The sequence below is a fragment of the Gymnoscopelus braueri genome (genome assembly GCF_963280865.1).
Source record: "Gymnoscopelus braueri genome assembly, chromosome: 12".
NCBI classification, from domain to species: Eukaryota; Metazoa; Chordata; class Actinopteri; order Myctophiformes; family Myctophidae; genus Gymnoscopelus; species Gymnoscopelus braueri.
Window position 1 is genome coordinate 17,116,053 of NC_137614.1, and position 133,271 is coordinate 17,249,323.

The window sequence follows — 133,271 nt, forward strand, 5'->3', positions numbered from 1 at the left end:
TTTGTACTTTGTTGTACAGCGGTGTCACGTGCCGAAAATAGCAGATCTACAAGCTCACAACGCGTATGACAAAGTATAAATCAGGCTTAAAGGACCAGCAGGGGGATTTACAGAGCAGATGTTTTGCAACATCGACACATTTAGTGGAGACTACAAAGGTGTTGTCAGTGTGCAAGAGAAATTTTTTTAAAGTTTATTTCCTGTCCTGTCAAAAGATGTGCAGAAGTGGATAGTACATTTTGTTGCATTTATTTATAGATTGTTTTTTATGAAATAGTGTACAGGCACTCAAGTTATGCTTAGTTATGCAATCTGTTACCCCTATCTGGGACTTTGTGTATATTTGATGCACAACAAATTGATGTTAATTTATGTGGTCAGATTTATTTTGGGAAAACATGTTGAAGGAAGGCCATGTCATTTGGCTAAGTTGGAAATGTCAAGGCAATGGCACGCTATGTGTCAGTATGTAGCTGGCCTTCAGACCACAAAGCCTGTGCTGGGGCAAAATTGGGGTATTGTCTTTAAGACAAAACAGTTGAGTAAAAGTTGACTAAATGTGGTCCAAGAGAAGTTAATTTCAAGAAGAACTATAAATTCACAATACATCCTACATCTACATCAGGGGTAGAGTGGCCGGATGGGAACCGTGAGGTTCCCAGTTCAAACCCGGGCTCCCCCAGTGTTAGGGTCGAAGTGTCCTTGAGCAAGACGCTGAACCCCTAATTGCTCCCGATGAGCAGGTTGGTGCCTTGCATGGTTTCCTCCACCATCGGTGTATGAATGTGCACAATCTACATGTATGTAAAGCGCTTTGGATAAAAGTGCTATATAAATGCACCATTTACCATTTTTACCATTTACCATTGATTATAAATTAGACAAATGTGTGGCTTTCCGACAGCGACTCATTCCAACAGGTGCCTTTAATGGTAGCACTTTCCTGTACTTGGAGGTCACAGATAGAACAAATATTAGCACGCAAATGCAAGCGTGTCAAAGGAGAGGTACTTTCATGGGACTGAAGAACCCTATAAAGACTGTTTTGATAGAGAAGTAGTGGGTGAGTGCTGAGAACAAGCTGCATAATGTATGAAGGTTAAATGACTACTATTCCCCGCTTCTTCCACAGGAGAGACACAGGCAGTTGATTTGACTTTCAGACTTGCTGAATTTATTAAATATTTCTGCCAGGATATCAAAATGTTTCAAGTGTTTGTGTTTTTTGCTACTCCAGCCAGATTGAATAACCTTTAGAAAATGTTTTATTTTATTTTATTATTTTAATTACAATAACCATGTGTGTGACAAGTCATAAAGGTGCATTTTTATAGTCTAAAACTATCTTTTAATGGCCCACCGTTTTAATCATACTGGTTGAAATTAAATTAGCAAATTAAAGAGCTTGAATTCTGTCTTTAAGGTGCCATTTTAAACACCATATCTGTCCTGCAGAGGGAACGATGCCTTTCCTTCACTGTAGACATAATATAGTCACGCAATACAGTTATCTAAATTGAAAACATTGAAAATATGAACTATGGTGTTGTTAATAGGAAGACAGTTACTTTCCTTTTACATAATATACCATAAAATCGAGAGTGTAATTAACACTCTTTTGCTGTGTACTATGGTCAAAGTTCCACATACAGTAGTATGTCACATTGATACAGGCCAACAACAAATGAGCAGGACTTGCGACTTAGGTTCTAATGACTTTTGCGCTAGTGTACTTGATCTTCCATCCATTGTTTATCCCAGAAGGATCAGACCTGAATTTGACATGCACTTGGTAACTTCCGGTGTCAATTGTGCCTGGTGGTGATGATCCACAGAATGGCCCGTACTCTTGTCCTGCTGTCGAAATCTATAAGAAGAGAGGAAGAAATGGAAATCAAGTTGTTATACGTTTGACTTATTTGTGTATTGGCCGGCTGAAGTATGCAGCAGACCGCAAGGAAATATATCTCCGAGGAGGACGACACATAGTGACAGGCTGCCCCCACAAGCATGAGGAGGAATACATTGTTTATTCATCAGCCTCTGTCTGTGTCTCAAATTGGTTTGAGGTTCCCGAAGTCACGTGACTGACCTTCAAACTATCGTATGGACAGGGGACTTCAGGGTGACCCTCCACGTCAAATGGTGCCAGGAATTCTAGGAGCACTCTGTATCCCTCTGGTAGACGGATGGTGTGGTCACAGTGAGTCATGGGTGGGTAAGGACCTGGGTGGCCTGGACTGGTAAGCACCCCTGACAGCGTAGTCAACACCTGGTTCTGGCATGGCACTATATAAATTACAGCCAGGCATGGTTCAGTCAGACACTTTTTGCAATCTGTTGAATACAGATAAATGAGATGTTCTCATAACATCTACTGAAGTTAGAAGGTGACAATGATGTTTTGAGATTAAAAAGATTCGTTTTATTTGCCTTTAAGTGCATTGAAATATTTTCTGGCATCATCAAGGACGAGAATCATTTAGGTAGGCTTATTGCACCGGTAAGTACGCAGATGTTGTTAAAGACAACAATAAATGAATATGGCAAAGAGGCTGAGTTGCTGTAATTCATATAATTATGGAAATATCAAGGCAGATAATCGTTTTTGCCTATTCCTCACATGATTTGTTTTGTCACTCTTTCTTTTGCAAATAATAACCATTTAAAGCACAGCCACGCTTGTAATTGTGATTAATTACCAGGCATCAGTACGCTATTAGTGCTGCAAACAGGTATCAATTTTCACAGCCTTTTTTTGGGTCGCTTTTCCCATAGGAATCATCAGTAATTAACCTAGCCTTATATTGTTTGGCAGAGATCAACTACTTTATGCATTAGTATTCCTCTTCAGTCTGAAAATACTTAGCACAACCCGACAATGTTATAATGAAATCCAATCTCAAACACTGCCACAACTGTGTGCCCTATGCAGAAATGTCAACAAATTGCTTCTTATGGGTACGTTCTGCTGTATACAGAAAATGTAAAAAAGAAAATTAGAAGACCCTAAAAGCCTTTCTCCTATAGGGAGAAATAGGGGTTCATAATATATAGGAGCAAACAAAGCTCTATTCAGTACAGCCATCTCCCACCATACTCTCTGCTTCTATAGGCCTACCACAACTTTGTATTTGTATGTGTTTACCTTGCTGGATAAATCTGCTAAATGCCTAAATCGTAAATTGTACTTTCCATTTGATTACTTTGTTTAATACCACAGTGAGGATGTGCCAAAATGTCGCAATTTCATCGAGGAACAGAACTGAAATATCTCACTAGTGTATGCATTGAACAAGATGTCATTTCAATATGACAAATTACCCCATAACTCAATTTCTGTCCCTGATAACTGTGATTTGAGGTTCGGAGCAGCATTTTATCCAAGTAGAGGAGCGCCTCTGAATGATGGAAATCGACTTACAATTAATATCTGAGCACATAATTCTGGCTGCCACTCACTTAAGTGTTTGGACTGATGCTTGGACTGGTGTGCTTGGACTGATAACTGCAGTACTGCCATGACAGCTGAATTTACCATTGCAGGATCAATATAAAAGTCTATCTATTCCCACTCTTGGACTGACCTAGATGAAAATGCGTCTTAAGATTTTTTTTGTGTGTGGTCCTTACCAGTGCACGATCTGTTGTTGTCATGGAGAAGATATCCCAATTTGCACGAACAATAGTATCCACCGATATAATTGTGGCACATATGGTCACACACACTCTCCCCATCTGCTGTGGTCAGACACTCATTGATGTCTGTGAAAAAGGAGATCAAATGTTAATATTATACAGAAAATAATGACATGAATGGCCAAAAGGGCATTTTTTAAATCAATTACACTGTATGAAATGGTTAAAGTGAAGGATAAGGATGCCTTATAAATACGTTTAAAGTTCACACAAAATTATTATTATTTTCTCTATCTCTTGTTTTTGTTTAGTTTTTTCCATGAGGCTATCAGAGCCCTGAACATTATCAGAACAGAGAAAAACAAAACAAAGCTGCCAGGTCAAAAGTCTTCAATATGTAAACACCCTCTTTTTGCTGACAATAGAGCATAAACTGTTTTTATTCTCTTTCTTTTTGGGGAAAGAAAACCTGCACATTTTGTACTTTGCACATTTTCTTTTGCACTGTGTATATAATATACTAATATACTTTAGGCTTACGTTTCCTTTTTTGGGGGGTTTCCTGTATTGTATATTATACCCAGTATCATATCTTGTTATGTAGCCTACTGTAATGCCAGATACTTTATTGTCACATCACAGGTTTAAAGAAGTGGGTGAAAGTTTTTGTACTAGCTCCATCGTTCTTTGTTGTTTGCAGGAACAGAAAAAGAAAAGAAGAGGTGGGGGGAGGTTGGGGGGGAGAGAAAGGAGAAAAATAAATCAAACAGTAAAGAGAAACATGTCAAGGGTCGGCAAAAATATAATTATCTACCAATGTACACAGCATAATCCAGCTGGTACAGTATGTACATGAGGTTAGACACAAGGTTGTTATTTAATTAGCACAGTCGGCAGGGCATGCTGCTTGCACTTGTATGAGCAATGAATAAACTCCTTTGAATCTTGAATCTTTTAATCTAACCCTCTTATCCTATATTATTTCGATTCTGAGATTCTATGAAGCTCTGATCAATAGATTTAACACCACCATTGCCTTGAGGCAACGATGACACCATCCTGTGTCACCTTCAGAAGTGTAAAACGCTTGAAAGCCGGTGAATCGACCCTCGTTAGAGTAGTCACTCCTAAAGATCACTGACATGAGGTTGGCTGCTGACAGGATGACGGTATTTCTGGGGGCGTTTTCATAGTCCTTCTCTCCTTCTCCACAGAAGCGCAAAGTCTCGTTGCCCTCTGCTAGTACCTGGTTCAAAAGGTCAAAGAGCTTTTAGCATGATAGCTGGTTAGTGCATATATGTTGATATTTATTCTTGCCCTTAAAGAGGTAAACACTATGAAAACATTTATATGTTTAAAAAAAACAGAAAGATATAGGCTAGGTTACTTCACACTTCTGTACAAAAAATACTTAAGAGTGCGACAGGAGATAAACTGTAAGATAAGAGCAGTGTAGCACTACCTGAATGTAGTCATATTCACAATGCTGGGAGGGCTCAAGGCTGAAATGTGTGAAATAGAGTTTGACCCGATGGCCTTCGGGGACAGAGATGTTCCACACCATGCGTTGGTTGTTGGGATACTGATTGGGGAAGTTGGGTGAGGTGAAGCTGCCGTACAGCCCTGTCATTTCCACACTCCGCGAGACATGCAGGAAGGAAAATAGAACCACACAAAACACACTGAGAAAATTAGGCTTACAATAGATGACTACGCACTCCCACATTGTTATACAACACAGATACAGTACAACTAATGGCAGACACTTACCGGTTCATCTTGGTTTCTGTATTCCACAGATTTACGTGCATGTGTGGTGAGTGTTTGACTGAGAACCTTTGATCTTAAGGTTAATGAACCTGTCTTTGCAGCCCAATATTTGAGTAAACAAACCGAAATTGACACGGCTTAATCATTCACTTTTCACTCGTTTATGGGTTTTAGGGTGAAGAGGGATGAGAGGGAAATAAGAGGGATGTTGCAGTATTAATTACATTTGAAACCAGCTCTTCTCCCAAATTCAAGGGGATTCAAGAAAAAAAGTCCACTAGCAAGGGAATTAAACTACTGTACCACATCTACACTCTGTTGGGAAACAATGGCAAAAGGATCCCTGGGATTTGAAAACACTGAATGTAATTTTAACATAAAGTTTTGTTGGATTTTCTCAGTCTTTATATATAACTGATATAATTGACATTCATTTAAGAAACATGTCCCGATTTGTACAGAGGAATTACTTGCAAATGACTCCCAAAACACCTATCACTAATATCACACATCAGAACCCTGCGAAAGTTTGTCCTGTTTGTTTAGACAGTGATATTAATCAAAGAAGACTCATGCAGCTAATTATATCTGACCTCGCTTTCATAATTACTGGGCAGTGTTGGCATTTTAATAAAACCTTGAGGAAAAACAAATGCACTGTCCCCCAACATTTATCACAACAGTTTTGTTTACACCTAATTACTGCATCCAGAGGGAAAGAATGATCAGTGCTGTTGATCAGAATGATCAAAACTGAATTTCCGGAAGTTAAACCAGACTCCATCACAGTTTTCATTTTATTGTATAAAATTAATTGCCAACACCTGCGGTGTGTTAATTACTTTAAAGGCGGGCTGTATTGTAAGGGCTCGCTTGTGTAATGACAGTGCTGCAGCTCATGTTGTATGCTTTGACAGGATGACGCAGTGTGTTAGCTGTTATTCAGAACTGATGGGGCCTTTCAACCAGAAACAAATGCCCGATAAGTAAGCTCATAATAACCCCACCACCTCCCTTTCCCTAACACTGCAGCAGTAAATGGCTAAAATTATGATAATTATCCACATATAAAGCGATGGTAATTTTCCTTTGCAAATGACCTATGATTGTGCTTTTCTCAAATAGTGCCACAACCTCTTCCACTTAGTGTCTAGCATGCTCACCTGGCAAACACATTTCTGTCTCACTGTCGCAAGTTGTGTATAATGTCTGTGTATATAACAGATGTAGCACAGAAATATACAAATGATTGGAAATTCATTAGGCCCTTAACGATCAACAAGAAAATACGACCAGATCCTTAGTTTCAGACTGTAATGGAGGTGCTGAGAACCTATCTGTTACATATATGTATTTTATACAAAACCATTTGTCTGGTGAGAACTAGGGCTGTGCTAAAAATATCAAATACATATTGGGTCAGTGATGGTGTTATCATATCGATACGATAGGCCTGTATTGTTTAAATGTCTGAATTTGTATTGCACTGAGCCCTATCCTACATACTGGTAAAGCCCTCTGTAATGTAGAGGGAGAAAGAAGTGAAAAGAGAGTGGAGAGGAAATGAAAAAATGACAGTGAAACTAAAGCTGTAACTTCATCAGTCAGTCAGTCAGTCCGTCAGTCAAAGACATGTTCATCTATTGGGCTGGCCCCACTTGTCCAGCCAAAAAGGTTTTATATAGAATAGAGAGCACAGTTCTCCACCAGGTCAGGTAGGTTATTGTGGGCCAGCAATGTTCGGAATTCGCCAATCAGGATGGACTATGAAAAATCGGACGGATCCGTCTGATCACTTGACTATAGAGATAATGTGTACCAATTTATTTTTTGTAATGATTTTTTTGGGGGCTTTTTATGCCTTTATTAGAGAGGGATAGGGAAAGTAGGCTGACAGGAAATGGGTAGAGAGATGGGGGGGTGACACGCAGCAAAGGTCGTCGGGAACGGGAGTCGAACCCGCGACGCGCTGTCATGCTGGCATTGCAGCCTAGGGTGCCTGGACCGCCACGCCGAAAACTTTTTGAATGTCAATCTTAGCCAATCAGGATGGAATATGAAAATCTAACGTCCTGATCACATGACTATAGAGATCATGTGTACCGATTTGCGTGAAATTTGGATAAAATGTCAAAAGAGTAATATAAAAACATTTGTTTTACATAAGTCGGACTCCTGGTGGTGCTATAAAAGGCAGATGTGATAAATGCAGGGCAAACATTTTCCTTGGCCTCTAGGGAGTGCGCATACAAAGTTTTACACAGATCAGTACAGTTATAGGTAAAAACACAAATCGGCCTGTTATACCGCCACCATGAGGCTGATTTGAAAATAAAAGGCAAGATTTCACGGAAATCGTACGCTGTCTTCATGATTTGAGGCATTTTGTTCAAAATGGAGCACTCCTGCAAACTTTGGAAGCCAATCTTAGCCAATTAGGATGGAATATAACAAATTTGAAAGACCAATTCAGTTTAATGACTATAGAGATACTGTGTACCGATTTGGGTGATGTTTGGACAAAATCTGTAGGAGTACTGTCAAAAAAAATCTTTAGCAAAAAGCAGGCCTCCTAGTGGCGCTATAACAGGCCCATGTGAATAATTTGGGGCAGAGGTTCTGCTCTGGCATCCAGGGAGTCTGCGTGCACAGTTTCGATGCGATCAAGCCAACGGTGCGGAGATTAGCTGTTAAGGCCTGGCGGAGACAATAAACTCACTTAAAAATGCAGACAAACATCAAATCATTGCATTTCACAAATATATCTATAGAAAAATAACAGATTTTCCACATAGTAATTAATGTATAATATATTTGAGGTAGAACTTTATATTGGTTAACAATCACTTGGGCCAGTAACCTGTGATTTCTTGATCTTGACAGTCATTCAGTGACATGAGACACCATCAGTTCCCTTACAGACTATTAATGATCTGCAATACACTTGATTTAAAAAGTAAGTGAGCGCTAAAGAAGGCAACGACAAATTAGAAGATGTCATCTTAAACCTATATTATGCCATAAACTGTTAAACTGCTTTCTCATGTGTTAAACTGGATAATACAGTACTAACCTAACTTTTTGTATTAATGTACATTTTTATTTATTTTAGTAGAGTTGTTTTGATTTCTCCCACTTAAATTGGTTTGGTGTGTGCAATTTATTGACAATTGACACACTAACAGACCAGTGAGTTATAGCTTCCTGCCTTGATTGTCGCCCACACTGACTTTGGCTTGCAGCGATTACATTGATTTCATTTTATACCGCCACATGATTGATCATAATTGTCCTGTCGATTTGTTAAGAGTGTAACTTCCTGCCGTTTTGATTGAGCTATCAATTAAGGCTTCAAGAAAGTAGTTTCAATTGGTTAGATGTGGTGGGTTAGATCTGTCTACCCATAAGGTCAATCAGACATCAATATGATTAATCATAAACAAGACCAAAAAAAGGTACTACAGCTATTTTAACTATTAACTGTAATCATTCAAGCTTTCCAAAGTAGTACATTTATGAATTTGACAAACCTGTACGAAAATTAAAGAAAGTCAATGGCATTATACAAATCGTTAACATCAAGACAAAGAAAACAAAAACAGTGTCCATGTAGAAATCTTTGCTGTCATAGTTAGGAAAAGAGCTATATTCAGTGAAGCAACATGTTGTCTGGTGAACGATGTGAGGGCCTGTCGCCCTCACATCGCAACTGGATACTAGATTTCGTCACAACTTTACTCTCAACGTTAACAAGACCAAGGAGACCAAGGAGCTGATCGACGGTGGACCACCACAGGAGGCAGAGGAAAGTGCACGCCCCTGTCTACATCGACAGTGTTGCAGTGGAGAGGGTCAACGTGTAACATGTTATCATGGTTATGTGCTATCATGGTAACGCATTACCATGGTCACGTTATCATTGTAACATGTTCTCAGGGTAACGTGTTCTCATGGTAACGTGTTCTCATGGTAACATGTTGTGTGCTCATGGTAACGTGTTATCATGGTTATCATGGTAACGTGTTCTTCATGGTTATCATGGTAACGTGTTCTCATGGTTATCATGGTAATCCAAGTCTGAGTACACATACTTTCCCAACTTATCAATCTATTGTATATATCATATTAAACGACTTTAAGCATACCGGTAATGTACACTTTGTAATATAGCCACATCACTTGCCAAGAATAACTGATTATTAACTATAAATTAGGCTTAAAGCAGCAGACTCAGACTAAAAGCATCATCATGGGTTGACACTAGGGTCTCAGAGGCAATTGCCCGTCGGGCAAGTACAGGTCAAGTTCTACTTCCCCAAAGGTGATGTGCCCACTTGCCCGAAAAGTACGACAAATTAATGTTAAATCCAATCGATAACTGCAGAGTGGTGGTGACAGTTACTTTGAAAGTCTGAATGAGCGCAACTGCTACTTGTGAAACGGTAGCATTATTTGTTCTTTCATGAATAACCAATAATATTTAATGAAGACGGTTGCTTCTCCATTCAAATACACTTGCCCGTCGGGCAACCTGAAAGCAAACTCCACTTACCCGAACGTTTTATTTACTTTCCTCGGGCAGTCGGGCAACCGTTAGTGTCAATCCCTGATCATCGTCCATTATAATGGTATGGTCTCTGAAGGAAGATAATACAGCATCTTGAACCAAGCACTATATCACCATTTGCCATACGAGGCCTAAACCCAATGGTTTATTTGTGCACAAACCATATATAATTAGGAAACCAGGTACACGAAACAGCCAACAGACAAACACTCACTTAAACTAAGCAGACACTTGAAACATGCATGGACAGGGCACAATACCCTACCCTGAGATAGATCATTCCACGTGCTGCTGTTTCCCGTGTTTACGGTATCATGCCCTAATGAAGTGCTTCCCTATAAGAAGTCAGCCAGTCATTAAATATAGAATAGGCCACATGTGTCATCAATTGTTTTTCATTGATGGAAAACAATGTCAATGTTCTCATTCAGGGAGTAGAGCAAATACAAGGAAAGAGATACAGGCAGAGATATTTAAATAAATACAAATGAAAAGGGTAGAGGCAGAGGAATGTTTTGGGAAAATTCATGGTTCTCTCAGAAGCACTGGAGCTTAGCCTAAATTATATGTACATTTTATTTTAATATATTTTAATCTTTTGGGCTTTTCTGCCTTTATTCATAGTACAGTGGAGATATGACAGGAAACAGGGAAATATTTGGGGAGTGGGGCTCGGGAATCGAACCTGCGACTCGCTGTCAGGCTGCAACCTATATTATGGTATGTGCCTTAACCACTAGTAGGCCATCGGCGCCCCTACCATAAATTTATACTTATACTATATACTATACATCGTATGACAGTGCCACTCACTCAAAATAACTGACTTTAAACAGAAACATTTGACATACTGTACTGTCGTACGACCAAATTAGCCATATGGACCTCTGCTGACCCTGTGGCAATGTTGAAGCCTCTGGCATGGCATCGCCTTGACATCTCTGTGAAAATGTCAGGCCAGAAACAAATCAGAAAGACTAATATCTTAACAGTTGTCAAGGGATACGGTTTGTCAGCGTAGTTACCCTCACTATGACACTCTCTGTCTTTTATTTCACTTCGCCTCCTCTCTGTGGTTCGCATTGGAAGCAATCACGACCGTCTCAACCACCCACATGCTGTAGTGTAAACTGTAATTAAAGACTTGAATAAGTGGGGAAGGATGTGTCACTTGATTTGAATGCCCATGAACAATGTGGCGTTAATCCACTGCAATTTGCTCATCCACCGCAGCCATGTACAAAAAATATATATACAGAGTAGAGGAAATAAAGCACAGTTTAAGGCATAAATAATAGTGAGTTAAATCTTACGACTCAGAACACTGAATGAGGTATTACATGGTGTTGAAATAGTAAAACGCTGCACATGGCATAGCGGTTATCAAGTCCCTCATGCTCACTCTCTTCAAGTAGGCTAATTACTGATTTCTAGTTGACAACTTTCAAATCTCTTAAATCTGAACAGCAATTCAAAAGGTAGCAGCATGCGACATCCACCTTTAATTCAGACCACACCAAAAAACGGAGTAAACAAGCTCCTGCCTGGTGACTTGCCTCTGGGTATAAAATGGTCTCTTCCTTGTTTTCACACCAAAAGAATTGCCTTGATTTGCACCCTGAGGCCAGATGTTCCTGGGGAAGGCAAAGAAATGGAATTGATTGAATGACGGAAATGAACTGAGGACATTAATGTTTCTTTGTTCCGCGGGAACCAGCCATGTTTATTTTAATGTTTCCATTAACGGTGCCAAGGATGGCAGCGTGTGTGGGTGGAAAGAGAGAAAGGTAAATGGAAAACAGCAAATACCAAGAAATGTCTCAAAGTGATTCATTGCTATGCTCTCACTTCAGGTGCCAACAATGAATAGCAAGAGTATATCCACTGAGATGTTTTCTATACATGTGAACAACTCTGCATGGGTTATACCAGCCATATCTACAGGATAGATAATGATACATGATAGATTTCTTTTTTAAAGCCCCAGGAATGATTTGATCATTACTATGTCAATATAGTTTTGTATAACTGCAACAGTGAAAATGGTGCAGGATTCTGTCAGATTGTAAATCTCCAGCTCCATCCCGGCACCCTGATTTAAGCCGTGGCCTGTTGCTAATGATCAAGAAATGGCTGCTGATGTATCGACGTTGAACCCTTTTACGTTGGAAGTTCATTCCTGACGTCACACATCCATTACGCTTTCAATTTGGCCACATGCGCCTCTTTTTCACAGATAACAAATACGTCCATTCCCTTGCTGTTGCAGCCAGGCCACGGCTTTAACAATTCAGTGGACTGCCATAAGGCAGTAAAGCAGTCAATGACATTGGGGCTAGAAAGCAATGATGAGAAATGGCACACAGGTGCTGCTCCCACCATAGCACCCTCTCCTTCATTATGGTGCTGCACTCACTGCTGCACTCATTCCTTCATTATCATTCAAACAGCACCCTGTGACAAAACAAGTGAATTATTGTATGAAGCCACGGGGGATTTTCTTATTATTTACAAAAAAAGGCACTTTATGCAACATCACTTTCATTAAAATAGTGAGTTGGTTAAAGGAAGCTTGTCGGAAAATGTATGCAGCTAATACATAATACAGAATTAGGGAAATTAGTAATCTGGATGGTCTGTACATTACGTACGTTAAAGTTTTCTTAATCTTATGTTGGAAGTTCTTGATTAGTGTACAAACAGTATTCTATATTTCCCATACCCCCCCCCCCCACCCGTGGCAATGACAAATCAGTACACGCCCATTAATGATATGAAATTGTATAATAGTGCTGACAGACCATGATTCAATAGTTGTAGTAGGGATATTAATTGTGTTTCATTTCTACCATAATTGATTGAACATTTTCAGGTCTGTTACCCTCGAGAGAAATGACAGTCACCCCAAACACTGCACATGGATTTCCAATATGAGTAATGGTTTAGTTCTCTTCCTCACTACCATTATTAAACAAAGGCCATTACTGTCAGCCATAATGCTACACTGACATTTAGTTTTCAGTGTTCATAGGGTTCACATCAGTTATTTTGCCTCCAGATAAGAGCCATGCCATTCGACACAAGGGTATTCCACATTGTTAAAGACTGCAATCAAGGTGTACTGCCAACCCACAAGGGCCCAATTGTCCTCAACACAGTCTTGAACTGTGACTAGTTTCTGTGAGATTCCCATCCAATGCCGTGGCAACAAATCTATTACAGTTCCAAAAGTGCTAATGCCGCAGGCTAATCACAGAAGAATTGCCCTTGTGATCAGAGCCTCATATCGGGCAAATAATACAGGAAGTCGCAGTGTATGAACAAGATGGTCATTACTGTCATGTGGCACTTTTCCCCCTCCGCCTCAAACCTTTTCCTCTACTCTATCAACACGAGAGGGCCTTAGGATGCTTTCAGGGACTGGGCCCAGTTCCAAGTACACTTTAAAGTTCTGTTTTATTCGTGTGAACACTGTGCACTGGACCCAGGCACGGCTCATCAAACAGCCCGGGCCACAAGGTGGTACGGTTCTTGTGTAATTGGTTACGGTTTGCATCAGGTGTGAAAACTATGCAATTGTACTCAGGTACGGAAAACAACACTGAGGGTGGTTCCACACTTGATGTTTTTCGGTGAGCTGAGAGCAATTCGTTTCCCCCGTCTCCTGACATAATTATACCACATTAGTAATACTGCTCCCATAGATGGTTGTGTGCTTTACAGTGAAGTTCTGTTTCCTCAGCAGAAAAACGTTTGCATCTCCTCCAACCTGCCGAATCTGTCATTTAAATAACAATGCACCAGGTGCAGGTGCACCTGGCTCTTAAACGGAATGAGAGACTAAACTCTGATTGGTCTAATTTATGTTATGCCCAAAACACACCATGACTAATTCAGAGATTAGTTACAACCCCTCTGCGCCTTGCACATTACTTTGCGCCCACATTAGCAAAATTGATGAAGAACATGGCCCCAACACATTTTGCACTGCATGCATTTTAGACCATGCACCACCTTCGTCTATATAGGGCCCCATGTTGTTACTCCTGGATCAATTTGGCTGTCACTTAAAATATCAAGGATCAGCATATAGAAAGGTTGTTCTCTAATCCGTCTTTCTCAGAACTGTTTAGGCTCAGTTCAAGATACCTTTTCACCGTAACAAATAAAATGTACCACAGTGATCGTGAATCGGACTCCATGGTTGAAAAAAATAATTGCTGTTGTGTTTACTTTAGGACGATAATAACCATTGATCAATATGTGGCATCCATAAGGAACAGGGTCACTATAGGGACTGGCAAACCCCCATGCTGTTGATAACTCATTTTCTGAGCTATGGCTTTAATGTTGAGACAGGAGAGACCCTTATAATGATCTGCTTTTAGACCACTCACTGGGCAGTGTTTGACCTCAGTCCACAAAGCATCAGGCATCATTAGCCCCTACTGTGGTAACCAAACTCTGCTAACAATCCTCTGGCGCTCCTAAAAAGAAGATTAATCATGAGACACGTTGTACTGCTGTGTGTGCACATCCTTCCTTAAGTACAGAATTTCAGTTTGCTTTGTTTTTACTTCAAAATGTTTCAATAAGCACAACCATAGGGCATTTGCGTAGTGCTCTCGAGAATCACAAATGTCACAAATATACAAATTGAGCGCGACTGGCAGTAGATGAATAATTCCGCTGCGGGCATTAATTGCACCCAGAGTCCCCAAGTTAATAAAGAGCCCCAGTACACATACATCTACTAACTTAAAATAACTTCCATCTGCCTTTCTCAAAACAATTCATCTATAGAGCTTTTGAATGATATGAAACATCTGTAATTGTGCACATGGTGTAGGTTATTTTGCAGTTGTCAATACGTGTATTTACACTGTACATAGCGTGGTTAAATGGTATGTTTTTTTCTACTGTGATGTCCCTTCAAGCAGTTAGTAAATTGGATGTCTTCGGTGTGTTAAAAAATGCATCAACCTAATTGAGTAAAACATTTATGAAAACTGCACAGAGAAGAGAACAGCACTTATTTTTCAAGTAATTGAAATTTACATACAACCTATCTCTTCACAAGGTCAAAATTCCAGGAAGCAAAGGCAGAATTAGGTGTTAATTCTGTTCATTTTTCTTAACTGATCAAAGCCGTGTTGGAGTGCCGCTTGACATTTGCCATTTCTAAATTTCAGCCTGTGAAGAATGAAAACGAGATGAAATACCAGTGAAAACTAGAGACCAACACAATAATCACACAGCCTTCACCTACAGAGTTGTTAATACTTGTCAAAGACGATATACTTTAGTGCTCTTTTTTTTTTCTTTTTCTTTTTCAAATAGTCTGATATCTGAAGCACAGCAAGCAACCTTGTGCTTCAGATAATTAACCACTTTCTACCAGGTGTCCTATATTTCGGGCATATATAGGTGCATATATAGGTAAAAAACAACAAGTTTAAAACATAAAAAGAAAATGACATAGCTTTTCTAATAACGCGATGCAACACGTGAGCTTGTAGATTGGCTATTTCCGCTTCCGGGTTTAAGTGCTTAAGTTAGTAAAATGTGGCAATAAATTACATTTGCAAAATCTTAGGAAATAACTGCCAAAGCATTCAACAGATATAATGGTAAATGGTGCATGTATATAGCGCTTAAAGCGCTTTACATAGATAGTGCATTACATTTACCCATTCACACACACATTCATACACCGATGGCGGAGGAAACCATGCAAGGCACCAACCTGCTCATCGGGAGCAATTAGGGGCTCAGCGTCTTACTCAAGGACACTTCAACACTAACTCTGGGGGAGCCCGGGATCGAATTGGGAACCTCGCGGTCCCCATCCAGCCGCTCTACCGGCCACTCTACTTACTTTAGATGTGTTTGCCAGTTAGACCCTATAAACTTTGTTGTACGCCAAATAGCGAAAAATTAAATAGCTGATCCACAAGCTCACAATGTATCGCACACATATCGAATGTTGGCCAATTTTTTACTAAATGTTCGCCTATTATGACATAGAACTCCAACCTCCAAGAACTGACTAAATAGAAAGGTGAATTGTCTATTGTTGTTTTTATAGACTATGACAATAATCAACAATGAATTGAAATGTACATCAACAGCGTAAAGTATATTTAACATTCCAAATGTAATTTCTGAGTCACCTCCATACCAGAATCGTGGCTAATGGCCAGAAACGTTTTTAAAAAATCCTTGATACAAACAAAAAAACTTTTCCTATTTACCCACAAGCATCTTCACAGTAACATAATCTTTGCTACGGTGAAACAGTCACCAAACTGTCTTATCTTAGGAGATATCAAAAGGTGTTCAGCCCATTATTGGGTAGACCTGAGGTGATGAAAATGATCTACCTATAAAACCTAAGAATAGCTAGGTTGTTCTCAGGTTTCTTGTGGAGGGACAAGAGACAGACATTTACCAGCATTACTTGGCTATTTATGCAAAAGTCAATAGATGGCTGCAAGTGCTCATGGGCCTTGATGTATCGTGGCAGGACCATGTACTGAACATACTGTAGACCTTTATGACAACATAATGAGATTAACAGACAAGATCAAGGGGCACCATATGAAGCTTGTTGGCCGCAGAGTCTCACATCTTGAGCTTAATGTGCCGCCTGCCCCGACTACACTTGTGAGCCCAGGCAGGGCACTGCCTCAAGGGGGAGAAGAAGACTGACATACGTAGACCAACTCCAAAGGTACACCGCCCTCACAATCACAGAAGAACTGCACTTCTGCATGTGGATAGGGACTGCTTTTCTGTCTTGTGATGTCATCAATTTCCAGGCAGTCTCGCATAGGCAGGCGTTCAGAGATCTCTGCCTACTGATACGTCTGGTGATATCTAAATTCAGTGAATGGGCTAAAACTGGGTGAAAGAAAATCATACATTTAAGAGCTTCACAGAACCAATGCAAAAGCTTTTGGGAAGTCATTCATTGAATTTAAATTGCGTTTTGATCGTTTTTTTCGTTCTTTGATCGTCTGGCTATGCCAGACTACTGACATGAAGAAAGAATGCAAAAATCCTTTGTGTTGGGCGTTCAGAAATCAGAAGTAGGTTTGGAAGTTGGGAATGTTTTTTATTTTTATTTTTATCCCACAATTTTGTAACCCATTTTTTCACCAGTGCCAATTGCCTATGTAATCCTGGGCGCTACTCCCCCTCTCCCAGAACTGAGCTCATGCCTCCTTCAATGCATGAGGAGCTAGCAAGCCGCTTCTTATCACCTGACAGGGGAGTTTCCCCGATTGGACGTAGCGCGTGGAAGGAACACGTTATTCCAACCAGTTCCTTTCCCCTCCATTAGGCGCCCCGGCTGACCAGGGGGCGGCAGTATAGAGACCACTTGGAATGGGATCTGAAAAATCTAACTCATAAATCTTGATCACATGATCCCAGAGAAAATGTGCACCGGTTTGAGTGAGTTTTGGCACTCACACAGTAGTTTGTGATTTGGGGTGGAGGTTCTTTCTTGGCCTACTGTGAGTGTGCGTGCAAAGTTTCACAGCAATCGGGAGCTACGTTCATGATTTGTGGCATTTTGTGCAAAATGAGACACTAATTTGGAAGGCAATCATAGCCAATTGGAATGGAATATGACAAATCTGCGAGATACGTCTTGATCACATGACTACAGAGATAATTACCGAATTGCGTGAGGTTTGGACAAAATCTGTCGGAGTAGTAGCAAAAAATGGGGTTTGCAAAAATCAGCCTCATGGTGGAGCTATAACAATTTGTAAAGGATCTTTCTTGGCCTACTGGGAGTGCGTGTTAAACATTTCTCACTGATTGGTCCAGTGGTGCTTGTGGCATTTCATGCAAAATGGGCCACTCCCGCAAACTTTGAAAGCCAATCGTAGTCAATCGGAATGGAATCTTGATCACATGACTACAGAGATATAGAGTACCAATTTGGGTGAGGTTTAGCCAAAATCGGCAAAAAGTGTTTGTAAAAAAAATGTTTTTAAAACATGCCGGAAAACTTGTCCTGTGGAAATGGTGGAAATGATCCAAGGGATCCAAGGGAGGGAATGTGAGTGTAATGTTTCGAAATCGGACGCTGCGTTCATGCCACTCCTGCAAACTTTGGAAGCCAATCTTAGCCAATCAGGATGGAATATGAAAAATCTGACAGATCCGTCTTGATCACATGACTATATAGATAATGTGTATCGATGTGTGTGATGTTTGGATACAATCTGTAGGAGTAATGTAAAAAAAAGCAGAAATCTGCCTCATGGTGGCACTAGTTCTGGCAGAGGTTCTGCTTTGGCCTCCAGGGAGTGTGAGTGCACAGTTTCACGCCGATCGGTCCAACGGTGCCAGAGATTTGCTGCGCACAGACAGACACACACACACACGCACACATATGGATGGACAGACGGACCGCAGGGGCGAAAACAGTCTCTGGCCACGGCCTTCTGTAGACAAAAACATTATTCTATGTATATACAGATGCATGACACAGGGACAGTTGATAGTGACATTCCCATGCAGTACACATAGTTTACAACTATTTGCAACATGTATGTGGCCACAATAGGCTCACTTTGAAGTTGTAAGGATATACAAAACCTCTTACTTTGTTATGTATTTATTCTTAACACTGGCACGTATTGCGTCATATTTAAATTTGAATTACACAGTTAGACCGGTACACTGCTCCCTCCCCTCTTCCAGATCAAAAGGAAAGGCAATAAAAACAAGCTTTGGTTGCAGGCATCAGCTTTGATGTGGCTCCTCTGCTTGCTCTTTGAGCTCAAGGAGCATAACATAAGGAGTGGGCACCACATCCACTGACATCCGCTTTTTTTTTTGTATTCGTATAATTTCAGTAGCAGTGACACTGATTAGTATTGATCACTGCTGTTCCGATTGGAGCAGACGTAATTCTGATCACTAGGTTCCTTATTCCTTAATCAGCTTGATTTTCTGCTTGGTTTCTGTCTGATAAGGCAAAAAAAATAAGGTAAATAAGAACTATAATCAAATCAGTGCACAGCGACATCTCTCTCCTCAGTACCAGTGCCACTAGGTGAGAGAAAGCATATTTCCAAGCTATTGTAGGAGGCATAATTACATGGCTCAGAAATACGACGTTGAAATTCTGAACTATATCTCATCTTAGATGGTTTTTAGGTGATTTTCATTGTCTTGCCCATGTTCAACGCAACAATGGGACGATGGATGTAACAAGTAGCCTACCGTTTGTTGTTATCCCCTCCAACCGCCTGGTGTGTGTGCACCATGAAATCATCATGACCTTTTATGTGCTGCAATCAGACTCAAGTCCCACAAACTTACTTGTACTTATGTCGTAGCACATATGAGAAACAAACACACTTATGGGCAATCATCTGCTATTCATCCTGTACTTGTAAGAACCCAATGATGATGTCCCCATCCCCTCTATGATGAGCTGGGGAAGATGACGAGCATGTTCAGCCACAGACTCATCCCTCGTCGGCACACTACGAATCACTCCTTTGTACCAGTAGCCAATGGGCTCCGCAAACCAAGCTTGACCCTATATGACAACTTTAAGACCTGCACTGTTTGCTACTGACTCCTGCAAGGACTCTGGCACACTGGGCTACTAACTACTAGACTATACATATACATTCTTATATTATCTATTGAGAGCGTGCGTGCGCATACATGCACACACACACACACACACGCACACACACACACACGCACGCACGCACGCACGCACGCACACACACACACACACACACACACACACACACACACACACACACACACACACACACACACACACACACACACACACACACACACACACACACACACACACACACACACACACACACACACACACACACACACGATAAATAGATAGATAGATAGATAGATAGATAGATAGATAGATAGATAGATAGATAGATAGATAGATACAGTAGATAGATAGATAGATAGATAGATAGATCCCCGTATGTGGCAACACAAAGGGACTTGATCAGCCCTTTGTAGTAGCCATCAGGTTCCACAATCAAGATTGCATTCGTTCGGTTCTGTTCTTGGATTAATAACCTGCTTGACTCTGGAATGTACACTACAGAACCATAACAGATGCCTGTTAAAGATAACTGCTATAAATTAAACGTTTCATTCTTGATAGATTGTATATTTGCCCATTATATTCAACATTGATAGACATTAGAATGTATATCCATAAACATAATACACATTGCTGTAGGCTGGCTGTCACTGTACATATATCAGCTTCATATACACAATAGTCTGTACTTAAAGTATATAACCATTCATAAGTTACAGATGTATGTTCATATTTAGAGTGTACATTATACTTTTGGCCAGTCTACTGAAGCCATCTACCTCCAAACCAGGTCTGAGTCTGTCTCTGGTAACAGAGCTGAATAGCCTGATTGGAAAAGCCTCTACCAAGGCTGACCTAAAGGGTGTGGAAGAACACCAAACTCACAGAGCACACTGAAGTGCAGGTATACAGGGCCTGTGTGGTGAGCACACTCCTGTATGCCTGTGAGACATGGACACTCAAGGCTCATCAGGAAAGGAGACTACACGCCTTAAGTATGTTTTCAGCAGCAATTTATTTCAGTTAGGGTTAGGGTAAGTAAATAAATAAGTTCAAGGTGAATTTTGTTTTTAATCAGGTTTTAAAAGCTTATGGTCTGTGCTTAGGTTTACACAGGGTTTAGTGTGGGCTGATGTAAAAAAAAAAGTATTATTAGTCAGCACCACATTATTCCTGTTATGTCAATTCCTGTGCGGCTGGTTAACTTCAAATGTCTGCAAATGGGAGATGTCTGCAAAAGCATTTCTAATGCACTGCTCCAACAACAAACATAGTGTAGAAGAAAAGTATATTTCATGTATGTCATCTATCAACATTTAAAGGCTCTTATGAAACACTATATTCTGCTACTGAAATAACCTCTCATGTCACTGTCTGACACAGCAAATTATGATCAGCCACACATTAACATGATGAATCAATGACAGGACTATAATTATAACAACATGTAATTCACCACATGAAATCCATAAGCTGACTACAGCACTGCGTGCTCAAGGTTCACAGTCAATATTTGATTGCATCTAGGCTCTACCTCTCTATGTGGTTATGAAACTGTCGTAACAGCCCTTACATGCCAGAAGGACTTCTACATGTGACAATTGATAGGCATAGCACCATGCCTCCACTAGCTAATGCAGAGGCCAGTGTGCAGTGATAATCAAAGAACAGGTCGTGGGGTCATTTGAGTAGTATTTAAGTGCGGATTTTGCATCAGCATTATGTGTTACTATGTCTGATAGATGTGTATGTGTATGTGTATGTGTATGTGTATGTGTATGTGTATGTGTATGTGTATGTGTATGTGTATGTGTATGTGTATGTGTATGTGTATGTGTGTGTGTGTGTGTGTGTGTGTGTATATATATATATATATATATATATATATATATATATATATATATATATATATATATATATATATATATATATATATATATACTGTATATATATATTTATTTATTTATGGTGTGTGTGTGTGTGTGTGTTTGCCATCTCATATGTTAACATCTATTAGTGCTAAGTGCGAAGAAGTTATAGCATTAAGTGAATACGTGGGAAGTATCGGATTTACTTTTACTTATATACTTATATATATATATATATATATATATATATATATATATATATATATATATATTTATGGTGTGTGTGTGTGTGTGTTTGCCATCTCATATGTTAACATCTATTAGTGCTAAGTGCAAAGAAGTTATAGCATTAAGTGAATACGTGGGAAGTATCGGATTTACTTACTTCTCTGTCTACACTGTCATGTTTTATGGCCTTTGATAATTCACTAAAGTATCTGTCTCAACCTGTGACCATGAATTAATAAGGATGGCCGTTTGGGAGCTGGTAAAACTGTTGGAGGACGGAGCCTGAATCTATTTTACAAATTGAGATAGTCGTGGCAAATTTATCCTTACATGCCATCTAAAATGGAACTTATTGTTAATAGCATAAAACTCCAAACTGTATTTATTAATGTATGATTCGTATTTGTTTTTAAAGACCCAAATGATCACTAATGTTTTTTGCCGTGTTTATATTCAAAGGGACATCTTCTTTCCAACATCACGAGTACTTATATCAGTTTTAGTTCAGCAAGTTCAAGCAAGCAGCAACAGCAGATTGCTCTCAACCCATTAAGCCTTATCATATAGTACTGTATAGTACTGACTAGTACTAATTAGTACAATGTTATCAACTGCAGACAGCAGTTTGCCGTGCAATGGTATAAATTGCCGTGCAATGGTATAAATTAAGCTTAACAACAAAAGGCAAAATAAAACAATCCCACTTTGAAAAGGAGGAAGATATTTGAGATTTTCGTAAATTAAGGCAGCCAGAATTTGTCCGGATAATATATTTGTACTGGACAAATAGGCTAAGTCACAAAATGCTGCAAGTTATATTAATTAAATTGAATTACACACTCCATTTCTTGTAGTTTATTTCGGTTTTATTTTCTATCACAATTGTTTTTACAGAGATGGCATTATGCAACAAAAAGCCAAGAACACTAATCACAATCTCGAATAAAACCATGCTTTATTGACCCTGAAGTAAATAATTACATAAATACATACATTGTATACACAAAATAGATAAATAAATCATCAATATTCAAACAGACAGACTGCGTCAATGAAGTCCATCGAAAACTGCATGTCCGGCAAGTGTGGATGATATACAGAATATTTACAGCTGAAGTCTACTACAGTTCATGAGGAGCTGGGCGGTGTCTGGTTCAGAATAAGGTGTGCAGTGGAAGATATATGGACGGTCAGCTTTTGGAACTGCTAACAGGAGGTGAAGGTTTTCCAGAAGAAGTTTTTACAGGGGGCTTTGCGGTCACGCTGGGGGAACGATAGGCGGTTGTAGACAGCCCTCTCCTCCAGCCGCGACTCCAGGGGCTCCTCTAGATCCACAGGAGATGCCTCCTCCGGCAGCACATTGTTGTCCTGCGCTCCGTCCAACAAGCCAGACACCAGCTTCAGAATCAGCTCCTTGCGCTCTTTGCTCAGTTCCTGAGAAGGATATGGAAGGAGCTAATTATGCCGGAATGACAATACACACGTACATCCTATACATTGGGTAAAATGACCTCAAATGTGATCATGTTTTACCCGTATTGAAATCAATTATCTGAAGTACGACAGGTGCAATACTATGCCAATTCCATCAAATAGCTTTTATTACATTCAGGGAATTTACTTTTAAAAGGGCCATCCTCAATTCACAATTATTTTAAGTCTTAAAATGTAAAATATTTTTTTATGTAATTCAGCAATTGAAGACACAAGATTTCTTTCCTGATTGAATTAGACACCTTGATTTTAGGTTGAAACATCTTAATTATAAAATTCTGAATATTCAAGCATAAAACATCCAAATCCATAACTAACCCTAAATGATGATTTAAAAATAAATAATAATATTGTAACAAAAAAACATTAGAAAAAAGATGAAATATTAACTAAGACTAAAGAAGACAAAATCTTGTTTTTGTACTCACCCTGTTTGCATGAACGGGGGTCCTCTCCTCCGCAGGAAGCACAGAGGCTGCTCTTGCACTGAACAGAACCCCTGTGAGCGCTGCTAAGACCACCAGGAACTGCATACTGTGACAGGAGTGTAGGGGGTGGACCAGAGCTATGGTGGTAATCAGTGGAGCAAGACACTCACAGACAGACGCACCGCGAGTGGAGTGGAGTGGAGGGTGAAAGAGACGGAGAGAGCCTCAGCCGTCAAGACTTCTCAGAGTTCTGGAGCCAGGAGGGCAGTGGTGAAGAAAGTGCAGCGTAGCGGGCGGTGGCGAGCTGGGTCAGACCAGAACTGCTTTTCACTGTCACAAGATTTGTGGAAATGACCGCTGTGTCTTCTGCTATACCCCCAAAGTCACCCACTCTTTTATAGCCCTCCGCTCTTGACTGCTGCTACTGACGTAGAGGATGGTGGGTGTATGTCAGAGGGTGGTGGGATGTGTGTATGTATGTGTGTGTGTGTGTGGGGGGGTCTGTAAGATGATGGGGTCAGGGCATAACAAATGGATTCTTTAACCGTTTGGCAAACAGTGGAGGCGTTCCATCTGTCTGGTATACTGAGAGGGAACATTTGCAGCAGACCAAATAGTACTGATATCAATATCTAACTAATACATTGACAGTAATATGATGGAATATGTTTGGGCAGAGTACAAAACACTGAATGAACAACTTCCAGTCGGTGGTGGGCAATGGCAGAGGTCATCAAATTTGCAGGGACATGGCAGAACTTCAAGAAAACCAATCTCAAGTTCCGTAACACTAAAATTCAAAAGGTCACATTTCCCTGCAGTAGCCATCAACGGTAAAAGGCTGGTCCTGGGCTGAACGTCTATTACCTTCACATCCTGGTGTTCTGCTCCACTGTTGTCTCTAGATCTGATTCCTGTCACTTTGCTTCCTTATTCCTCCGACACCTGCAGATTACAATCGAACGGTCTGACACCTCGCATGACTTTTTTATGTGAAGCATATCACAGACATACATGAGTAATCATGGTACATTTGCATACTAAGTCTTTAAAGGACAACTTTGTTTTTTTTACAACCAAGGTTTATATTTTAGCTTGTAATTAAAGTAAATAAAAGATGAGTGTTATTTATTTTTTCATTTACTGCTTTCTATAGTTTTAGCAATTTTAGCGATATGTTTTACAGTGGGCGGGGGCATTCTATCCGGTGTCTAAATATGCCTTTTTTACACAATAAAAAAGGTCCAGTGGTCTTTGATGGCCAGATGTGAGTTATTGGGGGCTAAAAGAGCTACTGTAAATAATAATAAAGAAAACACAGGGTTATTGTGTAAAAAATGACATATTTAGCCACCGGACAGAATGCCCCCGCCCACTGTAAAAAATATCGCAAAAATTGCTAAAACTATAGAAAGCAGTCAATTTAAAAATGTTAACACTCATCTTTTATTTACTTTAATTACAAGCTGAAACATAAACCTTGGTTGTAAAAAAAACAAAGTTGTCCTTTAAGCCATTTGTTGACCTCTGCATGTGTTTTATTAAGGCCCTACTTATAAATATGCAACGTGGCTGCTGGAACTCTTTTATTCCAAAAGTATTGGTATTTATTCAAACCAAGTGATCCCTGGCAGGATTAAGGAATCTACAGTACTCTGTTCAACTACTGTAGTACTCTGAAAGTGAAATTTACCAAGCTGCATTTCATTTCACCTTATCTACTAAACCACATTTTACAAATGATCATATTTGAGTCGCGAATTTGATATGGCTGAGAGAACACATCATTCTAGAGATCAAATGTACTGACAGTAAGATTAGTTTCTTGCCTATTTGGCCTGACACTCTAGCATTGCAAGGTTTCATAAAATTGACTGGGTGGTTATGCCTGAACTGTGAAAAACTGTGGAATAATGATAGTAAAAAACTAACAGATACAACGACCAAGGATGAAAAGTTTAAGGGACATAGCTGGATGGGTAGAGAGGCCATCTGGGAATCACAAAACCTATATTTTATGGTTATCATTTATGTGTAAGCGAATGTGTACTGCAGTTGAGTAAACTAAAACAAAACATTTACGAAAAATGTAGGCTTAAAATATAAAATGCAAAACAATTTAGAAAATAAAAGTGATCGATCACTGGCCCTGAAAACATGTAGTCATATTTGAAAAATAAATTAATTCTGTATTGAGTTTGTTATTTATTCCAATTTCCAACCATCAATTCTGTCTGCTGCACATAAACTAGTCAGACTATTATGGAGGTTTACTGTTGTGACGTCTGTGGATGGTGCTACCTGCAGGGAACTCACTTATGTTACTGTATGCTCATGATGATAGATGATAGGATGTGTTCAAAATGGATTCGCCTCAATTTCAAATCATGTTTTCAGAGAATTTTCCTTCATACACAGCTGCTCACAAGCAGGCCTATCTAGCAACTAGAATAGCTAGCTGTCAGTGTGACGTGTTTGAAGAATTGGCCAGTGGTGTAAAGTAACTAAGTACATGTACTAAAGTACTGTACTTTTACTTTACTGGAGTATTTCCAATTTTCAATACTTTCACTTCTACTCCACTACATCTCAGAGACAAATATTGTACTTTTACTCCACTACAATTGTTTGAAAACTTTAGTTACTAGTTACTTTGTAGATTTTGATTATTATTACAAAACATACATTAACCACTTCAGTCCTATTTAAACTTTGGCTATTTGAAAATAGCAGATCTACAAGCTCACAACACGTCACGATGCGCACGTTGTGAGCTTGTAGATCTGCTATTCTCAAAGTATGTTTATACATTTTATACATTTGAAAACATGTGAAATGGGACCTTCTGCATAATGGTGAGTAAAAGTACTCACCATTATGCAGAAGGTCCCATTACTTTTGGTACTTTAAGTACATTTTAATGCCAGTACTTTGCCAATACTCACAAAATGTGAGTACTTCTTCCATCACCGGAATTGACCTCCACAAGGATATCTCCTGCCCATGCAGCTACAGACTTCAAACAGAGGAAAACATCAGCATGACAACAGGTCTTTCAAAATTGTAATTACTGTACATGGTGTGCTACATTTTCACCACGGCAGGCCTCCAGCACCACTTGGATAGCTCTCCTAAGAGATAAACACAAAAAGACCATTTACTTCCAAGTTCACGCCAACCTTTGTGCCACCTGCCATGTTTCCAGAATGGCGAAAACATTGAATATGGGGTTTAGACTTTTAAACTGTCTGCGTTGTTTAGCTGCAAGTTATGATATTCCCAAAGTGACTATACATTACGTTACAGCAGTATTATTCTTACATTACATTACATTACAGTCATTTAGCAGACGCTTTTATCCAAAGCGACTTACAATAAGTGCATTCAACATAGGTAGGGAACGAAACTACTAATCACCAGAAGTATTAAGTGCATTCTCTTCTAAACCAAGCAACTAAGAGTATACCTAGCGCTAAAGTAAAAGTGCAATATATCAGCTACCTACTTTCATAAACAGATGAGACAAAATAGGAAAATCAAATGAGCAAGAGCTAAAACAAATAAGTGTATCGAATAAACAAGATCCAATAAAATAAAACAAGAGTTTGTACAACTAGTTAACAACAAGTAGGCAAGGCGAAGATTCTTACAGTGCATAAAGACCAACTGAAATATTCTAAAGTACCCATTTACAGATTGAAGGTTTTCATTGTTTTTTATGTGTACAATCTTTAAAAGCAGAGGGAGCCTGAAATACACCCTTGGTAATCATATGGTTAAAGTAGCCTGAGAGTAATGTTCTGCATTTTTGAAGGTTGACCACAGTCCAAAGGAAAATTACTGAGAGTTCTCATACAACCGCAGAAATACTGAGACAAAATTAGTTGATGCAAGTGCATGCAACAGTAAGACAATTATTTACCTTCCATGTAAACCCTGGTTACAGATATACTTTACTGTGCCCAACTATGACATTTTGTTTATGCACACTCTTATGGACAATCTATTTGTTGCAATTCCACATTGAATGAGGCCTTTTACATTAGAAAACAAAGTGTGCCATCTAGTGCCTAAATAATGTAACCATACTTTTGCATCATGACCTAATACCTATCGCCTCAATAGATATTTACCATTATTTCATCAGAAACAGTGAAACACGCCACAGTAAAATCCTTGTTGTTGATAAATCCATTTGTAACTGAATGTAAAAATTTAACCAAGGGTCCTTTTTTACACACAGGTAAATCAATGCTTTTCCTGTGATCCCACCCTTTATGTGAAATACCAATATCTGTAATTTATCTTCTTGCCAGATAAGTATCCATTTATCCATAAGCCAATTATACAGTAGTATGAGGCCACTGTAGATAGACACAGGAATCCATTACTAGTGGACCATTGACTTATCTACAATGACACATGTACTGTAGTGTGGAGTAATCCTCCTGCTGCATAAAAGTTAGATAAAGTGATATTTTTCGTTTAATCAAAAAGTTTTTTTGTTAAACGTTAAAGCTCTGTATTCTGATAGTAATCAATCATTGCTATAGTTAGTGTTCAGTGACAGGGTTCTCCCCTTCTCTTTAATAAACAGAAGATACATTTTCAAATGGGTTGCCAATTTCAGCCAATTGAGTACTCATGTATCAGCTTCTATTTTAGTATTCCAGTGTAAAATTTGTCTGCTTATTTCTTAGTCTCATTACTTCCATTTCATTCACATTCTCTTGTTTATTCGGTATGAGTTCTCTCCTGGTTGGGTAAAACTGATTTACTAACAAACACTCTAGCAGGGGTCTTCCAAGTTTTTCAGGCCAATGACCCCTTAGCTGAGAGATGAAGCTGGGACCCCCCACTACATATTGTATACAATTGTGTTAATGTGTTAATAAACGTTCACATATATAGTTTCATAGAGTTTCATAGACTTGTTTGACAGTACTAACATCAGTGTTGTCAATTGATGTTTTCTGTTAGTTTACACACATCTTTTCTATTAATATGTTGGATTCATGTTTTCAAAACATTTAGCTGTGGGGTTGGGAAACAGCGAGACCTCCTGATGTGGGTCACCACATAGCCACTTAAACTCTCAATACTTAGAAAACTTGACCTGTCTCTGTACTTTGTCTGCTCTTTTCCCCCTGAACACCATATCTCTCAGCCAAAAACAGCAGAGCTACAAGCTCGTAGATCTGCTATTTTTGGTGAACGTTCCCCCAGAATAGGAATGCTAGGGTTCAAGTGGTTAATGTAAAAAAATTAAATAAAAAGTTAGTCACACGAACATTTGGCCCCCCATGTTGTAACTCTGAGGACCCCCTGTTGAAGACCCTTGCTCTATAGCAATGACTAGCAATGCTGATCAGAATAAGAGCCATTTATCACAAAATAAATATCACTTGCCCTACCTTTAACTCTCTTGAAAGCAAAAACAAAATTTGAATAGGTCTCCCATACTGCAATTTACATAATTGATTGATTTATTACAGTTAATTCATATAAAAAACATGATCTCATTGCTCAGGTATGACAATTTCTTAACATAAATTCTTGTGGATTTACAACCATTGTACTCCATGAAGATCATTTGAAATGTGATTCAACTACTCTCTTATCACATAAATCTCAAACAGGACCCATCCTCTAAAAAAACCAAAACCAGGCATAGTTTTGAAAATGTTAGTCTAGCTCAAGAATGTATCATTAAGTCTTCGGTTTAAGGCTTACTATGATACTGTAACAGATACTTGAGAAGTTGAAGTAAGAAAAAGAAAAAAAAAACACCTTGCGCCAAAAGACGCTGTTTGTGGTCAGTAGTGGGTAAATTAATTTCAAGGCTATAGTAAAGTATCACTCTCCACACAAAATTAATATACTGTGTAGTATAAGTAATTAATATGTGGTGCATACAACATTGATATTTTAGAAGCAAAACGTTCTCAAACATTGAGAACTTAGCTTTCTTCTATTTGCCTGGAGGCACACAATAGCAATGTTTGCCTTTAAGCAATTGGAACGACCAAATCTCAGGCACTATACATTTCAGACAGATTTTTGCTTTTCATATTGTGATAAGTTCAAAATTAACTGGAGGAAAAACTTTTCTCTCTTCACAATAACCAATATGAAATGTAGTCTAAATATGTACTATAGTCCAATGGCTGATTTAAAGAGCACATTGCTTTAAAAGGTCAGGTAATGAAAGCCATTTTGTGTCCACTCAACCCAAACCACTCCATTGTTCTTTACAAGAGGATGACAGAAGAAAAACAATGCAATCTACTGAAACAAATAAATACATACAAAGAGCATGTAAGACTGGAAGGAGGGAAGCATTGGAAGGAATTAACACTCTCTTGTAAGGCCCAGCATCCCCCATGACTGTATCATAAAATCTTCACCGGGTCCTCCTCCTACTCCCCTCCAGTACCGCGTGGACAGTGTTGTGTGTTTGGAGAGGAGGTGCAGCAATTGTGGTACAAGGTGGAGCTTCTGTTGTCAGAGAGCCAGGTTGAGGATTAACAGGGTGGGCTTTTGTTGCCACTCAAGCTTCACTGAGTACCTGTCAAAGGTTTGAGAGGATTCAAAGGTTTGAGAGGATACAAAGTTCAACATGCTCAGCAGATATGGGAGTAGCTACAGTGTTTCCCCTTTATGCATTCAAAAGTGGCGCCGCTGTTGAATGCCGAGTGCTGTTGAGTGCCACTGCTCAATTTATGTATCTTTTTAACAATAGAAGACGGCTCTATTTTATTATATCATATATCAGTAACGACACGTGTCCAGGCAGTTACACACTTGTAAGGAGAGGAGGCTCTGTCCAGACCCATTGGAAGAGTTACAAGATCTTGCAACGCGCTCACGTTACTTTAGCATTTTTCTTGTTCTTGTCATCTCTGAGCAAACAAATTCCAAATCAGCTGTAAGTTGGTTTTGGCAATAAATGTTTGAATATTATGTGAATATTCTGTTTACAACGGAAGTCTATGGGTCTTACTAAGCACACCCTCTTAACAGATCGGGCTCCGTCTATCTACATATTCAGGTCATTGGAATGTGCAAGGAAACATCTGCAAATCAAACATTTGGAAGATCCAGAATCATCTTGCATACAAAAAGATAATTTCTTTGTTGTTTTTGTTTTGCCTGGAGGCGATACCTGTCGATCTCAAAGACACGCGTGCGCGAGATAAATATTCACCACTGCTGCTACTTCATTCTAGGGGAAACACTGAGCTAGCAACCACTGTAAGAATGAAATGCAAGAAGTTCATTTACAAGCATCCTACTACATGAATGTATTTATTTTTAATAGTGTGCATCAACATATACCTTTCTTGCAAACTCTGGGAGGATAAATGATGCTCTGTGGATTCCAGGATTGTAATATTTAAGGTTCATACTTTCCACCTCATCTTTCGATAGCTCTCTCACTGGCTCCCGGAAATTCGTCTCCTAATTAAAAAATGAACAACCTCAGTTATTCCATTGGTCAAAGTGTAGTTAACTGCATTATTACAAACTGCTTAGTTTAACTGTAAAGGGTCGTTCCACACCAAGAATAATAACTATAAAAGATAACTACAAGTAAGCAGAACATGATGCGTTGAACAAGAAGCCCTTTATATACTGATGTATTTTCATGGGCTCTTACCGTTTCTATCATCCATCAAATCACTCTGAATGTGAAGTGAAGATATCATTTCCCAACTGTCATCATGATATAGCCATCCACTTGAGTTGGAAAAATAATTAAAATGACATTCATAGTAATCTTTATAGTTATTGTTCTTGGTGTGGACAGCCCTTAAACCTTTGCTGTTTATAAAGAAGACAGTGAAGTGTGAGTACAATGGTTGACAAATGGAGAATGACAAAAACACTCACAGCATTTTTACTGCACAGCATGAAGCCAATTTGGCCACTGGGGTATGTGGGGATGGTGCAGTAGGCGTAGTCCACCACAGGAAAGAGACTCTTGCAGAAGGTCCGCATCTCCTTTATCAGCTCCAAATGGAGCCATTGACACTCTCCTGCAGAAATACACAAAAGTGCACAGGAAGTGCCATTTTCTGTCAGTAACTGTCTCCGTCTTCTAGTACAGGGATCTTCAACGTTTTTTTCAGGCCAAGGACACCTCTGAGAGAAGAAGCAGAGACCCCCACTACATATTGGACTCATGTTAAATGTGTGTTTTCAGAAATTGCACTTAAACCCTCAATACTTAGTAAACTTCATCTTTGGCTAAGTACTTGGTCTGCTCTTTTTCACTGTACACCAAAACTCTTCGACAAAAATGGCAGATCTACAAGCTCACAACATGTCTGTGATGTGTTCTTTACACATTAAGACATCAATCAGCAGGCTGCCCCACAGAAATTATTTACTTTTAGTTGGTTACAGTCAAAATTTCAAAATCAGTCCCATCTCAGAAATGGAGACAGAAAGATTTGGTCTGATAACATGGAAATAAAATCAACAAGCAATTAATTGCACAGCAAGATGGTGCGGGCAAGCAAATTTGAAGATTCTACAGTTCTGGACAGTTTTGTTTGAATATTTGACCACCGATCCCATCCATGTGTCCTGTAGTTAGAGACAGCTTTTGGACAGTTGATAAGCCTTTGCAGAGATCTTGGAGAGTCTGGCTCATAGAGCTTTTCAATTTGAGTGGTAGATCAGGTCTCAGTTTTACTAGATGGGAGTACAACTTAAAGTAGGCTTTCTGCCTAAAGCGCAACTTGTTTTCAAGTGGTGCAGCCGGTTATATAATTGACATGTGCACGCACGCATGTGGGCATCTCTCTATTTGGCGCATGAGATACGGAAGTGTGCGCCCACGAACACAGTATCTAATAATTGTTGTGGGTGAAGTTGGAGAGCAAGTAAAAAACACCCCAATACCATACAGAATCTTATTGTCTGGCCATGCCTTCATTGTCTGGCTTTATTGATTTGTGATGGGAAATATGACAATTCTAATATGTATAATATTGTATTTACTTAAAGGCTTTTATACGACTATATATAGCCCCAGGCCAAGGTGTTTATTCTTTGTTTACTCTAACATTCTTCAGGAAGACAAAGGTGTTAGCCCAGTTATATGATACATATTTTTTGATCCCCCAGGTCATGGGGTCTATTGCTGATTATCCTCCTTTGTCCTCCATCCAACAGCTATACCTTAAGTATTATTCTCTTTCTCTGTCCCAGCCTAGGAGTGCTTGGGACGGAGAGAGCAGAGGGGGAGAGAGGGCTTGGCAGCTTCGGCCTAGCAAGCTAGGCTGTTAGGCCCTGCTGTGAGGATATTCTTATAATAAACCGCCTTATTCCTTCACCCTGCATGATTAGTATTGATTCTCAAAGACAGATTACAAAAAACAATTCCCTGTGATAAAACTTCACCTTGGCAACAAAGAATTCCACCCTCTCTCAAGGCCGTCTTCATCAGCTGATAGTAAGACTCCTTGAACAAACTCTCAGCAGGGCCTATGACACAAGAATAGAGATCAAACCATAGCAGATACACACACCAATTACAACAAGTTTGCGAAGAAAGAACACACTTGAGAAACACTGGTCCTGGTTGATGACTTACCCACAGGGTCTGATGAATCTGTGATAATTACATCAAAGGCATCCTGGTTCTGTTTCATGAACTCAAACCCATCTCCAACATTAAGGGTGAGCTTTGGACTGAAGAACCCCTTGGCCATCCCTGGGAGGTATTTCTTTGATACGTTGATGACGTCCTTTGGCAAATGACATGAACACAGTCAGAAACAACAGCATTGTTTATGCGAGCTACTGATTAAAATAATTTTGAAGGCTGAACTCGGATGAGGCATGGGGGAAATGATGCAGCTTTTCATGTAGTTGGTAATTTGGTAACACACACACCTCATCTATCTCACATTGAACCACTGTCTCAACCAGTGGATGTTTCACCACTTCCCTCAGCACACCACCGTCTCCACCGCCTATGATCAATACCTGCGAAGAGAATGGCAGCAGCCACCACAAAAACAACAAATGTAATTTACTTTAACAGGTTAAGGAGATCAATGTTTAGATAAAGATAATTATTACAATTTTTTACACAATTAACCAGTTGGTGTAACAAAACTAAATACCTTCTTGGGACAGGGATGGCTGCAGAGGGGAAGGTTGGCAATCATCTCTTGATAGGAAAACTCATCCCTCTCTGTGCACTGGATGACCCCATCCAGCACCAGAACGTTTCCATAGGTTTTACTGCAACACAGAGAGAGCACAACGTGATCGAGACCACATACTGTACGTACATACATACATACATACATACATACATACATACATACATACATAGATCAGTGGTTCTCTAAGTGGATTTCAGCGACTCTCTGGGTTCCTTAAGGGGGGTTTAAATTGATCCTTACAAGTATGTAACTCTGACAGTATACAAATGGAACCAAATGAACCTTAACGGGTCCATTTGGTTCCATTTGTACACTGTCAGAGTTAAGGGGAGACCTTGAAATGTAAAAGTTTGAGAACCATTGACATAGATCATAGCCAGGTTATCTAAGCCAGTTATGTAATATGTAATATACATACATACTATATTTTGCTGACTCTGCTAGCACATGCTTTCATAGCCACTGCTGGCAGCCAGCTGTCACTGACTGACTAATATAGACCTGGTGCTTTAAGCTAAACATAAATACACTATATCTATGTATATCAGCCACTAGATAGACAGTTGTTTTAGCACAAGTTGCACGCAAAAATCACTGTAAAAAATGTTGTTAAACCAACTTCAGCAAAAGGGTAGGTACTACCGGCTGGCTGCTATAATGCTAACTGATGTTTAATAGTTGGGAGAGCCTCATTCTTTGGTGTTTCGACCAGGTGGGCGTGGTTTTGAGGGATAGTTTTGAGGTCAGGTTTAGGCATATAACCGCGCCTACCTGGGCGAAACACCAAAGAAAGAGGGAGAACCGTTAATAGTTAGCGTAGTGTGGCTAGTTGACTAGCCCAAAGTATACTGACCTCTTAAAGACCATTACATCTTGGAACTTGGACTTCTGGTGATAGAGGACCTCCTCCACCTGAAGGCTCATGGCCTGTCCCGGCCACAACGTGCACGTCTCCGTGAACCAGCCTTCTTTTATGTTGTCCATTATTATTATAAGACGACCAGACAGTCCTTTTTCTAAGGGGGTTTTGCTGCTGCTGCTTGTGTGGCAACAATGTGATGCGAGGAGAGCAAAGTAAAGCAGTGTTGCCAGGTCTTGAGAGAGAAATAAGCGGTCACGTCTATGAAAACAAGCCCAAAAGAACCGATTACATTGGCTATTTGAAAATAGCTGCTATTTTCAAAATGGAAAAAAAAAAGGTAAAATTGTGGAATATTTTTTTCAAATCCACACAAATCTTGTATGGGGGTCTCTGGCACAAAATATTTTCAGTAGGTTGGGTGGGTCTACAAATAATATTTGTATATTATTAATTTGGGGTCCTTGCCATGACATTTTTTGAGAACCACTGATTTAAACAATAGTTAACAAGGTCACATATTAAGCAACTACATTTTAGAAACAAGACCAAATCAAGTACACTTTAGAAACTAGCCCAAATAAGTAAAGCAACTACACTTTAGAAACAAGCCCAAAAAACCGCAACCCTACAAGCGACTTTACAGAAAAACAAGCCTAAAGTCGCTTATAATAAGCGGACATGGCAACCCTGCAAGTATGTGCTGTGACACTTCATTGGGGCGTTTCGGTCAACCACACTTGCTTGGAGTTCTAGCGAATAGGACGACGCTGACGTCAGAGCGAGTTGTATTGGCCAATGGAAACGCAGCGAGCGTGAGTTCACGTAGCTTGTTCGCCTTCACACAACTCTCCTGCTGTTGTCCCCACGTGAAAGTGCCATACTGTCAGTGGTGGAAAAAGTACTCAATTTTTTTTACTTAAGTAAAAGTATCAAATACTGCAATATAGAAATACTCTGTTAGGGCACGGCCACACCGCACCTTTACTCTACCTATGAGGGCAGATTCTGCCAATGCATTTTAATGGAAATGAAGTGTTTTTTTGTTGTTGCAGAAAACCACAACCGCTCCATTGCCATTGAAATGCATTGGCAGAATCCGCCCTCATAGGTAAATTAAAAGTGGGGTGTGACCGTGCCATTACAAGTAAAAGTCCGGAATTCAAAATGTACTTTTGAGTAAAAGTACAAAAGTATTGGTATCAAAATGTACTTAAAGTACCAAAAGTAGAAAGTACTCATTATGCAGAATGTCCCATTTCACAAGTTAAATATATAAAACATATTTTTAAATAGAAGATCTAAGCTTGTATCGGCTATTTTTAAATGCCCGAAATGTAGTTTGGCTGAAGTGGGTAATGTCCTATGTTTTGTAATGATAATCAAAATCTACAACTAGACACTAAAAGTTTTCAAATAATTGTAGTGGAGTAAAAGTGCAATATTGAGATGTAGTGGAGTAGAAGTAAAAGTATTGAAAATTGGAAATACTCCAGTAAAGGAAAAGGAGTATTTCCAATTTTGGACCAGGGCTACTACAAATTGTACTGTACAGTACTTGGGTAAATGTACTGAGTTACTTTACACCACTGCATTCATACTGTGTGTGTGTGTGTGTGTGTGTGTGTGTGTGTGTGTGTGTGTGTGTGTGTGTGTGTGTGTGTGTGTGTGTGTGTCATCTGCCTTGTTCATAGCTCTGATAGCCTGAGGAAGAAACTTTTTCTGTGTCCACAATCACACCAAAAATACTGTAACTTATTCTAGTTAGCTTCTAAAATGTATCAAATAATTTTACATATTTTCTTTTAGGCAGCAACATGCATGTTACCTAAATATTTACATGTTCATTTATATTTACATGATCACCATGGTGAAATTAAATGAACGGAGGTTGAGCGTGGATGTCAGATTACTGTGAGAAGCAATGCTGCCCTCTAGTGGCAAGCACTACGCACAGCAAGGAATATTGATTGAGTTCAGTAGAAGCTCAAACTCCTTCTGTCCAAGGATTTCTGACTGGACACAGTGGACAGTGAAGTGTGCTATTCATGTGATAACATGTAATGTGAGAGAATGTACAGTAGCAGCATGCTCATGGAAAGGCTTTATAGAGCAACATTATAGAATGTGCAAAACATAATCAATATGGTTCTTTCTCTGTATGGTTAGGGTCTATATTTGGGTCACGGACCCATTTTTATGGGTTGTGACTTGTGAGTAAACATCCTTTCACTTGCTTTTAAGTTTCCTACACAAACAATTACTATCGTTTCAAAAGATTAATTAAGTAACTCAGTAACTTTAAGGATAAAGTTACTGACACTTATGAAGCCAGAATCTATGGGAGGCCTTGGTCTTCCCAATCTCCAATATTATTTTTGGTCAGCCCAATTACGAAATGTATTGTCATGGACGTTGGGAAGACAAGACTCACAATGGTTTCAGTTAGAAGCTAAATGTGTTGACCCATTACCATTGGACTCTCTCATATTTATAAAACAATTTAACAAAATAAGAAACATAGGTAACTGTTTCACTGTTCTCAACACACTTCGTGCCTGGAAGGATTGTTAAAAAAAACTTGGCATCATTAATTATACCTCCATTCACTCTCCTATCGTAATCCTGATCTACATCTAACCTCAATTAATATACAGAGGTGGGCCCAGTTGGGGATAAGTCAATTCAAAGACCTGTTTCATACAAATATGCATTTAAAATCATTTATAGACTTAAGAACAGAATATGGCATCCCAAATACTGATTTCTTTAAATACTTACAAATGCGAAATATTATACATTCACTTAGAAGAGAAAATAAATTAAGACTAGAATGATATGAAATAGAAGAAACACTAATGTTATCGACCACAATTAAGGTAAAATTAGTGAATTGTATGACATCTTTTCCAAAGACTCACTCATCTTTTTTGCCTTTGTTGAGGATTTGGGAGACAGATTTAACAATGAAATTTGAGGAGAACACCTGGCTAAATATTTGTGATAGAATACATTTCCCATTTACAAGTAACAAAATCAAAGAAGCTAATTTTAAATTCATTCATAAATTGTATCTAACTCTAATAAAAATGCATAAAATGTCTAGAGACAACTCATTAAACTGTCCTAGATGTAAAACCAACGAAGGAACATTTTTACACATGTTTTGGCATTGTGAAAAACTAAAAAGATTCTGGAATGGTGTTCACTCATTCAAAAAAATCTGCATTAGAAACAGAATTTGACTTATCCCCATGTGTCTTACTAAATAAATTGCCTAATATACAGATGGATCCCAAAAATACAGATTGTTAATTATTATAACATATTTTGCCAAGAAATGTATTCTTCTATTATGGAAAAAAGAAGCTTCACCCACTTTAAAGATGTTTCAGGATCAGATATCTCAACTTCTTCTACTAGAGAAATTGACCTTTGAAAAACAGGGCCGGGAACAAATGTTGCAAGACCTCTGGTATCCATTGATTTCCCAACTAAGCAGTGAGACTGTTGATTGATGTGGTTAATGATGGTGTGTGGACAGATTAAATGCCCACAATCGGTCTGCTTTTTTTGAGAAAAAAAAAGATACGAGTGCTGCCTATTTGCTGAAAGTTGTTATTATTGTCACTATTGTTTCTTTATTGTTTCTTTATTTTTCTTTGTTATTACGGTTTTGTTTGTTTTGTTTGTCAGTGGGGTGGGGGGGAGGGACTAAGGAATGGGATGATTGTGGAGTGATGTGGGGCAAGTATTTGCTGTACCCTGCGATTTCTCAAATAAAAAGTAAAAAAATATATATATATTAAATGAAGAATGAAAAATGAAGAAATAAAAAAACAAATAGAAAACATTTGAAAAACCTTTAAGAAATAATGAAACAGCAGCAAGCTCACAAGAGCTTGTAGACCAACTATTTTCCCCCCAAAAAATTGAAATGGGGCTAAAGTGGTTAATTTATAATGTATTCTTGTAGGTTTGGGTCCCGGGGAGACACTACATTTATCCTTTGGGTCATGAGCTGAAAGGTTTGGGAACAACTAGTCTAATGACCAGTAATGTTAATTCTCAGCTCTACTGGTTAAAAATGTATGTTTTGTAATGATAATCAAAATCTACAACTAGTCACTAAAGTTTTCAAATAATTGTAGTGGAGTAAAAGCACAATATTTGCAGTAAAAGTATCGAAAATTGGAAATACTCCAGTAAAAATCATGTAGCATGTGTTTTAAAAGACATTTTTGTTGTCTAAAATAGTGTTTAATAAGGAGGTTACCAAAGTACTCACAAGTTATGAACATTAAGCATCAACCAGGCTATATTTACATGGAAAATATTCCATAAAATTGAAAATGCATGTTGAACTTCAATATGACCAAAACAATAAAAATAAATAGACAAAATTGAAGCTGATTAAATGGGTTCCCTCTCCTGACTGGATGAAATTGGTGTCCCACCTGAAAATGTATTTTCTGTTTAGTAAAGAGCTGGTGAGATAGGTAGACCCCTGTTACTGAACAAACTATAGCAATGATCACTTATCAGAATAGTAAAGAGCTGGAGAGATAGGTAGACCCCTGTTACTGAACAAACTATAGCAATGATCACTTATCAGAATATAGAGCTTTCACTTTTTAACGAAATGATTTTGTTTACAAAAAAATATCACACCACCCTTTAAGACCTTTTATGTATCAACCACATGGAAAATTATTCCATAAAATAGAAAATACATGTTGAACTTCAATAAACACTGATAATCATCTTGAAGGGAAACAAAAAACAATACAAAGCATCAAAAGGGCTTTGAGGTTGGAAAGAAAAATATGTACGAACTGAATTGAAAGGTTAGTCTATTTTTTGGGCCAGCTGTGTCGGAATCCTCTGTGAAAAGAAACGAAAAAGGCAGTTACACAATGGAATCTATTACATATAGACAAAGCTATATATATATACAAATATATATATATATATATATATATATTATATATATAATATATATATATATATATATATATATATATATATATAATACATATATACAAAGCTCTCCGCCGCCCACCGCTAGGAAGCTCTGACCACGACGCCATCCAGCTGCTACCTGCCTACAAACAGAGGCTAAAAAGGGAGCCGGTCGTTGAGAAGGAAATCCGAATCTGGTCTGAGGACACAGACGCTATGCTACAATCCTGCTTCTACCAGACTGACTGGGGGATGTTTAAGAACGCCGCTGGGAATAACATCAACGAACTCTCAGACTCAGTCACTGGCTTTATCAGCAAGTGCATAGATGACATAGTCCCAAAAAAGACAGTTCGGATCTATCCCAATCAGAAACCATGGATGGACAGCGGAGTACGTGCACATCTGCATGAACGGGACGCTGGTTTCAAATCTGGCGACGTGGAAACGCGCAACACGACGCGCGCGGCCCTAAACAGCGCCATCAGGAAGGCGAAAAAGGCCTACACAAAAAAGATGCAAGACAAACTCAGCAGTGGCGACATCAGGAGCACATGGCAGGCAGTACACACCTTGACAGACTGCAAAACAAGAACCAGAAGCGAGGTGAACCCGCCTGCCTCCCTCCCCAACGAACTGAACACTTTCTACGGCCGGTTTGAGATCAGCTCCAACCGCGGCAGCCAAGCGGGGCCATCAGCAGCACCAGCAGAGGAGAACCCTCCTCTAACCATCTCGGAGAGAGAAGTGCGTACAGCCTTCACACGGGTCAACATCCACAAGGCAGCCGGACCTGATGGGATTCCAGGCCGGGTCCTTAAGACATGTGCAGACCAGCTGGCGGGTGTCTTCGCTGACATCTTTAACCTCTCCCTCTCCCTGGCTGTGGTCCCTGCAGGGTTCAAAATGTCAACCATTGTGCCCATTCCCAAAAAGGCCAAAGTGACATGCCTGAACGACTGGAGACCTGTTGCTCTCACCCCGATCGTCAGCAAGTGTTTCGAGAAACTGGTGAGGGAATACATCAGCTCCACGCTACCTGCCTCGCTGGATCCGTGGCAGTATGCATACCGCAAAAACAGATCCACCGACGACGCTATTGCCATGGCTCTCCACACCGTCCTCTCGCACATGGACAACAAGCTGCTGAAGGACAAATATGTACGTATGCTGTTCGTGGACTACAGCTCAGCATTCAACACCATTGTCCCAGCAATACTTGACAAAAAGCTCAGACACCTAGGGCTACACCCAAGCATGTGCGACTGGATACAGGACTTCTTGTCCAACCGACATCAGGTGGTGAGAATGGGCAGCATCACATCCGACCCCCTGACCCTCAACACCGGAGCACCCCAGGGATGCGTGCTGAGCCCTCTCCTCTACTCCCTGTACACGTATGACTGCATAGCCACACATGTCTCCAACACCATCATAAAGTACGCGGACGACACGACAGTGATAGGCCGAATCGTCAACAACGACGAGTCTGACTACAGAGAGGAGATCAAATCACTGGCACACTGGTGCCGTGAGAACAACCTCTCTCTTAACGTCGACAAGACCAAAGAACTGATCGTGGACTTCAGGAGGCCGCGGAGAGACCATGCGCCCATCCTCATCGACGGTGCTGCAGTGGAAAGGGTCAGCGAGTTCAAGTTCCTCGGAGTACACATCGAGGAGGACCTCAAATGGGAGACGCACTCCACACACGTGAGGAAAAAGGCTCAGCAGCGACTGTACTGGCTCCGCCGCCTGAAGAAGCTCGGAGTAGGACGTCGCATCCTCAGGCTGTACTACAACAGTTCTGTCGAAGGCATCCTAACAGGCTGTGTCACGGCCTGGTACGGGAACTGCACTGCCCGAGAAAAGGTCAGCCTACAACGAGTAGTGCGATCGGCAGAGCGGATAATGGGAATCGAGCTCCCAGCGCTCCAGGAACTGTACAAAAAGCGGTGCGTGGTCAAAGCCAAGCGCATCATCAAGGACAAGCACCACCCAAGTCATAGACTGTTCAACCCCCTACAACGACCGCGACCGGGCAAGGGGCTCTACCGCAGTATCAAGAGTTCCACCACCAGATTTTGGTGTAGTTTCAATCCAGCCGCTGTCAGAATGCTGAATGGGGCATAAGCCTGGATGAGTTCAGCAGCCTGACAGCAGGCGGCGCAGACTTTTCTGGCTCTTCCTGAACACACCTGTGGATTATACCAGGGACAATGACTTGGACTTTAGCCCCCCCCTCGGACACACCTGTGGACTACACCAGGTACAAATGACTTTTTGTTGCACTCCCTCATGGAGCTACATGCGGATTATACTAGGGTCAGTCCACTCTAGGTGGACACGCACTGACCTTTTGCACCTTAATCCCTTGTATAACGCACTGACTTTTTTTTGGGTCTTTTTATTGTGCTCCTTAAGCACCTTAACGTCCTTGTCTATCATGCACAGTATAAGTATAACATGCACAGTACAATACATTGCTGCTATGCTCAGGCACCTTAGTTTAGTTTTTTTAGTTTTATTTATTATCTCAGGTTTTTGTAAATATGTAGATAACTTGTCTGGCCTTCTGTTGCTCTCTTGTTTTTGATCTCCTTCCCACCTGCCCCCCACCCTCTTCTTCTCCCCCCCCCCTCTTCTTTCTATGGAAACTAACGTTGCGATGGGAACGATGTACAAAAAAGAATTTCACCCACTTTTTTACCTTGTAAACCTGTGATGTGACAATAAAACTGATTCTGATTCTGATTCTGATTCATATCTCCCAAGTAAGTAGCCTACAGTTCATGAAAAATAACTTTAACCTCATTGACATTTTAACTATAATTGGCATGTAGTTCTACCTGTTTATCACGTGTGAATGTTTTACCTGTCAGATTTTCCAGCCATGTAGGACATACTACGGTTTCCAGCGGATGCATCAGACTTATGTCCTTTAGGGGTTCTCTTCTGAATGGACAAAAATGCATAATGATCATTTCAAATGTTAATACGTTGTTACACAAATAATGTGATCTATCCCTTTCCCCTATTAAAAGAGATGCTAAACCATAATTGATTATAGCTTTGAGTTGGAGATATTAAAACAAGTGTGTGTGTGTGTGTGTGTGTGTGTGTGTGTGTGTGTGTGTGTGTGTGTGTGTGTGTGTGTGTGTGTGTAAAATGTATGCAATTACAGTATTGTGGTTGCCTTGAAATTGACCACAGTCACCATTACCTTTTTTCTGGGCTCATGGCTTTCCCTGTTTGGGTCAAATTGTGACCCATTGTCCTTTGATTTGGTACCTTAAAAACAAAACGGGGAACATTCACTACAATTCTTTTACAGCTTATATTGTAAAAAAAAAAAAAAGTATGATGTAATATTGACATATGGCCAGCTTTCAACCACAACTTTGAGTGTGAAGGCTTGTCTGTGCCTCCAGTGACATACATAAAGGCATTATACTATTTATCATTACGTGAAACTTTGTCTGAGTTGGCCAACACTGGCAAACACGCTGAGGGACCTAATAATTCAGCTCTAAATGCAACCGATAGCCTAGAAAATAAATAAAAAGCGTTGGAATCTGCATCATGTCTATATTATGCATAGGCTACAAGCAATACATCCGTTGACATATTTTTTCATAAGTTTGGTACTGTTGCAATTGATTTTGCATGAAGAATAAAGCATTCTAATGACATACGCAAGCTTTGATCGCTGGTAAGTCAGCCTCGGAGCCGACTTGAGAAAGAGTGGCGCTTCCGCTAAAATCACTGACAATAAAACATTAGTGAATCAGACTACTAATGAAGGAATTGCCGTATTTACTAGGTAACGTTTTCAACAAAACTAAAGTTAAATTGTATATCTTTTGTGAGTGGCAAAAGTTTCACAACACCCACTCCATGAATTTCACCCCCGGAAGCCTTTTATTTATATATTTACTATTGAACGGTGAAGGGGGGGACTTTCCCGGGGAAATGACGTCAGGCGGAAAACGGAGGCGGAAATGCACTGGTTTCCTGTTTGGCCAGGAACTAACGCAACGGTTTCCTGTTTGGCCAGGAACTACCGCGCTAATAACAAAAAGGAACCTCACGCTGATTTTAAGAGAATGTAGGATTGGAAGATCGAAAAAGAACAGAAAAAGAAAGCACAGCTCATGGTAACTAATGCTCCACTGGCTAAGAGAAACGATCCGTAGATAGTATAAAACAATTAAAAGATCGCTTTTTGAAACGCTTCCGGCTTCCGGTGAAAACGAATGGAATTCTGGGTAATCGAGGACTACAGAAATTGTATGCAGTGACGGTAGTGACCAGCAGAGGTTGCTAAAAATCGTTATTTGTGATTCTGCATTGTACAACTTTAATACTGGTCTCTTTTGATAAATTAGTACTGGCATCTGTTTAGGCTTGGTACGATACGAGTAAAATCTTTCATATGACAGAAGGACAAGATATTCTGTGGCATGTCACTTCAAACAATGTTCCCAGAACAGTGTTTCCTCACTTCAATTTCAGACCGTTGAAAAATTGGAATAACACCAAGGGGAAATTTGACAAGAAATGTTGTTGTACGATTATACACAATCTTGGCTCCCTATATTCCGTTGGAATGAATGAGGACTTTGATATTAGGGCTTCTTTCCGCTGTGTCCCCCTTAGCTGATTTAGGTCTAGTAGCCTATTAATGATGACGGCATGGTGGTGCCGATAGGCCGATACCCTTTTAGATATCCATTCTGGTTAACATGAATATGAATATAATTATGGCTTATTTGTACATTTTGTATAGTTCTTTCTATGTGTGTTGTAAGTGAATAATAATAATAATAAAAATAATAACACAATATAATTATAATTCTTGACCCCCAACCCCTGTAAATTATTATTGTGAGCCATTAGCAGTAAATTTGCAGTAAATGGTTTATAGAAATTGAAATGTTTCCACCTTGTGGCACTTATAGGTGTTGCACCTGTTCACAAGTCACCCGAACATGCGCATTCATTTAAGCGTCCCAGTTTTGGGAGCTGAAAATATAATTTTCAGCCCCCAAAACCGGGACATTTAAACAAATGCGCATGTTCGGGTGACTTGTGGACTTGTTCATATAAGCACCATAGTCGTTGCATACAGGCAACGACTGAATGACACACATCAGCGGTAAGCGTTGAATTCAGACACACAATGCATTGTTCATGTTTTATGGTTGGTTTAGGTGAGCATGCTTACATGAACAGAACATGATGAATGTCTATGCAAAGGCTGAAAACAACGATTATTTGGCAAAAAAATGGACAATTTGGTAGTGAATGTTGAAAATCGGGAAATACACGTATTCGAGTTTTAGAGATATTTGTTGGGACTCTGGACACACAGCTTCAAATTAGGACAATCCCGGACAAACTGGAACGTCTGGTCACCCTAGTGTAGAATTATCATATTAATCTTCTGGTTGCGTGGACATGATCTGATGATGGTCTATTGATCAAAATCGAAGCACACAAAGTGTAGTCTAAAACCAAGCAACCATTTGACAGCTTTAATATTCTTACCAGCAAAGACTTTGAAGTCTGATTGGCCATAGTTGAAGGGTTTGAAGTCATCTTTGGGAGTCGAGTCAGAATCTCCAGGTGTCTCTGCAGCAGATTTCATCAGTTTCTTGGTGGGTTTTGGAGTTGACTCTCCAGGTTCACTGGCGACCCTCTCCCTTTTCTTTCCACCTGATTTTGCAGCCTGAAAAATAATTTTGAAAGAAGATGAGAAGAAAAAAGTTGAATGACATTGAATAGTGGTTGGTGAAACAAGAAAAGGAGGAAGGACATCCATATCCCAAACCCAAAATTGGGCAGGTGCTGACTGGAGATCAGTGCAAGATAAAAGAAAATAAAAGCTTGCACACTGTAGGGCTCCAATATGACGAATTCTTTATTGCACCGACTAGTGCCGTGCACAGCGTCATTGGAGCTTTTTCTTTTATCTTGGTTGGTGAAACAACCCATGCAGTGCTAGCAAGAGACAGTAACATTAGAGCTAAAAAAATGTCAACTATTTGGCAATATTATCTTACACTGGAAAATCCAAATAGTAAAAGAGCGATGTGTACAGTTTGCAAGGGTTCGGTTTCAAGGGGTGGCACTACTGTTGTCAAGAGACAAGCACTATTACCCATGGGGAAGGGAAGTAAAAAGCAAACGGTATGTGATGAACAGGACTCCATTGCTTTAATCCCATGCTGTGCACGATACTTCTCCAGGCAAATCATGGACATTAGAAGGGCTTTACCATGCTGGTGTTATGATCTGCGATAGCAACAGTCTTTATTAGCCCTCTGACCACTTTGGTATTGATCAATTGATACTGGGCTAATGCAACTTTAACATGTAGACACATTCAACCAAGAAGGAGCGTGGCATATTATGTGAATAAAGGCTTGCATTCTTAGCTAAAAATTTTAAACATGTAAAGATAAGCCCATTTTGGATTTACCAATACCAAAGTCATTGGAAGACGAACAGTATGTCGCACAGAAGAAGCTGAATAAAAAAAAGATTAAAAACTTACAGAAGCCTGTTGTCGGACAGTAACAACGTCCTGTAGAGAATCTTGATAGGTCTGTTTGTTCTTTTGCCTTTCCTCTGTAGAAGAATAGAGTACAGTATGATGAAGACTGTTAACATGCGTGCTTACCACAGACTTTGAAGCAGCTTAATGCTCCATACCTGCCACCTTCTTTGCAAACTCCCTTGCTTTTTGCTTTGCGGCCTTCTTGATTTCCATCTCCCGCTGCTGCTGCTCAATGCTTTGTAGTTTCCACCTTTTACTGATCTATTAATATCAGATGGTAGAGCAATCAACATTCAATTATAGGGTCCATAAAAAAATAAATGTCCATCATTTTAAAATAAGTGAAACCCACTCTCGCAAAATGTCTGCTGACAAGAAAATAAAGGTTTTCAATAGGATATAATGGTGAATTATGTACAAGAGAACACAACTAAACCTGACCCCTTTCAACTGTCTCTATGAGTATTTTGATCCTTGCTTTGATGGCGATTATGTATGGATGAATAGAGGTCTTGTGGATTACCTCGTATATTTTTGTTGAGGGATCGAACTTGGCATTTTTGTTCACGTGCACATCACCGGAGGGTAAATACTAAAGATAAACAGGGACAAAATTGAACAACATTAATCATCCATTTCAAACAGCAACAACATCTTTTCAAAACTCAAGGGTCATCTCTGGCAAAGTTTTACCATTCTGAAAGGGTTTTGGAAAGACTCAATGATTCGGTTGGTTTTCTGTTGAGCCACAGTGAGGGAAGCTTGGTCATCATTTGACTCCAACTCCTGCAAAGGAAGAGCAAATACACAAGAATCAACAATTATTTTTGAATATGTCGGCTAAAAATTGAGCATCAACACTTTGTAGCCGTTTTCTACCTCAAAAAGTGAGATTCTGGCTGGTGCAATGAGACCAGCAGTTATTTTCACATCGATCTCTATTTCTTGTTCCTCATCGGCAAACATCATGCCTTTCTTGGTAGGTAGTTCTGAAAACAGATGCATGAATTTTATGTCTATTTTTAAGGAATCAAAACGAAGAAGTATGCATTCAGAACAAAATGAACTATGTCATCTATAGACATACAACATCTTTTAGATTTCAGTCTACAGTACTTTGAACGGAAAGGTTTTCCTGGATTTTTAACACCAACACAAATGTCTCCTTCTTGCGTTCCCCTTCTTGGGCCTGCATAGTGGTTCCTCTCCTCTTTTCATATGGCATAATGCAGTGTTCATAACGTAACCACATGAACCCTAGCGTCCTTATTCTGGGGGCGAACATTCTGCGAAAGTAGTAGATTTACAAACTCGCCATGTGTCACAACTCGCCAACCTGTAGATCGGCTACTTTTGCGGAAGAGATTTGTGTAGAGGGGAAAAAAGGAGAAGACCAAGTATGGAGCCCTGGGGACGCTGGTCAACTAAGTATATAGGGTTTTAAGTTAAGCACATGTGACTGACAATTACTGTATATGATCTTGGTTTTGAAGAGTGCATATACAGTACACTACTCTGTGTTTCTTACCATGTGGTGAAAAGACGGGGATATCACTTTCAGACTCCTTTGATGTATCATGAGGACCAAACAATGTATTATCTGGCTGTAAAATGATTATAAAATATTAAATGTTCATCTCAGATCATTACAAATATTCAGGGCAGAATTTTTATATCAAAATCAATGATGATATACATTTCCCAACCAACCTTCTTTATTGTTGCGAGTCCTTTGCTCTTTTGAGCAACGATTTCTGCCTGAAGAAGAAACAAAAGCATGTTTTATTTATCTAGCCGCCTTTATTGTCAAGTGACCTAAACTAAAATAAACCAGTAAAAGAACATTACTGATATAAAAACAATGCTTTTCACAGATCATTGCTCACCTTAAGAAGAGGCATGTCCCTGGCCTGCATTACCAATAAATGGAGCTCAGTAATCTGCTGCCTCACCATTGGTGGGACAGGGTGACAGCAGGCAATGATTCCCTGAGGCTCTCTGGGTGAAGGAACACAAACCATAAGTTTATGATCACAGGTGTGATGAACACACCAAAAAATACACCACATACTAGGCTTGGGATCCAGAACAAGATCGAAAATTCTGTTCCATCACATTTGGGACCGTTTCCGGAACCGGTTTATCGCTTGGTTTATCATAGGACCATGATAACTCCCGAGAGTGTACACAATTTGTACACTCTCAGAATTAGACCTGCAAGAGTCCATTTGGAACCACCCTAGGAACGGTTAATGAATTGGACCGTTAACACATCCACCGCCAGAGGTTAATCTCATAATAATGTACTCACCTGCCAAGGTGTTTTTGTTGTTTTTTTGTTTTTTTCATGTCGCCATAGATCTTGTTAAAATCCTTAAGATTGAGCCGTGAACGGTCTGTTTACATTCGCGAGATCTCCCTGTATCTCCCAGTGAAGACCGCATGTCAAACGGACTTCCATGACTGTAGTTAGAGCGGATTACGTTAAACAGTGAAATGCGAGGAGAAAAAACTACAGGAAGAGAATTGAGTTTCAGCGGGCGTGATCGTCGAAACCGGATCCCAAATAATTCTATTTCCTGTCATCAAACCGGAAACGGAAGTGGATCAAAAAAATTCCGAAAGTGCACCCGGACCGCGCATGCGCGAAAAGACCGCAGCCCGTAGGACTACGGGCTCGGCGCTTAACCGTTGGATTTAACGGCCCGTAGAACTACGGGCCCGGCGGTAAAGGTGTTAAGAGGGAATCGTTAAAATCCTAAAGGATCCCAACCCTACCACATAAAAGGAGTAATGAAACAGAGCTGTGTGACCAAACAAAAACTGAAGTAGCTATACACATTCAGTGGAACATACATAATAAATAAGACATTGCATAAACTTACTTAGGCAATTCCTCAGATATCTTGATCATCATATGATTAGGCAGGAGATATCTAAAGAGGAGAGATGCATATAAATGACCATATGTCGCAGTGCTCCGGAAAGATTTGATGCTGAAAGATCCTAAGAGCAGCGAGGTTTCATGTCAGGTTCTTGTCAGTCAGCATTATTTATCATCGCTGTTGGGCAGACACCTTGCATCTTTTTATGTTTTTTCCCCCATAAACGAATGCCAGTGTTGCGCAAAAGTAGCAAAAATAGCTGATTTACAAGCACACATGTTGCTTTGTGACGTGTTGAGATTGTAGATCTCTATTATATTTAAATGTTTGAATTTAAGAGATGTTCACCTACAAGGACATGCCCAAAATAGGGATGCAAGGGTTAAAGTGGTTAAGTCTGTCTGTGTGTTTTATAAATATTTAACCAATGAAAAGTATTAACATGAGCTTGTTAACAAAATAATAACTACAGTATCCATTGGCACACATTTCCTGAAAAGCCAAAGTTATGGACATGCAAGGTTTCAGTGACGCTATATGCAATTCTGCTAGACATTAATTCTGAATTAGAAAGTAGCTGCAACAGGCTAATGTAACAGCTGCTCCGTCAATTTCCGCAGCCTACCCAGTGCTCTCGTCTTCCTGCCTGGCTAACTTGTCCCTCCAGGCAAACAGCAATCTGAAGGCTGTCAACTGCTGGGTGTTGAACGCCCTCTTCTGCCTCTTCTGCAGCTCCATGTACGACACCTCTGTGTAGATTGGCTTCACATATTTCTGCAGGGGGTTGAGGGGGAGTGTCATGGAGAATGTCATGTATTTGGTTATGAGGATAAATTTAGAATATAAAAGTAACAATTACATGTGTGTAGATCACTGGGAACAGCATAGCGAAAAGAGATAGCAGATGGATCTGTAAACCACTTAAGCCCTAGTCTCACGTAGCCAGACGATCAAAGATCTCCACCTACCGATATGTCTGGGGAAATCTAAATTCAGTCTAAGGGCTTGAACGGTGAAGAAAACCAGCGCTAACAAACCTACGCCTTCTGCTTTGAAAAGCAATCCTGATACCGTCCCAATATGAAGGACCGACCCTTAAGTCTTTGCATTGGTTCTGTGATCTTATTTCTTACATTTCCACATTGTTTCCAGACAGTTTTTAGCCCATTCATTGATTTAGATGTCACCAGACGTATCAGTAGGCGCCTAGGCGGAGATCTCTGATTATCCTGTTGCACGAGACTACTTAATTCCTAAATCTGCGGTTCTCAAACTATGGGTCGCGGGAAGGTGCCGTTGGGGTCACGCATTGGCAACTGGAAAAATAAATTAAAATGTCAAATTTATGTTTGAGTACCCCTGCCCTAAACCTATCTACAAGCTCACAACACATCATACTGCAACACGTTGTGAGCTTGTAGATCTGCTATATAGTTTTTTGTGGGGGAGGGGGGTTCTTTTTTGACATTTTCTGAAAATGTTTTCATTAAAAAATATTGTTATAATAATAAAGAAACACCTATAATGACATGGCCAAAATAGGGACGCCAGGTGGTTAAAAAAATGACAGTTTATGGGTGCATGGTGAAAAGCCTGCTAGAGATGTTGGACCTTTAGGGAGAGGTCTCTGCTCTTATTCCAGACACTCTGCAGGAGGCCAGGCTGGCCGTGGTTGAATTCAAATAGATCCACCCTCAGACGGTCGTACACATAGAGGAGGTAGTGAGTGTCAGCCCTAGCATACTGGAACATCACATCTGGCAATGGTCTGCAGGAACAAATGACAACACAATCCTTAACACTTCACAATCCTGCCTTCAAATCAGAAATCATGCCGTTTCCTATTTGTACCGTTTCACTAATGCCTTTACCTAGAACAACGTACAATGATTGAGTTTAGTGTCTCGCTCAAGGACACTTAAACACATGCCACTACCTGCCACCCTTAGTGGTAAGTAGTGGTATGAGATGAGTGAAAACCTTTGTGTTTTATGTTTCTATCAAACAAGCATCAAATATCTTCAAACCTTGTTTGAAACCTGCAATATTATCTTATTTTTTATTGTTAATGTTGTGTGAGTGTGGAAGAACATAATGCAGTTTTATTTGGAGGGAGACTACGTTGTTCTAGTCTTTTGAAGCTTTTACGGTGTGGCTCTGCAGGACGCGAGCCGTCAATTAAAGTATCAGGGTGTGTGTGTGTGTGAAGCTAATCTCTCAAACTGCTGGACCGATCACCAGAACCAAATGTCTTGTGCACATTGCCAGTGGATCCCGAGATCCACTGGCAGATTTTGTTGTCGTTTGTTATCCGTTTATGCGATGTATGTTGTATTAGAGTTGGTCACAAATCCTATTTCCATGAAAATGGACAATTAAGTACAATTTAAGCTTAAAATCACACAGCCAAACATGAACAAGGACCAATCTACCTACCGAACCCTCCAGTCAGCAAGCTGATAGCGCTTATCTGAGTCCACGTTGCAGTAGTGTGTCAGCAGGTGGTCCAGAGAGTTCCTGGCCAGGTTAACAGCACGGCTCGCCTGGTGTGTGTCAAACATATTGACCACATATACGCCAAAGTCCTTCTGGAGCCATTCCATGTCAGAGTCGGCACCATGAAATACCTGGTCAAAATAAGGTAATCATTAAGATTTGGTACTATACTGTATACAACCCAAAATGCGTAGTGTGTGTGTGTGTGTGTGTGTGCCCATTAACTTTCTCCCAGCAGACCAGTTGCCTCCAAACTTGCCAAAAACTAAATTAGTCATGCATCTGGCCTTTGAACTGCCTACTTTTCCCTCTTGCAGTGTTCAGTGTGTATACATGTTCTATTTTTGCCCCATACTTTCGCCACTAGGGTGCCTGTGATTTCACTGAATATTATTCAGTGAATATAATCTGATCCCAGAGCCACTGAACCAAGTGACTAAGCTTCTAAAAACTGAATAACTACCAATCAAGGATATAATATATTATCTATACAGAAAAACTGTAAACTCAACAAACAATTGTATTTTATTTTAGTCTTTTAAAATTAAATCTAATCCAAGTATTTGCAGGTGTAGTATTAAGTGCACTATGGGGAGAACGGATGGGATGGAAGGGGATGCACTTACCTTGACAATACCCGGGTCTGTGAAAGACTCGTTCAAGACGTACATCTCACTGCGGAGCTCCAAGGTGTCTACAATGAAGTCCTCCTCTCTGGTTGAGATCTGCATCAGACAGGTGATGCCCATGTAACTCCTGTAAGAGTGGTGCTGGGAGAGGGAGAAAAACATTCAACATGCAGGATCAATTACAGTTACAGTCTGAAACGCAGTGATATCACGTCTTATTTTCAGAAAATAAAGTCCACAGCTGTACATGCTGGTCTGTGATGGGCTTAGTTTGTAATCGTCAACTAATGATTATTTTCATAATTCATAATTATAGAAAACTGACATATTAACAATATACTGAACATTTAATTCATCACCCAATTTTGTTTAATATAGCTAGCATTACCATCTACAAAATAATAAGCAATAAAATAAACTGCCAAATGATCTATCATCACTTTAGTTTAGCCAAAATCATTGCGTTCTATTATGATCTCACGCAAGTCAATTTGATAGCCAAACAAATCCAATAAATCGGGTCCTGTACCTCCAGGTCCACGGCAAATTCTGACATCTTGCACAACTTCTCATTAAGAGCCACCAGCTCCTCCAGTGTGTCCACGAAGGAGCACTTGGTCTCATCTAATGGTTTGTACATCTGGAAATAATTAATGTATCATGGGTTCATACTGGGACATTATTAAGGCTTAGACTTTTCTCAACTAGTGGTTAATGGCATAATTACAGGTGGTCCATTTGGAAAATATTTTAAAATATAAAAATAATCTACATTGTACCTTTGTTAAATGTACCAAAAATGTTTAAATAATAAGTCCATCAAAATCAAGAAATATTTGTGAACTAATAGGTTTAACGTGTGAAAAAAGCTAAGTGAAATAATGACTGTATACTTTATTGCACACCGAAAACAGCACATCTACACACATGTGGTGCAGCATGACGCGTTGTGAGCTTGTAGATCAGCTATTTTCGGTGCATGACAGTATAAAATCCAGCTTTAATAAATAAAAAAAACATAATATAAATGACTTATGCCTTCTTATATACTAAATGTATAAATGTATATAGTTGTAGGGAGATGGGGTGGTGTAGTGCTTGAAGTTGTTGAGAACCAATATTCTATATCTTGTTATTTACCTGCGGTTCGGGCTTTGACAGAAGGCTTTCTGGTACCGTCAGATGATTTATTTCATATTGGTACGGGTGTGCAAACCTACACAGATCGGGATGTTCAGAGGGAAAAAATTAAGCTAGACAGTAAAGTTGACATTATACAGAGAAATAAGTGAAACATGAGTAACCCTTTAATATTGTAAGACCCATTATTCCTGATTCCAAACACATGTTGCTCGCCAGGTGATCGGAGATCTCCACCTATTGATATGTCTAGGGCCTAAATGCAATGTACATGGTTGAACGGCCGCTAACTAACCTATACCTACAGCTTTGAAAACCAATCAGTATGTCCATGATCCAATGAGTTGAAGGTGAAACACGTGTCTTACATGTCATCCACATGTTCCTGGGTTCTCTGCTGATGAATCATGTCAGCCAGAGCAGCCGGCACGTCCAAGTCCTCAGGTCTCTCTTTGCGTATTCGTTTGTCGGTGAAATCTACAATTGAAAGGGAACCACAAAGATACTAATCAGTTGAACGGATTTTGGTGCAATCTCTTACAAAGCATATGGGTGTTATTTTCATTCAATAATGATTAACATTTTAATCATTATTGCATGACACAACCTGTAAATCCAAAAACCAGTACCAAGACATCATTGTTGCAATGAAGGTCGACATCAGGAGGTGCAAAAATAAATAAATAACAGTTTGGCTTACATGAGGGAAGGGGCTTGATTGCATTTGGCTTCACAAAGATCTTGGGGATAAATGGGGTGTTGCTGTTGTCGACTTTTTCTTTGAATTTCATCTGAGGCCTGATAATGTTCTTGGCATGGAGCAATCTGTACGTCTCAGAACCACGGCCAGGTTCTGAACTCTGATCAAATAAATGCAAAACATTTGATCATTAAGGGATTGGATGGAAGAACACAACTCTAAATGAAAAAAAAATTACTGTGAATAGCAAAACATAAATGTTCATACAGATGTATTGCCCAAAGATTTCAACTGTTTTAGTTCCAGAGCTGGCGTGCCTTACAATTCAGTGCCGGCACTCTCTGAAATTATGAGATTTTGTTATCTTATTTTAATTAGCCAACCTTGCGATTCCAGCTGGACACAACCACCTTCGGAGTCTGAAACCCTGCAGGCATGATAGGCTGCTGGCTCCTGTTCACCCCATCAGCTTCATCAAGCAGGATCCCCTGGAAATCATTCACAGGAAATAAGACTTTCTAATCCAAGTATCTATCACAGAACAAAAGTAACAGGAACCATAGATCATATGTGGGCATCTGCAAGGAATTATGGGCCCCTTGATAAAATATTGTACTAGATGCTCGAACAGCCAAGTTATTTAAAAACAAAGCAGTGGTTTTCAAAGTAGAGAGCGGGGACCTTCAGTGGTCAATGAGGGGGTTCCAGAAGTCCCCAATGCCATTTGAAATGGGAATCCAGGGACTAATTCAAGTCAATGTGGGGCCCAGTCCATGACATGAAAATGTTAAAAGCACAAAAAAGGGTGCCATCTTTACAATATTTCCAGCATTTCAAATATGTCTTGATCATACCGCTCGTTCAAGGATGACATCATTGGAGTCCACCACCAGGTCAAGGCGTTCTTCCAACCCTGTCAGTTTGTCACGGTCTCTCATGCGAGATCTGCAGCCATGGTAGTGCATAATCTGACTCATGCTAAGAAACGGAAAGAGTAAAAAAGTAAGTCCTGAATCTTCAGTTTAACAACAAATTACAATTCGTTTACGTGCATGGGAACTATGCACGAAAACCTGTGATGTGACAATAAAGCTGATTCTGAGTCAACAAACGATGGGTTATACTTTTGTTCTTAACATAAGTGATCGTGCAGGCCTACTAGTACTCACCAATGCAGGAGTCTATCTCCTTGAGTTTCACAGAACTCCTGGAACCCAGGGAAGCTTCGATAAAAATCAAAGTCATCTCCTGTTTGAGGAAGACCAGCGGATGCTTTGGTGGCTGATAATACAGTCCCCAATCCATACTGCGGGAGAGTGAAGACAGATTACAATACATTGGTGATTTGAGCAGAGAGACCATCATGCAAACAGAAAAGTCCTATCTGATTGTATTCAACTATGCTAAACTCACCAATATTGCAGCTGTAAGGAAATCTTGGATTATCTGTCAAGTTTTTGTATTATAAAAATCCACCTTAGACATGTTAAGAGCTACTTTCTGTCAATAGATTTATTTTTTAGAAGTGTTCCAAGTTTTCAATAACGCAACGTCCTGCTGCATTTATTAAGTGCAAATCTTAAACAGGTGGTACGCAGGACCACCCGAGTGATTTCCAACAAGCACTTCCAAACTAACACTTAGAATAATAATCACCTGCACGGAATTTATTGACATAAAGTATTTCATAACATGTCTACGCCTATTTATGGTGGATTTTTATGAAAAAAAACTTGGTAGACACAAAGAGGATAATCCAAGCTTTCCATACAGCTGCAATCTTGGTGAGTTTAACGTATTTGAATACTGTCAGATAGGACTTTTCTGTTTGGATGAATGGGCTGTCAAGGGTTGGTATTGCAACTCTAGATGCCAGATAGCATTATAGCATTTGAGTTGCTTGTGACTAGTAACTAACTATATATATCAGTTTTATTTATTTACAAGGCAATATCTCCTTTAGACAGCCTGATTGAGAGATGTGTGGGGTAGTAACTTGTGTTGATCAAGTAGATCAGATCTACTTTATGTTATGACATTTTCATAACATTATTACAGTAGTGGTGGAAGTACTCACATGTTTTACTTAAGTAAAAGATATTAATACCATAATGAAGACATACTTTTAAAACTATAAGTCCGGCATTCAACGTTTACTTGAGTAGGAGTACACAAGTATTGGCAACATATACTTAAAGTACCAAAAAGTACTCATTATGCAGAATGTCCCATTTCACAGCTTTACAAAATGTATACAAATCTTTTGAAAATAGCAGATCTACAAGCTCACAACGCGTCACATCTGCTATTTGCAAATAGCTGAAGTATATGTAGGGCTGAAGTGGTTTATGTATGTTTTGCAATAATAATCTCAATCTACAAAGTAAGGTAACTAAAGTTATCAAATCATTGTAGTGGAGTAAAAGCACAATATTTGCCTCCGAGATGTAGTGGAAGAAGTACTGAAAATCGTTAATACTCCAGTAAAGTAAAAAAAATACCTCAAAATAGAGACGGCTCACGTCACTCCAGTTCAAAATTGTACTTAAGTACAATACTTGAGTAAATGTACTTAGTTACTTTACACGACTGCCAGATGGCTATTATAACATTTAACAGGAGTCAGGACAGGCAAGTCCACTATGTGAGCCTCCCAGCAGCAGCCAGCCTGTTCCTCTCCTCTCCACGTTGTCTGTACAGAGACCGTTGCTTCACTTACTTTAACGAACGCATCCACGTCCTTAAAACCAGGGCAGAACTCCTTTGTTTCGTCCGCCGATACGTCGTCCTTTGTGGTCGAATTGTTGTCTTGTTGGCCGTTGTTTGGTGAAACGCTGGACCCTGAAGTACTCATAATGTCTAGTTTGTGTACATGTGTCTGTCTGAGGAAACCAGACTAGCCACTTCCGCAGCGCTCCTTCTTTCTACGTTTGCATATCAGCGATCCGGGTTTAAACAGCGCCACCAAATGGCGAGGGGCGGCGGGCCGACCGGCAAACGCATGGGGACACCACTATGATGGACACGCTTGTTTGTTGCATTGCATAATGATTGATTGATTGATTGATTGATTGAATACTTTATTAACAGTTTGCAAAACAAAAGCACAGAAAAGTACAGTTCTATGCACGGTCTGCTAAAAGGATTGATTGATTGATGTACTTACTTAGTAAGACATGAGAACAACAGTACATGGAAGTACAAATTCACAATACAAGGTCTACTAAACTGGAAGACTCATAAAGCACTGAGCTTGTTTAAGATGAGAGCCCCATGCACACAAATCATGATGACTAAGAGACAGACAGATATACACACTACTATACAGAACGTCATACAATCAGCTTACATGTTACTGGTATGAAGAGTGAAAAATATGTACAAGAGAAGAAAAACATGGGGAGGGGGGAGGGGGGGGGGGTAGGTTAAGACTTAGACAGGGGCCATTTTCGAATTGCAGCCTCCTGAAGGTGTATGGTGATAGGCTTGGGCCACCTGTGCTGTTTTAGAGTATTTTTGAAGGAGAGTATGGATTCACACTGTTTTATCACTTGTTGTAGGTGTAAGGGCAAGCAGTAGCCTGACCAGTTTGTTTTGGGATGTCTGGAGCCTTGTTTTTAAGGCCTTTGTGGTGCTATGTTACCATGAGGTGCATATAGTCGAAGTGACATTGGATTTGTTCTCCTGCTATGTCCTCAGTGTATTCCTACTGACCAGTGAGGAGATCCTGTACAAAAATCTTGTTCTATGGTTGACTTTTTTTGATAACTTTAGTTTTTTCACTGGAAAGATTTGCCTCTAAAATACAATCCAGGTAGGTAATTTCCTCTTTTCTTGTGATAACATTGTCACCCACTTTTACTGTGAAGCCATCGGCCTTGCAGAGGTTTATTTTGGGCCCAAAGAGAATGAATTCAGTTTTACCCAGGTGGGGTTCGAATCCACCGTGGTGCATCCGGCTTTGTCAAGCGTTTACATGAACACAATTGGCCCGTGTTTGGGGGAGGGATGCTGGGCCGGGAGGGTGATATTGGTCATTGCACGTACTCCTACGGGCTGGGGCGGCACCTGTCAGCGGGGAGTGTTGGTCGGGAGGAGTAAGACGAAGGCTCTACATCCTCCAGGTGGTGGCTCCTCACTGGCAGGTGAATAATGCCCTAGTATGCTTCCTTTTTTTTCTCTTTTTTTTTTTTTTAAGTATGCTAGTATGCTTCCTTGCGGAACACCACAGCTCACTGGGACTGGGAGGGGGGGGGGAGACAGGAGTCACCTGTTCTTTCCCCTCCAGATAGGATTGTATCCAGTTCACTCATGTGCTATCAAATCCGATTGCTTTTAGCTTATCAATCAATATAGGGATTTACGGTGTCAAATGCCTTTTGGAGGTCCAGCATGACCATGCCGCAGTATTTGCCCACGTCCACCTCATGTTTGATGTGGTCGTTCAAATAGAGTAGGCATGTGTCAGTGGAATGAGATGTTCTGAAGCCAGATTGGAATTAGTTCTTTTTTCAGCAAGATACTTTTACATGTTTTCAATGCTGTTCGAACATACTAGTTAATTCATAGAATATCTTATGTAGCATTGTTTGTATTGCATAGGAATACTGCCTTTATGTTTTCTGTAATACATTTCTTATAGCCTTGGATCAAGACTATCACAGATGTATTTTATCGACTCTGACTTTTACTTTCCTGTCAAAATCGATAAAATACATATGATTGTCTTGATCCAAGGCTACATTACTTATACTATAACATAATTATTATTATATAATATTTGAATCAACGAATGTTGTAATTGTTATGGTGAGGCAGTGTGGATGCTAGAGGATGCAGCTCTGCTGTACCATTCCAATGGATTTTTTACATTGGGATGCTTACCAGTAGCACCACGAGAGGGCAGTGTTCACTATCAAAATGTATGGAGATCCATGATCGCTTCCCATCGCCTGGGGGGATAGAGGATAATAAATGACGCAGGTCGACCACTATCTGCAGTCTGCTGCTGCTATCAAATAGGAGATAACTAGCAACATATTAATACACATGAACACATTAAACACCACCATATGTTCACAAGCCACACCTAAACTCCAATCATTTTGAAGCTTTATATAGCAAATGTGGCAGTTGGTAGAATAAGGGTAGAATAGTAGGCTATTCATGCTTATTAGGATCATTAAAACAAATACTTTTATATCACAACATTCATTTTATATTCTAAATTTGGTTTTATTGGCTATCTACATCATTTTCCAAATGAGGGGCAAAATATGATATTATTTTACATTTAAGGCTTAATATTTCTACAAATGCTACAAATTGCCACAAAACCTGTGATATCCAGTCATTTTGAGGACAAACAAGAAGTTGAAGGGTAAATTTAGGTCTGATAATGATGAAACCTGCATGTTCAAATCATGTATACTTTACATTATTTCTGACCATTTTCCAAATTCTTTCTATTCTATTCTTTCCCCCCCCCAATTTAACATTGAGGTGCCCTATAGGTTTAGGTGCACTTGACCTGTATCCCAGTAGTTTACATACTATGCCTGGTGTAAAGTTAGCCCAGGTCCTGATTCAGAGATCAATACCACGTGAAGGGCCATCGCCCAAGTATTGACACACCAACTCATTATGGATGATCTGTGGTGTGTGGCGAGAAACCTCTCTTTTCCTCACTTCCCCTTCGTATTGATCTCTTCACAGGGCCCTCTCCCTCTTATTATCTTAAAAGCATCTCTGCAACACTGGCCCAATCGATATTTCACTGTAGCTTCCTATGTTGTTGGTGTATTTTCCACAGGGAAAGTAGCTGAACTTCAGCAAATAGCTGTATTAATTTAAAGTTGTAAACGCTCTTCCAAGTTAAGGCTTCAGTAAGGTAAAACGATGTAGTCTTGTTCAGTACAAACATGATGCATGTTAATTTATTTTATAGTAAATGGAGTATCTCAATGCCATCACATCCAGAAAGCAAGTATTTCAATACAACCAATTTCATACAATGAACCAATTAATTGATGCAAGTGATACTTGCATCAATTCTTGAATCTATAGTTAATCCACAGGACGATGCTTTACTGCAGCAGTTTACTATCCGTTATATGATTTCTTCACTACATCATCTTTACAGCTTTGATGGTACCCCCCAGACACTGCTTTTATGTTTCCTGCAGTCAAAGACACTAAAAACGGATGATGCTGATAAAATGAAACTGCATTTAAAAAAGAAGAGACAGAGAAAAATCCCCAGTGAATTATTTTTATTAACTCCCTGATTTAGAAAACACAAATGCACCAAACAATATAATACATGCACAGCTTCGGTATACCGAGATCAGCTGACGACTTTTCAATATGAAAACATTCCCTGACACGATCTCACAGAGATCACCTGGACATCAAAATACAGAGGAATCATAACAGAAAGGCCAAGCGTTGTCGCTCAGAGCTTTTAATGTATTTGTTCTTTGACCAGTATGGAACAGAGCTGTGGGCAACTCGTGCTGATCTACTTATGTGTGTATCTTTTGATGGGCCTTCAAGTAGCAATAGAATTGTAAAGTCATAACGTTAAAAAACAATAAAAGTATCTAGTATGCATTTGCCAACTACCTTGTAACAGGTAGGGTTTGTGTCACTCCTCCAAACGGACGTGATAGCAGCTGCTAGAAATGTGTTGTTCTCTGCTCATGTATTTTTCATTGACTGAGAATTGCCTTTAGAATTAGGGCATTGTGGTATGGTCCTCCACTTGAGGACGTTGCTCCAAATAACTATACTATACACAATATCTAATAGTGGGCGAGACTTTGTCCAACTCACTTTTGAATGAGCCATGGCTGACTAATTCAGTACTGTTGTTTTAAAAAGTAACACTTGACCTTTGTGCAGAATTGTCAAAAACAATCAAGAACATATCAAACATAAAATAAGAAATTATTAATAATAATAATAATAAATAATCCAAACCAAAACCAAGAACATCTCTATCCACTGTACTAATAATACAATACAAAACACGATGGTTGGTAGTGCTTTTGCGCACTCAAAACAAAAGTGAATTTACTGTGTAATGTTTGTTGTTGTATTTTCTTCTGTTTGGTGGACTATTAAATCAGCCAGAAAGATGCATTTTCTTTGTAAACATTTGTTTTCTTAACAATGACATTCTGTGATGAGAGAATGTATGCAGGTTGACCACACGTACAGTAAAGCCACAATAACAAAACAGGATTCAAAGACTGCTTTCCTAAAGTGGATAACACTCATTTGGGGAAGTAAACATTCAAAAGCAATGTATACACAGACATCCGTTTCATAATGCAAAGCCTTGGCTTCGCTGCAGTCTGAGCTTTTCCAATCTTTCCCTTTCACTGGCAATCCATAGTGTTGATAGTACTGTATATAGATAGAATAATATTTCAACCCATGGCTAGGTTAAAAATGAGGTTTCTCCACCCCCCAGACTGACCTTGTAGTATTGTTCAATTTGAAAATGAGTACAAAAACTTCCTCAATGCTTAAGCTGTCCAAGGCCCTGAACCATGGTAAGTACAAGAAATGGGTTTAAAGTTCTTTCCAAATGCTGAATGGCCTTCCTCAGAACACAGTCATCCATGGCACACACTGGGCAATGTAATATGTGCCCATTTAAAAAATGAAGACACCCACAGAATAGCATGCACATGCACTCCTTTCACGCACGCACGCACACACACACACACACGCGCACGCTCGCACGCACGCACTCGCACACGCAAACACGCACACGCACACGCACACGCACACGCACACGCACACGCACACGCACACATAGAATCTTTGTGGTGCCATCCGGGGATTGTCTTGATTTAGACATCCCTAAATCCTGATATATAAGTCTTGTGTGGATGCCATTAGACCCATTTCTCCTACAGTATATATCCTTTTCCATAGAGTCCCCTCAGGCCCGCTGTAATTTATTAAGATGTTTTAATGGCTGCTAAATCATGGCACATATCAGACCTTCCATTTGTCAAGTCAAACCATTAAGTAGACCATTGTGTCATGTGCTGACAGATTTCTGATACCCCCTCACGGACTATTAAAAGTAGGAGATAAACAGGTACGGAATACCTGAGCAGTGAAATTATGCTGAAATACATAAAAAGCAGCAATACCAACAAAGCAAATTCAACCAGACAAAGGATAGACCGACAAACATTTCGAACACAAGTAAACATAAATGAATCACATTTTGCCAAATAATGTCTCAGCTGGTGGCTAGATTTCAATATTAGACTGGCACAGTTGGCAGCACTTAAACCTCTCCACTGCAATGGCTGATGACGTGTGGCAACTGGCATGCAACCCTGGAACAAAATGTCCACAGAGATGGGTGCAGGCTGCAATGCATAGGCAGTGGGTTAAGGCAAGTTGCACCTTTTCCACTTCGACTGTATGCATGCAGATGTAGAATGAGTGAATGCAGCATATGGTTAAATTAATCAATCAGCAGACTAGAATTCTGAATAAAGTGGCTCATAACAACTTCAAAAAGCCTACACGGTACATTCCATGAACAAATGAAGTGAAAATGGCTGACAGCACTATTAAGGTCTGTTTCGTGTGTTCCGTCTAGGATACAACCACGTTTTTAATGAAACACATACTTCTAAGATGAAGATGGCAGCCATAAGTACTTAAACACTGTCACTAACTAGAGTCTAAAATGAAGCCATTACAAGTCTCCAAAGGCACGGGCACAGGCGAATGAGTATGCTCCGCCTTGCCGAGTAATGTGTAAGAGAGGATAACTTAAAATATTAAAAAATACAACTTTATATTACAGAAATTTGCAGTTGACACTCAGTTTTAACAATAAAGAATTGATAAATTAGGTTTCAAGGAAAGCATGTAGCTATCTCAGCGACAACAACAAGAAGGCTCATTCTACTTTGGCACATGAATGGAAGTAAGGCATCTGTATCATTCTGGAGTCAAAAAGAGAGAAACACTCGTTCCTGTTGACAAAACAATGTCAAAGTAGACCTGTCTAAAAAAGTCAAACGTATACTGTACACCGACTCAAACAGCACTCTCCAGTTTTGTGCTGTTTCATACACCCAAACGGAACACTTTCAAAATAGTAGGTCGTATCACCTCCAAAATAGGTAAACCAAACATTAAACCTCACAAATAGAAAAAAGAACAAATACTGATACCGAAGGTTCAAAAAGTGTCAAGTTTGTCATTGTGTCATGATGTTGATCTGAATGTTGACATTGCGATGATGAGGAGCAGAGAGAGAGGAGAGACATCTAGACTCCACGCCTTTGAGCCCCGTGCACTCATACCTGCAACAAAATGCACTGTAATGATCACTTATATACCTGCATAAAAAATGTCATTGAAAATAAAAATGTCTTATAATTTAAGGCTTAAGCCTTCTCAAATATATTTCAATAGTGGTGTGACTATTATCACCTAAAACAATATTTCTTCTGTCTGAGATAGACTCTTGGAATAGGTGAAACCATATGCATACTGTAAATGTATAAACACCTGTCTTTTTGGGTCCAATTGGACTACATATTTTATCTACTTATATTCTTTGAAGTATCCCACCATTCTAGTTTGACAGTGATCCTCCTAGAGGTCACGCTACAATATAGTTCTTTGTTAGACGGTACAGTGAAGAGAGCTGCTCAAACCTACAACACTGTGTGCCTATGGTTGAGCCACCACCTAACATGAGTTCCAAGAGCCAAGGGACATAATAATATTCACATGGCGGCAATTTTGTTTATCGGTGTGGGATGGGGCCTCCCACCCACTATGCTCAATTGTATTCATCAGAAGAAGATACAGTATAATTATAAGGACTCAGAGTTAATTTAAGTGCATCTTACCAAATACAGAAAATACATGCATATTGTTGATTAAAGTCGGAGTAGAATCGTGGCGGAAGTTCATTGATTCTGAGGCCTAGATTTAAGGTGAGTTCAAGCATGATACAGTTCAGGCCAATTTCCCATGACTAATGTTAGCTAATGTTGTAACTTGTAGGTCATTGAAGTTGTTTTTCTTTAATTCTTTTGTGTTAAATATTCCCATGAATTAATATAGAATTCACCTAATGTAAGTACTAGTGATGTGCGGGTCCGTTTTTTTCATGACCCGCCCCGCCCCGCCACGGAACTCAACCCGCCTCAACCCGCCCCGCGAACCCATATATAAATCTATGGCTCAACCCGCCCCGCGACCCGCGGTGGGGAAAAAAAGATAATCATCAGATTTATATAGCTCTTTTAAGTACCCAAAGTCGCTTTAAATGTCTACAGTAGCACAACATTGTCTTGGGCTAAATAAACAAGCACGTTGTTCAAAATATATATATATTTTTTTAAATTGCGTGTGAGAGCGGCTGACCCACTCACCCGCAGCCCGCATAATTGCCTCTGAAATCCTGACTCGACCACCCGCGCCGCGGGTTGACCCGCGGGACCCGTGGGTTACGGGTCGGCCCGCTCATCACTAGTAAGTACCCACCTTCCATGAACAGTGCCCTCTGCTTTGATTACTGTCTCATTCTTTTGTATGAATTATCAAGCAGAATATCAATAGGCTGATAAAAAAGTTTTCTGTGAAGTGGAACATTTCAAATTTTAAACCAAAATGTCAGACAAACGTAGCCTTCCTCATCAAAATGAATTTGATAGAAAAGGCCAGTGTCGTTTTCAATCTCACTAAATTGCTTTTTTTCATGGGCTCAACGCAGAATATCAACATTGCAAATTAGCATTTAGAGGAGAGGAAGAGTTAGCCCCCCTGGAGTCCCACAGGACAGTAATAGCATCTAGTAAAAGAGGAAGTCAACCCCTCTGACAAAGATGGATTGCACTGCATATTTCAGCAAAATACAAGGCTGCACAGCACAACGGGGGTGGCTGGGGGACAAGAGTTATAGAGTCACAGGAGGACAAAATGTCCCTGTCAGGGATTTAAACTGTTAAGTGACTTAATTTACTAGGGAGCAGGTATGGAAATACGAGTCCTGACAAAGATTCAAATCCCAGTTGAATCTGTCTGTGGCCCGGACTGCTGGCCTAGCTGTCCGGGCACCTAGGCTCTAAAGTAGCCTGACAGTGCATCGCGGGTCCTGACAATATTTACTGCATGTCTCTGTCTATCTACACTGTAAACTATCAATTAAAGGCAGAAAAGCCCAAACAGATATAAAAAACTAAAACAAAAAGAATCTGTCTGTAGCACAAGTTGATCTGTAATCTTACCCTGTGTTCACACCAAAAGTCTGTCTGCCGCCACCAACTTTTGGGGGCGTGACTTACACAGTTTTAAGGAAATAAGAGCGCTAAAGAGCTTATTTGAAGGCAATTTAGGGCCCTATTTTCTGTGACCAGCGCAAACTAATTTGAGAGCGTCTTGCGCCGGTGTTGTGATATCTTCCCCACGTGCAACTGCTTTGCACTCTAGATTTTGTAGATACCACAGTGCTGTGCGTCGACTTTGCGAGTGGAGCTGTGGTTGATCTTAAAATGAGGCGCTAAAATGAGTTGTAGCGCTATCAGACTGCAAAGCTATATTCCCCACAGACTTTGCGCTTGCACTTGAGATGACCCTTGGAGCTTATCTTATCCGCAGAGTGCAAGGGTTTGGTTCTACACAAGAGCATGCCTCCGCAATTAGGCCTCGGGTCCATCTTTTTATTATGTCAGAACCAATCAGATCACTGAACAAATTCCCCATGTCCATTAGAGTTCCTGTTTGGACTTGAAGGATGCAACGCCATCTTTCTAGTATTTTGAACATCCTTGGTAGACAATGTGCATACTATGGATTTTAGCTTCAATGTTTTTAAATATGTTTTCTCATCTCGAGTATCCAAAACGAAATTTTATTGATATAAAAAAATGAATGTGCCATATGTTACTGTATGGGCATGAACAACACGCCAACCACTTAATGTTTCAAACTGTGAGCGGCCAGCTTACTTAGTTGGTGGATTTGGATGGGTTCCGATGCTGGGCCAAGCCCTCCTTCACTCAGCGACCGGATGTAGATAATATAGTTGTCATCTTCAGGCAGGGTCAGCTCTGCTGTTGAATTGGCTGTTGTAAATGTGTTCACCTCTCTATGTTTCTGTCTCCTGTATGACAGCTGAAGGGGAGAGAGAAACAAGGCGGACGCTATAGAGTAAATATGTATGTATTATTAGAGCGTGACAGCTTAAGACTGTTTTATACCCGTAAGACAAGTGTCTGTTGACAGTGTCAACCCACAGAAATAATGGATTCTCAAACGAAAGAAGTGTTGGCGCACCCTTGAGCCAGTGGCTTTGGTCCAACCTCTCATTCAGTTTTAATGTGATATGCATTGTAGACAGATATGAGGGTTCAGACATAAGGTGGACAAAAACACCCTACATGACATTCCATTTTTGTTCTTATAAACATCACAGGTCCCATCTTAGAAAGGTGCGTTCAGCATCGCACAAATCTCCACCAGGAGGCATGTACTAATGATAGTATTAGCGATGTATGTAGTTACATTTCTACCTACAGTACAGTCATGAAAGAGTAGTGCGACGTGACGTGATTAGCAGTTGTAAAACATTTCTACTGTCTTCCTCCCTCTCTTTCATACACATTCACAGTCTACCTCTCTCCATCTTTATCTGTTTGTCATTAAAATGTCTCTTAGATAAACACAGTGTGATTGTTAAATCTATGGGTCAATTATATTTGTATCACCAGTTAATCAAAATGTTTTTTAATGTAAGTGTCAAGTTTTCACTGCCACACTTTGCAAGAGTATGTACTGTAGGCGGTGCAATGTCATTGACATTACAGCTACACAAGTTGACAGTCAATGGTGCACAAAACTGAAAAGTAACTGCATGTAGGATGAGATGTACACAGCTATATTTGAAAAGTGGCAGACCATGCCAGCATAGTCTCAGGAATAAGACCTCAGACCTGTGAGTGACAATCTACAGATGGAGAGAGAAAAGAGAGATTGGTCTCTCAACCCATACACATCCATGATATATTTAACGTTAAAGACGGTGTGCCGTGATTTTCAGTGATCCCCCCCCATAAAACATAATCATCAGGTATTATGGTTATACTAGGAGGAAGATTTTTTTCAAAAAAGTGTACAGAAAGTGTTAAAATTATGTTTTTATGTGGACACGCCTCCAGTTCATTAAGTATACCTGGTTCTCACCTTAGCACCTCCTCCACCACCTTAGCACCACCCACCTGTCCTAGTCCCTCCTCCTCCTCATGCCCACACCTGTTGTGTTATGATAATGAGGGGGAGGGTATAATTTTACTGTGTCATTAAAGTGCTGTTTTTCTATTGGCACGTTTGACCCTCAAGGTTTCAGCCTCCAGGAAGAAACTCAAAATAGTCAGAGAAGACATAAAACACCATAAAAACACCACCAGGGGGCTTAATGAAGTTCTATCAACCTCATAGACACATGAAAAACATAAAAAGTGCAAAACCATGGCACCACCTCTTTAAATTAAGTAGGCACTCAAAACTGCTGTTGGTTTTGGTGTATGTTGTCATGTTTATGCCTATTTTGGAGTTAATCTAATGCCAGCTTGCCCTGGCGAAGTTGCATGTCTGCGATTAGTTAGTTCCAGTACATCCCATAAGTGAGAGGGACAGGAGCATTGTAATTCGCTAATTAGTAGTATGAATCCCCATAGGTCAGCCTCGTGAGACGCATATCCCATAGCCTGGAGGGATGATTGCTCTGCGATTAACAATACAAAAAAATGGCATCGAAATATGATACTGATCGGCCAAGTAGTTTACAAGATTAGCTGCGGACAGTCACACTGACAGACTCAGACACAGACACACAGAGGCGAAGCTAAATAAATATTACATCCATAAACTAAACTGTATGCTCCCCTTCAATACTTAGTGGTAATAGGAGTTAAATGTATATAAAATATCAAATATTATGAAATTGTTGCTTACTTGGTAACCAGTAACTTCTGACTCTGATTCCATAGCCACCACAGGCTCCCAGTAAAGGGCCAGTTGGGAGCCAGTTAGCATCCATTCAACATTCAGTGGTGGTTGGGCTGGTGCTGCATGGGACAAAGGCATATCTGGTGAGAAAACCCTCCCTGTACTCACTGTCTCAATTTAGATTTAAACATTTTAACAAGACCTTCCATGTTTTGGTCTTGTGATCTCTCAGGTACATAAAAAAGCTTGTCATTCCTATATCCCATAAGACGTGATTCCTGTAACATCTCATTACCATAACATATACATTTCTATTATAATATTCTCTCTTCCCATAAAGACACCGTTTAGAGAAAACGAGTGAGACTAGCCTTTGTTTCTGTTTTACTGATTACACTGACTTAAAACACATTAAAGGGTCTACACCATGAAAATCACTTTTTTCTTTTTTTTTTTATATTTTTTGGGGTCCCCAGTGTCTCTTGTGCCCCAAAAAATGATTTTTTTTAAAAATTCAGTCATTCCTTCTCATTTCATGGATTTCCAGAATGGGCGTGTCTGAACAGGCGATCTCAGAATGGAAATGTTTATGATGTCACAAACATTATTGATGGCAAACCCAATGTTAAATGAAAAGTGCCCGAATCGCTCCGAAACTTTTTCTACCCCCCCTAAGTGGGGGTCTACGAACAAATACTTCGGGCTCGGATTTTGGCTCCGCCCCCCGGAAGTGGGTGAAACAGGCACCTCAAACACTTGGTGGAATTGTTCAAAAATGTTCAAAGTGTTTTTTTTTCGATTTTGTATTTTTCTTAGATGCTTCTTTTTATGCATAATTTTTCCATTTTTTTTTCTATTTTTAAATAATTTTTTTAAATATTTTTTTGTATTAACAGACAGAATTGCTCAGTAGCCCCCCCCTGCCCAAGAGGACGTTTTGGTATTGCAGCTGAAAGCGCTGTATAAGCCAGAGACAATTGACTTGGGATGAGTATATCTGAGTGATGATTTAGGCTCAAACCTTTTGAAAAAGGTTTGAGGGACATACACCATATGATATTAAATATCAAAAAAAAAAAAATAATTCATGGTGTAGCTCCTTTAAGCTTTTTAGCTCATTAGGCTCAATGCTATTCATTATACTCATATTCATTCAGATATTACCCTCTATACGTTTTTTTTTGGGCGGTGAAACCGCCCCTATAAGTGAGGTTTGGATATTTGTACAACAAATCCTGCGCTGTGATTGGCCAAAATGTACCCCGCCTAACCCTGCACCGTGATTGGCCAATCACAGTCTATTCAGGACTGTGATTGGCCAGTGTCACATGACACATGTGCATAGCCCTATATAAGAAACCATAACTTAAAAAAAACAATACATTTGTTTTTTTTAAGTTATGGTTTCTTCCATCATAAAGAGTGTTTCAATAAATGTATTTATTTTTTGTACATGATTGGTTGACTCCATTCAGTATTGTGATTAGCTAGCAAGACACCGCCCACTTCACACAGGGTGTGATTTTTAACTTTTTAATACTAATCAATGTGGATACAAAAACAGCATTTCATTTTGATCAGACATTTGACATCCAGGGGCGCACCAGTAGTTTCCCGGTTTGTGCATCGAATCACATAACAGCAACATGACCTTTTTCATTCTGGCTCTTAGTTCCATGTCACCACCTTTCTGTCCGTCCTTGTATACTCATCTCTGTACACACAATTTTTTAAACTTTAGATAGATACATACGTGGCTTTTTTGTAGTGGCGTTGATTGCAGGGAGGAAGGGGCCCGTACCAGCTGTGTTGAAAGCGCTGACAGTGAGGAAGTACTGAGTGGTTCCTGCCAGGCCACTCACAGTGACCGAAGTTTGGTTCCCTGGTACCCTCAATTTCCCCATGGTCTCCGGTTTAGTGTCATCTTCCCAGTAGACCACCTATCGTGAATGGACAGCATGAATTGTTTATTTTTAGCCATGATCTGCAGCTCGGGATTGAAGAAGAGGGCTGTATATACTGTATATTATATCTCTAATTGGGGTTCAAAAGGAGGTTATCTAGTTAGTTTGTAAACTCTGCAGAGGAAAAAGAAAAAGAAAGCTCGATAATGAAGCAGTGGATAATAGGACTATCTTGGGAGAGATTATTGTTATCTTTCTTTCATGGATTTGGGGCAGCCTTTTTGATCTTAAAATTAACATTAATTATTTAGCTGACACTTATCTTTTTTCCCTATCCATGGATCTAACATCACAAGGCCCATAACAGAGTACTTTTACTTTGATATTGCACACAATAACAACTGATTCAAGCTGCACAATTCCCCTGTATTTATTTAAGTATATAAGTATCAAATCCTTACATTATCTGTGAGGCCAGAGTCTGATGTATAAATGTATTCATACTACAGTGACATGGAAAGATGGCAAAAGCTCTGTGGGCTCTAATGTAGCCTGACAGCACATCGCAGGTTCAAGTCCCGTTCCAGACGATCTTTGCTCCATGTCTCTCCCCATCTCTCTGTCCCTGTTTCCTGTCCATCTACACTATACACTATCAATAAAGGCAGAAAAGTCCCCAAAAATATATTTACAAAAAAATAGTGAGTATGAGGACCCAAGTTCGAATCAGACCTCCGTCTTGTCTCCCCTCTCTCTGTTCTTGGTTTCCTGTCTCTACATTGACCTGACCATTGATCTGAAATAATGCATACAAATGCCATAAATAAATCTTTAACAAATATGGTCTGGGTATTCATTGGTGTTGTATTGTCAGACTACTTAAGGTATTTTGTCTTGTATAGGGTCAAATTAAAGTCTTTCACCTATCAATTATCACCTGACAGAAGCAGCACAAGGCATGTGGATAGGCAATTTTCTTTTGTACTCGTGCCGAATGTATCCGTTGAGCCAGTGCTGTGAAGGCCTGTTTAATTTTGAAAAACAAATCACCTGCTGAAAGCCATTTCCATGTCTATGCCAAGTTTGGACGCAGTGCCTTTGAGGTGCACCGCGGGTGACAACAAGCATGGGAATTGTGTTGATTTTCATTTGCATTTAAAAGAAGTAATGTACCTCATAGCCCAAAACTCTTTCAGGGGTGAAGGGGAGAGCCTGCCAGTTCACTTCGATCTCAAAGGCTGAGACACTTCGGGCCCAGACTCCTGTTGGCAACCCGCTTGGCTCTGGAAAGCAACAACAATAATGCCCGATTTATACTAAGTTGGGCATTGTGTCGTGCATCTTAAATAGCTGATCTACAAGCTCAGAATGTGTCATGCTGCGATACATTACAATCTTGTAGATCAGTGTGCAAAGTATAAATCAGGCTTAACGTCCCAAGACAACCTGAAGAGTTTTACATTTCCTCCAGTCCATCACTGAAATTCGATCTATCTTACCTCCTCATTGCTCACAATATCTGTTGAATAATAGATGTTCAATACAGTATAGTATGAATTGCTTTGAAAGTGTTTTTTGTTTTTTCTAAATGCTTTTATATGCGGGTATGCGCCTGGATTCTACTATTTGTCATTTTACCCATTATATATTTATCAGTGTAGGTATTACTTTATCCCTGTTTGTGCCACTTCAATTTTGGATGCTTTCTAAAAACAAACTATAGTATTTGGCCAAGTATCTGTAAACATGCTGAGATGTGGCTTTTAGTCTGACCCTTTCTTGGATAAGACTTCAAAGATACTGGCAAAGCTAGGAAGCAATCTTGTGTAAAACCATTGTTTTTTCTATGTTTACACAAATTTGTATTTATTTATATCCCTCTCATCTTTATTTTCATTCTCACTGGAACACTTTTTGTTCACCACATAATTTATTTATCGAGCTCTTTCTACTCAGTGGATTCAAACAAAGGACATTTGCACACAAAATACTGACAGCAAAGCTACTTTCAACAATGTTCTTCTACACATGAAGTGCTATCATGTTTGCTGAAAAACAACATAAACGTGTGTTACGCCAAACTGCAGTCATGGCTGTGCTGAAATTAACACATTTACTGTATGTGTATATTGAATTTAAATTGTACTGAATGTAATACCTTATTGATACCTTATCAAGGGAAATAGTTTTACCCCCAGCAGAAATACGACCAATAGCAGTTATACTGTACTGTATGTAATCAAACCTGAGCAAAAACTCAATGACTGAATCACTGAAATATCTAACTACAGAGCTTCCTGTGATTTAAAAAATATATTTTTTATAAATGTAATTTATTTAATTTTGCAGCTATGCAAATAATATTGTGAAACGATCTAAATCTACCTTCCTCTGCAGAGTAGATGGTGACCACCGGACTGAAGGGGCCCTGTCCTTTGCCGTTATAAGCTCCGACCTTGACGTGAAATGGGGAGAAAGGCGCGATGCTATCGTTGCGGTACACATAGCGGGATGCCCCCGGGGCGGACGTGGCCACGTGAGTCCAGGTGACCTCTCCGAAAGCACGGAAGGCGATGATGTAACCAAAGCTCTCACCATTCTGCAGTTCTTCGGGGACAGGCTGAGAGTGAAACACAAAACTATAGTGATATTAAAACACATACAACCCACTCACGTTCAGCCCGCCATTGGGCTGACACAATCACCGCCACCCAATCTTGGAGCGCCCCAGAGAAGTGTGCGACCCACAAATTGCTTTTTCCCCCCACCTGACTAAATGAAATGAGGGCTAAATGCCATTTAAAAAAATTGGAGCTCATTATAGAGTGTCCCTGCAGCCTCTGAAATGAAGTTATTTCTGCATTTGTTGAAAATTAGACCACTAAAATAAATAGGCCACAATAGTTTTAACCAGCTAATGATTTGTTTAGCCACAGGAAGAGTGGGCTCTAAGGAAGAGTGGGCACCTCGATGTAATCTTTTTTTTTAATTTCAAAATCTTAGTGCCCACTCTTCTTGTATCCGTTTAACCACATCAACCCAAGCGTCCCTGTTCTGGGGTGAACATTCGGTGAAAATAACATATCTACAAGCTCATAACATTGTTATGTTGCGATGCGTTGTGAGCTTGTAGATAGTCTATTTTTGCCAAAGAGGTGTACAGAGAAAGAACATCAGTGGACCAAGTATAGACCCTGGCGGACCCCGGTCAACTAAGTGGGGTTTAAGTGGTTAATTAAAATTTGAAATACATAAAAAAAAAGATAATTTCTGCACATAATTTCACACACATCCTAAAAACTAAACTTACACCACAAATTAATTGGTCACCAACTCATTTGTTCTGAGCGTTTTAGTCATCTTAAACAAGCTCAGTGAAATTATCAAAATTAAAAATAGCATCGCACTTACTGTAGGCAGGGACACTGCTCGGAACATAATTATGGGTTTCAAATTATTATGTTTATATAAGAGGAACAGTGACAAATTATGCATTTTTTGGACATCAAATCAAAACAAATCATTAAAACTAAATATCAAATAAAACTCCAGTCTCTCCTGGGGCATATATTACAGTGAATGCCTGGGCAAAATTCACTGGCTCAAATGCCCCTCTAACACTTCAGCAACCACACAGCTGAATATGTGTATTCCAGATCTGACTGAACAATAGCTGTTTCTTCACACATCCAAGCCTCATAATGTCTCCGTCAGCTTGTGTATGCACTGCCATAACCTCACACACACAGTCTTTAACTAAGAAATTACAACTGCCGCCCACTGAGCCAGATCTCAATTGAACCAGAATTTATGACACCCGCATGCCAAGCAGAGCAGGGGCTTTGATTTAGAGTCAAATAATAATAAGCGCGTCCTCACTCCGACTCCTCAGTGGTCTGAAACTAAACCCGACTGCTGCCATTTTGGAGGGTAGGACCAGAACGTAAGACAAGATGACTTACCTCCCATGTGATAACCAGCTCTGACCTGCTTCCGCCTCCTCCACCCACGTCACCTGGCGCCGCATCAGGAACTACACAACAGAGGCCACGTTTACTGCAATATTTAGTCTTTTTCAAAGACCTTTGTACAGTAACAGTTTTACAGTCAAAATAAATGAAACAGCATTGGTATAAATCTGAACTCTTCATGCCTTTTCTTAGCCTTTACTCAGTGTTTTTCCTAATAAAGTTGATATAAAGGCCAGTTTATATCAAGCGCTATCTACATTTGAGATATTATTATAGTTCAGCTATCATAAATGGAGGGTGTATTATAATTGGAAGATTTGGATGAGACTTGGTTGAAAAGTGTGAAGTGTGCACACCTGAATCCTCTGTCCTCGTCTTGAGGGAGGCGGGGCTGGGTTCACCGACTCCAACGCTGTTTTTCGCCAGCACTCTGAACTCATACTCCACCCAGGCATTGAGGTCCACTACAGTGGCTGTTAACGTGCTCCCATCGATCACCTCAGGGACTGGAGGGAAAGGGAAACCAATTTTATGCTTCAGTGGCAATTCACTATTCAATAAGGCGAATCAAGGTTCCCTAAAATCGGCCTTTAAATAAAATGAATTAGGCTTGATCATTTTCTTCAATTTACCATTCCAGCGATACATTTAAACGTGGGATCTTTATTCAATTTAGCCCTAATTGAAATGCCTACATGCCAGGTCTGCCCAGCAGGCAGCAAGCCAACGGACAACAAAGCAAATGCAAATGTAGAAGCAGGCGCTTCCATCTCCGTGGTTTGCCTACAGTATGTACCTGTGTTCACCTTCTGCCAGCCCACAGTGAAGGGGGTCCTGGTTTGGATGAGGTAGCTGGTAATGGGGCTGCCGTTGTCCCTGCCGGGGCTCCAGGCCAACTGCGCTGTGCTGTCTGTTACCTCCTCCACTGTCACTGTGTCCGGGGGCCCAGGAGGGCCTGACTCAATCAGAGAAACAAAGAGTTTCACTGACATACAACAAATATAGAAGTAACTTTATAAACACACAAACCCTAGTGTCCCTATTCTGGGCATGTCATAATAGGCAAACATTCGGGCCAAAATAGCAGATCTACAAGGTCACAACGAGTCATAATGCTTGTAGATATAGGCTATTTTCGGTGAAGAAATTTAGTGTAGACTCGTAGAGGGAAAAAAGGAAGGGGGGGGGGGGTAGATACTCCTGGGGGACCTCGGTCAGCAAAGTACAATATATAGGGTTTAAATGTGTTTAAATATGGTAGCTTTAAGTTAGTTCTAATATCAACAGAAATCGCTTAGATGTGACCAAAAATATGTTATCTGCCTTTTTACCAAAAATGCTGAGTGTGAAACATGGTAAACTGTGAACTATATATACTACTATTACACATCCTCACCAAAACAGGACTTACAGTATCTCAAATACATCAGGAACAGCATTTTTGTCTTTCTAAAAGGAAGTCACAACGACAGGCCATATCTCTCTGAGCCACAAGGTAATTTAGCAACCAATCAACAGTAGCAGCAATTGTTTGTTTGTTTGTCTCTCCTGTGGAGCCCATTTTATTATGTGCTTTGCATAATTTGTTGCACTGGTGTGCATTTTCAGCAATTGCATCCACATAAAAAAGTCTTATATCTGGATTGATTTCTGAAGTGAATATATTTATCATAATCAGTAGGCAATTTTGACTTCTTGAACTTCCTAAAATATAAATCTGATTGTCTAATAAAATATAAAATCTCTGTAGTCATCCAATTTGCACTTCTGTTTAATTCTAGTCTCCTTCTTTGGAGAAAAAGCATCAAGTACAGCTATACAATGCTCTTTAAAAAATAGTCTATAAGGCAAGCCTAATCAACATCCTTTATTTTTTTTTACAACATTTTTATCCCACGATTTTGTAACCCTTTTTTTAACCATGCAAACTCCACTCATCAACATCCTTTCTACCCAAAACATCAGCCAAATCCCTCTCGGAAAGCCTATGTGCTGAGATTTTCAGTATGTATGTGCTGAGATTTTCAGTATGTATCTGATGAATTCTTGATGATCACTTTAATGCAATATCAAGGATGCCTGATAGGGAGATCTCTTTACACTCTGAGGCCAATATCAATTCCAACATGAGCAGGCTATTTACAGACACTCCAGTAGGTTTAGCCGTTGCCTGTTGCAAACCAAACAGTTTACACAAGGTAAAACATTATTTGACTAAACATTACTCTTAATGCATCTGTAAAAGTTAACACAACTCAGTTTGCTTAGGAAGTCGGTAACAGATGCCAATAATAATGGGTTTAATCTTGAGAAGCAGCAGTTCAATCTATGCCGTTTCCAAGCCCTACACCTGGAGGTAAACCTATGTGTCTAAGCTTGTCAAAGACTATCATTACAGTATTAGTAGTAAAATTATTCTCGAGGTAAAGAATAATGTGATCTTGTATGACTCAAAGTCAACTGTTGTATAATGTGACAGGCAGCGTGTGTGCTCTGGTGCGCCAGGCACTTCGTGCAATGTTCAGGGCTGGCACTTCTGCCTCAGAGGCCTACATATCCCCACTGACAGCACATGTGAGCACATGATTGTGTTATTATCCAATAATTTATGCAGTCCCTCAGCGTACAGTTACAGTATCATGGTCATCATATTAAAGCTATAGCTCTGTATGACAGCGCTGAATACCATCGTATCGTACTGTATGAGGCGCTCTGAGCACCGTTGTGTCAATATGTACTTGAACCTTTTATCTCCCTGCTGAGTAACCGGATCACCATAGACCACCATACAGTACAGTATATAACATATACAATTACTGTTCCAATGGATCTAACTGAGTTATGAGATTTAGTCACAAGCTTTGATACTTTTCATTTGTTAATCACTTTCAACCTGGCATTCTTATTTGGGGATTTTTTTCATTATGGGCGAAATTCTTCAAAAATGACAAATCTACAAGCTCACAGCGTGTTGCATGGTGGCGCATTGTGAGCTTGTAAATTGGCTGTTACTGCCATCTTTGAAAAATAAGATAGAGCTTAAGTAAATAATTTGTAAAACCCAAAGAGAGGCATAAGTGTGACCAATAGCACTGATCTATAAAAAAACGACATTATATTGAATACAGTCTATTGATTACATTGTACTCACATATTGATCCCACACCAAATTGTTGATCTCTCAACACAATAAACATTGCACAATTGCACACAAAATAAAACACCATTGTGCTATTCTCTATCCTTGGCCCAAAGTCTCAATTGTCCCCATTACAATTAGCAGGAGCAAACACAATGAAAACAACAACCACTGGGATCAAGTAAACATATAAGCCCTTCTGAATTAAAGTTAATTCAAGATTCATCCTCCAATATTCAGCTAACTTGTAATCATTTCTTTTTCATGGTCCTCCTGGTAATTGATCAATGAATTAACAGGGCTGAAAGAGTTGCAGAGAGGCAAATTAAAAGGTAAAAGATGAAAACTGGCCTTGGCACCCTGAAGGAGCAGAGTTTTATCATTTATTTTCATTATCCCACCAATTAGGGCCTGTGATGTTTTACTTTAGCCTCATCTGCTGCTTCCTGTTCTAATGAAGGTGTCGGCTCATCAGAAATAATTGACCACCAGAGAGCCATGAGACGAACCATACACAGTAAAATCCTCAGTGTTAATTTATCCAGTTGTAAACCCATGAGTGTACAAAATGTAACCGCATTTGATTACTCTCAGAGTTAAATGAACACTGAGAATTTTACTGGGTATAGTAATAATGCTGTGGCTCACCCAGCAATCATGCAGTATTAATTTACCTCTAAGGCTACGGTCAAACCTGCACCCTGGTTGCAGGCTGATAAGCGCAGGTTGTGCGCAAGATACAATAAAGTATCTTGCAGCCCTTCTGTCTTGACGTTGCCTAGCCGGTCCGCCTTTGACTCATCCGATTGGACAGAGAGAGGGGGGGGGGGTAACAGTCTCGAGCATTTATCTGCTTCAAATAGACTTTTTCTCTACTTGAGGCGCCCTGGCGCATAGAACGCATTAAACGCACCAACAAAACACTCTGTTCCCATTGAAAACTGTCATGTTCTTTCTCAGTTATTTTCCACTAGTTGGCAAGCATTCTTTCTGCAGCTGTTAGCCTTTAGAAATTAAGCAGGTCATTATGACTTCTGTCAATTACACACCTGTTTGCCTTTGACAATTATGCTCTCTATCAGGTCATTATGACCTTTTGTCAATCACTCACCTGTTTTGGCTTTAGCAATTATGTGTTCTCTATAAAACAAGCCTAGCAGTCAGCCCTGAGGCCAGTCAAATGCTTCTTGCCTAGAAAGTTCATCGCTTGTGAGTACATTGTGCAGTTATTTTGGTTGAAATGACATTGATGTAAATTCATGATGTTGTATTAAGATATGTTAAAATTGAGTCTATTTGCATAGATACATGTTTGACTTCTACATGCTGACTGTACTATATTTTGAATTATTAAGATCTAAGTTTACTGTGCATTTTTGTGATACATCCTTTTTGATGTTTGTATTTCAGTTTTACAAATAATGATTGTGGAGAGAAAACGGACAACAGTAAAAACAGTCAACTTTACTCCAGCTTCTGCGTTTCTCTTCAAGTCTTGTTCGCTACCTGTTAATTTGTATTCACACATACGATGAGAGCAGGATAGTAAAAAAGCGGCTTCAGCGGGCACTACAGCAACAACTCTCCTTTCACACCCCCTCAGCCAAGTACCCCTTTTCACGATGTCACTAAACGGGGAAACTGTAATGCAAACAACAGTAGCTGCTGATGACATTGCACAGCATCAAACAACTGACACTTTATCAGAACATTCCGCCGCATCCAGCGGATCAAAACCCTCCCGTGCATCAAAGCACTCTAACCATACCAAAAAGGCCTCTTCCCGCAGCTCAACGGCCAGCATGGCCGCTGCTGCCGCACGTGGCAGAGCAGAAGCTGCCCGTGCACGTGTTGCCTTCGCTCAACAAGAATCAGAGTTAAGGCTTGAAGAGGCTCGTATACAAGCTAAGCTATCAGTGCTCCAACAACAGAAAGAATTTGCAGCAGCCCAAGCAGAGGCTGAAGTTCTCGAGGAGGCTGTAGGATCAAATTGCAGTGTAAGCAGCAGTAGGGAAAACGACGATTTAGAGCACATTGCCACTCAGCGAACCCAAGCTTATGTGGAGCAACAGTCCCAAGCTCACCTCAGTCGTGAGAACCCACCTCACCTTGATCCATATTCGCCATCAGCAGGGTTGCCCCCCATTAGGCCCGCTACTCAGCCAGAGAGCGAACCATCAGCAGGGTTGCCCCCCATTAGGTCCGCTACTCAGCCAGAGAGCGAACCAGCAGCAGGGTTGCCCCCCATTAGATCCGCTACTCTGTCAGAGAGCGGACCATCAGCAGGGTTGCCCCTCGTTAGGTCTGACACTCAGGCAGTACCGTCTGTAAGACTGCCCATCATTGAGCCTGCCACTCAACGTGGAGTCTACTCTAAGCCTCGCAGCATACAAGGGAACGCCTTCAACATTAATACCTTGTACAACAGCGGAAATTATGTTCAAGCAGCACAGCGGACCGAATGGTCAACACCAGTGGTCCGTCAACAAATCAAAAGTGATCCCATGGCACAACAAACAGGAAAACCACCACCAGTAATCAAGCACAATTACCCTACTTACTCTCGTGGCGTTTCACCCGGAAGAGCCACATTCCAGACACCTGCTGATGACAGGTCAACTATGGGAGACATCGCAAGATATCTAGTACGGCGTGAACTTGTGGTCTCAGGACTTGTTAAGTTCAATGACCAGCCTGAACATTACTTGGCATGGAGGTCCTCTTTTCGCAGTGCAACTCAGGGACTGAATCTAACTCCCAGTGAGGAGCTTGACCTCATGATTAAGTGGCTGGGGAGCCAGTCTTCAGACCAGATCATGCGCATCCGTGCTGTGTACGCCACCGATCCACTGCAAGGACTACACATGGCTTGGGAGAGGCTGGAAGAATGTTTTGGCTCTCCTGAGATGTTAGAGAAAGCTCTTTTTGACAAGTTGGAGAACTTTCCTAGAATCGGCAACAGAGACCATGTGAAGCTCAGGGAATTGGGAGATATCTTAAGAGAGATAGAGGCTGCTCAATCCCAAGGCTACCTGCCTGGCCTACAGTATTTGGACACTCCCAGAGGAGTCAACCCTATTGTTGAGAAGTTGCCAACTGGACTGCAGGAGAGGTGGCTAGCTCAGGGCTCTGTATACAAGGAGCAGTACCGTGTCTTCTTCCCTCCTTTCGCTTTCTTTAAGGACTTCATCTGTAAGGAAGCTTGAAGAAGAAATGACCCTAGTTTTGTTCTCTCAGCACCTCCTACAGGTCCTTCAAGCAGTTCCTATAGATCTGTATCAGTTCCATTCAAGCCTGAGTATCAGGAAAAGAGACCAGGATACACCAGACACGTAACCACTCACAGGACGGAAGTATCATCAGACCAGTCAACGCCTCAGTCGAACAGTTCAGTTAGCAACTCAGGTGGCTTTTTCAAGCAATGCCCCATCCATATGAAACCACATCCTTTAAAAAAGTGCAGAGGCTTTCGAAGTAAACCACTGGAGGAGCGCAAGAACTTTCTGAGAGAGAACAAAGTTTGTTACAGGTGTTGCTCATCCACTACCCACCTTGCAAAAAACTGTGAAGCGGCCGTGAAATGTAGTGAATGTGGAAGTGACGGTCACCTTTCAGCCCTACACCCTGGACCTCCTCCATGGTGGGCCCACGACAGCAGCGAACCCTCCTTAGAGCATGGCGGGGAGGGTGAAGAACAAACTTCCCAAGAGTTAGTCACCTCTAAACGCACTGAGGTCTGTAGTGAAGGGCAGAACCTCAGGTCTAGCTCAAAGATCTGCCTTGCAAAGGTCTACCCTAAAGCAAACCCAGAAAAGGCAACAAAGGTTTATATCGTTCTAGACGACCAAAGTAATAGGTCACTGGCCAAGTCCGATTTCTTTGACCTTTTCGGGATTTCTGGGTCCCAAGCACCATTCACACTCAACACATGTGCAGGGGTCTCCGAAGCAGTCGGGAGAAGAGCCACAGGGTTTGTGGTTGAGTCATTGGATGGAAAAGTATGCGTGCCGCTACCTGCACTTATTGAGTGTGACCACGTGCCAGACAACCGGTCGGAGATTCCGACTCCAAATGCTGCACAGCATCACTCACACCTCAAGTCTGTTGCTCATCAGATACCACCAATGGACCCAGATGCCAAAATCCTCCTTCTCTTGGGTCGTGATATCCTGCGCGTCCACAAAGTCAGAGAGCAAAGAAATGGTCCTCATAATGCCCCATTCGCCCAGAGACAAGACCTGGGATGGGTCATTATAGGAGATGTGTCTCTAGGGTCGACTCATAGGCCAGAAGATGTGGCTTCCTTCCGGACCTGCACGCTTGAAAATGAGCGGCCGTCTCTCCTTCCCCCCTGTCCGAATCAAATACCTGTCAAGGAGCAGGTTGGCCATAAGCAGTACCTTCATTCTACTCACAGCCCCACACCTGTCGCACACAGCGTGACGATAGTACCTTCACCAACACAGCCTGCAAACATACAGAGAGGGCTCGGTGACTTGTCTGCCCGTTCAGGCATGGGAAAAACAAATAAGCAGCAGCAGAAGCAGGAACTGATGTCCAATACAGAACCCACAGATGCAGCAGTTCGGAAGCAACCCCTTCTCAGCCTTCCAACTGTCCAGAACAGAGGATAAAGAGCCTCTGCCAATGGTGGTATCAGGAAGTCAGAGGACAGACACCTGTACACCGCCCATCTCTGCAGGGGACACCAGCCCTAGTATCTACGACCCCCTGGGCATCTACACAAAGGGCCAGGGCAACAGTGTGTTCAGTTGTCCTGAGATACAGAATCCTGAAGCCATATCCACAATTACCAACCCCAGAGCAATACAGGCCTTAATCCAGATCCAACAGGGTCTTCACACCCTGCAGATGGAGGCACTTGGCCTCAATCCCAGCTTGACATCTAGAGTCCCCCCAGTTATTCCTCCCTACACAGGAGGCGGTGTTGCTCCAGAGAACTTTTTTGCTACAGAACCAGGATCAAGTCCTGCTTCAGCTACCAGTTCCGTTCAGCAACACCAGCGCCTCATGCAGCAGATGATACAACAAAAATCTTGAGGCCCGTCTGTGAGACGGTCCTTCTCAAGCGTTACAGTTCTGGACTCAAATTATTCTTTGACATTTTATTGCTGATTTGTTTAAATTGTGGCATTTCTTTAATACCAGACGGGGAGTGTCATGTTCTTTCTCAGTTATTTTCCACTAGTTGGCAAGCATTCTTTCTGCAGCTGTTAGCCTTTAGAAATTAAGCAGGTCATTATGACTTCTGTCAATTACACACCTGTTTGCCTTTGACAATTATGCTCTCTATCAGGTCATTATGACCTTTTGTCAATCACTCACCTGTTTTGGCTTTAGCAATTATGTGTTCTCTATAAAACAAGCCTAGCAGTCAGCCCTGAGGCCAGTCAAATGCTTCTTGCCTAGAAAGTTCATCGCTTGTGAGTACATTGTGCAGTTATTTTGGTTGAAATGACATTGATGTAAATTCATGATGTTGTATTAAGATATGTTAAAATTGAGTCTATTTGCATAGATACATGTTTGACTTCTACATGCTGACTGTACTATATTTTGAATTATTAAGATCTAAGTTTACTGTGCATTTTTGTGATACATCCTTTTTGATGTTTGTATTTCAGTTTTACAAATAATGATTGTGGAGAGAAAACGGACAACAGTAAAAACAGTCAACTTTACTCCAGCTTCTGCGTTTCTCTTCAAGTCTTGTTCGCTACCTGTTAATTTGTATTCACACATACGATGAGAGCAGGATAAAAACCATTGCAAAAAGACGGCCACATAGGCAGACACAAAGTTAGGTGTGACGCCTAAAGGCCTTATCTTCGGCCCAACACAAAGCGGCACTAATGGGCAGCAAAATTATTATTGTCATCTTACGACTGGTGTATGGGATAAAAAAGACAACTGTCAAAATACTAAATGATCTTCTATTTTACACTTATGACCAAAGATTAGCAACGCAACTACTTTCAACTTGCAACCACTTGCAACAAAATACTAACACTGGGGTTTGCAACTTGACAGCAAACACCAGAAAGCCCTGGGTAGGCAGCCTGGCCTGGCGGAGACCTGTGCTTAGAGGAGCACACTTTTCTAGTTGTATATTATATACTCATCTTGCATAAAAATATTAAGTAGCTCTCCTTTCCTTTCTCCATTTCACTCGCTCTATTTTCCTCCCTCTTGTCAGGTAGCCTACATATGGTAAAAAAGACTGTTTGTGTCTCAAATGAGGTGTGGTCAGGTGGGTCGCACTGCTATCTTATGCACAGAGTTTGCGCTCTGCGTTTAGAACAGCAAAAAGCTGGTCTAAATGCTAAACGCAAACATTTCCTTACTATTTACACAGCACATTATTGGGATTAAGATGCACCTAGGTGAGTTCACAATGCGCACACACTGATTGAAATCTAAATCCATCCCATTTTCTCACGTTCAACAAATAAGGTGACATTTCTGAGAGACTCCGCATTGACAGTGAAAACAATTATTAATTAAATGGGCCAGATTATCAATATATTGTATTGGGTAAGTGCCTGTTTTCTTTGCACGGAGACAAGCGGTGAGGAGAGGGGGGGCTTCTCGTCCAATCCGTCATGTAAATACCACTGCGCCAATAGCGTATGCGCAGCTTCTCTTAAAGGGAATAGACACCCATTAGTGCTGCACAGCGTCGTTGTGTAACTAGTAAAATTGGGGTGGATGCACCTCGACGCAGTGTGTGCTTTGCGTTCCATGCCGTGGGTCACAGATCCTCTAAATAGGGACCTGAGACGGTAAAATGGACTCAAATGGACCTGTAAGTGTCAGAGTTATATTAACACTGTTCACACTTCCTTAAAGGTCCTTTTTATGGATTTCTATCTATTATACTGTGTACATGTAATATAGATGCAGTATGTGGCAGGACGTTTTCTGTATGTTTAATTAACATGATTAAATATCACTAGATGCTAATAATCTTTGTTTGTGGAAGCCTTGTATATGCGTGTACAGTATAAAGATGAGTCTTTATCTAAAGATATTGATCTGTGTAAAACCCATTAGTAGCTCTTGATAAAAAGCCTTAATACGTTGGCCTCATTAATACATATTAATGGAAAACACAATCAAGGATCAATGCCTTATGCTCTTAATTATATTTCCTTGGCAGTAGCAAGAAGGCTGTGCCAGTGTCTTGGGGTGCTAAAATAATCTGTTATTTAAATGGACAGACTGCTGGGTACAGTAGAGTTTTTATTGTAGTCTCAGCACAGGGGGAAATTAGATTTTGACCTTATCTATTTATACGATTGGCTTGTGGTTCGACACTTCCTGTTTATCTGCATTCTTGTTGAGCTTAGTTCTAGCAGACCACAAGCCCAATTTCCGACACATTTAGCCTAAAATCAATCATGTCTGTAGCCGTTGCATAGTCTACTTTTAATTGTTCAGCATACATTTGTATTTGTTTTTTGGCCCATATTTGCCGTACTACATGATTACGCAACATTTCTACATGATTACGCATCATCTTTCACCGGAATGGCTCTTAAGCCCACCGTGGGTGTCGTGTGTTACAGCGCATTTGGTTACCTATTGAATTCTGTTTATGTCCTTGCGTCCTGCCATCACTAATAACAGCAGGTCACAGAATCGGACGTCTATGGTCTATGGTGTAACACCATACCATCGCGGCCAGTCAGACAGTGTGTGTGTGTGTGTGTGTGTAATGTAGCCTCCGTTAGCATGTTAGCTTCCGTCTTTGTTAATTGAATTGAAATGACTCGTCATACTGCACTGTTAATCAACATTTTCAACACCACAATTCCTTGGTTAGACTCATTGGTGTAGCTTATTTAACAGCAGTGTGTGTAAACATTTTCTGTCCATTTTGGGGTGGAAAGAATTGAGGTTGAATGTTTAAATCAATCTGGAATGTGAAATCTGTGTTATAGCGTGGCCAGTTAATTACTGCGTTCTCAATAAACCTTTTTTTATGCCCACCGCGGAACAAAATATTCACGTGCGCGGCCAGTCAGAGTGTGTGTGTGTGTGTGTGTGTGTGTGTGTGTGTGTGTGTGTGTGTGTGTGTGTGTGTGTGTGTGTGTGTGTCAGGAACAGACACACAGATAGATTTCATCACCGTCACCGACCACAGAAGATGTTCTTCTGTGCGTGGTGTTCTTCTGTGCCGTCCTCTGTTGTTGCATTGCGTTTGTCATTAAATATTTAGCCATGTAAAATGTATTTAGCCACAATAATTGTAATAATAGCATATAGCCTATATTGTTGACTACTAGATCTAGATGTGAGGGCCGTGTTGTGGCCCAAACCTCTAGTAATTAATAAATACTTAAACCTACATTTTATGTGTGCATTTAAAGATACGTAATCTCTGTGTATCTGTCCTTCGTGAATCTCGAGAACCACCTGACAGATCGACAAACTCTGAGCATGTATTGCTGAGGACTCGAGGGAGTGCAGTGCCCAGCGTGAAGTCGGTCAGATACGCGGCTGACCATATGATATGCCCATACATAGGCATATACAGTATTGGAGATCCGGGTCAGAACCGGCATATACTGATGACAGGGATCTCCATATATGGGCATAAAGGGGACACCGAAAAACAGACAATCAGATACAGATTTCTCCATATATGGGCAGAAAAGGGACAGACAGAAAGGTACAACGGGTGCAGTGACAATGGGTTCAACGGGTTCAATGGGGATTGCATAACCAGGTGGAACATGCATTCCCAACTTGCATCGTTCCCAACTTCATAGTTCCAGAGTAGGCCGGTCTAGTGCCAAAACTGCCAATAAATTCAAACATCATCGTATTTGGTCAGCTGTTTCGCCTTACCAGGGTCTCAAAAAATGTCTCAGACACAGTTGAATACCGTAGTATAGTATTGTGGAATGCAATGTCCAAACAACTCTCTTATACTGTCAATTTGCTGAAAGTGTGGGGCTTGCAATCAGCCGTTACTAACCTTCCAGCCTTAAGCTTTGCAATTGCAACCTAACATTTCCAGCCACTTTGTCCAAATGAATGGTATTAAGGGCAGCAGTCACGAGCAGGCAGTACTAGTATTACACCAGCTGACATTCAATGATTGAAGTTCAGTAAACTTTAGTAAACACTAGGTCAAAACAATCTAGCTACACAGCCTTGATATGTAATTCAATTTTTAAAGGCAGTCACTAGCAAGCAGCCTTACCAGATAAAGATATGGATCCAACCTTTTCAAAACTTGACACAGAAATCATCCCTCACCTCATATGACATTTAACAGATTTGTGTGGTGTCCATTTGCTAGGCCACTTAGCCTATCGACCCAAGCAAGAAACATTGCTACTCTTGTCATCTCATTCTGCTCCGTTACAGAAAGCAAAGCGGGGAGACATCAAATGTCTCTTTTGGGTCTCGAGGTAAAAAGGGAACCACTGGGTTAGATCACTAATATTACCCGGGCCCTCTGCCATTTCCTGGTCTGCGTTAGCTGGCAGTTGTTTGTTTGCGTTGCTTGTAGTTTCAAAGTAAGCCTCCTGGATGGTTGTTATGATTTAAGGTGGTTATATGCTTTTACGTTGACTGATGTAGACATCCAGGTTGTCTTACTTGAGTGCTCAGAACTAGAGCCTTGCCAGTGTGTGTATAAACGTGCGTTTGGAGTAAAGAGAGGAAGGCTTACTTTGCACTACAACAGCGCAAGCATTTTTATGAATGAAATGAAAATGATGTCCGATAGTTTGCTGAACGGTGACAGTAACTGCACAATGTGTTTATCAGGCAGGCAGCGCTATGACGGAGAGAGAGACGGCTTGAAACGACAATGTGGGTATCCCATGATTACCTGTTAACAGGGTATGTGATCAATTTGTTCATTTTATGAAGTACCTTGAATGCATTGCACATTGCTTGTAGTTGTGTGCATAGCATATGTGATTCTGATTGCAGCAAGACGTCAGCAAAACATTAAAAACAAATTGTGTTTCTTTGTGCCTTATGTGGCTGTTCAGGCGCTGTTCTTTTGATCCTTTTTTATTAGCTATGCTGCTACGTTACTGATTTGAAATTGATTGTGTAACATTAATTGGGGTCGCTAACCAGCTTTGTTAATCAAATGGAAGTTCAGTGGAGCTAGTTAGCCCATGTGGTTTTACGAATAGGTACTTCAGACCATCATTTTGTTTTTGTAACACGGCCTACTGACTGGCAGAAACAGACTGGAGTTCTACTGCAGCTGATTTGCACTTAACTTGATTGCTGTGTTCTATTGTGTGGCGTGTTTATTAATGGCTTAAATGCAATGTTCCTTCCTGAATGTTTTAGTTTATTTTTAATGAATTGCTTAAAATTTACCTTTTGTCAAGTCCCGCCCGTGATCCCGCCCCTCTTCCGCACCCATTGGTTGCTGTTGCTTGGTTGTACAAAAACCCTCTCTCTCCATCCACTACCATTGAAAAAAAGGGTTTTCAGTAGCCTCATATTTTATTTATTTCTTTATTTTGTAACCTTTATTTACCCAGGGTAGGTATGCTGCGAACGAGAACTCTTTTTCAGCAACGCCCTGCTTATTATTGATAGTATTGATATTTAATGGAAGCCGGCAACATAGTCTCTGAGTGATGCCACTAAGCTCAGCTGGCCAAGATCAACTTGTAGAATACATTTTTAAACTGAACACAGTACACAGTTCCAAAATGTGCACAAGAACGCTGTCTTCTCATCATTAGCCTATGTCAGAGCATGCTGAAGCCTCATTCTGCGTTGAGACACACACATACACACACAAGCCCACGCACACGCACGCACACGCACACGCACACACACCGAGGCACGAGGCAGGCACAGAATGAAAGAAAAAAGAGCGGAAAGCACAGTTGATTGGTGCTGCCTAGAGGATGTGTGCCCCCCGGAGCCTCGTGCCCTGGGCTGCAGACCTGGGAGCCAATGCGTTAAGCAGGGCCTGACTGTAGGCTACACAATATGTTAATCAATAATTGACATTCTCTCTGATATGCACCATTCAGCTTTCAGTACCATGGACAGACACGTTGCATTGTGAGTTTGTAGATCTGCTATTTTCACGCAACGAATACAGATAGAGAGTGAATAAGCCAGCAGTGAGCCTAATAATGACTTGACAGACCTGGAAGAAATTAAACATTGCGGCCCAGGTCGAATGCCTAAACTCTGAAGGGTTAGGGTTATGACAGTGTTGCTTGACAAACATAATGGATCTACAATCTAACAAATGCGTTGACGCGTTGTTAGCTTGTAGAGGCGATCTGTTTGGCAAGCGACACGGTCGTGCGATTGAGCTTGCAAGTGAACATAAGCTATAAAGCAAATAAAGCTAAATTAAAGTGCTGCATTGAGATTAACTTGAATGTATTTAATACAAACAGGAAATTATTAATCAATCAAGGGGTAATAACTGGGCCTCAAAAGTCTAATGAACATCACAAGTTCATCAGGATTTAGAGATTTTACAACATTGTTACAGCCATTAAATTCCGATGGGTTAGTTGTCTCCAGAGGCCGGACGGCCGAAGGCCAGAGACTATATTTTCGTAATTCCCACAATCCCATGCTGAAATTCAGGCCCTGTAGTTAGTCGTACGGATCCCATAAGCTGAAATTATGGGTGCCTAGTTGGCTAGTGCCAGTCCATAGCCTCACGGCATGCGTATCCCATACCCTGGATGGATGATTGCTCTGTGTTAGGTGTTAATGTGTGACTGATCTGAAAGATATTCAAGAATTTAGGTCTTTGGCCAGCTGTCAACGTAGAGAGAATGCACAACAAATATGATGCTGATTCACCAAGCGGTATGCAAGATTAATTGCGGAAAGACAGACAGGTGAATAGTGGAGATAATAATAGATTAGATGAAATCCATCACTTTATGAATTAGATTTTGGCTAAATATCACTTCTATTGTTACCACCCACCAGCCACCACTACATTCTTTTTCGGGAGCAATTCCCCAAAATGATGCTGGCCATGCGCCCAGTTGTAATTATAGAGTGTGGAGAAAAGGAGGTTTTCTTACCTTTAACAATCAATACAGCCACTGCTGACAGGCTTTCTACGTCAGTATCCACTACACAGATGTATTTGCCAGCATGGTTTAGCTGAATGTTCCTGATCATGAGATCCCCTGCTGTTCTCTATCAAGAAAGAATTAAAGGATTAAGAAGCATGGCATGGTACAACAGGCCTTCTGACAAGAGTCAGATCAGTCTGAAAAAATAAAAAAAGAAGAAAATGAATGAATGCACACAGACAGATTCACAAATGTATTTCAGTATTTATACTGAAATACTGACTCTCCTAAAAACCTTTCGATGCACATAAATATATTTATCGTTGCATAAAAATGTCTACTGGATTTCTATTGCACACACAAATATGTATTCTTTTAAATATATGTAATATAAATCCACATATATATTAAAAGATGTTTGCAATTTTCATCAAAAACATATTAGGATGTTGTTACAACCTGCGTTTACAAACTTCTTGCTATTTGTGTGAACTTAATTTGCGTGTGTGTGTGTGTGTGTGTGTGTGTGTGTGTGTGTGTGTGTGTGTGTGTGTGTGTGTGTGTGTGTGTGCGTGTGTGTGTGTGTGCGTGTGTGTGTGTGTGAGGAGGGGGGAGGTTAGACTCTCCTGACGCTGTGACGTGGCTACATTTACAAATGCACAGGGAGTTGACTGTAGCCAATCAGATGTGTCCTTCCTTTTCAAGTAATAACATAGACCTAACCTTGTTCCCAGCCTTTTCCCATCTCACGAGGAGATAAACATATCAGACCAGATCGGCAAATCCAGGTATTTTGAAGTACACGTCCCTATAGTCAGGGGTAAACTTTACAAAATAGGGTATTTGAACTAATTTGCTTATATCTTTTGACAACAACATCCAATATTTCCTTTTGATTATATTCCATTCCTTTTGAGCAATTCAATACTAAGTAGATGTTTTTTTTACAACATGTAGTTTTTGAAAATGAGTTTTGATTGACACCAGCACCAGCCTGCATCCTGTCAGAAAGTCCGGCATTACACTGACATTACATTAAATCACTTCAACACTTTCTCACTGGACTGATAGACAGACAGACAGTGAATAAATGAATGGATAACATGTTTTCTGCTTGTATTACAATATGCAACAAGCAATATGTGTGTGTGTGTGTGTGTGTGTGTGTGTGTGTGTGTGTGTGTGTGTGTGTGTGTGTGTGTGTGTGTGTGTGTGTGTGTGTGTGTGTGTGTGTGTGTGTGTGTGTGTGTGTGTGTGTGCATCAGAGATAACCTGTTTTTATATGTGGAATTTGTTTTTATGCAACAACAAATATATTTGTGTGCATTGAAAGATGTTTGTGGAGAGTCATTTATACTGCATATACTGTAAATACCAAAATACATTTGTGAATCCCGTGCATTAATTCATTTGAGACAGATCTGACTCCAACAGCTTATAAAGGAAACAATATAATAAGACCAGAACAGAAGCTAAAGGCCATGATAATGGGGGAAAAGGTTGTTTCATATAAGCCAAATGCAACTTATATGTTTTTGCAGTTAAAACTGTAAAACTGCATATTGTCTAAGCCGTCATGTTGTCAAAAACTGTTATTGCAGCAGAACATTAAATCTAACTGAGATGGGGGGGAAAATGACGCCAAGAGGTCACATAAGTTCTACAAATGTAATGGAATTTGTCTCTCACAATGCTGCAGCTATTACTAATTCTTGTGACCTTCAAACCTGTTGTGAGGAGCTAGACAAAATCAACTGTTTCCATTTGCTTCTGCGGGCTGTTTTTGTTCTGCTAGGGAAGGAAAAACAAGAGGCCCTCTAAATGCGCATCTGAACAGAAACCCCTCAGCAGAAAATAGTAAATGAATGGTGAAATCTTTCTCTTGGCAGTGCCATGGAAAAGAGGGTGGTGGGGATGACTTGGCTTAATTATGTAAATTAATTCCTTGAAGCAGCAAAGTTAAGTTGATAATCTCTTTGGACTGGGGACATTATAGCATTTCTGAGGAGAGAATCTCATTTCAGATAAGAACACTGACAGTCACACACATGCATACATGCAGAATGGAGTCATCTCAAAGAGTGTGAGGGCGTTCAAGATCATGCTACAGTTTCTAATAAGTGTTTTGTAGTACTTCAGGACTCTCTTTCATGAGCTGTGATTCTGGTAAAGCTGCAATCAAAATAAAGTTCAAGTGAGCAAACTCCACCAACCAAGTTAACCAAAAGTTAGTGTGCTTGAGAGAGCTGAGCTTTACTGCGAAGTGAAATCATAAAATATGACAACCTGATAGAATGGAGAAGCCACAATAAAATGACCTAATAGTACACTCCCGAGTGGCATGTATATTTTATGACAATAACTCAGGCCAAGTTTCCATCAATAAAACTACAAACAGATGAATTGATCCCATAGCAGTTCCCTGCAAGAACATTTTCTCATTCCCACAGAGTGACAGCAGGTAATGATAATGGCCAAAATGACAATACAATAATGAAAAATAAGGCAAGCATTACAACTGCAGAAGTCAAGAATATAGACATTGTAACTCCCTCCAAGAAACACAAAACCAACTGCCCTTTGAGTCAGAACTGGGATGAGTGAAGCAGGATGGAATGAGGTGCCAACTGCCCATTCACACATTCTGAAGCATTACGCCAGCAGGTCACTCACCCCTCCCACTAGCTCAAAGTGTCTGTCTCCCTTGGTGATGAGCTGTCCGTTGAAAGCCCAGGAGAAGGATACGTCGAGAACAGGGTCACTGGCAACCTGACAGGGTAAAACGATGCTCTCGCCCACGATGATCTCCATGTCTGCTGGACCCTGGGTGATTCTGGTTGGATCTGCCCCACATAAACACATGGATAGCAACCCAGTCAGAAAAATTACTATCCACTAACCAAGTACAAGAAAGACTTCATTGCAGGGTAATGGGGAGTCAATCATGTACATGTTATAATTTCATGTATGCTGCTTTGCAGGTTTCCAGGAAATTATGAATAACTGCTTGCTGGAACAGATGAATGTACCATGGCAGACAACGAGTCCTATCCAGGCCAACATTATGTAAAGTGAGTGGGGTATCATGAAAGCTTAAGTCAAGTACCTAATATGATAACACAGAGCCTGCCACTGCTAAAAAGGCCTAATATTCATAACACAGCTAGCTTAATCTTCTGTAATCCTGAGAGCAATTACAATGAACTGAGAATCAGATAAAACTGTTGCTGGCATGACAGGCGCTACTGCACACGCCCAACGAAAATGAGGGGCACTGTGTGAAGAGAACTAAACCTATTGTTTGGCCGAACCATGCTGTGCTTCAAAAGTCAAGATAATGAATTTGCCTGACTCAAATAGAGAATTCACAACACAACACACAAGACATCTGTCTCACCTGATATTAACTGTCAGGGCTTAAAAGAATTACATGCCAAGTAGTGTCTCTTCAGTTCTTAAAGCATTAATAATCAATGGTCAAACCACTGTGGTACTGACTGTATAATGTCCTTGAGTCCCACTTTAGTTAGAGCAAGTAATCCTCAACACATTAATGAAACAAATAAGAAACCTGGAAAACACCCAAGTATTACTTGACTTCAAACACACTTCAAACAATATAGGCCGTCTGGTCAAGGCCCTTTTCGTTCAGTTTCGTTCCCATCAGGTGGATCTAAATAATCTCTGCTTCTTAAAAAAGATCTATTGGTAGTAAGTAAGAAACAAAAAGTTCTCCATCTGCTTTCCTGCAGTATTTTTATAATCAGTGTTTAAAGTCGGTACTATTTCTTACTAGGCGTAGTAATATTTAGTGTGGCAACCAGACTATTTTGTCCCGCTACTCCTCCCACAGTTTTTGCGCCACACACTTGTGCCATATGTCAAAATGACCGGCTTCATCGGGAATCGTGTGCGTGTATTTTGCTAAGAAATAAGTTGTATAATTTAATTGATATTAATTTATTAGTGAATTCATTTTCCCCATTGACTTGCATGGGAAAATGCGAAAACTCCCATTCAACAATTTTTCTCTCCGAAACCATAAGGGCTACAGTTACAAGACTTGGAGGGGAGGTTAAGAGTCCAGTGCCAATTTTTTTTTTATTTTTTTTACACAAGTCGACCTCATGATGGCGCTATAACAGCCCACTTTACGTTTCGGCCTATAACTCTTGAACCGTACGTCGTAGAATCAAAAATTCTGGATTCCTTGGGTCATGAAGCAACTCCCAATATAGGCCATTTGCGTCTGGATAGATTTCCCACCATTTTGAATTTTCTTCAAAACACAGTTTTTGCACCTTCTCCTACAGATTTTGTCCAAATCTCACAAAAATTGGTACACATAATCGCTGAACCCATGCGATAAACATATCAAAGCGGAATCCATACCGTTCGTCCGTAATAGCCTTATAAAGGGGAGGGGCTTGTTTTACAAATTATGCCAAAAATCATGAACAAAACGTCCAGTCAACCCCAAATTTGAATCACATGTCAACGGTGGTTTTCACATGTCAACGGAGTGTTATTATAAATGTCCAGCTTGTGATGGACATTTCCATCAATATTTTATTTTTGCCACGGCAAAATAAGTGATCAATACCAGAAACACGTAGGCCTAACCCCAAATGTATACAGTACTAATGGACTCTTGGTGTGCCTTATAGTGTCTACTCTATTCCACTGCACTGCACATTTTAAAACAAACCACTTATCAATTCAATTTGAGGGAATTTGGGGAGAAAAAACGATCTACAAGCTCACAACACATCACAGCATGTTGTGAGCTTGTAGATCAGCAATTCTCTTTTCTTTTTAGCCTATAATGGCATGCCCAAAAATTGGGATGTCAGGGTTAACGTAGCCTCGGAAACCCAGGCTTTTTTTTTTGTTACAAAAGAAAAAAAGCCTGGGGGAGCGATGCAGGAACGATGGTCTTGGACCTTGTTATCTCCTAACCAATCAGAGTGCAGAGGGGCGTCGCTCTAAATTTGGTGACGTCAGCGTGCTCCGTGCACAGGCCGAGGGGGGGAGGGGAGGGGAGGCGGGGACATAGATTGGTGAAGCAATAGGAAGCCACGCACAAATCCAGGCGGCTGTGTTTGGGTCCGCCCTTCAAGACCATGGATTGAGCTCGTAGCCTCAGGCTAGGGTTAACGTGGTTAGCTAGCCTATACTTTAGAACACCTGGAGACTGGAAAGTTAATTATCCACTGTATACTGGCAGGTGGCAGTCCTGAGACAAGCATTCAATGTAGCATGGTCCAAGTATATTCCACGTTTGGGATTTCAATAATTGGGTCTTACCAGTACAGACAGTGCTTCCATCTGACATTGCAAAAGCAAAAGGGCCTCTTAGCTGCAAAGGTGAGTGTTACTTGAGGACAGGAGGAGACAGGAAGTTCCAGCTAAACTAGTTTTTTGTTCATCTACGTAGCTTCAATAGGTGTGGTTTCCATTAAGGTGAACAGGTACAGTAGACCTAATCCATGTTGATGAGAAAGCATGCCGATGGGACAAAGGAAAAAGACTTGAGTGTCAAAACAGATAATTATGTACATGATGAGTAATTCATGAAGGGCATGTCATGATCTAAAGGAATGCAATGTCACAATAGTTTGATGCAAAGGTGCCTAACTTTGATTAGAGGTGAGGAGGAGGTCTCATGATGAGCCTGTGGATCAAGGGTTTCCATGGATTATGCTTGTTGAGTGTTATTATAATTGAGTTGTTATTGTTATTATTGGACACTTTGAAACACTTTCTCTCAAAAATAATAATTATAGAAAAAAAAGGAAAAAAGTGCCACGGACATAGAGTTTCATACGTGTCCTTCCTAGGTATTTTAGGAAAAAGGTTTGGTGATGCAGGGCTGCAAGACATACTCATTGAGTCTGAAGTTGGTGCCCCAGAATCCATCAATGGTGTGATCAGTGGTCATCCACAGGAGATGCAGTCTGCACTTTCATATTTAGTCATATTTGTATACTATTTTGCTGCTGTTGCACTGTCTGACAATGTCACACCAACATTTCTCTGTTCATGCCTGTGAGTGACACAGAAGGCCTGATCTGGGGGGTGGGTGGGGGGGTTGATGTACAAATGACACATGCTGTGACACACTGTGGTATTTTTATACATATTCTATACCATATTTTGTAATAATTTGCAGCTTTAGTGTATTTATTTTAGTCTAGTCTATTTTTGGCATTATTCCAATCTAGGGGGGCGTGGTAGCATTTTGATGGATTTTCAGCCATTTTGGGCCAAGGTGTACTGCTTTTTTTCCTTTCATTACACAGCAGGTTGTGAATTTTTTTATGTATGAAACATAAGCTTTTAGCTAAATGTACTATGTCACGTGTATGTTTCATTGTGCTGGGTGCCAATCACTTCCGTAGAAGTGTTTTCTTTAACAAATTTGCTACATTTCATGATCTAAATTCAAATATGAGTATACTAAGGCACCAATACTTGTTTCAGATGTTAGGTATATGTATTTATGACATTTGAGAAAGATTTTGTGTTGCCAAAATCAATATAACACATTTTACAAGCAAAACAGCAGCACAATATTTTCGTTTTTTGATTCACTTTTATATACATTTCTGGCTTGTGAAAAAATACTGCAGGATATTGTGCGGAGACCTTTCAACCCAAAGTCCACAAGGGTATTGTCTATGCAAAAATGCATTGAAAAAGTAGATCCAAGACGTGGGAACGAAATTCATTTTCTAGGCACTTTTTGGTGGGTCACCACACGGCCTAATAATAATTGTCCATCTGTAACAACTCTATTAAAGACTTCCTTCACTTCCCCTCCCGGCGCCTTCATTTGTTGCAGTAAATTGGTTGCTTTCAACTGCTTCAAGGAAAACAATGATCGAGTTGTTTCACAAAGACCTTTGAAAGACATTATTGCACCCACTGCCAGATGTAGTCAGACAAAACAGCAAAAGAAATTATGATAAACCCAGACAGAAGTATAAGGCTAAAACTTCTTAGAAGTTTGCAAATGAATACTGCATTGGGGTTACTCACTCGATATAATGTTAAACAACTAAAACGAAAATCAAGGGAGGCAGTTGCATTACTATGCATAGACTTGAGCCTCATGGGCAGAGACTTTCAGACGCTTTGACATTCCCCGAAACACTTCTCAGAGAAAATACTTGTTTTGTTTGTTTTCCACCCACCAGTTATTGACTCACATCCTCTAGAAGTGCTATAGTTGCCCTTTTCCTGATAATCTATAGCTTGCTATAAAGCTTTCTTAGAAAGTGCATCTCATGAATTTGACAGTAACAAACTTACCTGTAACAAGGAGTCTCCCTGTTGTACTAGACATCCCGAAGCGATTCCTTGCAAAGCAGTTATAGCTGCCCGCATCAGACTTGGTCACATTAGCCAATCTCAAAGTTCCATCAGATGAAAGAGTTACCCTATAAAAGTCCATAGACAGAGGCACTGTTTTAGCTTTACCAAGCATTGACATTTACATTTAATGTCAAAGACGGTTTGCAAGCTAGATCATATTGGTATAGCATCCTGCCATGACTGTGATATAGTATAATGTCTTTTGTACATGTTTCTATTTCAACCTCTAGCTTACATTGTATATCGTCGCTGTCCAGCAGGAACAAGCTAACTCAATTTTCAGCTTCTTTTTTTTCCTTCATAAATCAACGCTATTGAACACCCTTTACGTCTGTGTAAAAAAAAAAAAATTGCGGCCGGACAGCAGAGATATTGTACATCATATAGTTTTTTTTATATTGTGCAAATAATTATAAATGTTTCTATAATTGTTGTTATTCAGTGTAATGAATCAAACTCTCCAAAATAACTTTAGTGTATGTGCAAACATACAGTACATGGCAAAAGTAAGTGCTGGTATTCTCTTATTGAGATTTATTGTAAAGTAACTGCTACCAAATCTACCTCTGATGCCCCCCTCTCTGCCTCAGCAGCCTGTGCTCAGCCTACCATGAGTATGTCTACATTGCCTATATCTGCTTCTACTTCTGTTATATCTTCTGCTCCTACACATAATACAACTTAGTATACAGTAGAACGTGTACATTATATGTTCTAGATATATTATCAATGGTATTCTTTGTACTATATTTTCTAGTGGGAATGTGCGTACAAAAATTCACGGAAATTGCACACTGCGTTCATGATTTGAGGAATTTTGTTCTATCCTGCAAACTTTGGAAGCCAATGTTAGGCAAGTAGGATGGAATATGAAATATCGGACACATCCATCTTGATCACATGACTATAGAGATACTGTGTACCGATTTGCGTGTTTTTTGGACAGAATCTGAAGGAGTAAGAGGAAAACATTTGTTTTACAAAAGTCAGCCTCCTGGTGGCGCTCTAAAAGGCAGATGTGGAAAATGCAGGGCAAAGGTTTTTCCTTTGCCTTTAGGGAGTGTGCTTGCAAAGTTGCACGAAGATCGGTGCAGTTATAGGTAAAAACGTGAATCGGCCTGTTATAGCGCCACCATGAGGCTGATGTGAAAGTTTTCAAGTGGCATTTCTTCCTGGGCCAAGTGGGAATCTACGTGGAAATTTCACGGAAATCACATGCTGCATTCATGATTTGAGGCATTTTGTTCAAAACGAAGGAATCCTGCAAACTTTGGAGGCCAATCTTAGCCAATCAGGATGAAATATGGAAAATCGGACAGATCCGTGTTTATCACATGACTATAGAGATACTGTGTCGATTCGCGTGTTGTTCAGACAAAATCTGTAGGAGTAATATCCAAAAATGTGTTTTGCAAAAGTCTGCCTCATGGTGGCGCTATGACAGGCTGATCTGAAAAATGTGGGGCAGAAGTTCTGCTGTGGCATCCAGGGAGTGTGTGTGCGCAGTTTCACAGCGACCGGGCCAACGGTGGCGGAGATTAGCTGCTCGCAGACAGAAGGACGGACGGACGGACACACGGACGGACAGGGGGCAAAACATACTCTCTCGCCATGCCTTTCGGCCTGGCGGAGACAATAATTCTTATAACCCCTCTGGAACAAAAAACAAAACAAAAACAGTCACATATTATTAGAGGCCGATTCAATTTCCCTGGGATCCATTTGAATGACCACCTGTGGGTACATTGAAAACGGTTCATCATCATCACTGTTGTTAAGTTTAGTGTATTTAATTAATACCTGTCATTGGTGTGAATAGGCAAGTTGCCTTTCTTCCACAGAATGCTTGCAAGAGGATAGGCCTGGGGCTTGCACTCCAAAGTCACCGTGGTGCCTGCTTTGGATTTGAGCAGAGCTCTCAGGAGGTTCCCTGTGAAGTCTGGAGGAGAGGCTGATGGGAAGAAGCAAACAGACCTAAGAAGGGGACCATTGCAAATCTCACAGGATACTTGATCTAGGTTACAACCAGGTTGATGAAAGTTGTCAACCCTTAATGTTCTGCAGAGACGGCTTTTTCAAACATTTGTAATGGGATTTACAATTAAATGAAAGTGGAATCACCCTGAAGTCTACTGTTTTATTTTTCTTTCTTTTTTTACATAACACGTTCTTTTGTTATAATAAAAAGGTTACGGTAAAGTAACCGTAACCTTTTTTTATCAGGTTGCATAAAATATGGTCATACTCATATTTGATATTCACATTTAGTGAGAAGGGCTCCAACTTTGAAGAAAATTATTAAAATCAAACATTCATCTATCATCTCACCCTTTACAGCGGTTACATAAAAGTTAATCAGTACATTAGGTCAGGATAAATAAAAAATATGTGTTTGACCCCACAAACCAATCTCACGGAACCCATTATCCATTAATCCAGACAACCTTTAGAATGACAGTAAGGTGACCTTTCCGATTCTTTGGTTACATCAACTTAGGGATTTGCACCGAAGATAAGAAAAAGCCATTTTACCTAAAACCATGAGCTCAGCACTGAAATATATGACGCCATGTTTATTCTCAGCCACACACTGGTACATTCCGGTGTCGGACAGCATCAAGACAGACACAGAGAGGACCCCATCGTCAATATGGATCCTTTCCTGATAAGACAAAGAGGATAGAATGCAACTGAATTATTTAATTCTAAAACACTACAAAATACATACATTTTGGCAGAAGAATTGGTCACCTGAAAAAGTGGTGATTCTTTATATTATAGTATATAGTATTATTTTCTTCCAAGTTATCTTTAATTAATTATTTCTGTATTGTTTCTCTTACGAAATATATATATATATCTTTTAATTTATTTCGATATTTATGGTACCATGCAGTGACCACTAGTAAAGAAATTCTTATCCAAGTGAAGTGCAATCTAGCACAGAACATCTCCAACATCCTGTAAGAAAATGGAACATACCAACAGGGCAGAATCAGTGTTGTGCTCAAGTTGAAAAACAGAGATACCACGCTACAGAAACTGAGTTACGTTTGCTACCGACGTACATTTCACAGTAGATTAAGCCCATTGTCCCTCAAGCTAGAGAAGCTTGACCATGTAGCATGAATAATGAAAACAACCACTGGCCCCATTCAGATGAAATGGAGCGGCCTCCTGGGTACTACACTGATCCACTCAAGACTCTGTAACGTGCCGAGGAGGAGTAGAACAGAGAAAAGCTCAGTCGCATCTATCACGACACGCGTCGCCAAGGCACTTACACGCGTGACCCTACTCACACACCTGCATTTCATGTCGCTGTGCCTTGTACTCCAAATGAGAAATCTGTTCCATGCTATAATGATCTGTCCTAAAAACAAATAACAGAATGACCCAAAATATATGAAATATAACGTGAGTGGGTTATAAAACAAGAACACATGTTCCTGTTTTTACCTCTAAGGCCAGTGATTGGCCATTCTTCAGCCAGGTGTAGGAGGGCTTGGGCTTGCCATTGGCTTTACACTCCCAGTACAGCCTCTCTTCTATGGCCAAGGCCGTGTCCTTCATCGTCTGTATCCACTGAGGTTTGGCTAAAGGGAACACACACATAGACTCTATTGATATGCCAGAGAGAGACAGGTAGGTGGATGGACTAACTCCCTCACTGAATATGTTGGAGCCAATGTGATGCTGAGGACGGGTGTTTGCAGACTGACAGTTTGAATCAATGCAGATCGTAAGCGTCAGGAGATGGAGGAGCCACTTTCTTCTTTAAAGAGTTGCCCACTTGGCAAATAGAGGAGTGAATGTAGGGTACCACTTTGTTTTTGTTTTTTTTATAGAGTTCCATCTCTTAAATGTGTCACCACCCTGTGGCAATTCAAGATTAGCACCAGATGTTACAGTATGAAGCACCAGGGAGCAGGAAGCTGTGATGATGGATACTAAGCTCTCACCCCACTGCCATGCTAGTATGCATAATTAGCTTCACCTGACTCTTTCTCAACCCACTACACAAACAAGCCCATGTTTCTCGCCTTTTGCATATGTACAGCAACAAATTGGGGACTTTATGTGAAAGTGATTACATTTGTGTCTTTGTGAATACTGTGTGTTATTTTGCCTCCTCTGTGAGTAAAATTAAAACCGAACAATTCTTGATATTGCACCTTATTCATCTTTATTCATTTTAAATGGTGTGTCCCAGCTACGCCTACACGGAACACACAAGCGCATCTTCTTTGCTGGTTTAACAGCAGCAAAGAAGATGGTGGCTACGAGATGGAAACCTCCTCAACATTTCGCCAATGGGTTTTAACATTTTTATCAAGAATTATCAACGGCATTACTGTACATGGAGCGAGCGAGAAAAACATTAACGTATGGTCTCGCATTGCAGATAAGCTTAAGCACATGATTTAGGTTGTCCTTACACGGTAGTGGGAACTTTTTGTGATATAATGAATAAAACAACTTTGATGTATTTGGTGTATTTCTCATGCCAGCACTAGTTTGTATCATGTCACACAATCACAAGTGTAACTAACGACATAACGAAATGTTTTAAAATGAGGTACTGTACTGTACTGTAAATAAAGTGTGCCCACCTTTTGAAATATCTAGTAGTATCTTAACCCATTAAGACCTGAGGCTGATAAAAAAAAATCTTCTAAATCCCAACAGTTTTCAGAAAAATATTATGTTGGTACAGTGGTGTGTTCAAAACCTTTTTTGTTTTTTTTTCTAAATTTTTATCCCACGATTTTGTAACCCCATTTTTTACACCCAGTGCCAATTGTCTATGTAATCCTGGGCACTACCTTCCCTCTGCCAACCGAGGGAGGCCAGGGCCGAGCTCACACCTCCTTCAATGCATGAGAGCCAACTGACCTTCTTGTCACCTGACAGGGAAGAGTTTCCCTGGTTGGACGTAGCGCATGGAAGGAACACGTTATTCCAACCAGTTCCTTTCCCCTCCATCAGGCGCCCCGGCTGGCCAGGGGGAGGCAGTATAGTGACCAGGATTACTGCATGTTTTTGTGACCTAGGGAACACGGGGAGAACATGCAAACTCCACACAGAGAGGCCCTTTCGCCAACCCCACCTAGGGTATGGGCACTGATGACGCGGAGGAGAGAACACGCCCCCAGCGCCCACAGCGTCCCATGCGGGAATCGAACCCAGGACCTTCTAGCTCTGAGGTGACAGTGCTACCGACTGCGCCACCGTGCCCCCTGTTCAAAACCTTGTGAAGGACCCCCAAAATTATATGTATTTGGCCACAGACCCCCATCTCAAAATATTTTGTACCCCGAGAAACAAAGATTTGAGTAAAAAATGTTTGCTTTGAAAAAATATATATTCAAAGATTTCCACACATTTTCAAGACTTTTCCATATTAGCAGATCTACAAGCTCAATGAGCTTGTATATCTGCTGTTTTTGAATAGCCAAAGAAATCTAAAGTGACACAGATGCATTCCAGGTCTTAATGGGTTAACAATAACACAGGTGCAGTGAGTGTAGTACTGTACAGTAGGTGCTTAGTAGGTGTTCCACTTCATGGACATCACAGTACCGTAGAAGGCTAGTCGGCCAGTGGCCATGTTCTTGCCCATCTTGTTTTCAGCCACGCACTCATAGCCCCCTGTGTCATCCTGCTGGAAACTTGGAATCTCCAGCACGGCATTTGAGTACTTCATCTTGACTTTGCTGGGGAAAGGAACACCGTTGGCTCTCTTCCAGGTGATCTCTGGGACAGGGCTGGAAGACATAGGGGAAGTAAACCTCAGTTAAGTTCCCTTTAAAGCTTTACGACCCTGGCTGTCTTTATAGGTCCACAATATTGGGCTTGACGCCGCTTAAAACCTATTCGCACTCCAACTATGAATAAAGAGAAAAGCTTTTCTGGAAGTTAGCTTGCACGAAAACATAGCCTTTTTTTCTTACAAGTAAAAGCACGTTTTTAAGTTTTTCAGACCTGTCATGGTAGGATGCTATTCTCTAAGAGACAATTGTTCCAGTGACATCACAATATACAGTAGAAATCACAGGATTCCTTGACTGGAATGAAAGACAGGAGAAAAAGATTGAAAACATGGTTCAAGAAATCCAGCTTACTTCCCGAGGGCGAAACACTCCAGCGTTATTGTTGATCCTTTGGCGGCGGGTACATTGTCAGGGAAATGAACTTCTATTTTCGGCTCATATTCGCCCATCACTCCTATCAAGTGCAAGCACAAGTACATGTTCACTCTTCCATTATTCATGACACACAAGCTTGCATTATGGACCAAACAATAGCATAGTAAAAAATAACAGAGGCAATAGAAAAGAAGCCACATGAGCAAACATTCTCTCTTGGGTGAACTTGAAAGAGCTACACCTCTTAAATGTGTAGCCACTAGTCACTTATGTGTGAAGTGGACAAATTATTCAAACCACTTCTAGGTAGCAAAGAGTATGTTAGACATCTACTGTATCTTAAGTTCAAGTATTATAATATAGTTTATTTCAATATTCTGTGAAACCAGACAGGAATTAGGCCTGGTAGCAGAAGGTAATGGGACTGGGTTTCAAACTAGGGTTGCAACAGTTCATCAAACTATTTGATTTAATCAATTATAAAAATATATTTTAATAAAATAATAAATGTTGAAAAATACCAAAAATGCAGACGAATCGATTTAGTCGATTAAAACATCTATTAGAATTTGTTCACGTCGATTTGATATATAAAAAAATATATACCCAGCAATTGATAGAATAACGGTGGATTATGTTTAATTCATCCAAAAAGGCAATGTGTTTTATTTCATTTTTTATTTTTTTAAGCATAACAGAAAATAGAACAATCTATTGGTATCTGCAACTGCCGGGTGAATTCACATGAAAGCACAGCACAGGGAATGCTTTTAAACCGAGAGAGAATTATGGGCAAGCAACGTCAGCATAGAAAACGTACAGGTTGTTTGTTTACTGGCCTAGATCCTGCTGCAAGGATTTATTCACTACCATTAGCAACCTAGGAGTCATGTTAAATTCATCAAATATAGGACGGAAAATACGTTATTATTCAAAAAAAGAAGAATACCCTCATTAAACGGCTGAAAATACTTATTTTAATACGTTATGGAAAAGCATTTTTGAATCTTACCATCTGTTCTGAGGATCAACGATGTAGGTGAACTATGAACTTTGCCCTTTGTGATGCTGTTCATCACCACACACGTGTAGTTGCCCACATCAGAGGTCTCCACCTTGGAAATGTACAGGTTTCCCGTCTCCTGGGAGACAAAGCGTCGATTGTCTTGCTGAACAAAGTATGGGTACTCATTGAAGACCCATGCATAAGTAAGGTCTAGAAGGGAGAACAATCAATTAGCAATGACTAGAAACTTAAAATAGAATGTGATTAACCAGTTAAACCCTACCTACGTAGTTGCCCAGGGCTCTATACTAGACCCTCTATTATTTCCCTCTACACAAATCTCTTCAACGAAAATAGCTGATCTACAAGCTCGCAACGCGTTGTGAGCTTGTAGATCAGCTATTTTTGACAAACGTTACTTATCCCCATAATAGGGACACTATGGTTCAAGTGGTTGAAACAATTCACAATGAAAATTCCAGAGGTAAGCCATTGTTTGAAAAATGATCTTTTAGTTTTGTGAAAATGTAGTGAGTAGAGTGCAAGAGAGTTACTTCACCTCCTGAGTGTGTGGGTGTTCCACAAAGTAACACCACTCCCTGCCCCTCTCGCACAGAGACCGCACTCCTGGTGTGGACTCTAAAATGATCCAAGTCTGAAGGAGGAAGGGAGGGAGGTGACAAAGTTCATTCCATAATCTTACAGGAAATCACACAAGGGAATCGGAAACAAGTAAATGCCATAGAAGACACTCATACAAGACCATATATGATTAGAGGAAATTGTCATCCACAATGCACTATGAATGATAATTTCATAATGATAATTTAAGTGCCCTAATGCTCAAGAGAGATGGAGGGTGTGAGAATATGGATTATTCGAAGTACCCAAGGGTAGGCTACGTAGAAGCACGTACAGGGCCTTGTAATATATGTAATTATCAACTCAAATACAGCGTGTTCTATTATCAAATACCTTCATTCATAAAGCTTTTCAATACAGAAAGGAACATTTTCACTGTCCCTCTGGGACCCAGGCCTATGAAAACATATTACTTCCACGAACACAAGGGCAGTTACAAGCACATTCAAGAACCATTTGGAATCATGTGTGTGTAGTGTATAAATAAATTACTTATACCTGGGGCTGGGCAATAAATCAATATCATATTGCTATTGTGATATGAGACTAGTTATCATCTGGGATTTTGGATAGCGTACTGTAATATTGTGATATGATCACTTAAGCCTGATTTTATTTAAACATTTTAATTATTTGTTTTTAAAGAAAGAAGAAGAATACAATATTATCATCCCAATATCGACATGAGGTATTTAGACAGAAATATTGTTATACTTGATTCTGTCCATAAATCCCTGCCCTACTTATACGTTATACAGTATAACACAACTTACAGGCAAACTGTAGACTTGCTCTCCTGCTGAGAATGGCTCCTACAGTGTTGTAGGCCATACATTGGTACATCCCAGCATCCTGGTAACGGTCCAGTGTCCTTATAATGAGGTTGCCCCCAGACAGACGCCGTCGAAGATCCAGGCCCAGATTTATGAGTGTCCCATTCAGTGACCATCTGTGAGGGCAAAGACACCATCAGCTGCCAAGGTTGGCTGACAGGAGGAGGCAAGCTCAAGATCACAACTCTGTTTGGAGGAAGGATGTCTGTGTGGGTTTAGCATTTTAAAACGGACAGGTTGCAATTCATGACTATCTAGGGCTGTCTTTACACCAACGCTTGTGCACAGAAGATAATTACTATCTAATGTAAAAAAAACAACAACATTTCACTGGTGAGAGAATGCTTTTCTTAACACCAACTTCTGAAGACAACGGGGAAGTGTCAGCATTGGTTCGGGTGAGTGTGTGCCAAGGAGGAATAGAAACTGCTTCTGGCAAAGACAGCACATCTGCTTATCTCACACAGAACTATCTCCTCTTCTACACTATAAAATCCTGAGTGTTAATTTAACTCTGAGAGTGTACAAATGTTACTAAATTAACCTGTTACGGGTCCATTTGGTACATTAGTACAGTACACTCTCCAAGTTACAAATGCAAAAATGAACACTGAAGACTTTGCTGTTTACTGAAGGGCAACAGAAGAAACATGTTTGGGAGGAGGAAATTATATATCTATCTATCTATATATACAATCCGCAAACCTGCGCATGCGCATGCGACAATTTGGCTGATTGTGCCTTTTGGCTGTGTGTGTGTCTGCCTGGATGCGCGCGCACGAGCAACCGCCGCTATTGAAATCTCCCCACAACAACAACACACGCGACCACTTCGCTTCAACCCGCGCCGTTGCTTTCACTTTAGTCATGTCTCTATCACACCACACTCACGGTAATATGTCCGTCATTCGCGTGCCATGTACATCCCAAAGACAACCAACACCACGCAGCCCCTATTGTAATCTCCCCACAACAACAACACACGACTCGGCATCTGGGTTGCCACGTTGGGAAAAGAAAAGCAGACAGGTCAGTGTTGCCAGATGTGCGCCAGAAACAAGCAACCACCTTCATGAAAAAAAAAAACCCAGCCGAAGGGGTCCGCAATGTTTCACGGGGGTCCGCGGGAGTCCCAACACTCCCAGGGGGTCCGCGGACCCCCAGGGGATCCCCCATGTTTATTTTTTTTTAAATGATTAATTTTTTTCCCACGATTTTGGTACCCCAAAATAAGCGCGCAATCCCTAGAGCCCCATGCGCGGCTAGCGGTACGGGCGCCCGGACCTCGAGTAAGATTACACTACGATTACAGTCACAGGCATAAAGACTTTATTGTGAATTCCTTTAACAATAATATCCTTAATACCAGGTGAGGTTATCACCTGACAAGAAGCAAGCACAAGCCAAGTTCATGCAGCACAAGCCAAAAAAAATAGGTGCTTTCCACTTTACATAACCTTCCCATCCCTGAACGGTTTAACCATCATATAAACCATCTAAAAATACCTCTACAAAAAAAAAAGTGAATTCACTGAAAAGTAGCAGGAGTGCCCCATGATTCATCAAAAAGGCCTTCCTCAGTGAAATGAAAAAATGGCTTACGGCATGACAACCAACTTTCCAAAAGCTTTCAGGACTAACCTTCAGAATCATTTCTTAAAGAATGCGTCAAAACCTCTCGATGTTGAAGGGTGCTTGCTGCCATATTCCGTTCGTAAGCTCAAGAGCCCTAGGAAGCTTGGGCGGCTAGAGTAAATCCTACCATGTACAAACGTCAACTTTGAGGAGCACAGGGCAGTCAGTGTGTCACTTAAGATGAGTGAGACTTGGCACATACTGAAGGCTGTTAATATCTGTTGTTGGAACGTATTGCTCTCTTTGACTTATAGGCATTGCATTTAGAGCACTCAGAAACCTGTTTCCTGTGTGTGTGTGTGTGTGTGTGTGTGTGTGTGTGTGTGTGTGTGTGTGTGTGTGTGTGTGTGTGTGTCTCTGAAGCATAATTGTTCAACGTTACCCTGGCCTGAACATAGGACATATTGCAGGTAGGTGATTGAATACGATCGCCAGTTTTGCTTGAGCCTTGCTTTATAAGTGTCTGACCATCTGACCACACAGAAACCCAAGCATTACAGATTCTTCTTCAGTCTACAGCCTCTAACTTCTTGACCCGGGTGAGGCAAAACCTTGAAAGTAAATTTCATTTCCTGTTGACAAAGGGTGAAAAAATAACTAATACTGCATTGCGCCCAACGTCCACTTTGGAAAAAGGAGGGCACTGTGTATAACACATGTCTTTTCTACCATTATGCTGCAACACTCTGGTGATGGGAATTCCATCTACTGTGAGTGACAGGGCTGGCAGAGGGAGGGAAAGGAGAGGAACGAGAGAAGAGGACAGAGCAGCAGTGTAAGCCCATTTACACTTCAAGAGAGGAGCCGGAGAGGTGCCGAGGGCATGCGGAGCCCGCCACAGCCAGCTTGAAAAGATGCCGCGCTAGACATGCTCATCTCGCCTTTAATCAGTGCACGGAAATACCTCGTCTTAGCTGCGATAATGAATGTACGCACTCCGCACCGCTATCATTCAGCTCGTCTGCGCTGGCCGTGCTGAAGCAATTCCACCACTGAACACCAAAGATGCTTCTAATCAATGCCTGTTAGCGCTAGGCCAGTCTCTAGCAACAGAGGCTGGTTTCATAGTGTTTTATAAGAGCCAACGGTCATTAAGATGCTACACATGTGTCACTTCAGATACTATCTGGCGAGACAAGAGACAGATTGGCAGTATGTTAGTCAATATGAATCACTGAAGCCATAATGAAGCTAAACGCTTAGTATTCCTACTTGCACTTTATCCAAATTCCATGGGAAATTAATAAAGGAGACAGCCTAAGTCCATGCTTATTACACATAAAGAACATAATCTGGGAATTCATAAGCCCCTAATCAAATGACTGTGGAGGAGAAAGCTGTAAAATCAGCCACCAAAAAGCGTCTATAGTGAATTATGAGGAGCATATAGAGAAGTGAGGAGCATTCACTGTAGATATTGATAACATAAAACATAGTTACAGTATAAAATTGATATCTTTATATCTTTAACTTGGACAATATTTTAAAGGCCAACTGCAGCAATTATTTCTTATTGTTATTTAATGTGGAAATCTGATAAAACCTCCCAACGTGTTTAAAAAAACATGTAAAAGATATTGACTGATGGACAAAAAAATATATATATAATGTGCATGTATAGTGACTTTTTTAGCTGGTGACGTAGAAAAAACGTTGGCAGAGTATGGACAGCATAATATTTTCTATACATTGTCCTAAGCTCATCCAGGCTCCAAGACTTTCACTCTGTAAAGCACTTTGTAAGCACTGTAGTGCCATGGGTCCACGTGTGGAGAAATGGAGCCAGAATGTGATCCTTGCTTACCTGTACTGAGGGAGCGGGGTCCCCTTGGCATCACAGGTCAGAGTTGCCTCCTCCTCTATCGCATCAACCGGTATGAACAAGTCCCCCGGTTCCATCCTCCATCTTGGACCATGGTACGATCCACTATCCAGACATTCTGTCAGAAGTACACAGTACAATCCTCAGTGTTCATTTACCTCTGAGAGTGTTCATATGTAACCGAATGGGCCCGATATCGTTGCAAAACATAGTATAAATTAAACCTTAAAGTCCCCACCAGTCAATGAGTGTGACATTCTGCTGTTGGTTAACCCATTAAAACCAGGAAAGCATCTTTGTCATTTTATACTTTGGCTATTCAAAAGTAGCAGATATACAAGCTCATAGCGCGTCACTTCATGCCGCGCTATGAGCTTGTGGATCTGCTATTTTTGAAAACTTTTGTGCAATTTGTGCATATCTTTGAATACAAATGTTTTGAGATGGGGGTGGGTCCGTGGGCAAATACATAATTTTGGTGGTCATTGACATGAAAAGGTTTTGAGCGCCACTGATATAGAAAAAGTTAGGATTTAGAAGACATTTGTAGAATCGGTCTCAGTCAGGTCTTAATGGGTTAATAGAGGGATGTCTCAGCAGCCCTCTGATGAGTTATTTAAACTAGTTGGTGCATTATATAATATAAAAAAAGACATGGACTAAATAAAATGATAAATGGCAAACAGCTTCTCCGGGCAAAACTCAGAAATGTATTGAACCCATATTGTGAGTGGAAGTCAATATTGAGAGGCGTGCCTCTAAAAACTCATGCAGCGCCCCATCAGTTGTGGCACTGGTGACACGATTTTCATCTCTTTAGACATCGCAGGATCGTAAACGTCCTTGCGCAAAAGAATCATTACACATATAGAAAGGCGTTTTACCTGCCAGACAGTCGATGATTGATAACAGTAGAAGCTGTTTCCATGGCAACGTCATCTTTGGCAGCCAAGGGCAAATGAGACTCTCATCCAATAAGCTCTGAAATGACACTCTTATTCTCCGAAACAGGGGAGCTTGACCTGTTGGAACAAGAATTGCGTTGGAAATACCAAAGTCAGCACGCTCATGTGTACCATAGTAGGCTGGCTCATAAAAAAGTATAACCCTCTTAGTAAGCAATCACATGGAGTAGGGCTGGGCAATATACTGTATGGACAAAATCAAAATAACACAATATTTTTGATTAAATACCGTGGTAACGATATTGTGACGAATGACGATACTCTAATATCGTATTGTGACGAATCTTCTTTAACATTTTTCAAAAATTGCATATCTACAAGCTCACAACGCATCTCGATACAACGCTGTGAGCGGGCAGATCGGATTGGAAATGGAAACCGAAAGGTTACTGGTTCGATCCCCAGCTCCCTCTGGGTTACTGCCGAAGTGTCCTTATGCCAGACACTGAACCCCCAACTCTTGCCGATGAGCAGGTTGGTGCCTTGCATGGTTTCCTCTGCCGTCGGTGTGTGAGTAAATGTAATGCACATTGTAAAGCAATGGTTCTCAAACTTTTTCATGTCAAGGACCCCCCAATTTACTTTGTATTTTGTATTTGGCCACAGCACAAACCCCCCCCCCCCATGTGCCATGGACCGCCATACAAAATGTGTGTTACTAAAAGGTTTCATAAACATTAAAACATGTCTAAAAATGTTAATCTACTGTACAAGCTCACAATGCATTGCATTGCGATGCGTTGTGAGTTGGTAGATCAGCTATTTTAGTAGTTCGCCCCAAATATTACTTATTTTCTATCAATTACACACCCCATGAAGTCAGTCAGTAGTCGACTCAGTAGGAGACTCTGCCAGAGACTCCGCCGGTCGTCAAATTATTGGCTTAGGAATGTGACAAAAACAAAACAATCTCCATGAATTCAAGGCTTCATGGGGTGTGTAATTGATAGAAAATAAGTCATTTCTTGGGTGAAGTACTCCTTTAAACTGCTTTTGATGCTATATTCCCCATTTTGCTGGGGACCCCCTTGAGAACCCCTGGGGGTCCCCGGACCCCATTTTGAGAACCACTGTTGTAAAGTACTTTGGATAAAGCACTATACAAATGCACCATTAACCATTTAGATGAGCTATTTTCTAAATGTTTTGTCAATTTTAGAAAGTATGAAATAAGGCTTAAAGTGATTAAAACCAGGAAAAGACAACACTTATGCCATATCACGATATCTAGTCTCATATCACATCATTTAATATCGATATTTTGCCCAGCCCTAACATTACTTTACTTTGGCATTGGAAATCCACCAACAACACAATTGTTTTTTTCATTTGGAGAGCAGGCATGCATTCTATTTACACCAATGTCAGTTCCTACTTTTATAGTCTAAGACATTGGTTCTCAAAGTGGGGTCCGGGGACCCCCAGGGGTCCTTGGGGGGATACCAGGGGGTCCCCAGCTAAATTAGCTAATATAGCTTCGCAATCATTTTAAACACTTTAACCATATTTTACACTTTGGCTATTCGAAAATAGCAGATCTACAAGCTCATAGCACGGCACCGAGTGCCACGCTACGAGCTTCTAGATCTGCTATTTTTGGAAAATCGTGTTTTTTTTGTGCAAATGAGATGCAAATGAGATGGGGGTCCGCGGCCAAATACGTATCATTTTGGGGGTCCTTGACATGAAAAAGTTTGAGAACCACTGGTCTAAGAAACTCCAAACAGGACCCGTGTGTACTAGCCACACACAGTGTGGCTAGCTAACTCATAGCAAAAGACAGTCTGAGGGTGATATCTGAGGCATATGGAAGGAGGCCCGTGCCAATCTATTATGGGAAGTGAACGGCACCCAGGCTCATCCGATCCTTCAACTTGGACGGATTCACCCTCTGTCCGCCTGGGGATAGGCTTGGACCTGGGAATTGGGTGCTGTCCAATCAATTAGATTCACCCATAGCAGCATGTGTCTCCACACATGCTGGGGCGAGTCAAGGCGGCCTGATGAGAAAGCCATTCCACACAGGTCCATAATCAAGGGCAAATGTCTGTCTGCTTAGCCCATTAAGACCGAGAAAGCATCTGTGTCATTTTAGATTTCTTTGGTTATTCAAAAATAGCAGATCTACAAGCTCATCGAGTGCCGCGCTATGAGCTTGTAGATCTGCTATTTTTGAAAAATCGTGAAATTTGTGCAAATCTTTGAATATATATATATTTTTAAGCGAACATTTGTAACTTAAATCTTTATTTCTGGGGGGCCCTGGAACAAGAATATAATGAGATGGGGGTCCGCAGCCAAATACATATAATTTTGGGGGTCCTTGACATGTAAAAGTTTGAGAACCACTGATATAGTAACATAGGGAGGTAACCTCAGGTCTTAATGGGTTAGACTGAGCATGTGTTCCAAATTTGCGACGCTCCATCCAGTCTCTTTACAGAAGGAGATGGGCTGAGTTATAACGATATAACTTGTGAAATGTCAGTGTGCACTGTGCACACACAACAGGTGAACTGAACAGTAGGCAGGTGTGCAGTCATCCTGTTCATATGGTAATGCAGATATGTATAGGAATGCACCCCTACATGGACATTGTTGTACACATACACTTTGGTGGCTGGTGGGTGCAGAAACAGGCGTATGGACAGGACACAGCACACAGCACACGCACACGCACACGCACACGCACACACACACACACACACACACACACACACACACACACACCCTCTCTCCAAGAGAGGTTGGAGTAATGTTACTGAAAAGTAAGCAATATATTAAAATGTCACACAACAGAAATCAAACACCCACATAGGTACACCCACACACTTATCCTCTCACACACACATACACCAACGTTCTTCCTCCAAACACACACATTTAAACCCTGGTGTGTGGCTCATTTGCGGCCTAATCCTAGGCCTAGTCTAGTTCAGGGTAATTCTTATGGATGGGATAATTGTTTGCCGTGATTCTTGGATGCCAGATGATGAGACACGTGGTGTCTAAGCCAGGATTTGATTCCTTTCCAGCCTTTCATGTTTGCCGGGGTCTTTTTTTCCCCCTTGCTCTCCAAAATTGGATTTGCATGCCTCTCCTCAGGAACACTCCTGCACGCCACACCTCAGTGATAGGCCCATAGTCTGCAAACTGCTGGCACGCCAGGAGGGGTAGGGACTGGTGCATGTGGAAGGTACAGTAGGCCTGGCACTGGTGTCAGTTTTGTATGTTGTAGCATGCATTTGTAATGGAGATTTGTCAGGGAATGCTCCGTTTAGCAAGGTGATGCCATGAGAACCGTGTAATGCAGGCCTAATAAATCATGTATCATGTGAGCTAGTCATCACTAATCAGGATGCAAGTACAGAAATGTGCATTAAGGCATACTGTCAATGGTATTACACTGAAGCAGAGCACAGAGGGATTTGAAAGTCTCTCACACGCACGCGCGCGCACACACACACACGCACACACGCACACGCACACACACACACACACACACACACACACACACACACACACACACACACACACCTCTTACAGTGGTGATTATTACGAAGAAAGATTGTGAGAAAGCTTTTAGGATGAATCATTCTCAAGCAATAAATGAGTGTATGCATCTCTACTTACAACGTAATGGAAAGACTGTCATAAAAACACCACCACACACTCATCCAGTATCCAAGTAACATGCTGCCTCAACAGATTGGCCTGCTATTAGAGTGGGGGTGGACTGAGTGTTCTGGAGCTGCATTCTTCACAAACATTATTTTAATTAACATGGTGACATAGAGGTATACAATAATTAGTCCATGCTGCAAAGCAGAATGTGTGTTCGTCCATGCTGCACAGCAGAATGTGTGTGTGTGTGTGTGTGTGTGTGTGTGTGTGTGTGTGTTAGACACTTATCAGCTAGTATATCTCTTGAGAGGCTAAGCCACTCACTGCCCCTCCACCCCCCCCCCCTCTACACATATAGGTTTGATCAAAGCTTTGAATAAGACATCCTTGGACGTCTAATAGATGCCCAGTTCTTTTTTTGAACACGCAATGCACACCTGCATAATATGCATCAATGCATGCCCACCTCAGGTCGTGCTGCTGTCCCCAGGCTGCGGTTAATGGCCAACACATTTCAAAAGGTGAGAAGTGAAGCTAGGTTAGCCTAGAGACATGGGCCATTATTCTGTACCATGGTAGGACGATTAAAGAGACAATGAGCGTTGGTATAACTGTATATACCATAATGTAGACACACGTTTAACAGTTATAACTGCGTTTTTATATCAGCTTAAGAAGAATAGCACGCACCCGATTGAATGGGCGCGTGCTATTACTTCTTGAAGTGATGTAAGAAGGATCGTTTCTTGAACCACAACACCGCCTCCAATCAACAAAAGACATGTTTCTTCTGTCAATATACAGCCCCTTGAAAAGAGGCTCCATGCCATGGTGGTGTGGAGGAATGGATTGCAGCTGCTATGGGAGGGCTTGCATGCTGCGTCTCACGTTGTCCAAGCCGAAAAAAACAAGCATTCCTCGCAAAAAAAAAGGGACATAATGTATCTATGCAACAATGTAGAGACCGCATTGTGATGATGGCAATGGCATAGAATACCAGATGATTATCAATTCATACAAACATATATTCTAACACTAGTGCATCCATAATTTATCATCATTTTCCGTCTGTATCTATTTAAGCACGTTCCACCCAGCGCGCTCATAGGATAGCTGTTATTTTTGTTTTGTTTTTTTTCCTTACCTTCCTCCCCTTATCTTGAAATATCTTGACACCAGCAGCAAGCAGCGAATTCTGTTGTTCTCATAAAACACTCGAGTGAAAGATGATCCTCCATGGAAACCCCTTTTTGCGTAATTTGGTCAAAACCGCAAATGCGTTCATACAGGTGATGATGGAATCGAGCCGACGGTCAGTTAGAAACAATAATCGGCAACGGGGGACGGATATAATATGCACGCGTTTCATATCGCTCCCCCTATTCCCGTCCCAAAAAAACAACACCCACGCAGTTTAGCTCGTGGATCACATTTGAAAACATTTGAAATATCCCCGGCATCGCGCTGCTCCACGCTGGCCTCGGTGGTTGTTTACGCTCTCGAACCACCTCCACATGTAAAATGATTCTTGGGCAGAGACTGGATGATTTTATGCGCATCAAGTCGGTTGCTCCCTTGTGAAGTGGGCTGTCTGCTAGTACCCCGTATTAACAAGGCGGTGGAAGATTCAGCGGAGGAGAAGGTAGCCTATGGCAGGGAGGAGGCGGAGGAGGAGGAGGAGGAGGAGGAGGAGGAGGGAGGGATAGGCGCACCTGTCGACGAACTGCGCCACCTTTCGCCAGACATGTGATCTGCTCGGAGACGGTGACCCGTGGACACCAGTCACTCTATTGACCGACCAGTACTCACTGCGTAAAATGGACAGCTTTTGTTTTTTTCCCTCCCCAAGATTATTGTAATGATGACCTCAGTGGTGGAAAAAGTACAACATTTTTTTTACTTAAGTAAAAGTATCAATACTGCAATGTAGAACACTCTGTTACAAGTAAAAGTCCGGAATTCAAAATGTACTTGAGTAAAGGTACAAAAATATTGGTACCAAAATGTACTTAAAGTACCAACAGTAAAAAGTACTCATTATGCAGAAGGTCCCATTTCACAAGTTTTCAAATGTAGGCTATAAAAACCTTTTGAAAAGAGCAGATCTACAAGCTCACAATGCGTTGCAGTACAGTACTTGAGTACTTTCACCACTGGACCACCTGTAGGTTTTTGTTTCTCTGAAGCTCGCAAATGCTACACCGAGGGTCTCAAAACCCACCATGTGGAACTCCAAAAACAGAGCAATAAGCTAAAAAATAAGGTACTTGTCATGACCAAATCTGCCCAAAAAAAACGACCTCGATGACATGAAGTTGACGAAAACATAAAGTAAACAAACCACATGAGCTCTGGAAGTTATTTAACAACCAACTGGCTGCAGTCAGAAACTGAAAACCAGATTTACAAACATCAACATTAATTCGGACACTCTCATTACAGATAGCTGGATGTGGCTAATCGCTTAAACATCTTCTTTACAACCATAGCCACAACCAGTGGCGTTCCCAATAATTACATTTAGGGCAGGCGAGCTGACTACAAATCTGAAAAACGTTAATAAAAACAATAAGTGTATAATCAATGTATGTATTTTTATCAATGTATGTATTTTTATTCTTAAAAAAACAGCATTACAGAAAAGGCGAACATGATGTCCTGCACAAATTATTGACTCATTTCAACATTGCGATTACAACAATAACAGCTAAATCAAATAGTGATGTCTCAAAACATGAGATGACAGGGGCGGCCATAGCTGCATGAGGCCATAGCTGAGTGGTTAGTGAGCCCGCCTAGGGAGCCAGAGGCCCTGGTTGCCCCAAGTACGATTCCAGGCCAGGCCAGCAAATGTGTCGATGAAATGAAATTTGTCCCTGAGCAAGACTCTTAACCCCTAATTGCTCTGCAGGCCCTCATTGGAAACAAGACCGCAAGGACTTTCATGAACGGACCTGTTAAAGGAATTATCCTTGCTGCACTTGAAAATATCTATAACTGAATCGTAGTTCAGACCTTCAGTTAAATCTCTCTCAAACGCTAGGAGACACAGACTATTTAGGCGAGAGGTTGTCATTGTACTTCTGCTGTACTTTTTATGCCAGGTGATAGCCTTCAGGTGATGGCCCAGACCCCCACTCCTGGCACCCCATGAAGACAAAGGCATACATTTGCATCACTATAGGCGAGGGTCGCTCTGCTGAATGGTTACGGTAGTGATTGTCTGCCTGCCCGCGTGAATGGACGAGGAGGCGGGCTAATGGTCAGACGGTCTTTTACTTTATTTTCTAGGGGTGGCGAGATTTTAGTTGGGCAGGCGGCCGCCTGCCTTGCCTCTATGGTGGGTACGCCACTGGCCACAACATTGGTTAACAAACTGCCCTCACTCTGGGCTTTATGGTGTAAAGCACATCCAAGCATTCTACAAAAATCTGGGTATATGCAAAGACGTGTTTAAAAAATTGAGCGCCCTGCAACAAAACAAGTCATGACAATATCCCCTCCAAATTTCTCAGAGACTCAGCCACCTCCATTGCTCCAATCATTGCTCACATAATAAACCTCTACATCAAACAGGGGCTTGTCCTCAAAGATTTCGAACTTGCGAGAGTAACCCCTCTGTACAAAAAAGGAAGTAAATTAGACCCCGGCAACTACCCTATTTCTATTCTTAGTTCTATCTCGAAAGTTATGGAAAGAATAGTTTATGAACAGGTTGAAAAGTATCTTGCTGAAAAAAAAACCGAATGTACCAATTCCAATCTGGCTTCAGAACATCTAATTCCACTGACATACCCCCATAACCTAATGCCTACTCTATTTGAACGACCACATCAAACATGAGGTGGACACAGGCAAATACTGCGGCATGGTCATGCTGGTCCTCCAAAAGGCATTTGACACCGTAAATCAGTCTATATTGATTGATAAGCTAAAAGCAATCGGTTTTGATAGCACATCAGTGAACTGGATGCAATCCTATCTGGAGGGGAGAGAACAGGTGGTGGAGGTGAAGGGAACCCCCCCTCCCAGTGAGCTGTGGCGTTCCACAAGAAAGCATACTAGGGCCTTTACTGCTCCTATTATATGTAAATGACCCCCTGAACTGTTTACTTGCATAGTATATTTGTCTGTCACTAAATGTTTCGATGAATAGAATACACAGGCCCCCAATGGAAACAATGACTAACAAAACATTGTTAGTCAAAGACTGTCTGTCTGTCTGTCTGTCTGTCTGTCTGTCTGTCTGTCTGTCTGTCTGTCTGTCTGTCTGTCTGTCTGTCTGTCTGTCTGTCTGTCTGTCTGTCTGTCTGTCTGTCTGTCTGTCTGTCTGTGTACTGTATCTGGGCTCATCTCGCATACTTTAGGCTACCGCTGGTCTGATCCTGCAATTACAAAATATCCTATTTTTCTGTGGAATTTAAAATAAGATTTGGTCATTTTACTATATTTCCAAATGGCTTCCTACCCTTTGGCCTAATACCTGTAGATATTGTTGGTTGTTTTCTGAATGTCCCCTTAATTGTAGACTATATGGTGGTGTAGAAGACAGCTACAAAATCCTCATTTAAACATCAGTGAGTGAAATAGTTGCTATGCACCTCAGTGATGGGAAGTCCCTCCCCTGTCCAAAGTGCACCTCAGGACACTACACTATACACTCAGGGGTCTTGCTGTCCCCAACAACCCATGCATCCAACACAAGTCCCTGAGCCGGTGCTAGGGCATATGCCTCCTTCTCTTATCCTAGCTTGGGGGCTCTGGTGTCCCAGGATGAAGAACATCTAGTGTGAACATTCAATCTCTCCTCTTCCACACTGCTGAGAAGGGGCCAGTAAGTTGCAGCCGCTCTCGATGGAGAACCATCTTGCGGCCCCTTCCACCTGCACCCATCATGGTAGACCACATCAGACAGCTTCCCCAGTTCAGTACATGGCCCAGTCCATTTGCTGAAGCTTCGGCCAGACAAAGTTTCAAAATGCTCTTAAAAGTGCCTGTTTTATCTATAAATGCCTACACGGACTGGTTCCCGCTCCTTTAAGGGAATTCATTCATAGAAAAAGAAACACTGGACATAGCACTAGGTCAGACACCAGAGGTGACTGTGAGGTCCACTGCAGACGGACCACATTTGGACAAAATGTCCTCTCCATTAAAGGATGCTTAAATTGAAACTTTTCTCACAATAAGGGAAAGCCCAACCCTCACAACTTTCAAAGGACAACTAAAACAACGGTCAAAAAATAACCAGACTTGTGACCACTTATAAAATTGTATATAGGCTTTCTTAAATGTTTTATTTTATTTGTATATGCCGTTGTCTGATTGTAATTGAGTGTTTTGTTATCTTCTATTATTATGTTTGTATGTTTTGGGGACTATGGATGGAAATTAGCTTACACTAAATCTGGCATATTTACACTTAATGTGTATGCAATACATAAATCATGTAGTGTTCATTAATGTGCATTGTCCCGTCCAAATAAACAAGTCAAGTAAAGTAAACCCTTTTCCATGATGATTGTGGACTTCTGTAAGCGACTGCAGAGGACACCCCATCACAACGATCAACAGGACACCAGTGTAGAGGGTGAGAAAGCACATAACTGAGGACTTTTCATGGACATTGCCCACGACACTGTGGTAAGGAAGGATAGGCAGCCCCTTTACCACCTCAGACACTTGAGAAAATTCAAGGTCTCACAGAACGTCCTGAAATCCTTCTACTCAGCTACCACTCAGCATTCTGACAGGGGCCATCACCGACTGGTACAGGAATAGCTCCTCAGAGGACCAGCGAGCCCTGCAGAGGGTGGTGTGCTTGGCTGCATGAGCTCCCCTCCCTGCAGGTCGCATTCACTGTCAGGCGTTTGAGCAGAGCTAAAAGGTTACTGAAGAACAAGCACCTTGGACTGCTTGTGCCACTATGGTCAGGCAAGCACCCGGAGCCAGCAAAGAACGGTGCTACAAAGTTGAAAAAAGTTTTTACTTTTCCACTACCAGACAAAGTGCCAGGCAACCAGAAGCGTGCTGTGGTCTGAAATGGGCATGGACTATACACACACAAATCTGACGTGGCTGTTTCAGACGTTTTGTACACAGACTGCACACCAATTTAGTGGAAAAACGGTTTGAGGAAAATTGCTACTGCTGCTAGTGGGAATTCAGCGTGAGCGTTTCTTCCCTCAGGCTATCAGGGCCATGAACAAGGACCTATAGCTGTCAGGGAAAATGTTCAACCTTCATCTCTTGCTCACAATTAAGAGCACAAAGAGCTTTTTATTCTTCTTTTCTTTTTTGGGTCAAACCTGCACATACTGAACTTTGCACATTGTACATTGTACTAGTTTCAATGTACAGAATGTTATTTAGATAACATGTTGTTATGTTACACCAGCCTGTCACTGTCAGGATGTGGGGAGTGGTGGGGCAGAAGATATCTCTTTGTGGGTCACCGTGTTGAGCTGCAGAATGATGTATTATTATTGTACCAATTCTACTTTACTATAGGCTACAGCAGCTGGCCGTAAAGTGAAATTGACTTGTGCGATAGGCAGGCCAAAACGGAGGTGACCATATAGGTGACCGCCCCCAATTGGTTTGTTGGTCACATCAAGTATTTCTTTATTTTTATATAGAGGAACTCTGGAAGTGACTTGAAGAGGCATACATTGGTTCATTACAGAGTGAGTGTGGGAAGGGAAGGGATTTTTATAAGCTCCCTCACAGCTCTGGTTCATAGTGAAAAGACAACTAGGACAGGACATTCCCAAGACAACACTATGCAGCCCATGACTGTAGGCTTGTCTCTCTCTGTCTCGATGCATAGACTCTATGCTGCAGCAAATCCCCACAGTGGCATTGCCCTCAGTACATCAACCACTCTCCCCCTACCCCCCACCCCCCACCCCCCACTCACACAACTATCCATCCAGCCATACACATGCACACAGGTCAATATCTATGTGGTACCCAGGTAAAACCCAGGTCTGTTACCATCAGTGCTGTAGTCCTTCAGTCTACCTAGCACCCCATTAATCCCACATTGATCATCCTCACTTCAGGCCCAGGATCCTTTAACATGGCTGGAGCGTCGTTAATAATGCTCCATACAGAAGCCATTTGACATTTCCTTTAATTATGCCCTTCATTTATTCATGCACTTGATCCCAGGAGCTTGTTGTGAAAAGCTGCCTTCAGGAATATTTTATTCCACCCCTTGGGGCCTACGGATTAACCATCTTAATAGCAAGCCCCGGAAGGTATTACATCCTCTGGTGTGTGTGTGTGTGTGTGTGTGTGTGTGTGTGTGTGTGTGTGTGTGTGTGTGTGTGTGTGTGTGTGTGTGTGTGTGTGTGCGTGCGTGCATGTGCTCGTGCATGTGTGTGCACGTGCACGTGCGCATGTGTGTGTGTGTGTGTGTGTGTGTGTGTGTGTGTGTGTGTGTGTGCGTGCGTGCATGTGTGTGTGTGTGTGTGTGTGTGTGTGTGCGACGCACGTGCGCGAGAGTGACTGCATTGGCATTGTGCCTTGTCTATATGTGTTAAGCTGTAGAAGCCATTAGGTCTTATTTCTCAAGCATTCGCAGGACTTACAGCATAGTGTATTATGAATTCTCCTGTATGACTGGCTTGTCTCATTCGAGAGATGCACAAAGAAAAGTGCAAATGGTTGCAAGATCTGCGCTTATCGCACAAAGCAGCGACCCCCATATTTAACCCAGTTTTACAGAGGAAAACATCCCTGCTTAATTTGCTCACTCTGCATGTCGTTTCCAAGCCAGACAGCACTTTTTACACAAAATATAAGAAATAACATCTGTGCACTCTTGAAAAGGGATTTGAGATCTTAATTATGATGATGCTTGATCATGGAATACAACTCAAAATCCTGGCTTCCCATCTCAAAGAATTTCTACAGGTTATGTGAAGAAAAATGCATCAATTCAAAGATTGGGATCAGGAAGCTTAGGTAAAAATGGGACACACACGCACACTCACACACACAGGTATGAGGACTAGGTAATTCATCATTTGTATAAATGGAAAGTCATTTGTCCATTTGACAATTTGTCAGAACTGGAGGAAGCAATATGTAGTCTACCATATTATTTCATAAAAAATTAAACATGAATTGCAGTGCACATGTAAAGCCACAATGTTTTCCTTCATTATAATCACATTCCACAAACACAATAAATCCCTGGCAATTTTTCCATAACCTTTTGCCCTGTTATATAATACACTGAAGCGCACCAACATGGTTTTTAATCTAAAAAGCTCCTGGTGTTGTTTGCAGTTTGCTCATTTAAGAATAATACAGAGAGTTTTGTTTTATTTTAAGTATTTTATGTTGTTGTTTTATCTATTTGTTATGTTGTGTTGTTGGTTTTTGTCTGTTATGTTATGTCATGTTTATTTGTTGAAAAAGGAATAAAAACCTTAATTACAAAAAAAAAAGAATAATACAGAGAGTATACTCTTGGGGGTACGCGGGCTAACCCTCTCCTCTTCCTCTCTCTCTCTCTCTCTCTCTCTCTCTTTCTTCTGTTGTTTCTTGAGCCGAATTTATACTTGGTTGCATGTGGGTGTCACGCACTGAAAATAACAGATCTACAAGCTCACAACCCATCACCCTGCAACGCACAGTGAGCTTGTAGATCTGCTATTTTAGGTGCACGACACCTGTGTGCAACCAAATATATCTCAGGCTTCAGTAGCTTTAGTTCATTAGCCAGACTGCTTTCAACATCTTGCATAGAAGACTAATGGGCCAGCATACCTTTTATTGCACACTGCAGCTCCATGGTTGTGGAGCTCCATTTGGAGGATGTAGAATTTACTCTCTTGCTGAAAGCAAGTCCATGGTAGGGGCTAATGAATGTAGAGATCCAGTTTGAGATAAATCCTCCTGTAGGTCAATAAAAATTCACTTGGTGAAAAAAAAGGGAAGACCTGCAATTAGAAACCTGCTTGTGAGGGCTGGCCTGGGGCGAGTCCAGTAAATTCTGTAGAGAGATGTATTCAATCAAGCCTGGCAGCCCATGTGTCCTGGGACTGTCAGTCGAGAATTGATAACGTCCATTAACAGCGGTCTGTTGGTGCTGATAAATGTGTGATATCTATATACTGTATGTAAGAGAGGAAAATGCATGTGACAATAATGGTCTTTTAGGCAATCTCGCAAGCTTACAGATTCATTATGGTTGATAATATCCTCCTTCTTATCAATTTCATAATGTAATTCAAATGAGCTCAGTAAGCGTGTGATATCGGATAATCTCATACATACTGTGCCTTGCACAGGTTTAATTGTTTAAAACATTGGTTACTTAATTTTTTTATGTTCCACAATGTAAAATGGATTTTTATGCATATGCCCCTTAGATACACACATGCATTTTAGTCTGCAGTGCACAATATTTCTGCAGATGTCAGAGCATCCCTGGAGCAATTTGGGGTTTAGTGCCTTTTTTTTACTTCAGCTCAATCTCACAGGTGGAACACACTCTTACAGTATGTCATTGCCAGCGATTGAACCAAGAAACGTATTGCTAGTCTCCCTAGAGTAGAGGTATGAGAAACTCAAAAATGTATATTCATTTTCTCCATTTCATCCACTTCCTATCCTTTTAGAAAAGGTTCCTCACTCCTAAATCAAATGAGATTGTGTGTACCTTCTGCTGTTGTGCAGAAACAGTTGTGCAGAGAACAGGTGGCCGCGAGCACCACTGCCCACGTCCTCGTGCCAATCAGAACTGACATTTTCAACATTCTGTTGGCTGCTATAACTTCTGCTAATGGAGTTGCATAAAGCAATAATCAAATAATAGTCTCCATTTCAGCTATAAGGAGACAGAGGACGTCATTATTGGTGGGTAGAGGATATTGATAAATGTTATGTGGAACAACCCAATGTGGGTCATGGCCTTTGAGACAAACATTTTAATATTTAAACAACATTGGGGATTGGCAATTGCACTTTCAAATCAAAAGTCAGTGGGATATAATGTGGGACATTATTTGTCAGTACACACTAAAATCCTAAATGTTAATTTAACGCTCAGGGTTTTCCAGTGTATCAATCAGACATAGAGAAAAACAATAATGATCACAGTGCAGAATGATGAGCCTGGAAGCAGACCTGAGAACTACTGTATCACCCGTACAAACCTCTATATCATCTTTTCAGTCCACGTAGATTCTTTCATGTATAGACAAATGTATATATATGTGTGTGTGTGTGTATATATATATATATATATATGTGTGTGTGTGTGTGTGTGTGTGTGTGTGTGTGTGTGTGTGTGTGTGTGTGTGTGTGTGTGTGTGTGTGTGTGTGTGTGTGTATATATATATATATATATATATATATATATATATATATATATATATATATATATATATATATATATATATATATATATATATATAAAAGTACTAATCACATTCTCAGCTAACAACCAATTAGCTAGTAGCTCATCCTAAGACAAGTGGAACTGAAACTGCTATTCATATTGCCTCGGGAGGTGACTATGTTCTGATATCTTATTGTAAAGTTCACGTTACCCAACCAGACATTCCTGGTGGTTAAGGTGCAATGCTTTTTCCATTTATTTAAGCTGTGATAAATATTTAAACTGCAAAAGTGTTGCAGAAGATGATACAAAAGTACCGTCTACTGAATATGCATTACCTATAAATATTTTAACTCTCATTTCACCAGTAGCCTTCCATTGGCTTGCCAAGTGTGTGTGTGTGTGTGTGTGTGTGTGTGTGTGTGTGTGTGTTTGCTTGCCCCTGATGTTCAATTTAACAGCCCAGTATTAGGTACTCAGACATCTGCGATCAATAAAGCCAGTGAACAGCGAAGGTCAGCCTATACTTTATGTGGGATCGTGCACTTTTGCTCTGGTTCTAAAAAGCAGAATGAAAGTATAGTACATGATCTTATATTGGCTATATGACCATGTTATTTTCACATTTATCATTTCAGACTCCAGCACTTAGAGACATCTTCAATATCTGCCCATGATACCACCAATATCTCTCATGATCAGATGGAAATATCTGTGCCAAATTTATTATGTTTGGATTTTCTTTGTTTTCCTCAACAGTGAACAGAAATGAACATAATCCTGCCTTTATGACCACATTTCAATAGAAATGCACAAAGTGCAATCATGTGATGGGACAATAAAATTGAATCTGAATCTGGTTGAATAGACTCCATTAACTAATTTGGTAGAAAAGGCATATTTGAACCCAGAAGTACAACCTCTGGAAGTACCCCTCCAATTGTATTCACCAGGTTGTTTAACTGAATAAATGCTGCCTTGGTCCTTTAGTATCCATCTTTAAATGAAATGTTTACCTCCTCCATGAGAATATTATGCAGTCTGGGTTTGTGTTTACTTTCATTTTGAGAGCATTAGAGTCCTATTCTTGAGGGCACCATGTGGCATTATGGAACAAACAATGAGAATATCATCCAAGTTGGTTCTTTGCCATAGTTTTCTTCTCCAACGAAACACATTCTGCAAAAACACACAATTCATGGATATACCCATATGTTTGATATAAGGGTTTTCACATATTCTTCTCAAAAAGCTCAGTGAAAAAGATCTATCCCGCTATCTCGCTTGATATTGTGTTGTCTGCAAAGTGCAGACAATTGTATAGATTATCAATAGTCTTGTCCTAATGATTGTTTTCACTTTCCAGTTGTCAATGAGATCCCATAGCTCTTTGCATATATTAAAAGCTGCGGTTAACTTATGTTCAGCACAGAGTGGTTTGCAAGCAGATGTTGGCTTGGTGAATCTATAGGAATATTGGATCAAATTAGCCAGCAGACAACCAACAAGCAGTAGGCCTAAGTAGCAACACGCTCAGCAAAATACATTGCTAAATGCAATCATGCAAGGCTCCCAAAAATAGCTTGAACCAAATGGATACTCTGCATTTCTCTAAAGATGATTTGCACAGTTTTTTGTGGAAATAATGCAGGGATAATGTGAAAAAAAACAGGCTTTTCTCATTAAGGTCACCAAGGTCTGTGGCAGACCTCCGATTCCATGAATGATGATTAGCTAGTTAAGGGCTAGCACATCTGTTTCCCAACGCCTCTGTGACTAGCCTAGCATTTGTGGTGTGGAAATCATGAATTATTCACTGTTTTTAATTAACATAAAGTGTGCCGTATTGGTGGACTTGACATGCTGACTTTTGATTGCACATGAAACAGAAAATACATACAGAAGATACAACTTTGCTGGTACACTGCAGAGAAGCTTTATTGGATGCTGGGATGTTAGCTTCCCTGCAAGTAAAAAGTATATGTAAAACTAATTTTCATTTTAAGAGAATACTTAGACATTTAGAGCATTAACCATGACAATGCACATAGTAAGATATATGAGTACTCTAGTTCAGCCTTCACTTTGAACCTAGTGTTCATAGGCCATTAGGCAAAGCTGGATGATGATATTTCAAACCAACAATTCAAGCTGTCTGCAATGGGAATATCTTGTAATTAAAAGTGAATGAAAGCTTTTAATTTTTAACATAACTCTGAAATGCAAAGAGCACATGAAAGCAATTCCAGCTGATGCAGACACACCTTCACAGCCTGAGTGTCACATTGGTCAGCTATCACGTTTAATTTGCTTCTCCAGCACAAAGATTTCCATTTGCTTTTCAGTGGTTTTCTGTATCACTGTGGAGCAAAAGATGTCAAGACTCACACAAACTCATGCATATGCAGGCAGAAAGTATATGTGGACTCAGATTCTGTGTGCATGCAGATATGCACGAGCGCGCGCGCACACGCACACGCACACACACACACACACACACACGCACACACACACACACACACACACACACACACACACACACACACACACACACACACAATGGGGCTGTATACGTTCCAAAAATCCCAGCTACACACAAACACACACATACGCACGCACGCACGCACGCACGCACGCACGCACGCACGCACGCACGCACGCACGCACGCACGCACGCACGCACGCACGCACGCACGCACGCACGCACGCACGCACACGCACGCTCACGCACACGCACGCACGCATGCATATGTACACACACATGCAGGAGTCAGACAGAACACAGATGTATTCTGAAACTGGTTGTGTATTAAGGACATTTAACATTTTGAACTTTGTAATTTTTCCCTTGGGCACTGCAAGTCTTGTGAGACGCTTGTAATACCATTAAGTGGTGATGATGTAACCATCTGTACTACACTGCAACTGTGATATTACACACACTATGCACTCACACATTCACACCCCATAGGTCTTGAGAGACGAAATCAAGACCACTAGCTTTGATTGCTCTCATCGGTCAAGGTTTACTCCCAATCCATCTCCATTTACTGCCAATAGTAATGTTGACATCTCTCTTGGGCAGCAGATATGAGATAATCAATAGTTCCTGGACATATGGGGGGTTTCACAGTCAAAGAGTAATGTATTTATGTGATACCCTCCCATCATCGAAAAAACAACCTACACATAGATCCACCTGTCCTCCTTGCATATGAGGCAGTGATACTGTATTCTCCAAGGATTTCATCTGAAGGAAGGGGAGTACTTTGGACAGGATTGACTCCTTTCGTCCCTCCTCCATTTCTCATTCCGTCGCTCTTTTACGGCTCTGGCACTTAAAGGTAGACCTGGCCAAATCAAACATTGCAAGGCAACACCTGGGTACTTCAATTATTCTGCCTGGAAGGGAGATATTGGAGATTTGACAAAGGGAATGGATGCAGGGAAAGAGCTCCGACAGGATCAGGTCAATGTGTCAACACCCTTGGCTTCAATACCAAGAAACTCATAATTGGATGAACCCGTACAAGCAAGCAATGGCTCATTGTGGAGCTAGGATTAATATTAACAGTCCCCAAAATAGCCCCTGCATGCACTGACACAGAGTACACAATGTGTGGCACTACTGTCCCAACTCTCAGACAAAAACAAGGCATTGATATCTCCTAATTAATATTGCTTGTTTGGCTTTATTAAAGATCCGACCGATAACTTTATAATCTATATCCTATGTTGTAATATTCAGATTTTACATGGGAAGCACTGAAATGATCACATTTTGCATTTCAGCGATAAAATCTAGTCTTATTATCACCCTTTCAAATTCCTGTAATGTTTCCTGAAGAAGGTTATTAAGGAACTAAACTAAATTATTGTAATAATCTGGATGACCAGTATACAGTATTTTGTCCTTGCAGGATGCAAATGATAATGTCAGCTGAAAGACGGGATGGGATGGTAGGTACTGCATCTATAATGTGTATGTGTAAATGATATAATGCAATTCTTCAGTATACCTTATATATTTTGCTCTCTGTTGCTTTTAGAGAAAATGACAGAAAATGTATTGAGGTCTGTAACACATCCAGACCTTATTAAAAACATAAAACATGAATTGTGATGATTTCCATGAGCTAAGGCATGGACTAAAGGCCCTTTCTTTGCACATTCAAACTGATGTTCTTAGGAGATATCTTCAGGGACATTTCTAGTATGAGTAGGGCACAGAATAATTTGCAGTGAAACGACATTATGCAGGGAAGCACCATCTAGTGGTAATATTTCAAATGAGTTGTCCTTAAATTAGACCACTTGTGAATGTTACATAATGTAAACAAAAAACGTATTTACAGTAGCTCATCAGCTTGAAAAAAAAACCACACACATCCTAATTCAAAAACGTTTCATCAAAGAAGTCAAACGGACTGATAAAATAGATTTTGGTGTAATGCTTTTATAATGTAACTGAGTAGAATTAAAAGACATGCTCGTGGCAGACATAGTCAGTCTATAGATATTAACAAAGTGAATGAATGCTAAATTAAACTGAAAACCTTTAGAACTAGTAAAGCATCCCCTAGACTAGAGACCTGGGAGGGGTCGCTAAGGATCCAGAGGCACACATTTCTCAAGACCTCCTCCTATACAACCCTGTCAAATGTCCAAGCTTTTCTGGGAACATGACTAATCTATCTCTAATAATCACAGACTGAGTCAAAATCAGGGTTCGGGTGTGCTGCAGATAAGGCAGGGATTTAGAGTAATTATTTTTCTTTTGTAATGAATCAGTTGGTACGCTGTTTACTTGCAAACCTTGTTTAAAAAAGTAAATCAATATACTGTACAAGTCAATGGCGGCGGATTTGAAGTTTATTGAATTGCATCTTTGCTTCAAAGTTTAATATGAAACTGCTTTTTTTCAACTGTAGAAATAGTAAATCATGATTTAATTTAATTACTCTCTTTCTCAAACCTTGAGTATTATGCAAGAGCAGGCAATCAAGCAATGAACACAGTAGTTTATGTCGTTTTGTAGGTTTACACCGAGCTCTAGTCTTCTAGGGATGTCACTAGGGGGCATAGTTATACCACTGGAGAACTGGCCTCTGCAGCCTTGTGGAAAACGGGTAATAATGCATGCTTCCATTACCATGACAACCATATATTCTATCTATACTCTCTCCTTGTGCCAATAGGAAATCCTCCATTGTAGCTATGGGACGGGGCAGAGGTCAAATTAAAACCTCTATGACTTGCACTGTTCATGTCACCGAAGAAATTGCAAGAAAGTATTTGGCTCAACACTTCAATTGAGTTTTCCATTTGGATTAAACGGACATTTTCCATACCACAATCTTCTTCTATCAACAAGGTATTTGTCACCTGTCCCCATCTATTGCTTGCGATCCTGAAGTGTTTCACTCCACACAGAAAAAAATAACCCAAGGTCAAGATTACAGGTCACTGCAGAGCTATGCCTTGTAAAGGGTGACAATGAGCTTTCTCCTCGTAGAGTTCCAACCTGTCTCAGAGTGAATGGTTTTTGGTTCATTGTTCACTGCTGGTTCTTGAGATGCTGCTTACCATGTGTATCCAGCCTACTAAATGACTTCCCAATTTCTAATGTGAGTCCTGAGAACAAGGAAGGCAGTCCAATTTGAGAGTGCAAAACATTGCGTTTATGATACTTAAGTGTTGACTGAGTAGCATTGCTTGTAGACATACTTCATTTGCCATACTTTACTTGTGTCCTTGGTACGTTTACAAATAGTGCTATATGAAATGCAAAACAAGTGCTCACACATCTGGGGGTTTTCAGACATAGAAATGGTGCATTGAAGTTCTTGAAATACCATACATGTTTGAATATACAGAAGTGAGAGAACATTGTCATACAGTAGGAGTGACTTTATTTTTTGGAGATAGTTTTGGGGTCTTTTATGCCTTTATTTGACAGGACAATAGGCTGACAGGAAATGGGGAGTGACATCCAGCAAGGGCTGTCGAGATCGGGAGTCGAACCCGTGGCGCGCTGTCAGGCTACACTGAGCCTAAGTGCCTGGACCGCTACGCCAGCCAGGAGTGACTTTAGTACATATAACTCAAAACTAATACAGATATAAGCACTTGAAACTAGACATTGCACAGTTACTCTTCATAACAGACATTATGCAGGTACTGTACACCCCCACTGTACAGTATGTTAATTGATTTTCAAAGTGTAATTTAATTTCATTAAGAAATGGGGGGTTCCACAGATTACAACTGGAAGACTCTCAGGCATCAGCACCTTGAACTTCTACTCTGCACTGTTGTGAATTATATCCTCATCCTCATCACCTGCTCTGTCTTCATCAGTGGAACCAGGCTGCTTTCCAAAACAATGAGTAGGCTACAATATCTGGCGGGGGGGATTGGGGTCAAAGACCCTGATTGATCACAGACTTGTTACCCTTCTGAGGCATCCATACTCATCAATGATGGATGCAGGGAGTCCAGGGACAGGTGTAACAGCCCAAAATATACCCCAGGCTAGCCTGTTTTATACCCTGGGCCAGGGTATATTCCGGGGCTGGTCCAGTTTATACCCTGGGGTATAAAATAGGCCAGCCCAAAATATAACCCCCTAGCCCAGCCCCCCCTTGAGTTTTTCATGAATAAGATAACTTGGGTGAATAATATCAAGTAGCCTACTGCCTAATACATCTTTAGTCCAGATTATACCCTCCTTGTGTATTTCATCGTAAGCAGTACTTCTCTAGGCCATATCATAGCTGTGTTTTTCATTGATACATCTCTATTTCAATGTCCAGAGTCCCTCCATCATCATTTATATATTTTGAGTTAAACCAGATGGGTTTAAACCTCTCTAGTCCATACCTACTTGTGTTATTCATACTCGGGTGAATAATATACTGGGTTTATTATTAACCCATTTAGACCTGCTGTAACCTATACGTTGTTATACCTTTCAATCCGGGAGCCACCTCTGTGTCTCATTAATTGTTGCTATACATAATTAAGTACTACCCCTCTATCAGAATCAGAATCAACTTTATTGTCACATGGCAGGTTTACAGGTGGGTGAAAATCGTTTTTTGTGCAAGCTCCATCGTTTATGTTATCTCCACAAAAAAGAAAGCCCCCCCCCCCGGGGGGGGGATTAAGGGGAAGAGAGGTCAATCAATAAAATAAAAGAAAATGATCTCTAGTCCAGATCATACCCCCTTGTGTTTTTCATAAATAAGGTAATTCGGGTGAAACTATTGGATTTAATAGCAAGTAATACCTCTCTAGTCCAGATTACACCCAACCCCAAATCCAGTATATCATTTTTTCCATTTACCTTATTCATGAAAAACACGAGGGGGGATATAATCTGTACTAGAGCAACTCTAAACCCAGTACATTATTCATTCCAGTTACCTTATTTATGTACAAGGGGGGTATAGTCTGTACTAGAAAGGTATAAATTCAGTATATTATTCACCCAAATTATCTTATTTATGAAAAACACAAGGGGATATAGTTTGTGCTAGAGGGGTATAATTTGGGCTAGCCTATTTCATACCCCGGGGTATAAACTGGACTATAGCCCAGAATATACCCTGGGGTATGTAACAGGCTACCCTGGGTATAATTTGGCTGGGGGTATACTTTGGGCTGTTACACCTGGCCGAGCTCATAGTCAAATAGGGCAGCTCTCTGCCTGAATTTGCCCACCCAGATGGTACTGATATGTTACATTTTGGGTCATGGCCCAAGGACTTACTCCTTTTCTTATTACTTCCTTATTGTTGCATATTATGTTTATTTGGTGCTACTATGTCTGAAGATTGAGAACCAGAAATAAATCCTTTTACTCTTATGTACTGGTAGGCTACGCAACATGAACAATAAAGAAACCTGCGAGAATAACCCCCCAAAAAAGGAATTGCAGGTCGAAATAGCCCTCAGGCTGCCTCAGCACTGAGCTCAGCAATATCTGCACTTGGCTTTCTGATAACAAACTGTCATTACACCTGGGAAAAACTGAATCCAACCAAAACACAACCTTTTTGGGTCCAATTCCAACCTCAGTAGATCACTGAGCCGGTGAAAAATTGGCATCAAAAGTGATCACAAAAGTCAACCAAACCAGTGTTCTCAAGGGCCCAACTGTTCCGGCTAGTTTATTGGAGTATTAGATTGAAGCTTACTAGCCTACAACAGTGGTTCTTAACCTTTTCAGGCTGCGACCCCACAAAATAATCATATTTGAACTGAGGACCACTCAAAATAATCATATAACCCCCCCCACCCTGAAAAACACTTGGAATTGTAGGAGTTGAGGAATTACATTTAATTTGACTCAGTTCCCACAGTTACATATTGTGAAAATAGCAGATCTACAAGCTCACAAGCCTCAAAACGCTGCAGTAATGGTCTTTTTTCTTTTCTTTCTTTTCCCCCCAAAGTATTAAAAAGGTCTTTAAAGTCGTTAAATTGTCACTTCACTGACTGCTGGGGGTCCCAACCCACAGGTTGAGAACCACTACGCACGCTCACATGTGCACACACGAATGCAAAGAGAAGGGAAAATAATGAGGATTTTACGCACAGAAGAGTAGCCTATTGCATGGGTTTTCAACTGATTATGAACCAGGGACCACCACCCTGACTGAGAATCAACCTGGGGACCACTGTTGTGTTGGGAGGGGGGATATGGGCGTGGTGTGGGGGAAAACAATTAAATAATGACTGTTAAGGCCTTAGGGGTTTGGAGCTTGCAGTGTGCAAACGTTTTAGCATAAAAATATACTTTGAGTACCAAAGTCAAAGTAGGCTACTTACATTTTCAGAAAATAGCAGATCTACAAGCTCATAACGCATCACATTGTAGATCGGCTGTATGTGGTTACTGTAGGTTTTGTATTAATAATCAAACCTATAAAGTAACAAGTAACTAAAGCTGTCATATGCTGTAATTGTAGTGGAGTAGAAGTAACAAAAATGGAAAGGAAAGTAAAAGTACCTCAAAATTAAACTGTGCATTGTAAGCAAGTCATAGTACTTGAGTAAATATACTTAGTTACTTTGCAGCACCACTGAACAGCCAATGACTGACAAGCTAGCTAACACCAGGTGTACTGATTGCTAGAGTGAAGAGAGACATGGGTTTATATTAAAGGACGACTTCACCGATTTTCAACCTATCTTCATATAATAGGTCCTCACTAATACTCATGATAAAATGGTACAATTTTTTTCTACTCGGTCTGTGTCTCAGAGGAGGGCTGTGGACAGTTCAGAGTCCCGTCTACCAGTGACATCATCAATGGGGAATCCAAGCTAATAGAAACTGCAGGCTTTCTATTCCTGGAAAGTTGCAATGCAATAAAAGAAGCCATCGTTCTCGTGTTAATAAAAATCTAAATAAAAAATGTGAAATCTTGTTGGGGAAAAAAAATCATGCCTAACGATGATGTCACTGGTAGACGGGTTTCTGGACTGTCCACAGCCCTCTTATGAGACACAGACCAAGTAGAAAAAAATGGTACCATTTTATCATGATTATTAGTGAGGACCAATTATATGAAGATAGGTTGAAAATCGGTGAAGTCGTCCTTTAATGGTCTTAACTAAAAATGTATACATCACACAGCTTAGATCTTTGGATTAAATCGGAGAGCAGACCTGTGCGCACTTGGTGATGTAAAATAAATATCTGTAGTGTAAAAAATGTGGCCACAGTGACTTT

The 133,271-nt window shown here is 40.6% G+C and overlaps 4 protein-coding genes across 4 annotated transcripts; all 4 read right to left on the reverse strand.

Annotated features, from left to right (window-relative positions):
• Positions 1-1,702: 1,702 nt before the first annotated feature.
• On the reverse strand, positions 1,703-5,269 carry masp2 (MBL associated serine protease 2; the record flags this gene model as incomplete). Its single annotated transcript, XM_080443823.1, has 5 exons — positions 1,703-1,867; positions 2,093-2,289; positions 3,634-3,765; positions 4,708-4,885; positions 5,102-5,269. The coding sequence occupies 5 exons, from the start codon at positions 5,267-5,269 to the stop codon at positions 1,703-1,705; spliced, it is 840 nt and encodes a 279-aa protein (XP_080299949.1).
• A 17,631-nt stretch (positions 5,270-22,900) lies between these two features.
• Positions 22,901-23,721, reverse strand: sst6.1 (somatostatin family member 6.1; the record flags this gene model as incomplete). Its single annotated transcript, XM_080444742.1, has 2 exons — positions 22,901-23,128; positions 23,617-23,721. 2 exons carry the CDS (start codon positions 23,719-23,721, stop codon positions 22,901-22,903), a joined length of 333 nt encoding a protein of 110 aa, XP_080300868.1.
• A 4,673-nt stretch (positions 23,722-28,394) lies between these two features.
• Positions 28,395-56,939, reverse strand: srm (spermidine synthase). Its single transcript, XM_080443824.1, has 33 exons — positions 56,753-56,939; positions 55,203-55,339; positions 54,888-55,011; positions 54,417-54,521; positions 54,034-54,193; positions 53,702-53,810; positions 53,334-53,409; positions 52,723-52,833; positions 52,191-52,334; positions 51,505-51,695; positions 50,680-50,836; positions 49,694-49,842; positions 49,069-49,119; positions 48,070-48,181; positions 47,894-47,941; positions 47,712-47,787; positions 47,063-47,172; positions 46,877-46,969; positions 46,707-46,775; positions 46,339-46,444; positions 46,181-46,254; positions 45,172-45,352; positions 42,845-42,912; positions 42,497-42,576; positions 39,518-39,543; positions 34,654-34,894; positions 33,756-33,876; positions 33,523-33,615; positions 33,221-33,374; positions 33,028-33,111; positions 31,510-31,655; positions 30,955-31,077; positions 28,395-30,184 (listed from the first exon to the last, which is right to left on the reverse strand). Exons 1-33 carry the CDS (start codon positions 56,885-56,887, stop codon positions 30,167-30,169), a joined length of 3,672 nt encoding a protein of 1,223 aa, XP_080299950.1. The 5' UTR covers positions 56,888-56,939; the 3' UTR covers positions 28,395-30,166.
• Positions 56,940-63,192: 6,253 nt separating this feature from the next.
• Positions 63,193-109,591, reverse strand: LOC308096343 (contactin-3-like). The gene is made up of 22 exons (XM_080443757.1): positions 109,468-109,591; positions 108,566-108,701; positions 105,067-105,242; positions 104,211-104,306; positions 103,658-103,861; positions 102,622-102,724; positions 102,080-102,264; positions 99,956-100,092; positions 99,029-99,158; positions 98,297-98,447; positions 96,434-96,561; positions 91,793-91,962; positions 89,126-89,243; positions 74,709-74,867; positions 74,269-74,418; positions 73,904-73,974; positions 72,327-72,561; positions 71,115-71,224; positions 69,791-69,977; positions 68,044-68,156; positions 66,039-66,204; positions 63,193-63,380 (listed from the first exon to the last, which is right to left on the reverse strand). The coding sequence occupies exons 1-22, from the start codon at positions 109,520-109,522 to the stop codon at positions 63,283-63,285; spliced, it is 3,078 nt and encodes a 1,025-aa protein (XP_080299883.1). The 5' UTR covers positions 109,523-109,591; the 3' UTR covers positions 63,193-63,282.
• Between the last annotated feature and the right edge of the window lie 23,680 nt (positions 109,592-133,271).

What these genes read in the sequence shown, in the direction of transcription:
- srm (XM_080443824.1), bottom strand. Translation starts at nt 56,887, where the DNA reads ATGAGTACTTCAGGGTCCAGCGTTTCACCAAACAACGGCCAACAAGAC. An exon ending in ATATCTGAGGAATTGCCTAA is followed by an intron (nt 48,182 to 49,068) that starts GTAAGTTTATGC and finishes TCCTTCACCCAG; the next exon opens with AGAGCCTCAGGGAATCATTG. An exon ending in GGGACATGCCTCTTCTTAAG is followed by an intron (nt 47,942 to 48,069) that starts GTGAGCAATGAT and finishes TTTCTTCTTCAG; the next exon opens with GCAGAAATCGTTGCTCAAAA.
- LOC308096343 (XM_080443757.1), bottom strand. Translation starts at nt 109,522, where the DNA reads ATGACGTTGCCATGGAAACAGCTTCTACTGTTATCAATCATCGACTGT. An exon ending in TGCTGAGCTCATGGTTTTAG is followed by an intron (nt 98,448 to 99,028) that starts GTAAAATGGCTT and finishes TCTTCCCATCAG; the next exon opens with CCTCTCCTCCAGACTTCACA. An exon ending in CATCCAAATCCACCAACTAA is followed by an intron (nt 63,381 to 66,038) that starts GTAAGCTGGCCG and finishes ATTTTGTTGCAG; the next exon opens with GTATGAGTGCACGGGGCTCA.